Source organism: Oncorhynchus tshawytscha, linkage group LG05, assembly GCF_018296145.1.
Source record: "Oncorhynchus tshawytscha isolate Ot180627B linkage group LG05, Otsh_v2.0, whole genome shotgun sequence".
Lineage (NCBI taxonomy): Eukaryota > Metazoa > Chordata > Actinopteri > Salmoniformes > Salmonidae > Oncorhynchus > Oncorhynchus tshawytscha.
In genome coordinates, this window is record NC_056433.1 from 46,890,114 (window position 1) to 47,018,277 (window position 128,164).

Genomic DNA, 128,164 nt, shown 5'->3' on the forward strand with positions numbered 1-128,164 from the left:
TTCATGAGCTCTATAGCCAGGACCCCCTCTCTCATCTCCCTATCACCTCCCACAGCAAAGTGAGAATAGCTCAGGATATGATGGGTGGATATGAGGGGTTTACTATAAGGAGAATGGGGAGAAGGAGTGGTCATGCGAGAGGGGAGTTAGGGGTCATCGTGGAGAAGGAGATGGGATAGGCCAGCCCCCCCCGCGGCACTGAATGCACCGCCAACCCGCTCACTCATTTCAAGTGGAAAAACAAACTAATTACGTGGAAATATGATAATGTATTGTGCTGGAGGAGTCGCCAGTCTAGCTCATTAGGACCTCAGGAGCTTATACCCCTCTCTCCTCCCTCCTCGCTCTCTTCTTCCTCTGCTCTCACTCATCTCCCTCTCCCCGGCACCCATGTTCATCTTTCTATTCAGCTAATGTGCCTTATTTCTCCCAGGGAGCCTTGCCCTTTCACGACTCGTGAAACATTGGTGACCAGTCTGGGGCGCTTTGCGTCAAAGCCCGCCTCATTTACATAATCGGAGGAGCAACTCCTCCTTCCTCCTCCCTCCATCCTGCCACCACTGCCGCTAGTGAAGGTCAACCATTATGTCCCTTGATTCCCTGGGAGAATATGATCACCCCTCCTTTAATCCTCCTTTATCCCTACATATACCCCTACCTGATGCCTGGGGCCATGGGTTGCCATGGGGTGGGTGCCAGACAGGGCGACTTGTCCCTCACATCCATTTCTCTACTCGTCTCACGATCCCTCCTTCATCCATCTATCTACTCCTGACCAGAGAGAAGGGATGGAGGGATGGCGCGTCAGTGACGGTCGTTTAGTTGCAGGGGCAGGTTGTAACTGTGTGATGATGCCGATTTAACCTCCACAGGTGACCAACAGAGTGATTACTGATATAGAAACGACCATTGGCCGCCATGGCCTTTGTCACTTGACAAATGTTCTCAGGGCTCTAAGCAAACGAAGGCCATCCGATACGTGGAGTTTACGGTCCGTTCATTCTATTCCAATTCATTTTAGTGTCTACAACTCATTCACTGAATATCCTGGACTTGACAAGAACTTCAGTTCATGTCAGGTCTGTGTGTTTGTCGTATGCAAAGTTTTCAAACTATCTGAACAACTTTGATGATGAATGCACGTACGAACCAGTGTATCCAGGAATACTCGCCCATGTCACAACAAGCGAACGCTATCCCGGATCTCCCAATAAAGGCACTTTGAATTCACCGTGCTACAGTGGAGGGAGATTGGGAAGGAAGAAAGACGGCACCCATGGTCCTGTGCCATGCATCTCAATCTCTGCCATCAGCCTCCCAGGCTTCATCAGCTGCCAACCTCACCCACCGGTAGCAGGATTCTCTGAAGACTTGAGCCGTATTTTGCTTAAATTTAGGGACTTGATTCACGGCCGTGGAGCAGAACCACATTGCAAAACGGATCTTTCTCATTGGAGGGTGTCAGTTTTGCACCTGATAATTACAGGACTCGGGTGTCTTTTTTTAGTGGTGCTGATAGATATGCAGCTTCCCAGCCAATGCAACTGTTAGAATGGATCTCTCGTCAAGAGCGAGAGCCTCAAGTCTCTTTTTCTCAGTGCAGCTGCTCAGTCGATTTCCACACCCAGGCAAACATACGATTCTGTGAACATTTGTTTATAGTTTAGAGTGTTTAAAATATAAATAATTAAAATGTTTTTCAACTTCGTGCCCTGATAACTAGCAGCTAACTCAATCGAAAATAATATTATTTCAGTCTGAGGAGAGCGTTCCAGAATTTAATCATGGGTCAATAGTGGAGAGAAATTAACTTCAAGTGGAGAAGTGGTGGCCGAGCTATGACAGGCCCCTGCAGGGTCAGGTGGGCATAGGGCCAGTGTTGTGCCATCACACTCCTAAAGTCACAACGCAAAGGGTACGAGTCAGAATTCATCAACAGTCACTGGACACTTGATTCAAATGCAATCAAAACTAGCTACAGCATCGTTTCTGGCCGTGCCTCTACTCTGCACAATGTCAAATGTAGATATTAAATATAACAATGTCAAATGTAGATATTAAATATAACAATGTCAAATGTAGACATAACAACAAACTAGATTACAAACTTTCACCTTCTCCCATTGACTTTCTCCCATTGATCTAAAAGGGGCTTTTACTGAGGAAAATGATCGTCAATAATTAGATTCACTTCACGCTGTCCCAGAGTTGAGCTATCCTCAAGCAAACGCTTCCAAATAAGTTGATAATAAACACTACAAAACAGAACATTATTTGTAAAAAAAAAATAAAAATAAAAAAATTCAATAGAATATTATTTCACATAATCGTCCTCTCATGTTATTTCATCATTTTTCTTACGAGTGCAGTGGAGCTCAATCGCCAACTATGTGAAACTGCAAAACACTATAGGGAGAGGTTCTCATCTGAATCTGAGAGGCTTTTATCTGCGGGGACCAGATCGAGAGGCTTATTTGAGCCAGCGGCTCGATGAAGGCAGAGAACAAGTGGCCGTGTTTTGTGTCAGCCCCTCATTAAACACGCCTGAACACACCCCTGATTGGACGCAGTGGCGACTTAACGACGACTGACAGGTCTGTGCCTTCAGCTCAGCCTGCGTGCAGCCTCCGAATCTGCTCGAGTAAATCACTGAGCACTTAAACTGCTCATCCAGTGTGTGTATGTTTGTGTGTGGGTGTGTGTGTGTGTGTGTGTGTGTGTGTGTGTGTGTGTGTGTGTGTGTGTGTGTGTGTGTGTGTGTGTGTGTGTGTGTGTGTGTGTGTGTGTGTGCGTTTGAAGTCCTCACAAGGATAGTAAAACAAAGAGAAAATCCGGACAAGTGGACATTTCACCGGTCCCCACAAGGAAAAAGGCTTTTTATTTTTTAGGCTTGAGGGTTAGGGTTGTGTGTTGGTTCATGTGTACATGCGCACATGCATTTGCATCTAAACAGGTTAGGACAAAACAGTGCGTATGCAGTTCGTGGTATTCAGTCAATGGGCCTACACCAGTTATCAAGTTGAATTATCCACAGCCTACTCCATAGCTTTGTACGGTTACAGCTTTAAGGACTTCTGGAAGTTGACGTTTCCAGAGCGATCCGCAAATGGAGTTGTCGTCAGTGAACCTACGGTTGAAGTAGCCCAGGTCAGGAAGCCTCTGTTTCTTTCTTCACAACATGTGTTTTATCACTCAGGGAAACCCATGGAGTCTTCTGGGATATGACGGGATGGATGCAGCTCTAACAAATTGGCGTTTCCTTTAGCTGCTGGTGTCCCATACAGAGCCCATCAAAGACCACAGGAATGACTGTACCTATAGGTTCGTCAGGGACTGGTTTGAGACCTGGGAACATCAGCCGGGTGTAATTTAATGATCAGGTAGAAGAGAAAACCAGCAGGCTCCGGACCCCGTTAGGGCAAGAGTTGAACACCCCATGCTGTAGACCATTCTTTTTGCTGCCCCACTGATAACCTGTCTAGATAGTCTCTCCTCATCTGGACTATCTATGTCAATCTAAATGGTACTTTCTAGAGGTTTTTTTTGTCTGAAGACATATATCCCTTACTTACAGCCCTATCCTGACGAGAACGTTTCCCTGAGGAAAAAATCACATAATTTCCCCTCTGGCTGTAAGCTATGGACGAATGGGAATGCCTATGTCAACAATGGCCGGTTGGATGTCTGCACACCCTGTCAACCTTCAGCCATCGGAGGAAGTATGCATCACTGTCATAACAGGGCTAAACCTTTAGCCGACGAGTGAAGTAACGGTTTCTGCCGTCACAGAGGAGAAATGGCGATTGCCATAAGCTGTCATATTTGTTCATTAAATATTGTATGTTATGACAGTGCTACGTAGTGTTATGAAGTGATTTGTTTATGTACTCAGCCGTATGTAAAGTGCTCGCTAGTTACGCTCCCTAAGTGTTAGCAACTTGTTTGTCCTCAATGCAATGCACGCCTTCAGAAGCCATCTATAGGATAATGACCTGTTGAGTTGTGGGGTGAGTGGACTGCTGGTGCTGTTGATCTCCGGGCTCGGTCTGAGGGGTGTGGGGGGGTGTGCTTGCGTGTGCGTGTGTGAACGAGAGAGAGCGGGAGAGAGTGCGGGGGAGAGAGAGAGAGAGAGAGAGAGAGAGAGAGAGAGAGAGAGGAGAGAGAGAGAGAGAGAGGGAGAGAGAGAGAGAGAGGGAGAGAGAGAGAGAGAGGGAGAGAGAGAGAGAGAGAGAGAGAGAGAGAGAGAGAGAGAGAGAGAGAGAGGAGAGAGAGAGAGAGAGAGAGAGAGAGGGAGAGAGAGAGAGCGGGGGGAGAGAGCGGGGAGAGAGCGGGGGAGAGAGCGGGGGAGAGAGAGAGAGAGAGAGAGAGAGAGAGAGAGAGAGAGAGAGAGAGAGAGAGATTGGGAGGGAGGGTGCAGACTTGGGTGAAGAGGGCAACTCTTCTCCCCTCATTCAACTAAGAAAGGCAGCCCAGCGGGGAGAGGTATGTCTTTGTCCCACAGGTCAGCCTGGGGCGTGTGTGTGTGTGTGTGTGTGTGTGTGTGTGTGTGTGTGTGTGTGTGTGTGTGTGTGTGTGTGTGTGTGTGTGTGTGTGTGTGTGTGTGTGTGTGTGTGTGTGTGCGTGTGTGTGCGTGTGTGTGAACAAGAACGAGGAAAAGAGTTTTGGTGTGAGTGTAAACTGGAGAGGGAGAGAAAGTGTGTGTGGTTCCTGAAAACCCTTTGTGTTTCTGTTCCTTTCTTCTCCTTTTCTGTGCAGCACCAGTCTCCTTCCAGGATGCCTGTGATGCCATAAAACATCAAAGCTACTGCTTCACAGCAAACAGGTTGGCTCAACAAAAACCTTTTCACTTCTAAGCTATTGGCTCTTCCCTCTTTCAGAAGAACTACAGTTTCTTCTAACAAAATCAAGGCCTCTCTTTCTCCTTTCTCTCCGTCTCTCGCTCTCCCTCTTTCTCTCGCTCTCTTTCTCCTCCGCTCACTCCCCCTCTCTCTTTCACCTTCTCCCCCACTCTCCCCTCTCTCTCTCTCTCTCTCCCTGCACTCTCTGACTGCAGTGGGGTCTGAGGTTTGTCTTCTTTGGGGAATAAGAACATCTGGGATTGTGAGTGCAGGAGAGAGCGATAGAGAAGTAAAACTCTTGGAACTGCTCCGCACATTTCCTGTGTTTTTGAGGTTAAGCAGTTTTTCCCTCTCCCCCTTCCCTTTCCCCTTCTCCCTCTCTCCCTCTTTCTTTCCCTCTCTCTCACTCTCTCTGTGTGCTTCCCAACAGTCTGGCAGGAAGACGACCTCTAAGAGACGTGGAGAACCCTGCGTTTGCGTGCTCTTGTTCTCACTATCTCACAGGTCTTTGCCCTGTGTTTTGTCTCGGCTGTGGTCCTTTTTTTGTGTTGGGATGCCAGAGTTTTCCCAGTAACGGCGTGGTTTCAGGAGGGTTGTGAGTGTGTGTGTGTGTGTGTGTGTGTGTGATGTGACAGGATCCCTCCTCTCTGAGCGTGTGCAGATGGTGCCGGAGAAGGGACCTTTAGGACAGCTCCAACTGCAGGTATGTGCCAACGGCTGCATGCATCACACACACACACACACACACACACACACACACACACACACACACTTCCAGCACTTTGTCGCACTACGATAAGAGCCTTACCTCCTGGCCAGTTTCGGTAAAAGTAGGGATTGCTCTCTTTTATTCTCTCTCTTTTTTCTGCTTCTTTAACACTTACGACCAACAATTAGAGCAGTGACGGTTTACGGGAAACGTTCTCTGGAGAGTTTTGCCGTCTCTTGAGCACGGAAAAGTCGCTGCACAATGCCACGCCACTCTTCATTAATGACTCTGCACTAAGGATGTATGGTTTAGACATTAACTGCTGCAGTAACACAGACATCCACACAGGAACACAAACCTTTCCGTTTCCGCTGTGCTTACATTAATACGTTGTAAAACACTGGACTTCCCCCTTCAAGTTAACCCGTTGTTATTCATGTCATGTTAATGTTAAGTGCATGTAGATAGGCAGGGAAAATGAGAAGTGTTGATCTATCACACACCCGATAAATTAGCCTAGGTGTCTTCTTAGAAATATCCAGATACATTTCAGTTTTTTTTCCTATTGGGCTATTAGGAGGTATGCTACATTGTTAGCTTGCCTAACAATTGCCCTACTAAACAAATATGTTTTCAATTTAGCTACAGTGACTAATTACATACAATAGAAACATCTGGCGAAATGTTAACAGACCTTTTCTAGCCTACCAGCAATCTTTCTACTCTTTCTCTTTACTATGCTGGTTGTCTCTGCTCAAAGTCTAGAAAATGAGTAGAAATAGACTCTCTAGTCATTCTATTTCTATGGTCCTAGCCTACCTTTGTCTGGCTAATAGATGAAAGGCAGCTAGCCTTCACTACGCTAACGATGTAACGTACGCCTGGCAGAATGGGTAGTGACACACGCGGGCTCCAGTCCTCGCCCCCCCCCTTTGATCCTCCCGCCCCCCCAATGCCATTTCCAGCACCTCGCTGGGGTCACACAGATTAACCCCTTGTTTCCTGCAATGGGGGCTTGTTTTGAAGTGAAATGGAGGATGAAGGCGTTTCCGGAGCGAGTCGCCTGTAGAGTAGACTACTGGCTGCATTTGACTGCTGGCTGATTATAGACAGACTTTGTGTTGGAGAGTTTTTTTTTCATCTTTCCCTTCAGGTTTTGCTGACTATTAGATGGAGATGGAACAAGAAAGTCGGCCATTGCTGAGGCAATCGTCTTAAAGATATCTGAGAGATATTGAAAGACTAAAGAAACTGCCTGATTGTGTAGAGTCCATTTTATGCCTCCTATACATCATTGTGTAGAGTCCATTTTGTGCCTCCTATACATCATTGTGTAGAGTCCATTTTGTGCCTCCTATACATCATTGTGTAGAGTCCATTTTGTGCCTCCTATACATCATTGTGTAGAGTCCATTTTGTGCCTCCTATACATCATTGTGTAAAGTCCATTTTGTGCCTCCTATACATCATTGTGTAGAGTCCATTTTGTGCCTCCTATACATCATTGTGTAGAGTCCATTTTGTGCCTCCTATACATCAAGCCCCACCGTAAAACCAAAGATTTGTATGACTAACCCAAGATAGACTAGAGCCTGTCATTTCCAATGGGAGCAAATTAATCATAGTGGGCAGAACAAGCAAGGAGGTGGGTAGAGCCAAGCACTTGCTAGTTAGATCCTATTGGTTCGTTCTAGCATTTATTTGCATATTTCTGTTTAGGAACGCCTACTCTGTGAAGTGCGTGTGTGCCATAACTCAATTCGGCCCTTGCACTCTTTCTAAACAATGCCATTTTTGGGAACTTTGACAAAGGATAAAGTCTTAAAAACGCAGTCCACCCTGTTTGTTACAAATTTTCGTTTTGGAAACAGAAAACTGTACAGAGATCAAATGTTTCATCGATGAGAAAATTTGCAGAATATCGGCCAAAGTCCATCTCGCTCCATCTTCTCCCACTGCCGGCCACTGGGCTTCCTCTCATTACCATATTTTTATACCGGATGTATAAATGTGAACCGGATGCTTCACATTTATACATCCGGTGAAATATCTGACTCATTGTTTTGTGATAAAAACCCTTTCTCAGGCCTCCATCAAAACACCTGATACAGCTCTGAGCGCCTGCCACAGAAAACAAACCAACAGACATTGAGCCAAAATGGCAGTGGCCAGGGTCCATTCCTGGATGTTGTTGACCCTGATGGCTGTCCTACCACATGCCTGCGCCCAGCAGAGTCTGGTGCAGGTGAACTCAGGGGTCCAGGTTGGCCGGGGGAGGTCTGTGTTTGTGACAGACAAGGAGCTGCAGTTCAACGTGGACCAGACATCAGACTGTAAGGTCGAGGTGGTGCTCAATGAGCCGGTGACTCAGAGAGTAGGGAAACTCACTCCTCAGGTGAGAGGATCTAGTCCGTGTTACTTTTCAATGATGACAAATGTAAGCAAATCTAAAGCAAAGCGGCCATTTTGTTTCTGCTTCTTTACTAGCTACCCGTTGCAGGCTTCAGAATATATCCACAAAGTCTATGACATGCTATAACAGTGCATGTGACCTACAACACATTATTAGAATGTGTAGCTATTGTAACAGTGTATTCCACCGTGTGGCTGTGCGTGCTCTACATCAGTGTGTTGCTGCGTAGTTATGTGAAGTGTAACAGTGGCCTATTTTTGTTGCAGGTGTTTGACTGCCATTTCCTGCCCGATGAAGTGAAGTACATCCATAATGGTAGTCCCCTGCTGGAGGAAGACACAGTCATGTTGAGAGTGTACAGGTAGGATCAGACACATTCAAATCACAGTCACATCACAAATCAAATCCCAAATCACAACACGTCACACTTCGTTAACCGAGATGAACGAAAACCAGGCTGGAAAATAGATGTCGTTTGTGTTCAATTAGGCGTGGCAGCGCTGGGCTTAGACAAAAAAGTTGGGTCCCACCAGGAATGCATTGAGACACGGTGCTGTTTCAGGTTTATTCGTTGCACTCCAAATTCAAAGTTTTGTCATGATACGTTTTCAGATCTCAAAAGGGGTCGAGATGAGTGTGCTCCAACTCATTTCAGGTTCACAGACTCCGACACCGTGGTGGAGACGGTGGTGTTGAGGATGATTGTGGTGGAACCTGAGAACAGCCTGGTAGAGCTGGGCAGCACTCCCCTGGTGGTCCCCCGGTTCTACGGCCTGTCCAACGCCATCGACGGCGGCATCCTTAGCATCCGCAGTCCGCCCGACGTGGCCTGCACCGTGCGGCTGCTCACCCCAGAGACCAGTGTACCCTCCCTGGGGCAGCTGGTGACCGAGGATGACCCTGGGCTGAGGAAAGGTAAAGTATGGCATCATCCATATCCCGCTACTGGTCAACACGTTGGAAATGCAATGGTATTGAAGGTGCTTTGTGAGTATGTTGTGTTGTTGTGAACATGAGTTCGAATCCCAGTTCCCTCGAGGAAGGCATGGACGATCCGATGCAGAATTTGGGTCAGTGGGCTTATTATCGATGCAGTCTTATAGGCGCAGTGATTTAGTTATTGTATAATTATTTGGCCTCGATCCAGACTGTCATTACAGATGTAGGATCGTAATTTGATCAACGTGTTGCAGGAGAACTTTCCTGCAGCGCAGGACCTTTAAAACTTGTAGTGTGTGTCTGAGGTTGAAAAAGGCATCTGAAGGTTGTATTTTCCTAAAATGTATTAACAAAATGGCAGATTTGATTTTCCCTCAAGAAAAATGCATCAACCCCTACATAAATATCCATGAATTATAATCCACATAATAACTCACATTTCCTGTTGCTGCAGGATTATTTTCCTGCTGTAGCAAACTGGCTCAAATTAAGATCCTACATTCGTATGGCATCACATCTGGGAGCTTTTGTCCTGTCAGATAATTGATACTACTGAACACGTACAGCAAAGGAATCAAACACTGTCACTCACTTTTTTTGTCCCTTGTGTTGAATGTAGTTTTGCAAAGCCACTCTCTTTGATTCTTCTCCGTAGTGGCTCTGTATATTTAACAAGCCTCGGGTAAACTTCCATTGATTGACATACGTCTCCTAACGATCATTCACCCAAGGCAGACAAACCGGAGACCCCTGTCCAGGAAACAAGCCCTGCCTCCATGGCACCAAGGAGGTGCGTTTCCTCAAAGCCACCTGCCACGAGTTCCTCAGCTTGGCTCTGAAGTACCAGCACCTGAGTCCCCCCTCTCCGGAGATTGACTACATCCCTATCAGAGTGGAGCTACGGGACCAGGCCTCCAGAGCACTGCTGGAGGTAAGAGACTACTGTAACTGTAACATACTGTATGGCAGGGTTCCCCAATAGTCGGCCCGCGAGCCAAATTCATCCCGCGGCTGATTTTATTTGCACATTTTTGCTGTTAAACATAAAACATTGTATAAATCACCAGGAAATCAGCTCAAAGCTATTTTAATTTAGGAAATCTTTCCCAAGTATTTCCCAGTCTTTCCCAGTTTTTGTCAAATACTATATCTGTTTTGGGCTTCTTGCAGACAATTTGCAGTGTACAAATTATTTATAATTATGTTCTGTCCCCACAACCATCCGCTCAAGAAAAAAGATTGGCCCGCAGAAACAGGCCCTGGGTCTGTTCTAACGGGACCTACAAGTTCAAGCTGCGCCTGTGACAGTGCTATCGAGTGCCATCGAGTGCTACCATCTGTTCGCTAACAGATCTCATGGTTTATTTTAGGGATATAATACAATTTCTTGTGGCAATTCTCTGTGTAGTCATGGTAGAATCCATGGTTTTGGCTCATGCTTGAGTAAGCTAGCAACAGTCACTAAGGGGGGTGGGACATACAGATATTTAGCGAATGAGTCCAGTGTTCACGTGACTTGTATCTGCTCTGTGATTGGATGATACAGTCCGCAATGCTGAATGGGCTCAGTTGTTTCACATCTAACAACAAACGTTCCCACAACTTTAGAGAACGTTCTCTTAAGAATCTCATTAGGTCAGTAACGTGTAAGGACCGTTTCCAAGAGACCCATTCACTCAATGTCAAACAGAAATGACCCAGAACGTAGTTACCATGTTCTCAAAATATTCCGTATTAATGTTCTAGACATGTTTCATGGGAAGGTTGCAACAACATTCCTGCGTCCAGTTTTCTAAGGGTTAGGAGAATATTCCATCAACGTCCTACCAAACGTACACAGAACATGGCTGCCGTGTTCTCAGAATACAAGATATTAATGTCGCTGCTCATCTCTGTTTTGTCAACAAAACAAAAACAATAACAAATGTGCCTGTGGCACTATTTCCCCCTTCAATCCCAGCTTTAAGTAGTTTCGCGTTAGAAAAGAAAGGTGTATTTAACCTATTCAATGCCACTAACCCTTTTCTGTCCCCCAGACGGAGGCTGTGTGGCTGCCCGTGCTGATCCATGGGGCCATGCAGAACCAGCCTCCGCAGGCCGCCTTCATGGCCTCCTTCATCCTGGAGGCGGACCAGTTCATCCTCACCCCCCTGACCACGGCCGCGCTGGACGCCAAGGACGGAGAGACCCCCCAGGAGCGCCTGGTGTTCAACGTGACAAAGCCCCCCGCCCAGGGCTACATCGCCCACCTGGACGACCACACCAAAACCTGCCACTCCTTCATCTGGCAGGACCTACACGAGATGAAGATAGCCTACCAGCCGCCCAATAGTAGTCACACAGGGAGGAGGAACTATGAGGTACTGTGGTGGAGCAATAGAGCTCTTGGGCCCTTTTCACACCACTGAGCCGAGCTGAGGCATGTCGAGCCGAGCCAAGCTTCTACTGAGCTGGCCTGCTGGTTAATGAGACCTGCTTTCCAGTGCCTTTTTCATCTCCAAAGTCACATTTAGAGAGAGATTGTAGCTGTAGAACGAGTGGAAACGTCATGTTAAACTAATGCTATATCTATTCCATTTCCTGCAGGTTGAGTTCCAGGCTATTGACGGTTCCTATGTAGCCAGCCCACCCATTATGGTCCACTTCTCCATCAGAGCAGCTGAGACAAACGCACCCAGAGTCTCGTGGAACATGGGTATCTTCACATCGAAACATCACATTGAATTGCAAAGAAGTTGCCATCATAAGAGATTGAATGATGCAAACCCATTGAGGAGCTTGTATTTATGTCTGTATTGTAGGCTACTGTACGAGGTATATAGTGGAATGTACGACATATCACTACATTGAGTCCACAATGGAAATAAGGTGTTAATTCAGTTTATCCACTTGTGTGGCTGAATTATGTTTTTAAATGGCCAAATAAATCAAATCAATCAAATAAAAATACTCTGATAAAGACAGGATGTTGATACCAACCTATCCTGGCAGGGTTGGATCTGTTGGAGGGTCAGTCTCGGCCAATCACCTGGGAGGATCTCCAGATCGTGGACAGTGACAACATTGATGCTGTCTACCTGGTGGCCGTGGACGGACCTCTGCATGGACGACTCAGTGTCAGAGGTGAGAGGTCAGATGGGGTGGGTTCAGTTAGGTGAAACTTTCAGAACATTGCCGATAGAACTGTGACATAGAACTGTCTTGATATGACACATATGGAAAATGAGACAAGAAAACTAGACATTGTCACTATTCAAAGTAAATGACAAAATGTCACAATACAAAGTCAAAGAATGCACAACCAAAACATTTGTTGAATCGTTGATGCGCTTCCTTATCACAGAACATTCAGGAAAATAATTACACATTTTTTTAACCCTTCCTTGGAATTCTGTGCTGGTATCTGGAGTGCCACCCTGAAGATTCCCAGGAACGCCTGCCCTTTTCCGCCCTTTTGCTTCCATGTGTTTCCCATCCGTTGGGGACGGCGGCGCGGCTCCCGAAGCATATGTGAGGTGGCCTGCATGTGTTTCCTAATCAGGTGTAAAATGGGCCGTCGCCACTTTCGCCAGGGGCCCTCGCACACAAAGCTGTCTTCAGCGTGCCGGCGTCTGTCCTTCCACTCCAGCGCACGGGGAGACAGGCCTTTGTTTGCACAGGCCCTGAGTGAAGCAGATTGGGGAGACTTATGTCATTTCATGCCACTGTGCACAAAGAGCAGATGCGCTGTCCCAAGAGCAGACCTGTTTTTTTTTGGTTAAGAGAGAGAGAAGACGACAGACAAGGCTAGGGACGTAAACCTTTCATGGCTACTTTGGACAGTGAGAGAGAAGCGCAAATGCTTGTGTGGTTTTATTGAGGTTACAGTGGCGACGTGTACGACTGAGTGGCTTTGGTTATTGTCTTGAACCCCTCATAACGGACCATTTTACTCTGTCAATCTGGGCTGTGTAGAAGGCTAGTCCCTTACAGGGAGGCTGAGCTGGTGGTTTCTTTCAGTTTCGGTAGTTTCCAGTTTGGACTAACTTCAGTTCCCATCGGCCACCGACTCCATCCCATTCCCTCCTGTAGGGCCATCCAATGAACAGCAGCACCTGCTCAAACAACCGTCCCACCCACACCCATCCCGCTATCACTTTAATTGCTGTTTACGTTGTTGTTATTTGGATGGGGGAGGGTCGCTTTCATACTGATTGACGACCCCCCCCCGTGATATATAGAGAGCGAGGGAAAAAAATGGAACCAAATGTTTTGGCTCCCGTTCTCCCTTATCAGAACCTGTTTGCTAATTTTCTTCATGGCTCCACTCAGTTCAGTGAGAGTTCTGGCCCACCAATACATAGTGTCTCTGGAGGACTTGGCGGGCAGAGGGAATTGCTCACCCTTGACCTCCGACTCGGGACGTCGACGCTGGGGAGTGTCAGAGCACGTTTGGTCCAACGCCTTCAGCCAAATGGAAAGCTGCCTGACTGTTCCTTCATACTCCACACTGTCCTCCGACTTGGGAACCTGTGTTTTTTGTTTTGTTTTTGGGCCTGCTGCCCACTGCCACCTTTGGGCCCAATTACCAAGTTGTTTCTCCGTTGGACTTGTAGCCATTTCCCCCATTTCCCCCATTTCCCCCGCAGTAAAGTTGCTGCTAATGAGGTTTCATGCGCGACCATTCATCACTCAATCTGTCTTGTGACCTTGCCCTTCTGTCTCCCTGGCAAGCAGGAGTGGGCCATCGTCACGTTGGGCAGCCGCCACAGCACGCTAGCCTGGGAAGGACGCCATCTTTCCCTCTCTGTTTTTCAGCGGCAGGGAAAAGCCTGAGCCAGCGCGTAGTGCCTTTAGGCAAAAGCGAAACTTGTTATTTCCAAATGACAATATGCATCCAACATTAAAAAACCCCCAGCTTATTTGTGAGAAATCATTAATAAATGAAAACATGAAGTGGCTTTGGCAAGAGTGGGAGATGTCCACCTTAGGGTGCTTCTCATAACACCATGTCAAATATCCAAGTACCCAATTTCCTGATGTACTGTATGCTTAGCCTTAATATGCTGTAGTGGGGTTAACTTACAGTACATGGCACCGGTAACACTTTACTTGACACCCAGTCATAACATGTTATGATACCGTCATAACCATGTCATAACAGCTGACATATCTTGTCATAACCTGTCATAGCACTGTCATGACCATTATATTTAGACCTTTGTGACATATATTGCATTATTCTATGGCTGGTTATGACACCTACAAAAGAGTGTCAAAACCACACAAAACCTACCACACAAAGCAAAACATTCCATTACACCGTAGCCTACTTGTCAACAGTGTGTTTGTTAAAAGATTGTACTTTTTGGAGAAATGTCCTCTGGTCTGATGAAACAAAAATACAACTGTTTGACCATAATGACCATCGTTATGTTTGGAGGAAAAAGGGGGAGGCTTGCAAGCCAAGAACACCATCCCAACCGTGAAGCATGGGGGTGGCAGCATCATGTTGTGGGGTGCTTTGCTGCAAGAGGGACTGGTGCACTTCACAAAATAGATGGCATCATGAGGCAGGAAAATTATGTGGATATATTGAAGCAACATCTCAAGACATCAGTCAGGAAGTTAAAGGGTGGTCGCAAATGGGTCTTCCAAATGGACATTGACCCCAGCATACTTCCGAAGTTGTGGCAAAATGGCTAAAGGACAACAAAGTCAAGGTATTGGAGTGGCCATCACACAGCCCTGACCTCAATCCTATAGAAAATGTGTGGGCAGAACTGAAAAATAGTGTGCGAGCAAGGAGGCCTGACTCAGTTACACCAGCTCTGTCAGGAGGAATGGGCCAACATTTACTCAACTTATTGGGGGAGCTTGCGGAATGCTACCCGAAACGTTTGACCTCAGTTAAACAGTTTAAAGGCAATGCTTCCAAATACTAATTAAGTGTATGTAAACTTCAGACCCACTGGGAATGTGACGAAAGAAACAAAAGCTGAAATAAATGATTCTCTCTACTATTATTCTGACATTTCACATTCTTAAAATAAAATGGTGATCCTAACTGACCTAAGACAGGATTTTTTACTAAGATTAAATGTCAGGAATTGTGAATGACTTAGTTTACATGTATTTGGTTAAGGTGTAAATAAACTTCTAACTTCAACTGGAGGTGTCATAACCAGCCATAAAATAACACTTTTCACGTGTCACCACGTTTAAATATGTGGGTCATGAGTGTTATGGCCATGTTATGACAAGTGTTGTTAGCTGTCAGGAAATATTATGATATGATTATGACCATGTCATAATGTGTTATGACACTGGGCGTCAAAGAAAGTGTTACCATGAGGACACACTACACGCTATAGTGACCCAAATTTGTAACGAAAAAAAAAAATATCATCAAAAAACAACAACATTTTAACAAGGGATAAATACATTCCAGAATCTGATGTTTGAATCTCACTAACCTACATAAATGGAAAACAACTCATCTTTCCAATTCATTCATTCATTCAAACTCGCATCTCCTCCCAGGTGGTAAAGGCTTTATGTTCCGGGTACGGGACCTACAAGAGGGCGTGGTTGTCTACCATCACTCGGACAGCGACACCACCCGCGACCACATTGTCTTCCGCATCACAGACGGGCGCCACAGCATCCGCCACAAGTTCCCCATCAACATCCTGCCCAAGGATGACACGGCGCCGTTCCTTATCAACAACGTGGCATTGGAAGTGCAGGAGGGCGGTGAGGTGCTGGTGGAAGAGTACATGCTGCTGGCCTCCGACCTGGACTCGAGTGATGACTACATCCTGTACCAGCTCCTCACCTTCCCCCGTGCTGGAGAGGTGGTCAAGAAGGCCCACCCACAACAGCCAGGTAATAGGATATCATCACAAATTGTATAGAAACGCTTCATTGCTATAATTGCCTGATAACTGATAGTCCAAACCCCGTATAATTGGCATTTAAGCAAGTTAGGTTCAACCTGTGTGTGAGCGACATTGATTGTTTTGTTGAGGTCTGATGAGGCTAACCTTCAACATGAGACGGGTAGTTAGCTCTCCTTCTGTCTCTACCATCTTGCATTGAGAAAATGTCCCATTCTATGCATTCGATGTCTATGTTGATGACTGGGTTGTGATTTCCTGTAGGTGTGCCAGTGAAGAGTTTCCTGCAGAGGGATCTGTTCATGGGGATGATCTATTATAGGCACTCTGGAGAGGAGTGTTTTGAGGACACCTTCGACTTCACCCTCTCAGACAGCCATCAACCCCCAAACCTATCCCACAGACACGTAAGTGTGCAAAGATCTAAACCCGATACTCCATATGGCACATTACTGTTACGTTGCAACACTTGAAATTGGGGATATTTTAACCAGAAGTCGATGGCAAGGCTGTGAATACAGTGAAAGCCCTAAATATCATCTGGAAAAAAATATATTTATTGGATCATATGTCTATATTACAACCCCTTTAAATATCTATTCGTCTGAAACGTTCCGTTTTCCATTAATGATCCATATTTCATTGTGCTGTCATCTGTGCCCTCCAACCACAACACAGACTGTGGTGATCCACGTTTTCCCAGTCAAAGACCAGCTTCCGGTGGAGGTGTCTGGCAGCGTTCGCTCGGTTACGGTGAGGGAGACTGACGTGGTCTACCTGACCCAGAGTCACATCCACTTCAGGGACACAGAGCACCCAGACACGGACCTCTCCTTCTTCATCACCACACCCTGCTTCAGCCCCACACGGCCAGGGTACAGTACAACTTCCCTCTCTCTCTCTCTCTGTCTCTCTCTCCAGAGTGCCTATACTAGATCATCCCCATGAACAGATCCCTCTGTGTGTCCTGCACTTCCAATGCTCTCTCTCTCTCTCTCTCTCTCTCTCTCTCTCTCTCTCTCTCTCTCTCTCTCTCTCTCTCTCTCTCTGTCTCTCTCTCTCTCTCTCTCTCTCTCTCTCTCTCTCTGTGTCTCTCTGCTCTCTCTCTCTCTCTCTCTCTCTCTCTCTCTCTCTCTCTCTCTCTCTCTCTCTCTCTCTCTCTCTCTCTCTCTCTCTCTCTCTCGCTCTCTCTCTCTCTCTCTCTCACTCTCACTCTCTCTCTCACTCTCTCTCTCTCTCGTAGTCACAACATGGCTGTTCATTTCATGGACTCTACTGTGGCTGTGTCACCAGTTTAGCTGAGGCCAATGCGTGGTTAATAAATATGGTTCCAGATGTATTGTTTAATGCATGAGGTTTATGACGTTTAAAGGGAAAACGCTCTTCAAAATGAAAATCATACAACTGTATCATACAACTAACTAACTAATCATACAACTAACAGAGTATGTTTGTGGCCCTGATTGCAGGCTACCTGATGCAGGGCGACTATTCTACACAGACAGCACCCACTCCATGAAGAAAGACCCAATGGTCCCTGTGCTAAAGTCATTCACCCAGGTGCGCTCACCAATATACTGCGCCAATACACTGTCATGCATGTAGTGTGCAGGTATATTCATTTTGGATTACAAACGCCTGTTCTTACTAAACCTCAAAGCAGCAACATGTGTTGTGTCCGTCAGCATGCAGTCAACCACATGAAGGTGGGGTACATGCCCCCCATCGAGGACATCGGCCCAGAGCCGCTGTTTGTCCAGTTTTTGTTCTCCGTGAGCGACCACCACGGTGGAACCACCACTGACCTGCTCTTCAACGTCACCGTCTTACCTGTGGACAACCAGGCTCCTGAGGTGGGTGCGGGGGGGTTCTCTGGTCAAGTAAAATATTTATCAACAACACCATGTTACATGAGGAAGATAAAGAAAAGATAAATGCTCGTCATGAAGGTGAACAGTGTCTTTTATGAACTGTTTCGGTATCGACGGTCTTAGAACCACGACGTAGACATTGAAACATTTCAAATGTGAGAATCCACTCCACTCTTCACCAAACGAATCCGTTTACCATTATCTTTCTCTGTCAACTCTTGTTTCTATCTCCACCTCCATCGATTTCTATCTCGTTATCCTGGACCTCGTCAGGTGTTCACCAACCTACTGAGAGTGGAGGAAGGAGGAGGGGCCTTCTTCACGGAGGAGCACCTGTTGGTGCGGGACGGGGACAGCTTGGAGGACAAGCTCAGAGTAGGGGTGCAGACTACGCCCATCCACGGGAAGCTGGAGCTGCAGGGACGTGAGCTCCACCAGGGTGACACCTTCATCCTCCAAGACCTGAGAGGTCTCCGAGTCAGGTGGGACATATAGTGGCATGATAAGGGGGGCTAGACGATAGAGGGAGGCAGCCCGTGTAAGGATTTGGTTTCGTTTGAGGTTAATCACGGCAACCCAATCTATGTGGGTACATTTAAAAAAAAAAAAAAATCATAAATGTCTAATTGCAGGTACATCCATGATGACTCTGAGACTGTGGAGGACACTGTTGGTCTAACAGTAACTGATGGTGTCAACTCTGCTCATGTGTTTTTACCAGTCCAGGTGAGTAGGCTATATATACTACCATTGAAACGTTTGGGGTCACATAGAAATGTCCTTGTTTTTGAATGAAAAGGGATTTTTTTTTGTCCATTAAAAAAGCATCACATTGATTGGAAATGCAGTGTCGACATTGTTAATGTTGTAAATGACTATTGTAGCTGGAAACGGCAGATTTTTAATGGAATATCTACATAGCCGTATTGAGGCCCATTATCAGCAACCATCACTCCTGTGTTCCAATGGCACGTTGTGTTAGCTAATCCAAGTTTATCATTTTAAAAAGCTAATTGATCATTAGAAAACCCTTTTGCAATTACGTTAGCACAGCTGAAAACTGTTGCCCTGATTAAAGAAGCAATAAAACTGTCTTTTAGACTAGCTGAGTATCTGGAGCGTCAGCATTTGTGGGTTTGATTACAGGCTCAAAATGGCCAGAAACAAAGAACTTTCTTCTGAAACTCGTCAGTCTATTCTTGTTCTGAGAAATGAAGGCTATTCCCTTCACAGAACAGAGCAAACTGACTCTAACGGCACTTAATTGGAGCCAATTTCAGGACAATGACCCAGGACAATGACCCAAAGCACAGCTCCAATGGCCCAAAGCAATGACCCAAAGCACAGCTCCAAACTATGCAATAACTATTTAGAGAAGAAGCAGTCAGCTTCTGAAGCATTCTGTCTATAATGGAGCATCCAGCACAGTCACCGGATCTCAATCCTTTTGAGCTGTTGTGAGAGCAGCTTGACCGTATGGTATGTAAGAAGTGCCCATCAAACCATTCCAACTTGTGGGAGGTGCTTCAGGAAACATGGGGTGAAATCTATTCAGATTACTTCAACAAATTGACAACTAGAATGCCAAAGGTCTGCAAGGCTGTAATTGCTGCAAATGGAGGATTCTTTGACGAAAGCAAATTTTGAAGGACACAATTATTATTTCAATTAAACATCATTATTTATAACCTTGTTAACGTTTTGACTATATTTATTATTCATTTTGCAACTCATTTCATGTATGTTATCATGGATAACAAGGACATTTCTAAGTGACCCCAAACTTTTGAACGAAAGGAAAATGGGAAAATGTAAGGGAAATGTAGAAAGTGCGAATGCCATCTTTCTCTTGCTCCATTGTGGCCTTCTCCCCACCCTCCCCCTACACAGATCCTACCAGTGAATGACGAGCCCCCCCAACTAGGACCAGGGCTGCTTGGGGGGCTGACCTGTGAGGAAGGGGGCCTGGTTCAGGTCACTGCTGAGTACCTGTTTGCCACGGACGCAGACAGTGATGATGCCAGGCTAATCTACATGCTGGCCCGGACCCCTGCCAGGGGGGAGTTGCAGAGAGGGGGGGTTACTGTGGACAAGTTCTCCCAACAGGACGTCCTGCAGGGACTCATCTACTACATACACACAGGTCAGGATTAGCTTGATCCCAGATCTGTTTTTGCTGTTTCGCCATTGACCTACGGACAATGACCATAGGAGTCGACAAGACAGCACAAACAGATATGGGGCCAGGCTAGGTGTGGATCATTGGGGAAAGGAATTGTTAAAAATGCAGATGTTTTTATCCATGAGCGCAATCCATAAGTAGCCTGATTTGATCGTAGCATTTAGTCTGGTTTAACCAGAAGGCATATGTAATTGCCATGGACTCTGCTCAATTAACCTAGTGCCTTCCAACAGAAGAGAAAGAGTTGGAGAGTCAACTCAACTTTTGACTCCTAGAGGTTAGAGAGGCGAGCCAGCAACCAGAGGGTTGCCAGTTCGAATCCCGGGTCTGACAGGACAAATCTTGTGGGAAGTGAGCAAGCAGTTGGAGGGTTGCTGGTATCAAATCTTAGCACTTAATCCCCCACAACAACTGCTCCACGGGCGCCCAGTGGCCCCCGGCTCCAACCTGCACATGTACAGTTGAAGTCGGAAGTTTACATACACCTTAGCCAAATACATTTAAACTCAGTTTTTCACAATTCCTGACATTTAATCCTAGAAAAAATTCCCTGTCTTAGGTCAGTTAGGATCACCACTTTATTTTAAGAATGTGAAATGTCAGAATAATAGTAGACAGAATTATTTATTTCAGCTTTTATTTCTTTCATCACATTCCCAGTGGGTCAGAAGTTTACATACACTCAATTAGTATTTGGTAGCATCGCCATTTAAATTGTTTAACTTGGGTCAAATGTTTCGGGTAGCCTTCCACAAGCTTCCCACAATAAGTTGGGTGAATTTTGGCCCATTCAAATCAAATCAAATCAAATCAAATTTTATTTGTCACATACACATGGTTAGCAGATGTTAATGCGAGTGTAGCGAAATGCTTGTGCTTCTAGTTCCGACAATGCAGTAATAACGAGCAAGTAATCTAACTAACAACTCCAAAAAAAAACTACTGTCTTATACACAGTGTAAGGGGATAAAGAATATGTACATAAGGATATATGAATGAGTGATGGTACAGAGCAGCATAGGCAAGATACAGTAGATGATATCGAGTACAGTATATACATATGAGATAAGTATGTAAACCAAGTGGCATAGTTAAAGTGGCTAGTGATACATGTATTACATAAGGATGCAGTCGATGATATAGAGTACAGTATCAACGTATGCATATGAGATGAACAATGTAGGGTAAGTAACATTATATAAGGTAGCATTGTTTAAAGTGGCTAGTGATATATTTACATAATTTCCCATCAATTCCCATGATTAAAGTGGCTGGAGTAGAGTCAGTGTCATTGACAGTGTGTTGGCAGTAGCCACTCAATGTTAGTGGTGGCTGTTTAACAGTCTGATGGCCTTGAGATAGAAGCTGTTTTTCAGTCTCTCGGTCCCAGCTTTGATGCACCTGTACTGACCTCGCCTTCTTGATGACAGCGGGGTGAACAGGCAGTGGCTCGGGTGGTTGATGTCCTTGATGATCTTTATGGCCTTCCTGTAGCATCGGGTGGTGTAGGTGTCCTGGAGGGCAGGTAGTTTGCCCCGGTGATGCGTTTGCAGACCTCACTACCCTCTGGAGAGCCTTACGGTTGAGGGCGGTGCAGTTGCCATACCAGGCGGTGATACAGCCCGCCAGGATGCTCTCGATTGTGCATCTGTAGAAGTTTGTGAGTGCTTTTGGTGACAAGCCGAATTTCTTCAGCCTCCTGAGGTTGAAGAGGCGCTGCTGCGCCTTCCTCACGATGCTGTCTGTGTGAGTGGACCAATTCAGTTTGTCTGTGATGTGTATGCCGAGGAACTTAAAACTTGCTACCCTCTCCACTACTGTTCCATCGATGTGGATGGGGGTGTTCCCTCTGCTGTTTCCTGAAGTCCACAATCATCTCCTTAGTTTTGTTGACGTTGAGTGTGAGGTTATTTTCCTGACACCACACTCCGAGGGCCCTCACCTCCTCCCTGTAGGCCGTCTCGTCGTTGTTGGTAATCAAGCCTACCACTGTTGTGTCGTCCGCAAACTTGATGATTGAGTTGGAGGCGTGCATGGCCACGCAGTCGTGGGTGAACAGGGAGTACAGGAGGGGGCTCAGAACGCACCCTTGTGGGGCCCCAGTGTTGAGGATCAGCGGGGAGGAGATGTTGTTGCCTACCCTCACCACCTGGGGGCGGCCCGTCAGGAAGTCCAGTACCCAGTTGCACAGGGCGGGGTCGAGACCCAGGGTCTCGAGCTTGATGACGAGCTTGGAGGGCACTATGGTGTTGAATGCCGAGCTGTAGTCGATGAACAGCATTCTCACATAGGTATTCCTCTTGTCCAGATGGGTTAGGGCAGTGTGCAGTGTGGTTGAGATTGCATCGTCTGTGGACCTATTTGGGCGGTAAGCAAATTGGAGTGGGTCAAGGGTGTCAGGTAGGGTGGAGGTGATATGGTCCTTGACTAGTCTCTCAAAGCACTTCATGATGACGGATGTGAGTGCTACGGGCGGTAGTCGTTTAGCTCAGTTACCTTAGCTTTCTTGGGAACAGGAACAATGGTGGCCCTCTTGAAGCATGTGGGAACAGCAGACTGGTATAGGGATTGGTTGAATATGTCCGTAAACACACCGGCCAGCTGGTCTGCGCATTCCTCCTGACAGAGCTGGTCAGAGTCAGGTTTCTAGGCCTCCGTGCTCGCACACGCTTTTTTAGTTCTGCCCACACATTTTCTATAGGATTGACCTTGACTTTGTTGTCCTTAAGCCATTTTGCCACAACTTTGGAAGTATGCTTGGGGTCATTGTCCATTTGGAAGACCCATTTGCGACCAAGCTTTAACTTCCTGACTGATGTATTGAGATGTTGCTTCAATATATCCACATAATTTTCCTGCCTCATGATAACATCTATTTTGTGATGTGCACAAGTCCCTCCTGCAGCAAAGCACCCCCACAACATGATGCTGCCACCCCCGTGCTTCACGTTGGGATGGTGTTCTTTGTTTGCAAGCCTCCCCTTTTTCCTCCAAACATAACGATGGTCATTATGGTCAAACAGTTGTATTTTTGTTTCATCAGACCAGAGGACATTTCTCCAGAAACTACGATCTTTGTGCAGTTGCAAACCGTAGTCTGGCTTTTTTGTGAAGGGTTTGGAGCAGTGGCTTCTTTCTTGCTGAGCGGCCTTTCAGGTTATGTCGATATAGGACTCGTTTTACTGTGGATATAGATTATTTTGTACCTGTTTCCTCCAGCATCTTCACAAGGGCCTTTGCTGTTGTTCTGGGATTGATTTGCACTTTTCGCGCCAAAGTATGTTCATCTCTAGGAGACAGAACACGTCTCCTGCCTCAGAGATATGACGGCTGCATGGTCCCATGGTGTTTATACTTATGTACTATTGTTTGTACAGATGAACGTGGTACCTTCAGGTGTTAGGGAATTGCTCCCAAGGATGAACCAGACTTGTGGAGGTCTACAATTGTTTCCTGAGGTCTTGGCTGATTTCTTTTGATTTTCCCATGATATCAAGCAAAGTGGCACTGAGTTTGAAGGTAGGCCTTGAAATCCATCCACAGGTACATCTCCAATTGACTCAAATGATGTCAATTAGCCTATCAGAAGCTTCTAAAGCCATGTCATCATTTTCTGGAATTTTCCAAGCTGCTTAAAGGCACAGTCAACTTAGTGTCTGTAAACTTCTGACCCACTGGAATTATGATACAGTTAATTATAAGTGAATTTATCTGTCTGTAAACAATTGTTGAAAAATGACTTGTGTCATGCACAAAGTAGATGTCCTAACCAACTTGCCAAAACTATAGTTTGTTAACAAGAAATTTGTGGAGTGGTTGAAAAACAAGTTTTAATGACTCCGACCTAAGTGTATGTAAACTTCCGACTTCAACTGGATGTGTGTCTTTGGGAGGGGTTAAAATAAAGCGGAAGTAACATTTTGGTTGGACCTTGTCTACAATTGACTTGACTTCACTACAACTAAAGTGATCTTAATCATCCCCTTCATGGGTATATCAACCAGTAACCAGTGAACACACTGTTACATACTTTAACTTCCTGTTTTCCTCTGACTAATAGGGGGTGAGATTGGAGCCAGTCCCGTGTCTGACTCGGTCACTCTCATCGTGTCGGACGGAGAAGCAGGGGGCATGGACAGCTGTTGCCATGGAGATGCCCTGCCACCACCCGTACCTCTCCACGGGACACTTCCTGTTTACGACCTCAATGTGACGGTGCTTCCTGTCAACAACAAGGCCCCAGTCATCACCATGGGTAACCCACTTTCACTTCAATGTCAGAAAGGGACAATAATGGGGTATGGCTTCAAATGGAAACATATATAGAGACATACAGTGCATTCGGAAAGTATTCAGACCCCTTCCCTTTTTCCAGATTTTGTTACGTTACAGCCTTATTCTAAAATGGATTGAATTAAAAATGTTACTCATCAATCTATACACATTACCCCATAATGACAAAGCAAAATAGGTTAATAGAAAAAAGGAAATACCTTTTTTATTTAAGTATTCAGACCCTTTCCTATGAGTCTCGAAATTGAGCTCAGGTGCATCCTGTTTCCATTGATCACCCATTAGATGTTTCTACAACTTGATTGGAGTACACTTGTGGTGAATTCAATTGTTTGGGCATGATTTGGAAAGGCACACACCTGTTTGTATAAGGTCCTACAGTTGACAGTGCATGTCAAAAACCAAGCCATGAGGTCAAATTAATTGTCCATAGTGCTCCAAGACAGGATAGTGTCGAGGCACAGATCTGGAAAAGGGAACCAAAAAATGTCTGCAGCATTGAAGGTCCCCAAGAACACAGTGGCCTCCATCATTCTTAAATTAAAGAAGTTTGGAACCACCAAGACTCTTCCTAGAGCTGCCCGCCCGGCCAAACTGAGCAATCAGGGGAGAAGGACCTTGGTCAGGGAGGTGACCAAGAACCCGATGGTCACTCTGACAAAGCTCCAGAGTTCCTCTGTGGAGTTGGGAGAGCCTTCTAGAAGGACAACCATCTCTGCAGCACTCCACTAATCATTGCTTTATGGTAGAGTGGCCAGACAGATGCCTCTCCTCAGTAAAAGGCACATGACAGCCCACTTGGAGTTTGCCAAAAGGCACGTAAAGGACTCTCAGACCATGAGAAACAAGATTCTCTGGTCTGATGAAACCAAGATTGAACACTTTGGCCTTAAAGCCAAGCGTCAAGTCTGGAGGAAACCTGTCACCATCCCTACGGTGAAGCATGGTGGTGGCAGCATCATGCTGTGGGGATGTTTTTCAGCGGCAGGGACTGGGAGACAAGTCAGGATCGAGGGAAAGATGAACAGAGCAAAGTACAGAGAGATCCTTGATGAAAACCTGCTCCAAAGCACTCAAGACCTCAGACTGGGGCGAAGGTTCACCTTCTAACAGAGCAAAGTTACAATGAGACTAAGCACACAGCTAAGACAATGCAGCAGTGGCTTCAAGACTAGTCTCTGAATGTCTTGAGCGTCCCAGCCAGAGCCCAGACTTGAACCCGATCGAACGTCTCTGGAGGGACCTGAAAATAGCTGTGCAGCGATGCTCCCCATCCAATCTGACAGAGTTTGAGAGGATCTGTAGAGAAGAATGGGAGAAACTCCCCAAATACAGGTGTGCCAAGCTTATAGCGTCATACCCAAGAAGACTTGAGGATGAAATCGCTGCCAAAAGTGCTTCAACAAATTACTGAGAAAAGGGTCTGAATACTTATGTAAATTATATATTTCAGTTTTTTTTATGCGTTTGCTACAATTTCTAAAAATCTGTTTTTGCTTTGTCCGTATGGGGTATCGTCTGTAGATTGAGGGGAATTTAATCAATTTTAGAACAAGGCTGCAACGTAACAAGATGTGGAAAAAGTCAAGGTCCTGAATACTTTCCGCATGCACAAGATGTGTGTGTTTCTTTAAAAAAAAGAAACGTCCTCTCAATGTCAACTGCGTTTATTTTCAGCAAACTTAACATGTGTAAATATTTGTATGAACATAACAAGATTCAACAACTGAGACATATACTGAACAAGTTCCACAGACATGTGACTAACAGAAATGGAATAATGTGTCCCTGAACAAAGGAGGGGTCAAAATCAACAGTAACAATCAGTATTTGGTGTGGCCACCAGCTGCATTAAGTACTGCAGTGCATCTCCTCCTCGTGGACTGCATCAGATCTGCCAGTTCTTGCTGTGAGATGTTACCCCACTCTTCCACCAAGGCACCTGCAAGTTCCCAGACATTGAGATTGCCTGCAATGACAACAAGCTCAGTCCGATGATGCTGTGACACACCGCCCCAGACCATGATGGACCCTCCACCTCCAAATCGATCCCGCTCCAGAGTACAGGCCTCAGTGTAACGCTCATTCCTTCAACGATAAACGTGAATCCGACCATCACCCTGGTGAGACAAAACCGTGACTCTTCAGTGAAGAGCACTTTTTGCCAGTCCTGTCATAGGTGATATTGTTGCCGGTGATGTCTGGTGAGGACCTGCCTTCCAACAGGCCAACAAGTCCTTAGTCCAGCCTCTCTCAGCCTATTGCGGACAGTCTGATCACTGATGGAGGGATTGTGCGTTCCTGGTGTAACTTGGGCAGTTGTTGTTGCCATCCTATACCTGCCCCGCATTTGCGATGTTCGGATGTACCGATCCTGTGCAGGTGTTGTTACACGTGGTCTGCCACTGCGAGGACGATCAGCTGTCCATCCTGTCTCCCTGTAGGCATCTCACAGTACAGACATTGCAGTTTATTGCCCTGGCCACATCTGCAGTCCTCATGCCTCCTTGCAGCATGCTAAGGCACGTTCACGCAGATGAGCAGGGACCCTGGGCATCTTTCTTTTGGTGTTTTTCAGGGTCAGTAGAAAGACCTCTTTAGTGACCTACGTTTTCATAACTGTGACCTTAATTGCCTACCGTCTGTAAGCTGTTAGTGTCTTAACGACCGTTCCACAGGTGCATGTTCATTAATTGTTTATGGTTCATTGAACAAGCATGGGAAACAGTGTTAAAACCCTTTTCAATGAAGATCTGTGAAGTTATTTCAATTTTTACGAATTATCTTTGAAAGACAGGGTCCTGAAAAAGGGCCATTTCTTTTTTTGCTGAGTTTATAAAGATACACACTCTATATCGAGAGAAACATATGAGCCATGTATACTTGTATAGAGAGAGACATATAAAGCTGTATATAAAGACATTTTAAACAGAGCCATTTATAGGAACATAGAGGGAGACATATTTAGACACACACATATATGGCTCTCGATCCGGGTTGTCAAACAAACTTTGCCCTACGGGCCACATTGGGTCTTCAACGAGGTCCGGAAGTCGGCTATATTTCCTCGCCATCAAAATATACAAAAAGATAGTCTATCCATCGTTTTCTGAATTTTCGATTCTCCCTGACTGCTGGCTTTAATTTTGGTGGTTATTAGCGAGCTAGAGGCCACAAGAAACTGCATAAATATAGGTTCATTATTGTTCTCCACAGTTTTCATTTGTTTTCAGTAATTTTTAAGTATATGAAGTCCCCTCCCCCCCAAAAAAGAAAAAAATCAACATCTTGTATTTAAAAATATATATATTATTAGTATTTTTACTCCAACCACCCACAGGCCACGTTGGAGCCTGGACACCACTGCTCTAGGTGCAAACAAGGGAATACCAGAGACACCTCATCTTTCTTTGTCTTGTCCGCTCTATGGGGAGCTGGGTGCATCGAACAAGACAAGATTCCCCATCACCTCAGTTCCATTGTTGTGTAAAGGTTTAACTACTTTGTGATAATCACAATCCCCTTAATGCCGGTAAACACACGCTCAGTCATTTCCCAGCCTGCCCTCTGCTTTGAAGCGGGGAGCTCGGTGGCAGGTGGTAGAACGCATTGCGCTAGCGAGAATCTCTTAATCAGGCGAGCACACACTGTACAGGGAGAGGCAGCAGGGCGAGCATTGTGTCCCCACACACACACACACACACACACACACACACACACACACACACACACATGGATTCCTGGGGACGGCGAGGGAACGTCTCTCGCTAGAGCCCGAGCCAAGAAGAGGGATTGGACCGTAAAGCCCCCTGTGTGTGACCGGCAACTTTGTGGTTATCAATAGGGAACAGTGACCACTGGGAGAGAATGAGAGGACTAAGAAGGGTGTTAGGAGATGGGGAGAAGAGACTGAGGGTGGCTGTTGTGATCATGGGTTGTGTGTGTGTGTGTGTGTGTGTGTGTGTGTGTGTGTGTGTGTGTGTGTGTGTGTGTGTGTGTGTGTGTGTGTGTGTGTGTGTGTGTGTGTGTGTGTGTGTGTGTGTGCTGCTTGGTGGTGTGTTTCTTTGTGTGTGTGTGTGCACGCGTTCATGCATTTGTAGGTAAAAAGGGGTTTGTTAGGGCATTTAATGGAAATCCCTTGCTGGGTGTTGTTATGAATTACTGCATGGTGTTGTGGTGAGTTATTGCGTGCAGAGGGCACACACACAGCTGGTCGGGATTATTCCTCTGCTGTGTTGGGAAGGGAAGCTAACGTTAGCGAACTGGTGGGCGCCGAGCAGACACCAATTCCCCACGAGGGCCACCGGACAATGAAGGCCTCAGCAAACAAAAGACAGAAAGGAGCATCCCTTGCTCACAAAAGAAAACACGTTAGGCCTCCCTTCTTGCTGCCAAGAGTATCTATCCCGGCCCACTATACCCCATCTCCACCATCATCAGCTAATTTGCTAATCCCAGCCAAGAAAAAAATGAATATTTATTCTCAATCTTCACCGCTGCATAGCAGGCCCACAAAATCCGGAGTAGTTTGCAGGGGAAATGTAGTGGTCTAATTAATTTGCATTGAATAAAGAGACCGCATCAGAGAATTAGCAGAGAGAAACAAAGAGGAATCCGGCTTTGCCTCTTTCCTTGTTTGGTGGACAATGTTTTTTTTATTTTTATCACCTGTTTCCCAGACATTTGGTCATTAACTACACACACACACACACCTCATCCCCCCCTTGGATCAGGGTGGATCCTGATTCAAGCCTCCATCCCACCAGTGCCCATTCTCCATTCATTATTTATCAGTGCTGTAAATGGGTGCAGACTCCAGCGAGCAGGGGCATGATGGCTTTATCAGCAACCAGGTGGCAGCGTGCTGGCCGAGTGCCGAGAGAGAGAGGGAGAGAGAGAAAGAGAGAGAGAGAACGAGAGAGAGAGAGAGTGAGAGAGGAGAGGGAGGGAAGATTGGCATATGTTTAGGGATGGATGGATACATTTACATTTACTGTTTTTCTCTGTCATGTCTCTTAAGCTTCTGAAACCATTACTAAAAATGTGAGAGAATTGCGAGAGAGAATTCCATGGCAATTATTTCATGTGCAATTATTTCATGTTATCATTTCATGTGTCTTTCACTGTCATTTCGCTCTGTATGTCCCTGTCAGGTGAAATGTTTGTGGTGGACGAGGGCTCCTCAGCCTGTCTATGTGGGGGAGTGCTGGGGGCCGAGGACCCCGATACGTACCCTGAAGAGCTACTCTTCCTCCTGGAAAACCCACCCCTACAGGGCTTCCTGGAGAACACCCTGCCCTCACCAGGCTTCGAGAAGAGCAACGCAGGCCTCCGAGTGGGTCAGTGGCACACAGATCCTTAAGAGTGATAGCCAAATGTATATTTGGGTGGAAGTCCCCAGACCTGTGTCTGAAGGCCCATAGTGACAGACTCAACAATAATCTGTTGTTCTCTTCTACCACCTCTAGCAGTAATTAATAGCATAATTATCATCGTCCAAATTCATGAATGTTAACAGCGGTACTGATGTTATTAGCAGAGCTGCATTGCAAGCAGAAAATTCCTCAAAAACACTTCAAACGAAGTTCCTTAGTTGGTGCAGGGATTATTTAAGGATGAACTATTTCCACATGTGCAGTAGTCTCAAAGCCGCAACTGTTTCTGTTTGCTGTAACATGGACAATAAATGTATATTGTTTTGCATTGTATTCCATTGGGCATTCGGCTAGATTACCAGCGGTAAACATACTCACCAGAGGCTTGATGGAACTACCAGAGCATTGGAATATTACTGCAAAAAGAATTACATTCTCGCGGGCAAGAAAACATGGATGGGGACTTTGCGAGCATAGACGCTAGCAAACAGTTTGAAGTGTTTTTGAGGAAGTTTTGGCTTGCAATATAGCTTTGCTAACGTTGGTACCGCTAATACATGAATGAATTTGGAAAATGCTATTTTTATTCTAACTCATGGCAGAAGTAAACAATGGATTATTGTGGTTTCTGTCAATATAGGCCTTCAGACACAACTCGAGGTAAGGGGGATTCCTCCCAAAGATAGATTTAGCATAAACTATCCCTTTAAGCTCTTTAGTCAAAAGATTAGCCATGGTTAGTTCAAAGTTATCCATGGTTAGTTCAAAGTTAGCCATGGTTAGTTCAAAGTTATCCATGGTTAGTTCCAAGTTGGCCATTAGTTATCTTGCTGATATCTACCGACACAAACTATTATGACTGTTTTTAAAAAAAAGGTGTTTTAATTAATCCGGCTCGAAGGACAAGTAATTCAATATAAGGCTCGAAAGACCAATAAGCCTTTTTAACACGTTATATCATGCTTATCTGGCAGTAAAGCATTGTGTTGCGTTGTTACCACATTTGAATGACGTGAATAAGGTACCGCCTAGGCCCACTCTTCTCCCGTACGCTGCTGTTGTGTTCCGTGCCCTCAGTCTCAGACGGTATGGACCATTCACACAGTGAACTCTAAGTCGACAAGAGTACAATGAGAAAATATTCCTTTCTACTCATACCCTGCTGTGTTGTCGTGGTTGTGGTGGTGTGTTCAGTGTCATTCAGCCTGCTCCACCTCAGAGCGGGTTACATCAACTACGTCCAGGCAGAGCACCAGGGGACTGAGCCCACTGTGGACCAGCTGGTGATCAGTGTGAGCGACGGGAGGCACAAGTCTCCCCCCATCCCCTTCTACATCGTCATTCACCCCACCAACGACGAGACTCCCTCTCTGGCGCTTAGCAACTTCACTGTAAGTTGCCTCACGTCCACCCATCTAATGCTTTTAAGTCTTTGGCCGTGTTTAAGTACTTTGGAGAAATGCACCCTGCTGTCATCCCCCACTGCTCTGACATGACTTGACGGGTCTAAAGCTATGGAGTGGAATCTTTGCTTTTGCATATCCAACCGTGTCAGACCAGGGGTTACCTCAAGGGAGGGAGAGGAAGGAGGCATTTCACAGTGTTCACGCATGTCCCATGGTCTGCGACGCCGCCTTCCCTCTTTTCCTACGATGCCTCCTCCATCTCCTCATGCCATACCTGCTTCATTTCCTTTCTTTCTTTCCCTTCGGACTCATCCTCCTCTTCCTCATCCCTCTTTTTCCCCACCAGGTGATGGAGGGAGGGATAAAGGAGCTGAGTCCGGCCATTTTGAACGCGTTGGACTTGGACGCCCCGGTAGACATTTTGACCTTCACAGTATTGGTTCCCCCAGCCCACGGGACCCTGCTGAACGGGATCTATGGAACGGAGTTGAGCCGCTATAAGAACATGGGTCCCAAGCTACTTCTGCAGAGCCTGATGGTACACACCTTCACCATGGAGGAGCTCAAACAAGGTGAGACACTTGATTTTGATGTACAGTGGGGCAAAAAAGTATTTAGTCAGCCACCAATTGTGCAAGTTCTTCCATTAAAAAGATGAGAGAGGCTTGTAATTTTCATCATAGATGCACTTCAACTATGACAGACAAAATGAGGGAAAAAATCCAGAAAATCACATTGTAGGAATTTTATTGAATTTATTTGCAAATTATGGTGGAAAATAAGTATTTGGTCACCTACAAACAAGCAAGATTTATGGCTCTCACAGACCTGTATCTTCTTCTTTAAGAGGCTCCTCTGTCCTCCACTCGTTACCTGTATTAATGGCACCTGTTTGAACTTGTTATCAGTATAAAAGACACCTGTCCACAACCTCAAACAGTCACACTCCAAACTCCACTATGGCCAAGACCAAAGAGCTGTCAAAGGACACCAGAAACAAAATTGTAGACCTGCACCAGGCTGAGAAGACTGAATCTGCAATAGGTAAGCAGCTTGGTTTGAAGAAATCAACTGTGGGAGCAATTATTAGGAAATGGAAGACATACAAGACCACTGATAATCTCCCTCGATCTGGGGCTCCACGCAAGATCTCACCCCGTGGGGTCAAAATGATCACAAGAACGGTGAGCAAAAATCCCAGAACCACACGGGGGGACCTAGTGAATGACCTGCAGAGAGCAGGGACCAAAGTAACAAAGCCTACCATCAGTAACACACTACGCCGCCAGGGACTCAAATCCTGCAGTGCCAGACGTGTCCCCCTGCTTAAGCCAGTACATGTCCAGGCCCGTCTGAAGTTTGCTAGAGAGCATTTGGATGATCCAGAAGAAGATTGGGAGAATGTCTTATGGTTAGATGAAACCAAAATATAACTTTTTTGTAAAAACTCAACTCGTCGTGTTTGGAGGACAAAGAATGTTGAGTTGCATCGAAAGAACACCATACCTACTGTGAAGCATGGGGGTGGAAGCATCATGCTTTGGGGTTGTTTTTCTGCAAAGGGACCAGGACGACTGATCCGTGTATAGGAAAGAATGAATGGGGCCATGTATCATGAGATTTTGAGTGAAAACCTCCTTCCATCAGCAAGGGCATTGAAGATGAAACGTGGCTGGGTCTTTCAGCATGACAATGATCCCAAACACACCGCCAGGGCAACGAAGGAGTGGCTTCGTAAGAAGCATTTCAAGGTCCTGGAGTGGCCTAGCCAGTCTCCAGATCTCAACCCCATAGAAAATCTTTGGAGGGAGTTGAAAGTCTGTGTTGCTCAGCAACAGCCCCAAAACATCACTGCTCTAGAGGAGATCTGCATGGAGGAATGGGCCAAAATACCAGCAACAGTGTGTGAAAAGCTTGTGAAGACTTACAGAAAACGTTTGACCTCTGTCATTGCCAACAAAGGGTATATAACAAAGTATTGAGATGAACTTTTGTTATTGACCAAATACTTATTTTCCACCATAATTTGCAAATAAATTCATTAAAAATCCTACAATGTGATTTTCTGGATTTTTTTTCTCATTTTGTCTGTCATAGTTGACGTGTACCTATGATGAAAATTACAGGCCACTCTCATCTTTTTAAGTGGGAGAACTTGCACAATTGGTGGCTGACTAAATACTTTTTTGCCCCACTGTATATGTCTGAAGCACCACTATAGTCCAAAAAGTATTTGCCTTTAGGGGACCAACAATGATTTAAACAGAATTTATTTGAATAATCGTGTACAGTTTATGGTCGAAATATTTCAATAAACTATACAGGAGCGTATGGCTTACGGTAGGCCTGTCTTTTGTTTCATGCACCTGGAAGAATTGTTGTGCACTTTGTTAAGTCCATGTTATTGAACTATAGTAGGGCAGCAGTTGCCTTCATGTATCACTGTATCTTCGTTTGGTTTAGTGCCATATGTTTACTAGTGTCGTTTGTTAGTCTATGCCTTTTTGAGTTTGAGGTTGTTGGGTTGTTATTCGGGGGGAGGGGGTACAGGCATTACATCCAACTACAAGGCCAGCCTGCCCCTTCCTCCCCCTCCGCTCCCCCAGCCTGGGCTGTGCCTTCCTTCCAGAGGGCTGCGCGTTGTGTTGTCGTCGTTGTCGGGGGTCAGGCCCCTGCTGAACAGATGCTCGAGACAGAGGTCGCAGAGCGCCCGTGGTGCTGCTGCTGCCTCCGCTGCACACTGTCCTTCCAACTGCTCTCTCTCTCTCTCTCTCTCTGCTGCTGCTGCCTGCACAATTACCTCACAGCCACTGTGCACTCTGTTCAGTCACTGAGCACACACACATACATGCACACAAGCATGCACGTGCACATACACACACGCACATTCCTTGTAAGCAGCAGACCCATGGAAACATACAGGACCAGTCAAAATTTTGGACACCTATTCATTCAAAGATTTTTATTTTTTTAAACCATTTTCTACATTGTAGAATAATAGCAAAGACATCAAAACTCTGAAATAACACATGTTTAACACCAAAAAAGTGTTGAGTAAATCAAAATATACGTTATATTTTAGATTCTTCAAAGTAGCCACCCTTTACCTTGATAACAGCTTTGCACACTCTTGGCATTCTCTCAACCAGCTTCACCTGGAATGCTTTTCCAACAGTCTTGAAGGAGTTCCCACGTATGCTGGGCACTTGTTGGCTGCTTTTCCTTCACTCTGCGGTCCAACTCATCCCAAACTATCTCAATTGGGTTGAGGTCGAGTGATTGTGGAGGCCAGGTAATCTGATGCATCACTCCCATCACTCTCTTTCTTGGGAAAATAGGCCTTACACAGCCCGGAGGTATGTTTTGGATCATTGTCTTGTAGAAAAAAAAAAAGATAGTCCCACTAAGCGCAACCAGATGGGATGGCGTATTGCTGCAGAATGCTGTGGTAGCCATGCAGGTTAAGTGTACCTTGAATTCTAAATAAATCACAGACAGTGTCACCAGCAAAGCACCCCCACACCTCCTCCTCCATGCTTCACGGTGGGAGCCACACATGTGGAGATCATCCGTTCACCTACTCTGTGTCTAACAAAGACACACCACTGTTGAAACCAAAAATCTAAAATTTGGACTAATCAGACCAAAGGACAGATTTCCACCGGTCTAATGTCTATTGCTTGTGTTTCTTGGCCCAAGCAATTCTCTTCTTCTTCTTTTTGGTGTCTTTTAGTATTGGTTTCTTTGCAGCAATTCAACCATGAAGGCCTGATTCACGGTCTCCTCTGGACAGTCACTGTTGAGATCTGTCTGTTACTTGAACTCTGAAGCATTTATTTGGGCTGCTATCTGAGGCTGGTAACTCTAATGAACTTATCCTCTGCAACAGAGGTAACTCTGCATCTTTCTTTCCTGTGGCAGTCCACATGAGAGCCAGTTTCATCGTCCTTAAGATGTTCCGTACTGACTGACATTCATGTCTTAAAGTAATGATGGATTGTCATTTCTCTTTGCTTATTTAAGCTGTTCTTGACATAATATGGACTTGGTCTTTCACCGAAAAGAGCTATCTTCTGTAAACCACCCCTAACGAGTCACAACACAACTAATTGGCTCAAACTCATTAAGAAGGGAAGAAATTCCACAAATGTACTTTCAACAAGGCACGCATGTTAACCTGTTAATTGAAATGCATTTCAGTTGACTAACTCATGCTGGTTGAGAAAATACCAAGAGTGTGCAAAGCTGTCATCAAGGCAAAGGGTGGCTACTTTGAAGAATCTCAAATATAATATACACTTTGATTTAACACTCTTTTGGTTACTACGTGATTCCATGTGTGTTATTTCATAGTGTTGATGTCTTCACTATTATTCTGCAATAGTGCAAATAAAGAAGAACCCTTGAATGAGTAGGTGTGTCCAACCTTTTGACGTGTACTGTACATATAAGCAAAGTACCAGTTCCAACTCATATACAGCTCCCTACAAGCAGTACCGACAAGCACCAGTCAACTGAGGAGCCCCAGCCCAGAGAGAGAAGGACAAACACTGTGGGCCACAGAGACAGACACATGCAGCTAGGGCCACAGAGCCCTTAACACCCTAGCCTCCCTAAACCTAGCACGCTCAGATGAGTCCTCATCCTGAACACACGTCAACAACACCAGATCCCCTCCCTCCCCCTGCAGCCTGGCATGGAACAATGGGCCAGACGAGCAGGAGAGACCTGTCAGAGCCATCCACCAGGGCACCGCAAACAAGGAAGTGGGCGTCTGCCAAAAAGCCACATTACTTCTGCCTATGCCTTTATGGACTGCGACCTGTGCCAACGCACTGATTCAAAAAAAGTCCTGATCTAAGGAGAAATAGAGGAAAAACAGGAGGAGGAGGACAGAGGAGGACAGAGGAGGACCTATTCAAGGATGTAACCTGATTCCCAGTCACTCATTCGACTGGAGGACACAGGGAGATTAAACATACTCCCGCACCCGCCACATGTGCTGTACAGGTTGTGTGTGTTGACCTCTGAGTCCATACCCCCCCCCCCACCCTCACCACCCCCTTCTGTCCCAATCCTCCACCTCCCCCATCCCCAACTTCCCTTCTCTCCCTCCCACCATTCCTCTGCAGCAGAGGTAACACTGGGTCTTCCTTTCATGTGGCGGTCCACATGAGAGCCTGTTTCATCATAGCACTTGGTGGTTTTTGTGACTGCACTTGAAGAAACTTTCAAAGTTCTTAAGATGTTCCGTATTGACTGACATTCATGTCTTAAAGTAATGATGGACTGTCATTTCTCTTTGCTTATTTAAGCTGTTCTTGCCTTAATATGGTCTTGGTCTTTCACCCCTAACTTGTCACAACAGAACTGATTGGCTCAAACACATTAAGAATGAAAGAAATTCCACAAATGAACTTTTATCAAGGCACACCTGTTTATTGAAATGCATTCCAGGTGACTACCTCATGAAGCTGGTTGAGAGAATGCCAAGAGTGTGTAAAGCTGTCAAAGGCAAAGGGTGGCTACTTGAAGAATCTCAAATATAAAATATATTTTAATTTTTTGAACACTTTTTTGGTTACTACATGATTCCATGTGTTATTTTATAGTTTTGATGTCTTCATTACTATTCTACAATGTAGAAAATAATAAAGATAAAGATGAACTCTTGAATGAGTAGGTGTGTCCAAACTTTTGATTGGTTCTGTAGGTGAGCAAGGCTTTAGCTCAATCTGTTTGGTTTGGCTTCTTCAAAGACCGCAGCAATAGTGAAAATTGCCCGTGTGTTTGTGCGATGAGCCCAATTTGATACTGTTGAAAAAACTAGTGGAATATGTGATGCGCTGAGAGCACTCCTTTTTCGCAACAACATATTACAGTTCTTGGAAAAGCCAGTGTCTCATTTCGACCACATTTAAGTTTTTAGTAGAAATGCTTCAATGTCTCTACCCTAAAAACACACATTTACACACGTTGCTACTCTATTTACACCGTGACCGAACACCCCAGCCCAAAACCCAACCAAACTGTCCTCCCGTTCACCCTCTCCCACCGTTCTCCCATCCTCTCCCTGACTCTTCCCCTCTTGGCCCCTATCTGCAGGAATGAGGATCATGTACATGCACGATGACACGGAAACCCTGAAGGACTCGTTCACTGTGCAACTGACAGATGGCCGCCACACAATCCAGGGGACCGCTCACCTCCGTGTCCTACCAGTCAACGATGAAAAGCCCCGGCTGCTAAAGTAAGGATAAGAAGAACGCCCTGGGAGGAACACTCGGAGCCAAGAAGGGGATCAGGGAGGGTTGGGTGAGAAAGGGAAGGGAGGTGGAGGAAGGGGTGGAACGTAATGGTGGGAGAGAGAGAAGGGAAGTTGTGGATGGTGGAGGATTGGGACAGAAGGGGGTGGTGAGGGGGGGGGGTATGGACTCAGGGGTCAACACACACAACCTGTACAGCACATGTGGCGGGTGCGGGAGTATGTTTAATCTCCCTGTGTCCTCCAGTCGAATGAGTGACTGGGAATCAGGTTACATCCTTGAATAGGTCCTCCTCTGTCCTCCTCCTCCTGTTTTTCCTCTATTTCTCCTTAGATCAGGACTTTTTTTGAATCAGTGCGTTGGCACAGGTCGCAGTCCATAAAGGCCGCATAGGCAGAAGTAATGTGGCTTTTTGGCAGACGCCCACTTCCTTGTTTGCGGTGCCCTGGTGGATGGCTCTGACAGGTCTCTCCTGCTCGCCTGGCCCATTGTTCCATGCCAGGCAGCAGGGGGAGGGAGGGGATCTGGTGTTGTTGACGTGTGTTCAGGATGAGGACTCATCTGAGCGTGCTAGGTTAAGGGAGGCTAGGGTGTTAAGGGCTCTGTGGCCCTAGCTGCATGTTGTCTGTCTCTGTGGTCCACAGTGTTTGTCCTTCTCTCTCTGGGCTGGGGCTCCTCAGTTGACTGGTGCTTGTCGGTACTGCTTGTAGGGAGCTGTATATGAGTTGGAACTGGTACTTTACTTACATGTACAGTACACGTCAAAAGGTTGGACACACCTACTCATTCAAGGGTTCTTCTTTATTTGTACTATTGCAGAATAATAGTGAAGACATCAACACTATGAAATAACACACATGGAATCATGTAGTAACCAAAAGAGTGTTAAATCAAAATGTATCTTATTGTTGAGATTCTTCAAAGTAGCCACCCTTTGCCTTGATGACAGCTTTGCACACTCTTGGTATTCTCTCAACCAGCTTCATGAGTTAGTCAACTGGAATGCATTTCAATTAACAGGTGCGCCTTGTTAAAAGTTAATTTGTGGAATTTATTTTCTTCTTAATGCGTTTGAGCCAATCAGTTGTGTTGTGACAAGTTAGGGGTGGTATACAGAAGATAGCCCTATTTGGTAAAAGACCAAGTCGATGTTATGGCAAGAACAGCTTAAATACGCAAAGAGAAATGACAATCCATCATTACTTTACGACATGAAGGTCAGTCAATGCGGAACATTTCAAGAACTTTGAAAGATTCTTCTATTGCAGTCCCAAAAACCATCAAGTGCTATGATGAAACTATCTCTCATGATGACCGCCACATGAAAAGAAGACCCTGAGTTACCTCTGCTGCAGAGGAAAAGTTCATTAGAGTTACCAACCTCAGAAATTGCAGCCCAATTAAATGCTTCACAGAGTTCAAGTAACAGACACATTTCAACATCACTAAAGGACACCAATAATAAGAAGAGACCTGATTGGGCCAAGAAACACAAGCAATGGACATTAGACCGTTGGAAATCTGTCCTTTGGTCTGATTTGAGATTTGGGGTTCCAACCGCTGTGTCTTTGTGAGACGCAGAGTAGGTGAACGGATTATCTCCGCATGTGTCTACTGTAGATGTCTTCACTATTATTCTACAGTGTAAAAGAATGAAGAAAAACCAGTGAATGAGTAGGTGTACCCAAACCTTTGATTGGTGCTGTATACCTTCCCCTCCTTTGGTCCCCAATGTCTCTGTGGCCCTCAGTGTCTTTGCTGGGGATTGAAATCTCTAATAATGTCTCTCTCTCGCTTTTCTCCTCTCTTTCTCTGTCTCTGTCTCTGAATGGCCCCTAGTATGTTTCTTTGTGTCTCTGTGGTCCTGACCATATGGTGCATCTTCTCTGTCAGAAATGCAGGAGTGGAGGTGGACTGGATGGACAGGAGGGTGATCTCCAGTGTGGTGTTGGAGGCAGAAGACCTGGACACTCCCACCAGTAAGCTCTACTACATCCTCACTGCTGGGCCCAGGTTTGGCAAGCTGCAGGTCAAGGTTAGTGCAAAGCAAAGCCCCTCTTCAAATGATACGCAGAAGGGATTTATATCAAAATACGTATAACGCTATATATACTGTACATTGGTTCTTCCACTAAAAGTTTTGAGCTTAATTAAGCCGCGACCGTTTGTGGTAGATGGTGGCATTCTGTCATTGCACCACACTGCCACAAGGGGGAGTTAGAACGCTGATCTATCGGTAGTCTAAACTGTGGCAAGAAATGTTCTTTCTGTTCGTAAAATTGACAGCTGTGCCATATAGATTGCAAAATAGCTGGGAAGAGATTTTCGATGTACCGATTCCATGGCACATGGTTTATGAATTGACACGCAATTTTCCGTTCCTCTGGAAAGCCCTAATATTAAAAACAGTCAAATGCATTCTCTCCGTCGCTCACACACACTTCAAACATTTGGATAACAAAGCATTTAAAGGCTGACATTGGTTGATTTTAATACTTCTAAAAGCCAAAATTCTAACTCCACCCATAACGTTTGGACTTTTAAACATTCCCAGAAGGCATGGATTATTATAACCCACTGCAGGCCTAAAACCTATGGGGGCAAACAATGTTTCCATGATGGGCTATTAGCAGGACAATAGACTCTTCAACCTTTACAAGAGGATAGCTAGGCAGGGTGTGAAATAAATCCCCCCCAATTTACAATGTATTAAGTACTCTAAAGTTTACATTTCTAGTTACAAACATCATGCATCTGCAAAATGTTATGTAAAGCATTTACTGTACAGTATTTCTTCATCAACATCTTTATGCTTCTGTTAATAAAATAATGACAAAAATACTCCAAAAAAATACTTTCAAAATGCAGATGTTTATTTCAACGATCAGCAGGACAATAGACTCTAGCTGAGTTTAGGGACTTTAAATATATTAATGGATCCATAACGAATTACCAAGGGAATAAATATCACTGAAGCATGGGACTGGTCTTGATAAATCATTCCGATTTTTATTTGGAAATGTTAGGATTATTTTGCTCTTCACTATAACAATATTAAAAACGTTCAAATGCATTCATGAATTAAATCGATTTAGCCGACATGTTGTGGTTCATCTGATGTAATGAATATGAATTCGGAGGGCAGAAATGATTACATATTAAAGCATTAGACCTCTCACTAAAGGCGTCAGTCATACAAAATGTATACTTATTAAATTCAAACTCGTTCTCGAGCAAAGTAGTAAGAATGTCCCACCCCATGTTCAATAATGGCCTTTTTTCCCTTTAATCAGATTACAACCGCTCACTTTCGGTTATTTGAAAACAAAATCATCTTCAAAATATAATTATTTTTAAACAAGCCATAGAAAGTTGGTTGGAATTTCATTTTAATTCACCAGAAAAGACAGAACAAATAATACAACAAATATTGTGGTTAAACTCAAATATATACTAATTGATAAAAAGCCTTTACCCCCAAAAAAAAGATGGAAATGGAATACAATGTAAAAATGTGCAGCATACAGTATAGACCAGCAATTAATTTATTTAAGCATTATCTTTAGCATTATTAGGCCTACTTTACAGTATTGTAGTCTACTATACCTATTCATTTTCCTGGGTTTTCGCATTCGGCGTAACACAGATCAAATAGCACTGTCCGTGAACATAATCCCCAAGTCTAACAGTATTTTACCGACATTTTGAATTATTCAAGGCTCCTTTCTCTTCTCTGTGCTAGAGGTTTTTTTTAAGAATACAAAAGAAGCCATGCACCCCTGATGGGCTATCAGCAGGACAACAGATTCTTACAAAGTCCACCAAATGCATTGTTTTCTAACCACATCTGGATGGATCCATAACAAATTACTATGGGAATAAATATCACTGAATGACAGAAATATTGAAATAAAGTAGGCCAATGAATGCAACAAATTGATGCTTAATGGATCACCCAAAGTCATCCAAAGTTATAATAGGATTTGAAGCAATATACTTTTTTTACCTTTATTTAACTAGGCAAGTCAGTTAAAGAACAAATTCTTATTTTCAATGACGGCCTAGGAACAGTGGGTTAACTGCCTGTTCAGGGGCAGAACGACAGATTTGTACCTTGTCAGCTCGGGGATTTGACCTTGCAACCTTCCGGCTACTAGTCCAAAGCTCTAACCACTAGGCTACCCTGCCGCCGCTTCCTGCGTGTGGTCAACTATTTCAGCACCTTTTCGCGCTGCTCTGTGACAAGCATGGGGACTGGTCAATGAGATTTTTATTTTCTCTGAATCTCCGTTTGGGTATTGGTTAGCCTACAATTAGGGTGTGGAAAGGATAGGATTATTTTGCTTTTCACTCGCAGTCACTTAGTAGCCTACTCCCGGCCGGTCACGTTGTACAGCGCCATATTTTCCTAATGGAAACCTTGACTGTTTTGTTTTTGTTTTTCTTGGAATAGAAACACCATAATATTAATCAAATGAATTAAGAAAAATTCTTAAAATCAATCCCATATACTATGTTCTTAAAAATATATATTTTAAATTCTCTAGTACAGCCAATATTAAAAACAGTCAAATGCTTCTCAAAGATGCTCTCTGGGGGTCAAACTAGCACAAACTAGCATTATTGGCCACAATGGCTGACACTTAAATAATGTGCCATAGAATTCTGCGGAAGCCCGTAAGCTGTGCTGCAGTATGACGTGACTTGTACGATGTAACTTTTAAAGGAAGAACCACTATAGCATCCGCAGATACATCTGATGTTACCCTCCTGACCTACATCTGACCAAGTGTAAAATAAAAATTTGAGTGTGTTTGTGTATCCTCTTCCCTTTGTGCAGACAGAAGCTGGCTGGACAGACATTGGAGCGAGTCAGAACTTCACCCAGGAGGATGTGGAGTTTAACCGCTTGTGGTATGCCCACACTACTGGCACTGGGTTCAAAGGTCATGACAGCATCCGTTTCACCCTCAGTGACCTAGACAACGAGTCCCCTCCTCAGAGCTTCTTCATCTCAGTACGCACCATCCAGAAGGGTGAGGACAGGACAGCCAAATGGGCACAGTTTCATTGTTATGATGAGTTCTTGCTTAAATACTTTAAGACAAACAAGCACACACGTTTTTTTTCAGGAAATGTGTCTTTAACATTTTGAGGTGGACCATCTCTTCCTCTCTGGAGGAGCCTCATCTTATCAGCAATAATGTAACTACTTTATTAATCACATAACACATAGTCGCGTATTGTCTACAGATCTAGCATTACGTAGCACTTGGCTGGCAAAGAAAAAGGTAAATAAATAGGTAAATTCAGTCACTGAACTTTTCCTAGACAGGTTACAGCACTCAGCTACAGCACTACCCAACAGTATACCACAACAGTACACCTTGTTAACCCACCAAGACACAACAACCTGGGTGGAGCAAGGCACGGCAGCCATTTTGTGCCTCAACGCACCACACATGCATCAGCAACGTCCCAAAACAAACTTTCTCCAGCCGCTGCATCTTGGCCATGTATAATTGAATAGGTGGCTTTCCCTATAGCCAGGCCATCTTTTCCAGTTGGGTGAGCATGACATGCGAGGCGGAGAGAAGCGAAGAGAGTTGAGGAGAGGGAGTGCAATCAGGGGTGCGCTTGGCCCTCTTGGCTCGGTGCCCTCTGATCCTGGAGGAGCGAAGGTGAGAAAAGCCCACACACTCGGCACCGCAGGAAGAGCCACCTCGGAATGTGAATAATTGAAGGATGTAGGGAGTGAACAGACGTAGAGTTTTGGTTGCCTCTGCGGTTCTCTTGTTGTTGTGTCGTCGTCATCATTGCTTGTTCAAGTCACTGCCAGGCTATTATTGAAAACATACCATTCGTACAGGTTTTTGGTGCAGTTCATATTGTGCTGGCCTATCGAAGCAAGTGCAACTAAGATAAGCTGACAGTCCCTGATATCAGGCACTAACATGCTTTATTTGATGTTTATAATACACTTTTTTATCGATTTTTAAACTCAAAGTCAAAAATGAAGCCTTGATACATTTAACAGTATAATAGATGCAAAAAACTGCTATTGCTTGACCTAAATGATGATTCTCCTGTGTCCAGGTGACATAGTGCTGGTCACCAGGCCGGTCACCCTGATGGAGGGAGAGCGGCTCATCCTGACCACAGACATCCTACTGGCTACGGACGGGGCTGCCAGACCGGGGGAGATGCTCTACACCGTGTCCGTCCCGCCCAAACACGGACACGTCCACGCCGTCCAGCGTCCTGGAATGCCGTTCCTCAGCTTCTCCCAGCTGGACGTGGCGGCCCAGCGTGTGTGTTACACCCATGACAACAGTCACACGGCTGAGCAGGACTCCTTCAGGTCAGACTAACACATTGTGGTATTTTATTTCATTTTGTAATTTTTTTTGTTGGACATGCAAGACTTAGGGGCAGATACAAACATTTCTTGAAATGTATTGTCCATTTTCTTCAGACTGACACGTTAGTGGAATATTGGATGATTGAATTTAAACCTTTCCTGTTCATTCAGATTTAATTGGATGTGTGTCTGGCTCAAATTTCAGGCACAATTATGTTTGATAACAATAAAATAATAATATCTCCTTTTGACTAAAAAAAATATGGCATAAAATGTCTGTTGATTTTAACTGAATAAGAAAGATTTTTAGTGCCTGCCCAAAATGTATCACACAAATTCGGACGGAGTATTTGAGCATCAAAAGAAGTTCAGCAAAAAAAATGAAAAGTGTGAAGAGATGAGAGCTCTGCTACAGTATGTTATGTGCCTCTTCCAGCCAATTTGGCAGGAGGCTTGGGTGGAGAGAGAGATGGGGGGCGTATGGCTGACCTGTCCTCTCCTCTGTCTGCTCTCCTCTCCGTCCCTGGTGTGTCTGAGGACGCTGGTTTGTCACCCAGAAGCCTGGCACACACAAACACACACTCATAGAGAGAGAGAGAGCCTGGCTGTGTTTCACCTCAGGGTCAGCTTGGAGCCAGGAGCCTTTCTGCAGCCAAGCCAGCCGAGGTTGAGAGGAGATGAGAGGGGGGAGCGCTTTAGTGGGGGCACACACTCTGCCAATGCTCTCTGCCAAAGAGGGAGGTGATAGCCGTCCAGCATGGGGCAGCAGTACTGGTATTTCTTAACTGACACATTGAACCCAATAGAGCAATCAGGCATGTTATCTACCCGCTTCTCAGCACTCAAATACAAACTAACCACATCTTTATATCCAAAGCATCCATCTATTTAACTGTGACTATTTCTACTGGGTTCTACTTGGTTCTGGTCAAACCTATGCGTATGAGCGCACGCTGTATTGGTGTGTGATACAGAATGTTCCATTTGGAGGGGGACTGGTGGCAGTGTGTGATGGCAGCGGTTGGCGCCTCAGATGGGGCCACACCTGAGCACACACCTGTGCGTCAGAGCAGGGGCCTGGCCCAGGCCCCAGGCAGAAGGTGTTTTCTATGCCCCCCTCTTCTGGTCACCGTGACAGCGGATGATGAATGGGCATTATTAGGAGAATGATAATGCCGGCTGGCATCGGTTGCCATGGCGGCCAGAAAAAGAGTGTACAGAGTACAGACAGGCATCTCTGGGAACAATTACCTAGCAAATATGGGATGGTGGAGATGGCAGATGTTGCACCGGTTTGGCTTAGAGAGGGGGACCTGGGTGTGTGTGTGTGTGTGTGTGTGGTGGCCAGTGTGTTGTTCGTGGTGGCTGCTGGAGCCTAGGGCAGTTCTCAGCTGCAGGGCTGTGTGTGTGAGAGGCAGATTGACTTGGCAGAGGGTTGAACGAGGGCTAAAATCTGTCCACACACACACACAAACCACTGTCCCCATTTCAGCTCCAGTACATTGTCACTGTAGCATGTGGTGAGCCATGGACCAGTCTGTGAGCACACAACAAGACTCAACCAGCTTGAAAATGGGAAAGGGGCCCTTATGATTGACTTATTGCCTTTTTAAATTGGATCTGTAATAAAGCTAGCCTCATCGGCGAATAATGTGATGAATTTTATGTTTTTAGATCACTGAGATTATTTTTCAATTCTATAGCTAATTACTTTCTATCATACAGATCGTGTTTGCCAGTGGCATCATGCAAAAAATGGCCCGATTACTTATTAAATTTGCACACTTTCCCCATCCATCTTTTGCTGTTATACAAGCTGTCCACGAGTTGGCATCTGCCCTTTGAACTGTACCTCTGTCTCCTGTGTTTTAATGGACAAGTCACCGCAGCAGCCCACAGCAAAACCACAAAACCCAACTACGTGCCTATATACATTTATACGCCTAACTACATGCCAATAACCAAACTTCATCCATCCACTTTTCCATTTCCTCCCCACAGCTTCGTCGTCACCAACGGCATCAGCTCCCGCAGCGGCTCCCTGCACTTCACCATAGAACACAGTGACCGGATCCCGCCGTCCCTCAACCGCAATACCGGCCTCCAACTGACAGAGGGAGCGATGAAGTCCATCACACCAGACCACCTGGAGCTCACCGACCCAGATACTGCTGTGGGGAACCTGACCTATGCCCTCACCCAGCCCCCACAGTACGGCAAGCTGCTCCTCAAGGGGTACCCACTGACATTACCCCGTTTTACCCAGACTGATATCAACAACATGGACCTGGCTTACCAGCACTACCAGGGCAGCCTGGCCCAGATTGACAGGTTTAGTCTGATGCCGTCTGATGGTACTAACAGAGGATACCTGGAGTATGGACAGCTGAAGGAGAAGCCGCTGGTCTTCACAATACAGGTGGGCTTTACTGGTTTTTATACTTCGGCAAATCTTGTATGACAGGGACGTAATTCTGATCTTTTTTTTCACTTATTGGTCTTTTGACAAATCAGATCAGCTCTGAAGAAAGATCTGATTTGACTGGTAAAAAGACCAATTAGTAAAATAAATCTAAAATCTAAAAAGTTGAAAGTGTCTCCGAATATAAGCGCTGATCTAGGACCAGTTACACCTTTTAGATCCTTATTATACAATGCTTCCTCCCTCACTCCAGTCCCGAACGGCTTTAATCAACTCTTAATTTTCCCCTAAGATCTTTTCATTTTGATTTCCTTTTTGTCTGTGTACTGTAACTCAGCTTTCAGCTGTGAATGTGTACAAGCAGAAATTAACCTTGCTATAATATACACTGAGTGTACAAAACATCAGGAACACTTTCCATGACAGACTGACCAGGGGAATCCAGGTGAAAGCTACTTATTGGTGTCACTTGTTAAATCCACTTCAATCAGTGTAGATGAAGGGGAGGAGACTTGTTAAAGAAGGCTCTTCAAGCCTTGAGACATTTGAGACATGGATTGTGTATGTGTACCATTCAGAGGGTGAATGGGCAACACAAAACATCTAAGTGCCTTTTGAATGGGGTATGGTAGTAGGTGACAGGCGCACTGGTTTGAGTGTGTCAAGAACTGCAACGCTGCTGGGTTTTACACGCTCAACAGTTTCCCTTGTGTATCAAGAATGGTCCACCACGCAAAGGACATCCAGAAAACTTGACACATCTGTGGGAGGCATTGGAGTCAACATGGCTTCCTGTGGAACGCTTTCGACGCCTTGTAGAGTCCATGCCCCGATGAATTGAGGCTGTTCTGAGGGCGAAAGGGGGGTGCAAATCAATATTAGGAAAGTGTTCTTGCACAGTGTTTCTGTACACTCAGTGTATATGGACATGAAGGACCTGATCCTAGATCAGCATTCCTACTCTCAGACGCGTTGTGAATATGAACCCCAGCTTCTAAGCATACAGTGTCACCAGACATACAGTACGCAGATGTACTAAACGTTTGCGTCTTTCATTTGCAACGGAAATAAAGTTTAAAAGGGAGAATAAAATGTTAGGGAAATAAAGGGATGGAAAGATGAATAATATCCAAATTACCAATCATGTATTTTCTTCTTCCCAGAAGCAATGATTTCACCATGAGCTATCTTTGTGGTGGTATTCACGCAGACAGGGAGAGAGGAGAGAGTTAACCCAGGCCTCCCTACAGTATTGCATACTAAACTGTCAGCCTGCTGGGCTGTTGTGGCCAGGTGGATGAGGCTGCTGCTGTGACACTGTGTTCCTCGTGCCTCCCCTCTCCTGTGGCCCGCCACGCACTCACATATTCTAGAGCTGAACCCGGTCAACCAGGCGGATAACCTGCTGGCCAGCCCACCCTGCCCTGGGCCTCAGTGTGTGTGGGTGTGGGTGGGGGTCGTAGGCAGGCACAGGTGAGGCAGCCTGGCCAGCAAATGTCCCCTTCGGTCTAGCGAAACTCTCTGTCTGTCACTTGGCTAGACCTGCGCTAAGCCACCGTGAGCTAAACAACGCAGGTCCGCTCCTCTAACTGCTCAACCTCTGGCCCCGTTAAGACTGTACTCTGCGTTCAGTACAGTGGCACTAGCATCATGAATAATATCTACAACAGACCTCACAAGTGGAGGACCTCCGAGGCTATAGTACAGATAGTTATTTACACAAGTTGTTATCATGCACTATCACTTATACCCTTAAATATTTTAGCCCTTATTTCTCTACAATTCTTCTCTGTATGCAATCAGAGAGGACTTTATTTGGGCCAAGCAATGTCATAATTTTTTCCGTCTGATGTTTTACAAAAAATAATGTACCAGAACACAATACGCTTATTTTAAGTAATTGCATCTATGAAGACTTGCTGTCTCCTACAGTGGAATTAAGATACTCAATTACCAAACGGTCAATTTGTCATGAGACGTAATCAGAGCACCCTCTTCTGGCCTATTGATAGAAGTGCGGGTGACAGTAGATTTACTGTGGTCACTATCACTGGACATGGAGACCCACACGGTGTGCAGGTTTTTGTTCCAGCCCACCTCTAACACACTTGATTCAACTAACCAGCTGATCACCAAGACCTTGATCAGTTTAATCAGTTGTGTTTGTTAGTGCTGGGCAGGAACAAAAGCCTGCGCAACATGTGGGTCTCCAGGACCAGTATTGGCTGAAAAAAAGATTTGGTATGGGCCCTCAGATCCTCAAAAGGTTCTTACAGCTGCACCATTTAGAGCACCTTGACTGGCTGTATCACTGCTTGGTATGGCATCTGCTCGGCATCTGACCGCAAGGAGCTACAGAAGGTAGTTCGTACGGCCCAGTACATCACCCAGTACATCCTGCCATCCAGGACTATACCAGGCCTGTCAGAGGAAGGCCCTAGAAATTGTCAAAGACTCCAGCCACCCAAGTCATAGACTGTTCTCTCTGCTAATGAGCACGACCTTGTCCACCTCTAGGTGGAGCATGTGGACAGGAATCCCCCCAGCCTGGTGAGCAAGAGGATCCCCAGTACAGTGGAGAACCTCTCAGGGGGACCAGGGGACAAGCAAGGCATCTACATCACGTCACGTGACCTCCAGGCCTCTGACCCCGACAGTCCCGCCCAGGAACTGGAGTTCACCATCACACGGCCGCCTCACTTTGGCTACCTAGAGAACTCCCTCACCGGTAGCTCCTTTTCTTCGAATTGTATCAACTTTATAGATAAACAGAGGGGAAATTAGATTAATTACTTCAATTTTTGGTGATTACATTTAAAAAAAAAAAAAATCACTTGAAATGAACTTAATATACTTACCTGGGTATGTTGAGTGAGAGGTGGTAGGTTTTGAGGATACTGTATGTTCAGTCAAATATCTAGATTGTACCTTCAAGAAAGGGGTATAGTACATGTTACAGTCTTGTGGATACAAAGCACGTCTTGGTGCCATTTGAAAGTACAGTACCTCACAGGAAATGAGCTCGAGTAGTAGTGAATACATCAGGGTTATAGTAGTGTGGTGACAGCTTTTCCCCCGTTCTTTGTGTTTGCCTAGGGGCGTACATCAAAGGACGCTTCACCCAGAGGGATTTGGAGCAGCGCGCCGTGCTCTATGTCATCCCCACCGACATGGAGGTGACAGGGGACAGCTTTGAGTTCCGTGTCACTGACCCCGCGGGAAACACCATGCTGCCTGAAATGTAGGCTTTATTCCATTGGTACATACAGTATTACCTCAACTACAACGTATCCCTGCACATAGACTCGGTACAGGTACTTCGTGTATATAGCCTCGTTATTGTTATTTTATTGCGATATAATTTGTAAAAAAAAATATATATAATCAAATATTTTCATACTTTTTAATTCTGCATTGTTGGGAAAGGGCTGGTAAGTAAGCAGTTCACGATACAAAAGAGGTTGAGAGACACTGCTTTATACTACATAGATACATTTGAAGGTGGGCACTTTCTGTGCACAGTTATAGTGGGTACAATAGACCGATTCACACACAGCTTAGAATCTCCCCAAATGTCATGACTGATGCCATGTAAAAAAAGAAACTGTTCCCAGGTCTGTACGTACTGTATTGTCAATGGTATGACAATGATACTCAGAGTTGGCTGAAGCACATACAGATGGAACGAGGATAAAAATAAAGAGGAGTCTAGCCACGCTTGACCTCTCCTGTTCACTATTGACCGCACCTGTGGCCTGTCTTGCAGACTGCAGCTGACGTGGTCTCGGGTGGAGCTGTCGGCTATGTGTTACCGGGTGTGTGAGAACGCAGGCATGCTGCAGGTGCAGCTGACGCGCAGTGGGAAAAGCATGGACCCGGCCTACATTGCTATTCAGGTGCAGTAGAGTGGTATCCTGAACACAACTCACACCAGTCAACTGAACAGCCAAGCTGTGGACTAGAGCAGCTAGGGTCAAGGGTTACCAGTCCTACTCACTCATATTGAATTGACCTTGAAAAACAATGTCTGGTGGCACAGTTGTATACGTTGAATTGAATGGGACTTGAATCTAAGTCGAAGAATGTCAACCCCTCTTTCTCTGTTTTCAGGTGGAAGATGGTACTGCCAAGGTGGGGAAAGATTTCACCCACAGCACGGCCAGTCTGATCCAGTTTGATCCAGGTCTGTGATGATCCACATCAAAGAGTGGCCAACCCTGCTCCTGTGTGTGTGTGTGTGTGTGTGTGTGTGGGGGGGCGGGGGTTAGTTGATATACCTATAATAATGTTATTAGTTGATATGGCTACCTCCTCTTCTCTCTCCCTGTATGACTGATTAGGAGTCAGCGTGAAGACCTGGAACATTTACCTGAAAGACGACGGCCTGGAAGAAAACCATGAGACGTTCACTGTGATTCTGAATGGCCCCAAGAACACTGTTCTGGGTCAGAGGAACTCAGCCAGTGTGGAGATAGTGGATCCTAGAGGAGGCGAGTTAAGAATGATTCAGTGATTGGTTATATAATACAATTGAGGGCTGCGTTCTGATGCTCTGTACTCAGACTTGCTGTAAGCCTTCCTAGGCAGCAGAGGGTGCATGTTGCCTATGGTTAATTGGGACATTTGATATACTGATGCAGAGTGGTGTTTAAATGTCATGCAAGTGTGATGTCTGGGATTCGAGCGTGGGGCGTCAGCGTGCCACAAGACTTTATGACAAGGAGGCCCGACCTGAATGTGCCCAATAAGTTCACAAATGTGTAATTTTCTGTTCCAAACTGCTTCCTCTCTCGTTGTACTTTACTGGACATAACCCAGGGTCATGTTCATTAAGCACCGAACGGAAGAAAGCAGACTGAAACAGGAAGGAACTACGTGGAATTGTCCAAGAAGAAACGCTCATTTTTATTTTCCACTGCAAAACAGTTTGAAATGTTTTCCGTTGTGTGCCCTAATGAACATGACCCTGGTTTCGCTATCGCTCTGTCTCGCATTCTCTTTCTACAGGAATGTGCGACCCAGAGGACCTGAGGGCTGAGGCAGATGAAAAAGGAGTACCTTCAACCGCTCACGTCCCCCAGTCCCCACAGCTAGAGGAGCACGTCACTGACATTGAAACAGACCTGCTGTGGGAGGGCCGCCCCCATCCACCAAGGGGGGACGTGCCCAACCGGAGGCCCTTCCTTGACTATGGGGATGGAGAGGGGGAGCCCCAGGATCAGGCTACTCCGTTTCACAGCCAGGCCACCAGACAACTCAGACTGCAGGGCAACAGCAACAGTAATAGCAACAGTCGCACGGTGAGCCTCCGAGTTTCACCAAGTACTTGATTGGAGCCCAGCACAACGATTACAATCAACAACACAATGTTGACTTTAAGCATTTATTTTTTGAGAAACTGATGTGAAGCTTTTTGGCAGTTTATTGATATTCAAATGATGTCTGCGGAAGAGAGTTTTCGAAGCCAGGCGTAAACTTGCCATTTACTATTGATTGGTTGTGGAATTTCTCCTGGAGGGAATATGTCAAATTCAACCTAGTGGTTTTATGAATAGTGCCAGCATCTATACTGCATGTCAGCTATGTTTCTCCTCTGTGATTCTAGGTCCTTCATTCAGGTGTCAGGAGAAAGAGTGAAGAGAAAGTCTGGACGGTAAGACTTTTCCATATACTGTAAACCTCACAACTTTGGAAGGAGAGCGGTCAGTCGACTCCTGATAAGCGCAATATACCTTTCCAGTCCAAATGTCTGAACATTGTTTTGAATTTCTCATGATAACGGCGTGCTCTGGTTTAGTTCTCATTGCCACAAACAGGGTCAAGCTGTTGCATTTATCAGGGAGTTGACTGTATATATGTGTCACATTTTATTGTGTCCCCACTCTCCACTAGTTCCATGCACTCACCCCACTGAGACTAGAGGAAAGGAGGCTGCCGATTCCAGAGCCCATCCCCCAGGTGCACCCGGACCTCCAGGTGATCCCCATCTGGAGCTGGTCTGGCCACAGGGAGTTCCTCCATGAGGTGAGGGTGGGGGATGCCCCCCAGGATGATGCCCCTGTACCCTCGCCCAAACAACACAGGGCTGGTCGCCAGCGCAAGGTGAGGGCATTGTTTTAACTAAATGGGAGCTAGTGGGGTACTAGTCCTGCCATGCAGCTCCCCAGGACTTCTGGGCAGAAATATTAGCCCACAGAGAGAAGCACAAGATTGAACTTCACTCAACTTTCTAGAGCAGTGGTCACCCAACCTGGTCGATCGTATTTCAAGGCATTCCTAGTCGATCGCCAAACATTTCAGTTAAAAAACAACGATAAAGCATTGTGTTCCTATTTTTTGAACAATTTTTCTCAGGCTGCTGACGGTAGGTGCACCCAAGTCAGCTGCCCTGGCCCTGGCCCTGACCCTGGCCCTGGCCCTGGCCCTGGCCCTGACCCTGGCCCTGACCCTGACCCTGACCCTGGCCCTGACCCTGGCCCTGACCCTGGCCCTGGCCCTGACCCTGGCCCTGACCCTGGCCCTGGCCCTGGCCCTGACCCTGGCCCTGGCCCTGGCCCTGACCCTGGCCCTGACCCTGGCCCTGACCCTGGCCCTGGCCCTGGCCCTGGCCCTGACCCTGGCCCTGACCCTGACCCTGGCCCTGACCCTGGCCCTGGCCCTGGCCCTGACCCCCTGACCCTGGCCTGGCCCTGACCCTGGCCCTGGACCCTGACCCTGGCCCCCTGGCCCTGGCCCTGACCCTGGCCCTGACCCTGGCCCTGACCCTGGCCCTGACCCTGGCCCTGACCCTGGCCCTGGCCCTGGCCCTGCGAACCGGATATGTGAACGGTTGCCATTTTGAACAATTTCATGTGTCTGAAGGTTCAAACTCTTCCTTCGCGCAGCACCCAGAGAGCAAATCAGGTGCACTTTAGGTTTACCGCTGGCCAATCGGATGGCTCAGATTACCGTGTCTGCAATAAAGTAGCAGGCATAAAAGAAAGCTACAGCGAAGTTGATACTGTGAGATTTTGAAACGTTTAAAACCATGACTAGAGAGAGACTGTCAAAGAATACAGCAAAGAGCTGCTGTTTTTATGAGTGAGTTCATGTTTAAGTTCTTACTCAGCACTGTCAACACTTTGTATTTCAACACTTTCATAAGCCATAAAACGCACACTCTTCCTATTTCCACTCAGCGCTACAACAAGCAGTGCAGCAGTAAAGAATGAGTAGGAAAGTGTATCTATAGGCTTACGTTGTTGTTATTAGCAGCTTGGGTCATTTTTAATATCGAGGAATATTTCACTTTCTCTGTTCATGTGAGTAACGACGTGAATTTGTGCATGAGGCAAAAGTAATGCGGTGTGACTCGACTTTTGCCATCAGCTGGAAGACTGTGCCCCTTTTTGGTCAGTGTCAGTGGAGGAAAGGGAGAGCGGAAGGACTTTGAGAGACGGACCCTCAGTCTGCTGCTCTGAGACTGACCATCTGATGCAGGCACCATCAGCCCAATAAAACAAAAAGCAAATGATTTAAATGTATTCTCACTCAGCTGTGTACAATAACGGATATATTACTAGTGTAATCATATAGCCTACCTCAAATTGGAAATATTTATGTTTTAAAATGGCCTGAACAACAATGCATTGGCAGGGCAATTCATGTAAAGCCAATATGCGGTAATCATGTATTGGCAGTGGTGTGTATTCATGAATGCCAAGGGAAGCCAGGCTTCCCAAAATTTTTTGACCAATAATTACTTTTTTTAAACATTAAATCATTTCTTTCATCTCTCTGTTTCATCATTTTCCTTCAATTCGCAAGAGATCTCACAGGAGAAAGCATCCGAGCGAGCAAAACAGCGCCCCCCTCTGTCTCTCTACGTGTAGGCCATCTATCTGATGTTGTCTGGTCCAAATGAGTATGACATTGTTGCCGCCCCTAGCATTGAACGCAAGGGAAGCCAGCAAGCATCTGGCCTCCCTTGACCAAAAAAAGTAGGCAAAATGAGCCAATCAACATTGAACTAAACTAAGCGAGCGCAACTGTGAATGGTCCTGGAGCACCTAAAAAAAGTGTCAAGGGAAGCCAGCTTGGATTTGGCATCACTCCTATCAAATCCTATTGAGAGCATACGTCATTGACAGAAAAACTTGAATTGTTGCATCTTGTTGTAGCTATTGTCTCTTTCCTAAATTAGCCATGGATGGAGATAGGGATTTGGACTCACGGTTTTACTTAATTCTCCGTACTGGACAATGATGATAACATCAATTCTGATCCAACCATTAATTCATGCACTCATACACTGGGAGGATGGAAGTTTAATATGTAGCTAGATGTAGAAGGCTAATGTTAACTAGCTAAGGTTGCCTATGAATGGAATTTATGCTAGAGAGCAAACATTTTAACCAGGTAGCCAAGGACAACAAAAAATAAAAGTGTGTAGTGTTTGACAGAGTGATAGACCATTTCATCAACATGAAAGAGAGGAGGATGGCATTGGCTTTTCTCTACAGGTAGGGTGAGTCAACATGTTTTTCTACTTGCACGAATGCACACACACACACACACACACACACACACACACACACACACACACACACACACACACACACACACACACACACACACACACACACACACACACACACACACACACACACACAGAGAAATCAGAACCTGGACAGCCACATAATATTTAGCTTACGTTGATTGGACTAAATAGTTTTTGGTATCTTTTAATTTGTCACTGTGTTGGACTAAGCTGAGGTGATTTGATAATGTTGAAATGGCGCTGGAATAGTGGTGGCGGCTCTTGTTTTCTTTGCGACTTGCGGTTACCCTCTGTGGTTTTAAATCAATAGTTGTTTAGGGGTCCGAAAATGTGGGAAACATTAACTTGCTTGACCCTGCTGTAGGTCATGTAACTGTCTGTTACTGTACATGCAATATGCTTTGTTGACTTCACTGGACAGAGGTCGCTATCCGGGTTTTGTGACAAAACAAAAGGTGTGGTTTAATGTATTCTGCCACTGTGTCTTCTTATTGTCTCGGCCTTTAGGCTTATATATCACGGTCGCAAAGCATATGAATGAACCGTTTTTTAGAGCAAACAACGCAATTATCACAACACAGGTTGTAATATGGCTTTTATTTGGCGGGGTGGAGGGCTTGGCTTCCCCAGTAATTTTACCCACGCACCGCTACTGATAGATGGATAGACGGCGCCGGAGGAGATGGCTGACGTTTTACGGGCTCCTAACCTATTGTGTGTGTTTTTCCACGTCATTTGGAACTTATTTTGTGCATAATGTTTCTGCCACTGTCTCTTATGACTGAAAAGAGCTTCTGGATATCAGGATAGCGATTACTCACCTCGTACTGGACGGAGATTTTTTTTTCTTTAACAAGTCGGAAGCTAAAAATTTACTTCAGACACCCGACAAGACCCAAATCCCGTCATTCGTATGAAGAAGAGATGGAGATATCGGGGACGTAGGTCGGGGTGCCTTGTAAGGATCCGACTGCGAGTGAGTAATCCCCCTCTACCATCAGTCCTATTAGCCAACGTGCAATCATTGGATAATAAAATGGATGAGTTCCGATCAAGCCTATCGTACCAACCGGACATTAAGAACTGTAATGTCTTATGTTTCACAGAGTCGTGGCTGAACGATGACATGTATAGCATACAGCTGGCTGGGTTTTTGGTGAATCAGCAAGATAGAACAGCTGACTCCGGTAAGACATGGGGTGGCGGTCTGTGTCTATTTGTAAATAACAGCTGGTGCACGAAATCGAATATTAAGGAAGTCTCGAGGTAAGCTGTATCTCATGATAAGCTGTAGACCACACTATTTACTAAGAGAGTTTTCATCTATATTTTTCGTAGCTATATATTTACCACCACAAACCGATGCTGGCACTAAAACAGCACTCAACGAGCTGTATAAGGCCATACGCAAACAAGAAAATTATCATCCAGAGGCGGCGCTCCTGGTGGTCGTGCAACCAGAGGGGAAAAAAAAGACCACCTTTAGACCACCTTTACTTCACACTCAGAGATGCGTACAAAGCTCTCCCTCATCCTCCATTTGGCAAATCTGACCATAACTCTATCCTCCTGATTCCTACTTACAAGCAAAAACTAAAGTAGGAAGTACCATTGACTCACTCAATAAGGAAGTGGTCTGATGATGCAGGTGCTAAGCCACAGGACTGTTTTGCTAGCACAGATTGGAATATGTTCTGGGATTCTTCCGATGGCATTGAGGAGTACACCACATCAGTCACTGACTTCATCAGTGACTGCATCAATGACGTCGTCCCCACAGTGACCGTACGTACATACCCCAACCAGAAGCCATGGATTACAGGCAACATCCGCACTGAGCTAAAGGGTAGAGCTTCTGATTTCAAGGAACGAGACTCTAACCCGGACGCTTATAAGAAATCCCCTATGCCCTCCGACGAACCATCAAACAGGCAAAGCGTCAATACAGGACTAAGATTGAATCGTACTACACCAGTTCCAACGCTCGTCGGAGGGAAGCACAGCCGCGAGCTGCCCAGTGACACGAGCCTACCAGACAAGCTAAACTACTTCTATGCTTGCTTCGAGGCAAATAACAGTGAAGCATGCATGAGATCATCAGCTGTTCCAGACGACTGTGTGATCACGCTCTCCGTAGCCAATGTGAGTAAGACCTTTAAACAGGTCAACATTCACAGGAGCCAGATGGATTACCAGGACGTGTACTCTGAGCATGCGCTTACCAACTGGCAAGTGTCTTCACTGATATTTTCAACCTCTCCCTGTCCGAGTCTGTAATACCAACATATTTCAAGCAGACCACCATAGTCCCTGTGCCCAAGATCACTAAGGTAACCTGCCTAAATGACTACCAACCCATAGCACTCACGTCTGCAGCCATGAAGTGCTTTGAAAAGATGGTAATGGCTCACATCAACACCATTATCCCAGAAACCCTAGACCCACTCCAATTTGCATACCGCCCCAACGGATCCACATATGATGCAATCTCTATTGCACTCCACACTGCCCTTTCCCACCTGGAAAAAAGGAACACCTATGTGAGAATGCTATTCATTGACTACAGCTCAGCGTTCAACACCATAGTGCCCTCAAAGCTCAACAATAAACACCTCCCTCTGCAACTGGTTCCTGGACTTCCTGATGGGTCACCCCCAGGTGCTAAGGGTAGGTAACAACACATCTGCCATGCTGATCCTCAACACAGGGGCTCCTCAGGGGTGCATGCTTAGTCCCTTCCTGTACTCCCTGTTCACTTGTGACTGCACGGCCAGGCAACTCCAACACCATCGTTAAGTTTGCTGATGACACAACAGTGGTAGGCCTGATCACTGACAACAATGAGACTGTGTGGTGCAAGGACAACAAACTCTCCCTCAACACGATCAAGACAAAGAAGAGGATTGTGGACTACAGGAAAAGGAGGACCGAGCACGCCCCCATTCTCATCGATGGGCTGTAGTGGAGCAGGTTGAGAGCTTCAAGTTCAATTGGCGTCCACATCACCAACAAACTAACATGGTCCAAGCACACCAAGACAGTTGTGAAGAGGGCATGACAAAACCTATTCCCCTTCAGGAGACTGAAAAGATTTGGCATGGGTCCTCAGATCCTCAAAGGGTTGTACAGCTGCACCATCAAGAGCATCCTGACGGGTTGCATCACTGCCTGGTATGGCAACTGCTCGGCCTCTACCGCAAGGCACCACAGAGGGTAATGCGTACGGCCCAGTACATCACCGGGGCCAAGCTTCCTGCCATCCAGGACCTCTATACCAGGCCGTGTCAGAGGAAGGCCCTAAAAATTGTCAAAGACTCCAGCCACCCAAGTCATAGACTGTTTTCACTGCAAGCGGTACCGGAGCGCCACGTCTAAGTCCAAGAGGCTCCTAAATAGCTTCTACCCCCAAGCCATAAGACACCTGAACAGCTCATCACCTCTCTGGAACGCTGCTGCTACTCTCTGTTATTATGTATACACCGGTGCCCCCGCACATTGACATTGACTCTGTACCGGTACCCCCTGTATATAGCCCCACTATTGTTATTTACTGTTGCTCTTTAATTATCAGTTATTTGTATCTCTTTCTTTTTTGTTGTTGTATTTTCTTAAAACTGCGTTGTTGTTTAAGGGCTTGTAAGTAAGCATCTCACTGTAAGGTCTACTACACCTGTTGTATTCGGCGCATGTGACAAATAAAATTTGATTTGATTTGTTTTGAAATCATAGCAAGAGCTGCATGTAGCCACGTATGCACAAATAAAAATCATATCCTTTGCTAGTTAGTGAGTTATTAGCCCAGTTATAGATCATTTGTAGTCAGCAATAGAGGACTGATTGCTTTCTACAAGAGCACAAAACGTGTACATTTCTAGACACCTTTTATTTTGTAAAGTGGTTTCTTGCATCAAACAACACAACAACATTTTCAGTCACCTTGTCTGAAGGACAAGTTGATAAACAGGTTAATATCAAGCGTACGTTGAACACCACATATTGGCTGCTACTGTAGGCTGAACGATAGAACAGCTATTTCCATGTTAAAATGTTATGGGATGCATTTTCCCCATTGTTTTTGATGGAAGGCCACTCTGGTAGGCCTACATTATGATCAAATAGCTACAGTTGCCTTCATGGCCACTGTTAAAACTGTAACTTAAAGCAGGTACAGACTCAGTGTTCACAGTAAACGTGCGCTGGAACTTGCCCAGAATTTTCACAATTGTCAAGTTTGCACTCAGTAGACCTGAAATTTGCTCAGTGCCCGAAAAAAATTGAGGGAACATTGGTTGGATGTTTTGGATGGACACACACGAACTGATTGGCAATCTCAAAGCCCAGAAGAGTCTTAGGAATAGTTTATTTGATTATAACTACACTATGTAGGTCAGTCTTGAGACCACATATTGAGTGTCTCGGTCTTGTCTCTGTGTCTGATACATTTGTACTTGGTCTCAGACAATGAGGATTCAGAATTTCTTGCCGAGCAGCAGAGTAAAAAAACTATAATTATCAGCTTCCATTCAGTCAGCGCATAAAACCGCTTTACCAGGCCAAATATGTACACTTCTTTCTTGAAACATGAATATTTTAACAGCCTTGATATCTATTATAGACATGTTTGCTCAGTGGTGAACCTATAGGCCTTCAGTGTGTGACAGGTTTGTGTTTCTGGAAGGACAGCAACCGTAATACCAGCGCATTCATGTAGCGGTGAACTTTTTCTAAAACACAAATGGCAATTGTGTAGGCTACTTTGTACATGCTTTCTCTATTGTACAACATAATTGATCAATCGTAATACATCCACTACACTACTTTGATACGCATCAGTATATGCAGTGCCCACTGGAAAAAAAAGTGGGTATACGATTTATACCTGCGTATACCCTCCACTATACAGCTGTAGTGGAGGGTATATGAAGGTATAAATCGTATACACACCTTTTTTTTCAGTGGGCACTGCATACACTGATGCGTATCAAAGTAGTGTAGTGGATGTATTACGATCTATCAATCATGTAGTACAATAGAGAATGTTAACCCTAAACCAACAAAAACCGAAGAGATTAAATCAGAACATCATTGAAAATGACAATATAGTTATCATAATTTGTATATTATTATAAGAATTATTGTATAAATCCTTAGCCCTTCTCTGAAGGTGTAGAAAGCACCTTGTTCACCTCTGTGTTTGGGTTAGTTTGTAGAGTGGCTCTATTTACCCTCCATATGCATTTTTAACTATTCTGAATGTCTAGAGAATCCATATGTTGTTCTGAAATATGAACACAGAAAAACTGGACATTTGAACTCTTATTACGGTGGTGATTTGGCAAAATTGCAATTGTGGTCTTGAATTGGACCCATTTTTCTTGACTCGGTCTCGGACACCTTGTCACCCTCCCTGTCTCTGTCTTGACTCGGTCTCTCCCCCGCCTCCGATCTTGACGCAGACTTGATTTGCTCTGGTCTTGAATCGGTCTCGAACACAACACTGTTTAGAACATCCATCCATTCATTAATTATTTATTTCCTTCCCTGTATGGCCCAGGCTGGGAGGTCAGTGAGCACTTCCTGCCCCACGGGTTGGAGCCACTACAGGAGGCACTGCTACATCCTGAGCCCTGGCGTGGCCAGCTGGAGCAGTGCTCAACGGGCCTGCACCTTACTGTAAGGGGAGCTACATTACATCTACTACTTATAGGCCTAGGTTAAAAGTAGTAAGCTACTGCTATATAAGGAATATCTTTAGTAGACTCTAGCCATTCTGTTGGTTCTGGAGGATAGGTGATCCGCCTATGCATTAACTACTAATGTTCTGTTTTTAATGCTCTTTCTAAGGTTTGACAGCAATCTAACAGGTGTCCAGTCGAAAAAAGACATGGCTTGGTTATGGAAATTTGCTGGGAAACAGGCCTTTTGGATCGGTAAGGGGAACATTGCTACATTCTCTGTTCGCAAATGATCTTACAGCAGAACACAGAGCTGTATTTTTCCTGAATACTTGTTTCATATGTTTACAGGCCTGTCAGGCAGCCCGGGACATTGGACCTGGACGGACGGCAGATCCCTGTCATTCTCCAGACTCAAGAGGGACCGAGCCCAAGAGCAGCAGCCCGAGAGTGCTGCCTCTAGATCCACATGTGTGTTAGCCCAAAGCCAGAAAACATGGATACCCATGACCTGCACCACGGCACCAGAACGCAGATACATTTGCTCATCGCCAGCACAGAATCACTGAAAAGGAATGTGGATTACTACACTTAAAGGGCAATACCAACACAAATATTGGCAATATTTTATTTGGGGTAGTGTGCTATAGATGTTTAACTACAGTAACTAAGCACAAGCTGAATCATTGATAGCGTCAGCTGGTTTTCCAGGGTGGTTGAAGGATACATGGCAAACCTACTAGTTATTGCATGTCGACAGAGAGTTTATTCATCATCTGAGAATCAAAATATCACCTGTAAAGGACTATCCAAATAAAGTGAGACCCAAATATACTATGGAGTTATTTTGTGGAGGAAAATGTCAATGTAACTACATTACCCTTCAGACAAAAGATAAGCCATATACTGTAAGTGGGTGCTATTCTAGGGGTTGGGGAGGTGGGGTTAGGAACTCAATTACTGCAGTACTACATTGTACTACGTTGTACTTCAGTTCAAACACCGAAAGGTTTCAGTTCTAAAAAAAAGATGGGCTCTGACATTATTTACAGTTTACCTTGAAGCTGCTCTGTAAATTTGTTCATAATAAAAACCTTGAATCTTCTAAAATGTGTTTTCACCATTGCTATTTGTGGATTGACATTTGTGGATTGAATTAAAATGCTCAAACCACTTGATTAACAAAAAAATACAAACATTTAGGCATATCCATATAGTTATATGGGCCTTTCTCATTTACTGTTTGACACACACAGAACAGGTCCTCGGAACGATTTGTAAGTTGACAGTGTTTCTTCACGGGCGCTTTATTTATGTGCGACAACGACGAAGGAAATATGGCGGCAGCCATGGTGCAAATGTCTTGTTTGTACCGTGGGATGCTAGCGGTCAGGGCAACTGGAATACGACCGCTCATCCCAGGTCTGGTGCCGTCGCATTTTAGAGCATTTTCTGTGAAGAAAGAGAAAGAGACGGAACTGGAAGACAATCCATATTATAATAAATATCAGGAAAAGATAAAGAAACTACGAAAGTAAGCGCTAAGTCAAACGCTAGCAAATATTAGTTAGCACCAGGCTAATATGCTAACTTATTTGGTGTGCAACTCCCACTGTTTGTCACTGGATAATTAAATACCCAGGTGTAACAACCGTGGGTAAGACCTGGTGACCGCTAAGTATTGCCTATTGTGTGTGTGTGTGTTATGTAACGGAATGTATGTACAGTTGAAGTCAGAAGTTTACATACACCTTAGCCAATACATTTAAACTCAGGTTTTCCACAATTCCTAACATTTAATCCTAGTAAGAATTCCCTGCCTTGGGGCAGTTTGGGTCACCACTTTATTTTAAGAATATGAAATGTCACAATAATAGTAGTGATTTATTTCAGCTTTTATTTATTTCGTCACATTCCCAGTGGGTCAGAAGTTTACATACACTCAATTAGTATTTGGTAGCATTGCCTTTAAAATGGTTTCACTTAGGTCAAACGTTTCAGGTAGTCTTCCACAAGCTTCCCACAATAAGTTGGGTGAATTTTGACCCATCCCTCCTGACAGAGCTGGTGTAACTGAGTCAGGTTTGTAGGCCTCCTTGCTCGCACACGCTTTTTCAGTTCTGCCCACAAATGTTCTATGGGATTGAGGTCAGAGCTTCGTGATGGCCACTCCAATACCTTTACTTTGTTGTCCTTAAGCCATAACTTTGGAAGTATGCTTGGGGTCCTTGTCTATTTGGAAGACCCATTTGCAACCAAACTTTAGCTTTCTGCCTGATGTCTTGAGATGTTGCTTCAATATCTCCACATAATTTTCCTACCTCATGATGCCATCTATTTTGTGAAATGCACCAGTCCCTCCTGCATTAAAGCACCCCCACAACATGATGCTGCCACCCCCGTGCTTCACGGTTGGGATGATGTTCTTCGGCTTGCAAGCCTCCCCCTTTTTCCTACAATCATAACAATGGTCATTATGGCCAAACAGTTCTGCTTTTGTTTCATCAGACCAGAAGACATTTCTCCAAAAAGTACCATCTTTGTCCCCATGTGTAGTTGCAAACCGTAGTCTGGCTTTTTTTATGATGGTTTTGGAGCAGTGGCTTCTTCATTGCTGAGTGGGCTTTCAGGTTATGTCGATATAGGACTCATTTTTTACTGTGGATATAGATACTTTTGTACATGTTTCCTCCAGCATCTTCACATAGTCTTTTGCTGTTGTTCTGGGATTGATTTGCACTTTTCGCACCAAAGTACGTTCATCTCTAGGAGACAGAACATGTCTCCTTCCTGAGCAGTATGACGGCTGCGTGGTCCCATGGTGTTTATAGTTGCATACTATTGTTTGTACAGATAAATGTGGTACCTTCGGCATTTGGAAGTTGCTCCCAAGGATGAAGCAGACTTGTGGAGGTCTACAATCTTTTTTCTGAGGTCTTGGCTGATTTCTTTTGATTTTCCCACGATGTCAAGCAAAGAGGCACTGAGTTTGAAGATAGGCCTTGAAATACATCCACAGGTACACCCCCCAATTGACTCAAATGATGTCAATTAGCCTATCAGAAGCTTCTAAAGCCATGACATAATGTTCTGGAATTTTCCAAGCTGTTTAAAGGCACAGCTAACTTAATGTCTGTAAACTTCTGACCCACTGGAATTGTGATACAGTGAGTTATTAAGTGAAATAATTGCTGGCCAATCAGATTGCTCAGATGACCGAGTCTGCAGTAACGTAGCAGGCAAAAAAGAAAGCTACGGCAAAATGTATACTGTGAGATGTTAAATCAATGACTAGAGAGACTGTCAAAGAATACAGCAAAGAGCTGCTGTTTTTATGAGTGAGTTCATGTTTAAGTTCTTACTCAGCACTGTCAACACTTTGTATGAAATGTGCTTTCTTCCTATTTCCACTCAGTGCTGCAGCAAGCGGTGCAGCAATAGTGAATGAGTAGGAAATGGTATCTATAGGCTTGTGTTGTTGTTATTAGTTTCTTGGGTCTTTTTTAATATCAAGGAATATTTCACTTTCTCTGTTCATGTGAGTAGCGACATGAATTTGTGCATGAGGCAAAAATAATGCGGTGTGACTCGAGTTTTGCCATCAGCTGAAAGACTGCCCCTTTTTGGTCAGTGTCAGTGGAGGAAAGGGAGAGCGGAGGGACGTTGAGAGACGGACCCTCAGTCTGCTGCTCTGAGACTGACCATCTGATGCAGGCACCATCAGCCCAGTAAAATAAAAAGCAAATGATTTAAATGTATTCTCACTCAGCTGGATCTATTATCGGTGTGATCATGGAGCCTGCCTCATATTTTGAAATATATATTTTTTAAATGTCCCGAACAACAATGCATTGGCAGGTAAATTCAAGCAAAGCCAGTATGCGGTGATAATGTGTTGGGTCTACAGGTTACTGCACAAACCTCATTGCTACAGTGCTGTTTTTAATTGGCTATTGTTGCATAGGCTTATATTTTTTAAGTCACGTTAATAAAAAAATCACAGCGGTAGATCTCGGCATGCATTTTGACACCGAAAGTGATCTTGACTTGAAAGGTTGGTGACCACTGCTCTAGGCTGGCCTTTAGTCCTCAAACTCTAGGTGGCATTTTGCCGCCCTACAGTTTTCAACCATTATCTTCACCCATGACTACCTCGTGAACTATAATCCCGACGCTGTATTTTTAAATAATCATAGCTCGCAAACATGTGGCCCTTATCTTTGGTTAGCCTGAAATAATCCTTCAAAGAAAGAAGTATACACTTGATGTAGCAGTTTTCCACAGATCCATCCAGCTACGGCCTTCACCGTCTAAACCCGGACGACACCGGGCCAATTGTGCGCCGCCCTATGGGACTCACAATCACGCGCGGTTGTGATACAGCCTGGAATCGAACCAATGTGTCTGTAGTAACGCCTAAAGCACCGAGATGCAGTTCCTTAGACCGCTGCACCACTCGGGAGCCCTTGCCTTCAAATTACACTTCCGCTACACTTTCTGAGTTACACTTTCTGATAGTGACTGAGCACAGGTGGTCGCATCTTGTCTTATGTAATCAAGCTCTGTTACATGAAGATAGATATACGCGTGTGGGAACTCTAACCCTTACCCTATCAACGCGTGTATCAATGGAACCTTTTTGTTTTTTGAAAATGTATTTCCAACAAACATGAAAGATTAGGTCCTTTTGCTTCCAAAACCGTACCGCAACCATGCGTGTCAATGTTCATATTAAGTGTCTGGGCTCTGAACAAAACACCCCCGTACAGAAAACCCCTTCGTCCAATGACTCTTATGTGTAATGGATCTGCGTCATGATCACGGGCTAGGCTGACCTGTACCTTAGTTTTGAATTTACACATTTCCTAACCAGAAGTTCTTTCATTTTTTTTTTTTTTAGTGCCAACCCTCAGGAGTTCAATGCTCGGCTCGAGAAGCGAATTGAAGTCAAGAGGGAGCCTCTTGGACACTCTAAACAAGCAGAGTTTGTCAAAGTCATGGAGCAGGAGGTAAGTTAATGCATAACATATTTTGTTGGGTGTAATCATAATGCTTAAACATGGTCTGTTAGGCTACCCACCGTTGCTTGGGGTGCGTGCATCCTCTCCCCTGTTGTGGATGTCTTTACACTGAAAGACTGCGAGCCCATAGATGTAGCTTTGACAGTCTTCGTGCCAATATGCTCTACACCAATGTAGGGAAACACTGTTTAATTGTCTCCAATTTGATATGCATCAAATCTTACCTTATTTGCAGTTGGAGAAGCGTGACAAGCAGGCTGATGGTTCAGGCAGATTCACTAAAGACAAGGTGAAAATGAACAAATGCTGTCCTGGATAGCATTGTAAATAGCTGAAGAGAATGTGGAACGGCATTGATTGATACTATTGACATTATTGGATTGCATTTGTATACAGCTTTTCACAAGGTTTAAGAGCCCATTACTTGTTACCCCTGTATGAGGGTAACTCACACCGTACACCTGGGTGATCCCATTAATGTATTTTTTTGTTTTTGCACAGACCCTAGGATCTATCCTGAACTTGGACTTGATCCAGGATAATTCAGGAGAAGAAATTGCGGAGGTATGGGTATTTACATATTTAGAGATGAAATGTCATATCTAGGTAAAGAACCATGGTATGTTTCATGTTCTCATAAGAGGAATGAAACATATATGTTTAACTATCATTCTCTGTTTTCAGCTGTGGAGGCAGTATTATGCCACAAAAGACACCATCAGTGCTGTCATACCAGTAAGTTTGCTATACCACTTTTGCCAGTAATTTGACTTACTTTGCTTAACTATTTATTGACCTTAACATTTGTTTTCTTGTAATTGCATAATTATTCCTCCATTTCAGGCTCACACTTTTGAAGTAATTTTCAACCGAGCTAAGTCGAACCCCGCGGTAAGAATCTCACTGCTCAGTGTCTATTAGGACTGTGCTGTAATATGTCAAAATATTTGATGATAATAAAGTGTGTTTGCAATGACATTGCATAAAAATTGTCAAACAAATGATTTGCCAATTTGTCTGGCATAATGACAGAAGTCAGAGCAGATGTGATTGTAAAATGCAATAAAGACCACTTGGTGGCAGTATTGCTCCAATAAAGAATGCATTTTATTATTTTGAGATGTCATACTCTCGAGTTCACAATCAGAACTCTTGTTGGTTGATGGTCGCAAAGCAGAATGATGGTAATTTAATGTCAGATAGTTTAGTAAAGAAACAGTTGAAAATAGACAGCGTTGATGATGATTACAATCTGTGACTCCCCTATCTCCAGTTCCTGTATGCGTTACCCCAGAAGGAGGGCTATGAGTTCTTCCTGGGCCAGTGGTCGGACCACGAGCTCCATTTCACCTCCCTCATCAATGTCCAGGTATTATTCAAATATCCGAATGGATGTTAATATTCAATTACTTTCTGAGAAATAAATGTGCGTATTTTTTGTAGGGGTGAAATGTTTTGTCTAAAACGGAAAAAAAAACAGTTATTTGGCTGACTTTGCTACATAGCCTACGAGGATAAACCATTACATTAATATGTTTATAAAACAGTTTTATGACCGTTTTTATGAGCGCCTCATACAAAAGACACACTGGTATCCTACAACCGAGGTAAAGTTGGTTTTACATTCAAGCCATTTACAAATGTCAAATTCAATAACTAATTCACTGTCACAGAATCATCAAACTAGATATGATTTATTCTATAAATGTCTAGCATACTTTTAGAACATTTGTTTTGAATACAAATTCCAGTTTTGATTTTATAGAAATACATAGTCTATAAAATACCATTTTTTTTTAAGCTGTATAAATCAATAAATAATTCTTAATTTGTCACAAACCTCAAACTAGGTATGATTGATTATGTAAATGTCTAGCATACTTTTACATTTGTTTTGATTACAAATTACGGTTCGGATTTTATAGAAATAAGTCAAATCTATAAGATGCCTATTAAAGCAATATAAATCAATAACTAATTCACCGTTTGTCACAGAATCATCAAACTACAGTTGAAGTTGGAAGTTTACATACACTTAGGTTGGAGTCATTAAAACTCGTTTTTCAACCACACATTTCTTGTTAACAAACTAGTTTTGGCAAGTCGGTTAGGACATCTACTTTGTGCATGACACAAGTAATTTTTCCAACAATTGTTTACAGACAGGTCATTTCACTTATAATTCACTTTTATCACAATTCCAGTGGGTCAGAAGTTTACATACACTAAGTTGACTGTGCCTTTAAACAGCTTGGAAAATTCCAGAGAATGATGTCATGGCTGTAGAAGCTTCTGATAGGCTAATTGACACAATTTGAGTCAATTGGGGGTGTATTTCAAGGCCTACCTTCAAACTCAGTGCCTCTTTGCTTGACATCATGGGAAAATCAAAATAAATCAGCCAAGACCTCAGAAGAAAATTGTAGACCTCCACAAGTCTGGTTCATCCTTGGGAGCAATTTTGCTAACACCTGAAGGTACCACAAACAATAGTACGCAAGTATAAACACCATGGGACCACGCAGCCGTCATACCGCTCAGGAAGGAGACGCATTCTGTCTCCTAGAGATGAACGTACTTTGGTCCAAAAATTGCAAATCAACCTTGTGAAGATACTGGAGGAAAAGGGTACAAAAGTATCTATATTCACAGTAAAAATGAGTCCTATATCGACATAACCTGAAAGGCCGCTCAGCAAGGAAGAAAAGCACTGCTCCAAGCACTGCTCCAAAACCGCCATTAAAAAAAGCCAGACTACGGTTTGCAACTGCACATGGGGACAAAGATCTTACTTTTTGGAGAAATGTCCTCTGGTCTGATGAAACAAAGCTTGGTCGCAAATTGGTCTTCCAAATGGACAATGACCAAGCGTACTTCCAAAGTTGTGGCAAAATGGCTTAAGGACAACAAAGTCAAGGAATTGGAGGGCCATCACAAGGCCCTGACCTCAATCCCATAGAAAATTTGTTGGCAGAACTGAAAAAGCGTGTGCGAGCAAGGAGGCCTACATACCTGACTCAGTTCCGCCAGCTCTGTCAGGAGGAAAAGGCAAGAATTCACCCAACTTATTGTGGGAAGCTTGTGGAAGGCTACCCAAAACGTTTGACCCAAGTTAAACAATTTAAATGCAATGCTACCAAATACTAATTGAGTGTATGTAAACTTCTGACCCACTGGGAATGTGATGAAAGAAGTCAAATCTGAAATAAATCATTCTCTCCTATTATTCTGACAAAAAAAACAAGAAACTAGGACATTAAAACACTGGCAGAATTTTCATCCACATCCATTCACTTAAAATATGTATTTAAAAGTATAAATACCCTTCTAAGACCACTGTCTTTCTGGACATTTTAAAAGGTTTGCAAATAGTTCTTTCTGCAAGGAATGTGAATAATATAATATACTGTGTGGTAGTTGCACACCTCCCTGCTGAATTATGTAGAGCTGATTTGAGCCAGTTGATTTTTTTTTTTTTTTTTCAAGATCTTTTGTGAAAAACCACATTTTTTACATAGGCTTTCTGCTAGCAGTTTAAGAGAGAAAGAGAGCAAATAGCATAGCGACAGCCTAGTTGAAGTCCTGGTTTTTAATGGTTAGTGCCAGTAGATTGCAGAGGGGTTCACATACAGTTCAGAGGCAAATCATAATGTATACATTTAGCCCAGATACAAAACATGTACCGTCCACTTCTCGTGTTATTGTTATCCACCCTCTGGTATCTTTCAATACCCATGCTAATATACACTGCTCAAAAAAATAAAGGGAACACTTAAACAACACAATGTAACTCCAAGTCAATCACACTTCTGTGAAATCAAACTGTCCACTTAGGAAGCAACACTGATTGACAATACATTTCACATGCTGTTGTGCAAATGGAATAGACAACAGGTGGAAATTATAGGCATTTAGCAAGACACCCCCAATAAAGGAGTGGTTCTGCAGGTGTGGACCACAGACCACTTCTCAGTTCCTATGCTTCCTGGCTGATGTTTTGGTCACTTTTGAATGCTGGCGGTGCTTTCACTCTAGTGGTAGCATGAGACGGAGTCTACAACCCACACAAGTGGCTCAGGTAGTGCAGCTCATCCAGGATGGCACATCAATGCGAGATGTGGCAAGAAGGTTTGCTGTGTCTGTCAGCGTCGTGTCCAGAGCATGGAGGCGCTACCAGGAGACAGGCCAGTACATCAGGAGATGTGGAGGAGGCCGTAGGAGGGCAACAACCCAGCAGCAGGACCGCTACCTCTGCTTTTGTGCAAGGAGGAGCACTACCAGAGCCCTGCAAAATGACCTCCAGCAGGCCACAAATGTGCAGGTGTCTGCTCAAACGGTCAGAAACAGACTCCATGAGGGTGGTATGAGGGCCCGACGTCCACAGGTGGGGGTTGTGCTTACAGCCCAACACCGTGCAGGACGTTTGGCATTTGCCAGAGAACACCAAGATTGGCAAATTCGCCACTGGCGCCCTGTGCTCTTCACAGATGAAAGCAGGTTCACACTGAGCACATGTGACAGACGTGACAGTCTGGAGACGCCGTGGAGAACATTCTGCTGCCTGCAACATCCTCCAGCATGACCGGTTTGGCGGTGGGTCAGTCATGGTGTGGGGTGGCATTTCTTTGGGAGGCCGCACAGCCCTCCATGTCCTCGCCAGAGGTAGCCTGACTGCCACTAAGTACCGAGATGAGATCCTCAGACCCCTTGTGAGACCATATGCTGGTGTGGTTGGCCCTGGGTTCCTCCTAATGCAAGACAATGCTAGACCTCATGTTGCTGGAGTGTGTCAGCAGTTCCTGCAAGAGGAAGGCATTGATGCTATGGACTGGCCCGCCCGTTCCCCAGACCTGAATCCAATTGAGCACATCTGGGACATCATGTCTCGCTCCATCCACCAACGCCACGTTGCACCACAGACTGTCCAGGAGTTGGCGGATGCTTTAGTCCAGGTCTGGGAGGAGATCCCTCAGGAGACCATCCGCCACCTCATCAGGAGCATGCCCAGGCGTTGTAGGGAGGTCATACAGGCACGTGGAGGCCACACACACTACTGAGCCTCATTTTGACTTGTTTTAAGGACATTACATCAAAGTTGGATCAGCCTGTAGTGTGGTTTTCCACTTTACTTTTGAGTGACTCCAAATCCAGACATCCATGGGTTGATAAATTTGATTTCCATTGATAATTTTTGTGTGATTTTGTTGTCAGCACATTCAACTATGTAAAGAAAAAAGTATTTAATAAGAATATTTCATTCATTCAGATCTAGGATGTGTTATTTTAGTGTTCCCTTTATTTTTTTGAGCAGTGTATGTATGTGTGTGTATATATATATATATATATATATATAAATATCACTTGGAAATGTCCTTTTTTTTGAAAGAGAAGCTTAATTTTTTTGTCCATCAAAATAACATCGAATTGATCCGAAATACAGTGTAGAAATTAATGTTGTAAATGACTATTGTAGCTGGAAACGGCTGATTTTGAATGGGATATCTACATAGGCGTACAGAGGCCCATTATCAGCAACCATCACTCCTTTGTTCCAATGGCATGTTGTGTTAGCTAATCCAAGTTTATCATTTTAAAAGGCTAATTGATCATTAGAAACCCCCCTGGAATTTTCACTCAAAAGTATGCTAGACTTTTATAGAATAAATCATATGAAGTTTGGTGTTTCTGTGACTGAATTAGTTATTGATTTATACCGCTTTAAATGGCATCTTTTATAGATTTTCTGTATTTATATCAAATCTAAACTGGAATTTTTATTCAAAACAAAGGTTGAAAAAGTATGCTAGACATTTCTAGAAAAAAAACATATATTTTTATGTTTCTGTGACAATCGATGAATTAGTTCTGGCGAATGTCTGAATGTCCAAGTGTGTGAATATAAAACCAACTTTACCTCGGGTTGTCCTACACACGTTTCACACTTGTTGTTATTGTCAGTCAATCAAAGCAGTGTTTCCTCAAACACATTTCTTCTTTTAAACCCCATTTCTTCTTTTAAAACACATGTATTTCAACTATCCGTATATCCGAAAGTTTAAAAAAAATAATGATATTCAAATAGATAGTATAGATCAGGACTCTCAACCCTGTTCCTGGAGAGCTACTGTCCTGTAGGTTTTCACTCCAACCCTAATCTACCACACCTGATTCTAATAATTAGCTGGTTGATAAGCTGAACCGGGTTAGTTACGACTGGGGTTGGAGTGTGAACCTTACAGGAGGGTATCTCTCCAGGAACAGGGTTGGAGACCCCTGGTATAGATGATGTACTACTATATTGTATAACACATGATGTTTTTCTGACCCTCTCCACAGACCATGGGAGAGCATGCCCCCAGTCAGTTGATCCTCTACCACTACTCAGACTTGCAGAAGGATAAGGGTGTGGTGCTCATGACTGCTGAGATGGATCCTAAGTTTATGGTAAGTTGTTTCTAACAAGCCATCGTACATGGTGCAATACAGTTCCGCTTGATCATAAAGATGTTGGAGTCAGTGTTTGAAATCAGCAGCAGAAGAATCCAATTATGCATATGCTCCACATGCAACTTAACCGTTACCCATAGTCTAATCAGACATGTATACAAACAGCACATTAATGAATTATACCAACAACTGTGCTGTGTGAGATGGTAATTGGTCAAGTATTTGGACTGTAGATTCAATGTAATTTTACCTATGGTATTTTGTTTGCTTATTACACAGCAGTCATCATATATAGCTTAGCTATTTATTGTGGTCCAAGCAGAGGAAAGCTTTTAACGAAACACTCTTTTGCAGACTGTACATCTGGCTCAGTGCTTGGCCAATCAGGTGCAGCTGTTCTACGGAACCCAGCGGCAGGAGACCTTCCGATTGGTGGAGACCTTTAACCACAAACCAGCCGACTTCAAACACACGGCAGTGATCGCTGAGTTGGAACAGAGTGGCATCAATCCTGCACTCACCTCTGGAAACTAGATCTAAGAGTTGTCGGACTGTAAAATTATGCTCCAATTCACCACAGGATTGGAATTGCCAGGGGACATGGTCATTCATTTGGAGCCTCTTGCGTTTGCGGGGGATAATGGATGAAGTCTGTTGCTTGGGACTTATGACCCGGTTGAGCAGATTCATCAATTAAAATGTATGCTAAATTCCTGGGCATAGATGATGTAATGAGTCAATGTTATTTAATCTTATCAAAGCCTTAAATGTTCTTCCTCACCTCGCCCCTGTCAATCTTACAGTTGCACTTGACCGTAGTCTCATCTTCCATTTTTACGTCCCAAAAGCCACCCTATTCCCTAAAGATTGCATTTGACCAGAGCCCTATGAGCCCAGGTCAAGGGCAGTGCACTAGAAAAAGCAGATTAGGATGCCATTTGGGACGCTATCCCAGTTTTTTGTGTTTTCCAGTCGAAATATGCTTTTTATTTTTGTGTAAAATAACTGCAGGAATTTTGCTTTCAAAACATAAGGGAGTGTACAATGAGATTGTGTACATACCTATCTAGCTTTGTGGTTGACACGTGGATGAACTGTGTGTGATCCAGGGAAAAAGAAAATGGTTAGAGAATTTGCCTCCTTTTATTATACTGGTACTACATGGTTACATAGTTGTTAATAGAGCGATCACTAGTGGTCACATGTTATTCACCTGTTGCGCCCTTTATACCTTGTAATAAATTAGAGGTATTGACAATGCCATACTGTTCAAGCGGGGTCTTCATAACATGCAACTGTTGTATGGTTATGCCAATGCAGAGATGGTTTTCTGGTTGTGTGTACTTTGCACAATCAACGTGAACAACATTGTGAAGTGATTTATTGCAACTCAGACCAGTATAAATGTATAGCTATATTTTTACTGGTAGCCTGCCTATTTCATGGATGAGTCATGTTGGCTAATATAATCAAAACCGTGCTATTTCCTGTAATTCCGTTCTGTGGTCTGACAGGCGTCTGTTCCTACAGAGAAGTGCCGGTCTTCACATTTGCTCCGTTCCATTCACAGGAGTTTATATTTACGACGACTTTTGACTTTTTCTTTACATAAGGAGGTACCGACACTAATGCTAATTGTCCTCCCGCTGCAGAATGACTACCGAAGATGGTTATGGCTGTGTAGTGTAGTGCAGGGTTCTCCACTGGCGGTGGATTTATTTGCCCCCACCCTCCAAGTTTGAGGGAAAATGTAAAAAAATATGTTGAATTTTCATTGTTGGACATAAAATGATGTAAAAACACCAGGAATAAGCTCCAAATGATTCGACCCCCCACCACATGATTGGATAAACTTACAGATCAGGACAGAAGCTGATTCATATAGATAATCAAGAAGTGTTTTGCCAACGAGTTGGCTTGTCAGGTGCATTCAGCGCAGTTCAGTCGCCGAGCCAACGAAAGGAGAACGGAGAGAAAACAACCACCCAGAGAAGATTTAGAGGTAAGACACATTTAATGTCTTGGTATTTTACCGGTTATCCTTATACTTTTAGAATTACAGCAATAACTATGGATCGTAGTCTGACAGCAGTACCATATGACCAAAGACAAATGTCGAATTAGACTATGTATTTGCACCTGTGCCTTAATCGTAACGATGGCAGCAGTTCGATGATGGTTTCACAATCCTACTGTATACACACATGGATGTCTATGGGTTCTCTGAATGAAGATGTCCTCTCATAAATGTTGCACTTAGTTATAGCTTTAGTCGTACGTTTTGAATAGCCTGTGTGTGTTTTGAATAACGGGCCACACCTGCGGTTTAAACCATTGCCTACATGCATAGTTGACTAACACATGAAAAATGCACTAGCACATGTCTAGACATCACTGTCTGATAAATTAAACAAATATATCCAGTTAACAGTATTGCATATTAAAACCCCTTTTTATTCATTATATAATATATAGGCTATCATAATAAAAAGGTACAATGCACCATTCATTTTCCCCCATGTCATGACATTTCTGAGAAATCTGTTCGAGAAGATGCCCCAACAGATAATCAAGATGGTAGAAATGTGGAGATTATAGCCCGACCTTAATAGTCCTGAAACCATGGTTTCCTCACCATGGTTTCCTCTGCAAAGGCATTCATTCTTGAGTGAACACTTCTCTCCAACCCCTTTTGACTCATCCACCCATCTGTCTGCACACATGATCAATGCTCCACAGATGGCGAAGGCAGACCAGCGCTTTGGGCAGAGAGATGGCTCCGACCAGAACTTTGACTACATGTTCAAGCTCCTCATCATTGGCAACAGCAGCGTGGGCAAGACCAGCTTTCTGTTCCGCTACGCCGACGACTCGTTCAGCAACTCTTTCGTCAGCACGGTGGGCATCGACTTCAAGGTCAAGACCGTCTACAGGAACGAAAAGAGGGTCAAGCTCCAGATATGGGTGAGTTGTTGCAGTTGCTTCTGTGCCATTCGACCCAATCTATTCTCTAGCCTGGGTGCCATGCTGTTTGTGCCATCACGCCTCTCCTTGTCATGCCAAACATAACAATGAGTGACAAGGAGTTGACGTTACAGCACAAACAGATCACGCTCTACATTCTCACCGTATGGAATTTGAAGATATTCTATTGCTATTCCGTTCTATATCTACGCCACTATGAATGTGCCATGTGGTGACACAGGTGTCGTTCAAGCTGTCGTTTGTTTGTCACCTGTTTGTAGACAGTCAGTGGGCTTGATAAGACCGCACAGGAGATAATGATCCCATTCAACCCAGGTCTACTGTATACTGTCAGTCTACATAAACTGTAGTTACATGCTGAAAGCCCACTGCTCAAGATCCAGTGCTTGAGTGTACTGTGCATAAGGACTATATTCATTATGCGCCAATACATACAGGATGCGTAAACATGTTATTATGTGCATAATGATTACATTTTGTCCTTTTCCAGGGTACGCTTTGTTGATCCACTTAGTGTGTTTCTTTGGCCCGAGCGCCACGTTCACAGTCGAAACCCAGTCCGTGTGACTGTCTACAGCCATGACGATGTCACTACTGTACTATAGATAAATGAAATAAGCCGACAGTCATCCGCAACGCACACGTACCCACTCGCACACAGACACACAGAGGAATCAATCGAACACACATCCTTCCTGTCTGTCGGATGTCTCAATAGTAATGCTTCAGACTCGAACAATCTTTCTCCTGCAGGCCCAGGGAGAAAAAAAAAGAGGCAACAGAAGCTTCTGGTGAGCTTGCATCATCAGGCAATGATGGTTGTCATGGCAGCAGCTCTTCACACTGCTCCCCAACAACGAGATCCTGCAGGCAATTATAGTGGCCCCTTCGGGTGAGCGGGTAGAACCCACGGAGGGTACACAGGGACTGATATGGGGGGGGGGGCAACACTGCCAGGGTAAATTGCAATTTGTGATAAGCAGAGAGTGGTAATCAGCGCAGATTGATCCCGTCTTTAAATGCCTGGCTTGAGGTGTAAAAGTAGAAGGCGGTGCACTCACACTGTGCACTCAAAACAGCTGCTGCGCTATTGATGTTTGCAGCAGCAGCAACAATCTAGCAAAAAGCTACAGTAATAGCACTTGCTTTGTGATGGCAGATAGCGAGCTCCAGTAAAGATGGTTTAATGAACCAATAGAATTGTCCAAAACTGCAAGCCCCACCCATCTGGCACTCCAGGCAGGCTAGAGCAAACGGTCAAAGTATTTGAAAGATTTCAAATAGTATTTTGAACCCAGGTCTGGTGGAAGGTGGCCACACATCCAGACAAATGTGTGACTGCGAAGTGGGATGCGGCCTGCTGCAAGTTGTTTTACTTTCTCAGGGGTAAATGTGTTGTTGTTAAGCTTACCGTATGCTTGCTTCCCAGTCAGTTCGCTCATATGTTGTGACGTTTTGGTTTTCGGCAGCGTTCTGCAGGGTTTTTTTTCAGCTGTTCGAACGCACTCGTTTTTTTTCTTGAGGCTAATCGAAGTTCGGTAGCCCTTCGTCGGTGATTGGTCAACAGTAGGGATTCTTCAATTAAGAGTTAGTTGTCATTCAATGTTTTTCCACTTGAGAAATATTACACCAAATATATTAGTTCAATGAAAATTTTTACGACTAAGACCTGCTCTGCAAAAAAAAAATCACATTTTATTACAGATTTCTTTATTTATCTTAGATTAATTCAGAATATTTTGAGGAAGTGTATATTGAACATTTGTTGCTATGGCATCTCAAGAGGGACAAACTGTAATATTGCTGTTTTTTTCTCAGACATTCGCTTCGCCTCGCCGAGTTCTGCTAGGAGTAAACCAAATCTAGTATGCGGACACCTTTTAGTGTGCAACCATTGTGATTGGTCACAGGCGGAAGCGGAGCATGTGTTTATGTTCAGTGCCTTCGGAAAGTTGACTTTACTTTCTTCTTTTTTTACACACACAATACCCCATAATGACAAAGCAAAAACAGGTTTTTAGAAATGTTTGAAAATGTATGAAAAAACAACAATCGAAATATCACATTTACATAAGTATTTAGACTCTTTACTCAGTACTTTGTTGAAGCACCTTTGGCAGCAATTACAGTCTTCTTGGGTATGACGCTACAAGCTTGGCACACCATTATTTGGGGAGTTTCTCTCATTCTTCTCTGCAGATTCTCTCAAGCTTTGTCAGGTTGAATGGGGAGCGTTGCTGCACAGCTATTTTCAGGTCTCTCCAGAGATGTTCGATCAGATACAAGTCCGGGCTCTGGCTGGGCCACTCAAGGACATTCAGAGACGTGTCCCGAAGCTACTTCTGCATTGTCTTGGCTGTGTGCTTAGGGTCGTTGTCCTGTTGGAAGGTAAACGTTCGCCCCAGTCTGTGATCCTGAGGATCTCTCTGTACTTTCCTCCATTCATCTTTGCCTTGACCCTGAATAATCTCCCAGTCCCTGCAGCTGAAAAACACCCCCACAGCATGATGCTGCCACCACCATGCTTCACCGTAGGGATGGTGCCAGGTTTCCTCCAGATGTGACGCTTGGCATTCAGGCCAAAGAGTTCAATCTTGGTTTCATCAGACCAGAGAATCTTGTTTCTCATGGTTGGAGAGTCTTTAGATACCTTTTGGCAAACTCCAAGTTGGCTGTCATGTGCCTTTTACTGAGCAGTGGCATACGTCTGGCCACTCTACCATAAAGGCCTGATTGGTGGAGTGCTGCAGAGATGGTTGTCCTTCTGGAAGTTTCTCCCATCTCCACAGAGGAACTAGAGCTTTTTCAGAGTCACCTCCCTGACTAAGGCCGTCCTCACCCGATTGCTCAGTTTGGCCATGTAGTCAGCTCTTGGAAGAGTCTTGGTGGTTCCAAACTTCTTCCATTTAAGAATGATGTAAGCCACTGTGTTCTTGGGGACCTTCAATGCTGCATAAATGTTTTGGTACCCTTCCCCAGAAGCCTCTGAACTCTATGGGCAATTCCTTCGACCTCATGGCTTGGTTTTTGAGCTGACATGCACCGTCAACTGGGACCTTATATAGACAGGTGACTGCTTTTCCAAATCATGTCCAATCAATTGAATTTACTACAGGTGGACTCCAATCAAGTTGTAGAAACAATGGAAACTGGGTGCACCTAAGCTCAATTTAGTCTCATAGCAAAGGGTCTGAATACTCATGTCAATAAGATTTTTATATATATATATATTTTTTTGAAAATACATTTGTAAAGATTTCTCAACCTGTTTTCGCTTTGTCATTATGGGGTAATTGTGTGTAGATTGCTAAGGATTTTCTATTTATTTCATACATTTCAGAAGGCCGCAACGTAGCAAAATGTGGAAAAAGTCAAGGGATCTGAATCCTTTCCGAAGGAACTGTATGTGAAATCCCCATTAATTACATGAGGACAAAGTGCTGGGCTGTTTCCTACATGTTTCTGCTTATGTGCATTTGCCACACGAATGAACAGAGAGGCAGTGAAATGGCAACAAATCAGCATCCGTGCAAAACAAGCTTTCCATATTTAGATGGGAAGAAACCCCACAGCCAATTCCATTCTGAAATAGTTACATTTGGAAAAATGGAAGCTCCTGTTGGGACTATAAGAAATTGACTCCTCTGAAAGTCACTTTAGATGAGGGGAGATTAGTGGACATGTCTTTGGGTATGGGTTAGATTGAGTCTTTGAGTGGCTTTATTATGATTAGGGAGATGTTTGTGTGGTAACCTGGTCCCAGGTCTGTATTTTGTTGTGTTGGTTGTATGACCATAGGAGTTGGCTATATATCACAAACAGATCTGGAACCAGCCTATTGGCTAAATATCACCCACTTACACATTCAAACCTCTCCTTCCCTTACAGTTAAATAGCCAGGACACAAATTATGTCAATTGATCAGAAGCATCAGAGGCCGTATGTGGGTCTTTCTATAACTAGTGAGCATTTCCTAATCAGGACAGCTTGCTACAGATTTTGTTACAGAGTTCTCTCATCATGCCTATATACAAACTTGCACTGTAGGTCCTACGATAAGCTGAAAACACACTCACACCAAAGATAGAGAGACACGACCCTCCAACACCATTCTGTTTCACAAGTCAACCAAAAAGAAGGAGCTGGCTGTCGTTGGCTACCCCTCCAACCCTCTACGCCCTCAGTTTGAGAGGCTTCCCTCTGGCCGGCACTTCAGAATGCCCATGGCCAAGAAGAACGTGTTCAAACATGAATTCGTTCCTTGTGCTGTTGGACTACTAAATGCAAAGTAAATTCTATCGGTATATGTACTTATCGATCTAGTGCAGTTGGAACAGTGGTCGTTTGTGAGTGAATGTATTAATGTCCTCTATGTTGTTAGTGGACGCAACATGACGGACTGACTGGTTTAAATGTGTACGATGTGAGAATGTATGTGTGTGTGATTCTTTTAACGGAAGTTGATGCCAAAGACAAATGTCCATCCTGGATGGACAATAAAGTTTTATTCAATTATAAGTCTCTTTTTATTTTTTTAAACCTATGTTTAACCCTTTGTAATGGTTGGTGTATCGACAGAGCTGTCCAAAATCGTGTGGCATAATACATTACTTTTCTGTCCTTGCATTTATGGCAGTGTAAATTGTAACTCTGTTACAGTGTAACTCTGTTGCAGTAAAACCATGCGCGGTAATTATGAGGACGACAACATCTGATGTTGGCTTCAATTTGGCTTTCCATGCACATTTTTCCATTAAATAAAGAACCTGTTTTCTGGTTACTTTGTCATCATGAAAACAGCAATGGTGAGATTAATGGTGAGATTAATGGTGAGATTAATGCTACCGCTATACATGGGATTTATTATGTGTGCGTGCATCGGCCACGTAGGCTGCAGAAAAATCGGCACGCATCCAATCTATTTAGTCAGGCAATGTCCACATTATTCTCACATATTTTAGAATGTAATAATAATTTGAAATATCAATGCATTGGCAAGGCCAATTTTTTTTATTATTCATAAAGTGGCCTACTTGACTTATTTATTTATTTTACACTTTTTCCATGCTTTTTGGGGGAAGGTGGGGTTCTATATTAGGCCCTATAGGTACAATTATATAAATTATACAATTGTATAACACTGAGGTTCTTGAAAATGACATTTACATGCTTGAAAAAGTCCCTTAAAGTCCTTGAATTTGACTTGCCAATGCCTGTATGAACCCTGCTTAAAGGATCCCGGGCTATAAGTGGAGTTATGGGTGAATTTGCATATATTTACTTTTATTCCTCTACGTACACTTGTGGAGCATCATGGGAATTATTTTTATTTTTGTTTCAAACCATTTTGAAATGTTCATCCCAATGTCACACATTGGCCCCATTATTTATAGATTACATGGACAAGAGGGCGGATGATCCAAGAACAGCACTCCTACTCTGAGATGCTTGATACTTCCCCCTCCTCCCAAAACGATGTAAACCATACGCCACGGCCGTTTTAGTCACCAGTTCTCAACCCAATTAAACACTTATGGTAGATTCTGGAGCGGCGCCTGAGACAGCGTTTTCCATCACCACCAACAAAACACCAAATGATGGAATTTCTTGTGGAAGAATGGTGTAGCCTTACTCCAGTAGAGTTCTTGACACTTGTAGATTGTATGCCAAGGTGTATTGAAGCCGCTCTGGCGCATGGTGGCCCAACACCCTATTAAGACACTTTACGTCTGTTTGTTTATTTTGGCAGTTACCTGTATAACATAATATGCTATGGAACCGGGCATTTGGGTTAGCAGCTGGCTTATTTCTAACATGCAATTTTCTCTGAAAGACAGTGGTTCTTTAACATAGCACAGGGTCCTATTCATTAGTGCACACCCTGTTTCAGCCTGTTTGCTTCTGTTTGGTTCCTAGTGAACACGACTCAGGGAAAACGTTCTTCTATCATATGATGATATATGAACTGTAGTAATAATGCATACATATGCCTGTCCCCTAGGATACAGCAGGGCAGGAGAGGTACAGGACTATCACCACCGCCTACTACCGTGGAGCCATGGGCTTCATCCTCATGTACGACATCTGCAACGAAGAGTCCTTCAACGCTGTACAGGACTGGTGAGTGGTCTGAGACACCAGGGCTGCATCTCAATAGTTGAAAATGGCTTCCTTTGCTGATCGCCTACTTTCATTACTCACCACTAGTGAAAAGACCCTGATTGGAGAAACCGTGTGTGTGTGAGCCTGTGTGTGTGAGCCTGTGTGTGTGAGCCTGTGTGTGTGAGCCTGTGTGTGTGTGTGAGCCTGTGTGTGTGTGTGAGCCTGTGTGTGTGAGCCTGTGTGTGTGTGTGAGCCTGTGTGTGTGTGTGAGCCTGTGTGTGTGTGTGTGTGTGTGTGTGTGTGTGTGTGTGTGTGTGTGTGTGTGTGTGTGTGTGTGTGTGTGTGTGTGTGTGTGTGTGTGTGTGTGTGTGTGTGTGTGTGTGTGTGTGTGTGTGTGAGAGAGAGCCTGTGTGTGTGTGTGTGTGTGTGTGTGTGTGTGTGAGCCTGTGTGTGTGTTTCAGGGCTACCCAGATAAAAACCTACTCGTGGGATAACGCTCAGGTCATCATGGTGGGTAACAAGTGTGACATGGACGAGGAGAGGGTAGTGCCCGCAGAGAAGGGCAAGCACTTGGCTGACCAATTAGGTGAGTTAATTGGTGGTGTTAATTGCCTTAAATTGCACTCTGAACTACCATACTGTCATCCAGCTTCTGTAATTTCTGGCATGCCTGTGGGTGCGTTAGCCACGTTTTCCTGTTTCGCATGAGATTTGAATTAAAACCACACTGACGCATTGAGGTGGTGAACAAATGGTGTCTACTCTAGTCAAGTTGGTAAAACTCTGTAAAGTCTTATCCCCAGGGGCTGTATAAGCAAATCCGCATAAGTTCTTCCTATAGATGTTATTAGCAGTGCTCTAGTCTTGTCAAGAGTTGGTTTGCAAACCAGTCTACACATTTAATGTCTATAATGTGTCATGTATGTGCTTTGCACCCCATATTGTGAAGGCAAGCTATTCCCCACTAGGTGTTTCATTCAGTCATCTTCTACTAACTTGGTAGAAGAACACGCACTATAACGCCCTGGACCAGAGCTATGTACTCACCATGCCGTATGTACTCATCCTGTCTGTCTGCAGGGTTCGAGTACTACGAGGCCAGCGCCAAGGAGAACATTAATGTCCGCCAGGTGTTTGAGCGGCTGGTCGACATCATCTGCGTCAAGATGTCCGAACGAGTGGACGTGGAGCCGCCTATGGCCCCCAGCATCAAGACCACAAGGCTCACCGACAAGCCCCCCCAGCTACCTCAGAAGTGCACCTGTGCCTGACTCACACTTATAGGGCCGAGCCGAGCCGTGCCGAGCCGTGCTGGGCTGGCCTGGATACCCATCCACCGTAGTTGCTGGAACCGTGCTGCAAAGGACAATGTGAAAAGAAAATGTTCAGAACAGTCCGGTTCGAGACGGCCCTATAGTGTGAAATAGGTAATACTGATTTGGTCACCCAGTTCTCCCCTAATACACTTGCCATTCCACTACTGTTTTTTTCCTATTCTCTGTCATTAATCTATTACAAGTTCCACCAACCTCTTTCCAAAGGTAGCTCTCCATACAATATATTTCATGACTGCAAGCTCCCAATAACTACTACTACTACTACTACTACTACTACTATTACTTTAACATTACATATCTGTTTCACCCCAATAGCTTTGACCTCCAGCTGGTTCAGAGGTCAGAGAACCTTAAGCAGGGTTATACAGGTAAGCACAGCACTGCCTCTCTCCTCCTCCAAACAAAAGTGGCTTCACCACCGCACAAAGAAACACACACAGCCGTTCACGTTACGAGTTTACACGGGTGAGGAGATAAGCCTTGATAGCTGCAGAAGTTCCGAGTCATTTTGTCTCGTGCTCTTGACCGTCCTACTAACGTTTCACAAGCACTAAAGCTAAGACAAGCGAACGTAATCTGCCCCATTGATTTTTCATTCTCAACCATATGAAGGGAGTAATAACACTGATAAAACGACAAGATGGCCAATACGTCTTGCACCACCAACACTAAGCCAATGCCAAGTTCAGGGTGTTCTGACATTCTGAGGGACTATAATGTTCTAGAATATAGATGTTAATTGAAGAGCACAACCTTTTCCCTCCTTCCCCTTCAGCTAATATAATCTTGTAGCCGTCATGTCAGCCATGTTTACAATGTTTATTTCATGAACGTGTGCGTTTTAGAAAGCAAAGCATATACTGTATAATTGAGTGTTCAGTTGTAATGGTTTTCTTCGTGTTTGATGTATCTTGGGCAGATGTGAAATATTTAAATCATGTAATGTCAACTGAGACACATCGAAATACTTTGTGAAATGGGATAAAAACAGAAAATATTGAATAAATGTGTTAAAAGAATTATGGATTATAACCTAATGATGACAATGTGAAACATACTTTGCCAAATCGTTATGTATCGCATAGTAGCACGTTTTTATGTGTAACTTCCCACCATGTGTATTTTCGTTTTTTTATTGAATTGCTAGATTTGCAATAACGCTGACAATGTCTTAATATAATTATTTTCTAAGTAAATTAGTCAATTATAGAGTTAGAATCTATAATGGTGTTGCTGAATTTATTTTTATGCTGTATCATGGGAAGAAATATAGACCATCTATGTAAACGTGTTACAGTAAACTCCCTGAACAAATGGGAGAAAAGCACAAAGTGATTGTACAAAATATTGTGAATGTTTGTATATTATAGGTAGATGCAATTTAGTATATTAAAGCACAAATCTTTACTTGAATTCCTTCATTTTATTTATGGGCTATTGAAGTCTGTAATATTGGTTATTTGGCTGACATTGGCTGACAGCCATGGTATATTTAAGAAATAACGCACGAGGAGGTGTGGTATATGGCCAATATACCACAGCTAAGGGCTGTTCTTAGGCAAGACGCATTGCTGAGTGCTTGGACACAGCCCTTAGCTGTGGTATATTGGCCATATACCAAAAAACACAGAGGAGCCTTATTGCTTTTATAAACTGGTTACCAACATAATTAGAGCAGTAGAAATACCCGTGGTATACGGTCTGATATACCACGGCTGTCAGCCAATCAGCATTCAGGGCTCGAACCACCCAGTTTATATTAGACCGTATACCACAGGTATGACAACTCTTATTTTTACTGCTCTAATTCAAATAAAATTGTACTGGTCACATACACATGGTTAGCAGATGTTATTGCAAGTGTAGCGAAATGCTTGTGCTTCTAGTTCTGACAGTGCAACAATATCTAACAAGTAATCTAACAATTCCACAAAAACTACGTAATACACACAAATCTAAGTAAAGGAATGGAATAAGAATATTTACATATCAATATATGGATGAGAAAAAAAATGTTTTTGGCTGTATGTAATAACACTTAAGATTTTCTGGGCTAACAATGTAAGAAATAATACATAGAAAACATTTCAGCATTTTGTTTTTTTAAGGGCTAGAAGCGAGGTGGCCCTCTTGTCTGCGCCACGTTGGTAACCAGTTTATAATAGCAATAAGGCACCTTGGGGGTTTGTGGTACATGGCCAATATACCACGGCTAAGGTCTGTATCCAGGCACTCCGCGTTGCCTCCTGCATAAGAACAGCCCTTAGTCGTGGTATATTGGCAATATACCACACATCCTTGGGTCTTAAATATGCCACGGCTGTTAGCCAATTAGAATTCAGGGCTCGAACCACCCAGTTTATACATGGGATTTATTCAATGACAGAATCATAGAATTAGAATGAATCATTGTAATTATATGGACAGAATCATCACAATAGAATTCTTATTCTTAGGACCGAATCATCACTGCTATTTCAGATTTTTTTTCTGATTGTCAGACAGACAAAGATCAATGTCAAGCGGGTGAAGTGACATTTTTCTTGTCTATTTTAATTTTCCCCGTCATATCACACCTGAAAAATAATCATGAATTGGTGGTGTTGTGGAAAATTGTGGTGAGTATTATTCATGGGCATATCGCGGATCAATCATGCATGTGGATGAAATCCGTTCATGCAATGGCTGAGATAATCCCATCCAGAGTATATGAAGATATGTGAAAACGCGCACGCACACACTTCACCGGTGTATAATCCTGCTCAACCGGGTGTGTGTGTTTTTTCTTCGTTGAAATGTTTTGCACCAGACTAACAAACAAGCATTAATGTATGTCGTAAAATATATTTTCTGTTTGAAGCAATCAGATGTTCCGTTGTTGCTCTGTGCGTTGTTCCCAGCGAATCATATCGCGGCGTGCACACGATTGGGTAGTGTGTTAGGTTGTCGAGACTAGTGCTAGATAACTTTCATTATTTAGAAAAAAAAGGTAAGTACATTTACAAACGCGGTGCATAATAGCCAATATTTGTTGTTTTTATTAGTTAGTGGTATTGTGTTATACACGTTGATACAGAGCAGTTTTTGTATTCAAAATCCGACATTTCAATGGCGGTTTGGCTGCTATCGAAAGCCGGATGGGATTACTGAAAGTCGTCATGCTAGCTAACTCTTAGCTAGCTAGCGCCCGCTGTCTGCAATTTTGTATTTTTTTTTTCTTATTTTGCAATTTTGTGTTTTGACTGATGACCTGAATTGACAGTGACGTAGCTAGCTAGAAAGTAACAGACCCTGGCTGTTGATACCCCTTTTTTGTGCATACGTGACACTGAAGTAATGTGTCTTATCCGTTTCATCATGCCAGCGTATGGTACTAACGTTTTACGTTAGCTAGCTATCTTCCGAATCGTCCACTGCTCTTTGACGTTGCAAATAGTTAGCCAAGATAGCTAGCTAGTCAGCCAGTGCATGATGTATCCACAAACACTAGCCAGCGTAACAACATAATTGCTGATCTTGTTTAGCTACAATGCGATTAGTCTGGCCACCACATTTCAGCATCAGACCTGCTAGCTAACTACTGCCACAGTTCTCTCCTGATTCCCACCTGTCCCTATCTATTAGATCTGAAGGGGTTGGAAAGGTGTAGGCAGTGTGGCGACCTCCCCCCCTCCCCCTTAAAGTCCCTTAAACCGGTCTCACACCCTCAGATCTATAGGAATAAGTGGGTGGGGGGATACGGGTTGATTCCAGATGCTTGCTCAATTTCACACATTCTTGGCTCTTTATGCTCAAGGGTTTCATGTTGTGCAATTGCAGTGAGAAACCTGCAGCTCCTGAGAGAATGCCTCAGACGAGTAAAGTGAATAGTTCTGCAGCAGGCGGCCCTGGGCAGGTGTCTGCACCAGACCATGGTGAGCCGCCACCACCCCAAGCCGAGCCCAGGGACCTGGCAGCGGGGGATGGAGGGGTAGGAGGTGACGAAGACCAGGGAGACCTCCAGATCAACAAGTCACCCAGCGATCCTAAGAAGTACAGGTAAGATCAACTTGAAATAAAGAACATTTCTAAATTCAGATATAGACGCGTAATCTCCCTCTGAAAAATCTACGGAAACATACTAGTATGGACCCAGAACTTAATTGAGCAGCTGACCAATTCTGCAATACTAATTCTGGGTTAACCGAGATTAATAGCTGCATCATCAGAGTGCGTGCGAATTTCTCTACCCGTCCCAGGTTGTGATGTTTTCAGTTTCACTGAAGTAGAACTGGCTTATCATGTTCATTTATTTTACTCGCTCTGAAGGTATATCGAGCTGACCAATGGCCTGAGAGTTCTCCTCATCTCAGACTTTAGCGGGGCAGACGGCAAGGACGCCTGCGGAGAGGAGGAGGAGGAGGAAGAGGACGGAGCATCAGGAGGTGGAGAGGAAGCGGAAGAAGAGGGGGATTCAGGGGAGGGCACAGAAGAGGAGGACGAGGATGCGGAAGAAGAGCACGACAGTGACTTTGAGGAGCTAGATGAGGAGCAAGAAGGGAAACAGAAGAAGGGGAGTTCAGAGAAACAGGTTGGTTTCCCTATAGCACAATACTAGGCTAATGCTTTCAGATGAGTGATCCAACAGCTCACAGAGGGAGCATAGCCACAAGGGTGCTATGCAACCAGCTAGTTCACTCTAGGGATAGTGTGATAAAGTGTGGGGACTGATGGAATTTATCAAATGAAAAAGTGTGTGCTTGCATGCTCGTGCATGTTGTGTGTGTGTTTTTTTTAATGTGTGTACTCATCCCTCCCGTGTCTCCCAGTCTGCAGCTGCTCTCTGTATCAGTGTGGGGAGCTTCAGTGACCCAGAGGACCTTCCAGGCCTGGCCCATTTCCTTGAGCACAGTGAGTGCTTTTAACAGGGGACCTTGTGTACTGTAACGCTACAGAAAATGATGCACATTCTCAATCTAACACTACATTGGAACACTACCTCTAAACAACACGTCTATCTGTTTCTCTCTATTTCTTTACCTGGTCTTCCCTCTAATCTTTTGACTCTCTCTTTGCACACTCTCTCTCGCTCCCTCACTCTTTTCCGCTCTTCCTCTCTTTTCTCTCAGTGGTGTTCATGGGCAGTGAGAAGTACCCCGCTGAGAACGGTTTCGATGCCTTCCTGAAGAAGCACGGCGGAAGCGACAATGCCTCCACCGACTGTGAGCGGACCATCTTCCAGTTTGACGTCCAGAGGAAGTACTTCCGCGAGGCTCTCGACAGGTGAGCCAAGCAGCCTCAAAGGAACAGTTCAGCCCCAAACCAACTTTTGTTAGCTGTTTTCATGCCTCAAAAGTGGCCCTAAATCTAACTTGTCCAGGGTCGTTTACAATAGTGCACACTGTTCGAAAACTTTTGCAATGGAAAATTAAAATAAGTATTTATTATTGGACAAGTTTACTCTCCGTTTCAAAACGTGTCCTTCCGTTTCGTGCCTAATGAATACGAGGTGAGCAGTTTGTCATTGGATGATCTCTCCCATTCCCCAGATGGGCCCAGTTCTTCATCTGCCCGCTGATGATCGAGGACGCCATCGACAGAGAGGTGGAAGCAGTGGACAGTGGTGAGTCGGGGAATAGTAAGAGGAAACCACGGCCGCGTCTAAAGAAGCCTCCCCTTTCTCCTTCATCTGCTCAGATTGGTTTCACAGAGCTGGTCTGCATGAATGAAGGACTCAAGATGAAGAGAGACCAGTGTAGACAACTGAGACCCTTCCAATGTTGAATACCACAGCCTTTTTCCATGCCCCAGCCTCAGTCACAGTTCCCACTCTCACTCCTCTAATGGATTGTCCATGCCTCTCTCTTTGATGTGCAGAGTACCAACTGGCTCGTCCATCAGACTCCCACCGCAAGGAGATGCTGTTCGGAAGCCTGGCCAGGCCCAAGCACCCCATGGGCAAGTTCTGCTGGGGTAAGGATACACACATTGGCTGTCATTTCCCAATTATCTCTCCTCCATCGCAAATGCTACCCAGGTACCAAAGGCTTCTGTTGTTCGACAAACATTCTAATTCTACTTTGTCCTGCTTGTAAAACAAATAGTTGGATGCATTTTCATTTGCACTTTCCTGCTTGTAAATGTCTCTGTGATCGTCAAGTGATGTCTGCCTTTTAAATATGTACACAGTGAGCTTTTATTACATGCTTACGGATGGTAAAGTCTATCTGCACGGTTAATAATGCGGAATAACATTTATTTCAGTCATTCAAGTTATTACACTATGTTAAAACGTTAATTAAAGGTGTAATAACATATGTCCTCGTCCTGTCCTCGGTCTCCCCCAGGAAATGCTCAGACCCTGAAGCACGAGCCCAGAGAGAAGCAGATCAACACCTACCAGCGTCTCCGAGACTTCTGGAAGAGATACTACTCTGCTCACTACATGACCCTCACAGTACAGTCCAAAGGTAGCTAGCCAAACGGCCAGACGCAAAGGATCCCTACTCTACTGAAGTGAATAGGGATTGTAGTCAGTCTACTGAAATTAATGAGGTTTGCGGTCTGTCTACTGAAATTAATGGCGATTGTAGTCGATCTGTTGAAATCAACTTGACTCAACTGTCCTTGTCTGTCCATCAGAGACATTGAACACACTGGAGGAATGGGTTAGAGAGGTCTTCAGCAAGGTGCCCAACAAGTAAGTGCACACAGCCACATGCATGCTGTCAAACATACTCGCGCTCGCTCACTCTGTCACTTTTTTGCAGCGCCCAACCGAGGCCTGACTTCTCTGACCTCCAGGACCCGTTCGACACACCAACCTTCAACAAGCTCTACAGAAGTACACAGGCTTTAAACTAGCATTCATACATGTCATTTTATCAACCTGTGCTTACTTACTGACTGTACCAATTCCTCAATTTCAATCGTGTGTGTGTGGCAGTTGTTCCTGTGAGGAAGGTGCATGCTCTCACAGTCACCTGGGCGTTACCTCCTCAGGGCAAGCAGTACAGGTAAGCCTCCCCTCAACAATGGCACCCTCACCTGTTGAACCGTTCAAAGACCAATTTAGCAAATATTTACACCTCACAATTATCCTGCGCTCCACACAAACTGCTTGGTTTGTCTTGGTGTCTCCGTGTAGGGTGAAGCCCCTGCACTACATCTCCTGGTTGATTGGGCACGAAGGCGCCGGCAGCATCCTATCCTTGCTCCGGAAGAAGTGCTGGGCCCTGGCTCTGTTTGGAGGGAACAGTGAGACAGGCTTTGACCAGAACACCACCTACTCCATCTTTTCCATATCCATCACGCTCACTGACGAAGGATTCCAGAACTTTCATCAGGTCAACTGGCGCGCGCACACACACACACACACACATGCAAAAACACAAACACACACACGCCCATGTGTGATGACACACACAGTCTGAATGTAAAGTGCAGCCGTTTTCCCTGTACAGGTGGTTCATCTAGTGTTCCAGTATATGAAGATGCTGCAGACTCTGGGTCCACAGCAGAGGATCTATGAAGAAATCCAGAAGATCGAAGCCAATGAGTTCCACTACCAGGAGCAGGTACAGTCACACTTCCCGGTCTAACCCCCTGTCGCGAAGCTGACTTTAAGCTGTCATTGCCATGACATAACGCGTCATAAGCATGTCATAAGTGACTGAGGGCTCTGTACGAACTTCTGTCCCACACAGACCGACCCCATAGAGTACGTGGAGAACATCTGTGAGAACATGCAGCTCTTCCCCAAAGAGGACTTCCTGACTGGAGACCAGCTCATGTTTGAGTATAACCCAGAGGTACTGCCTGTCTGTCTCACCAAGTAGTCATTGGATCATTCCTAGTTAATCTGTAATGGCTCATTTCTGGACACTCTTTGTACTGTTGCAGGCCCTAAAAAGTTAGGTCACCCCACAGTATTGTCAGAACAATTGCCCATACCAAAGTCTGTACTGCAACTGTAATGCACACAACTGTATACTTCATTGAAGTGTGTGTGTGTGTGTCTGTCCTCTACAGGTGATCTCCTTGGCCCTGGCCCTGCTTACCCCAGAGAGGGCCAACCTGCTACTGCTGTCCCCGGAGCACGAGGGCTACTGCTCCCACAAGGAGAAGTGGTTCGGCACCAACTACAGCATGGAGGGTAAGAGCAAGTGTCTCTGATTAGGAGTGCTGATCTAGGATCAGGTGCTGCTTTTCCATTCATTTTGATCTAAAATGCTAAGCTGATTTTAGATCTGCACTACTCTGAGACACTGAATACTGGCCCAGGATTTGCTTAAAGTGAGATTGGCTGAATTGGACCTACAATAGCTGTTATTGTCATCATAACAAGATATTACCTTTATATGATTCTTCTTACAGTGCTGTAGGGACGTGCCGAGTACTCTGACAAAACGAGTATCGTAACGGATTTGGAGATTTTTCTAAATACGATTTAAGTATTTTTTAAATTTTCCGTGATCAGAATAAAGTCATTTTCAGCTGCCAGCACGCATCTCTCTCTCACTCAAACTATGTGTGCTCAAAATAACTTCCCCAGACAGACACTCGCACCGCCACTCGTCTCAGGGCACAAGTCTGCCCTTCTCCGAACACGTATGAGTCAGAATCCGTAGTTAGTCATTGTAGTTCAGTCAAGGTATTTTCTGTAGACTTTTGTTAGTGTAATTTAATTATGCCAATGTGCTTTCATCAATTGAAAACCCGTAATCTATTTTATGAGAATTTCTAAGATTCTTGTTTGCATAAAATAGACGCAGACCAGTCTTTCAATAATAGGTAACAGAATTTATTCTCGGAGCGCGCTCCCACTTAACCACGAACAACAGTTTATATACAGATCATCGCGTCATTTCATTGCTTTAACAGAATCCCCTCCTCTTGACCGGGACAAAGTGAGGGGAAAAGTTCATTCTAACTTACTAACACACTCCCAGGTAACTTTTGACCCTTCAACATCATTGATCACCACTGAGCTGACAGTTCTAATTAACAGAAAACCTAGGAATGCACTCACTGCCTTATGTAAAAACCCCAGAGCTAAGTTTCTGTAGGTTCAACGCTGGGTTAACGACCTTATGTGTTTACACAGTCCCCAACCCATTCGTTTTTTCCTAGTTGGAATGGTGTTCATTAACTTTAATTACTCCTTGTCCGTGTCACACAATCTCTTCTTATGAACTCATATTGTTAATCAGATATAATAAAACGGAGTATAAGTTTTACTTAGTTACAGTTCCATTTAAAATGATTTGTTCAGTCATTTAATCATAATTTTCCCAACAACTTTGCTGAGGCCAATGCGGTCGTTTTTATCTGTCTACTTGGTGTTGTTTAGTCGGCCTACTTTGTCTGTATAATTATTCCATTGCTGATGACGTCTGCCGTTATGTTGTGATTCATGCTTGCTGTTATTATTTCTGCTCACCCAGGCATGTTTACCTCCAGGGGTCCTATCAAATGGCTAAATGCTCCATTGTATGAATATCTTTAAACAATTTATATGTTAGCTTGGTACATAACACCATCCTAGAGCAGGGGGTTGTGCAACAGGTCAATCGCGAGCTCCAGTACCACCTATGAGTAGCTCGCCAAACAATTCTGAAAGTGCGTGTGTTTTTTTCCCCCACGTGTTCCACCACAAACTACCGTAAACAAATCTCACACTTCACAGACACTTCAAGATCCAATTAAATTCACATTGACGTTATCCCACACCTGGTTAGCCACAATTAGTGTGACATTTGGCTTTTTATGCCATCTGCCAATTCATTTCCAGCAATATTTCCCCTGTCTGTCTGTGTGGCACATACGTTGCCAGTTAGCGTTAAAGATAACCGTCTTCTGGGTAGACAGACAGACAAAGGCTTTCCCCTCAACCTTCTAAATTAAATGTTAACTGCAAAGTAGGCTTACAGTGCATTTGGAAAGTCATCAGACACATTTGACTTTTTCCACATTTTGTTACGTTACAGCCTTATTTTAAAATTGATTAAATTGTTTCCCCCCTGAAATCTGCACACAATACCCCCATAATGACGAAGCAAAAACACATTCTCAGTGGCCGTATATTCAGCGGCTCATTTCGTGACATGATTCAGATAGTGTGTGTTGTTAATGTGGTGTGTTGGTCTGTGACTGACTGGGTGTCCTGTTCTGTACTGGTAGACCTCCCTGAGGAGTGGGCACGGCGCTGGGCCGGAGACTTTGACCTCAACCCCGACCTCCACCTGCCTGCTGAGAACAAGTTCATTGGTCAGTACAGATGATGGAAATTGTTGTGCGCCAATCACATTTACTCATCAATATTCACTTTTCGGTCTATTAATGTGTACAATTTTTTGGGGCCATATTCCTATCATTTTTAAAAAATTTATTTTTTATCAAACATAAATAAATCCTGGGAGTGACACAGACAATAGGCTATATCCTGTTCCTTTGTTTCCATAGCAACGGATTTCACCCTGAAACCATCGGACTGTCCAGACACAGAAGTCCCGGTGCGGATATTGAACAATGAGAGGGGCTGTCTCTGGTTCAAAAAGGACAATAAGTTCAAGATACCTAAAGGTGTGTCTGTGTTTATTGGAGTGTGTTCTTTTGTTGGCTTACTTTGGTAATATATATAACCCAGGGGAATTGTAGTGACATGTGATCTGTTCTTTTTCAATATGTGTAAGACAGAAATGTTAGTAGCTACAAGGCTATTTAACACATTTCAAATGACATAATGTTCTCGTGATTTAATACATTCCCTCTTTTATTTTCTTCTGTTAGCTTATGTCCGTTTCAACCTCCTCTCCCCAATGATTCAGAAATCTCCAGAGAAGTTAGTATTTTATATGAATCAATGTCTTACAAAATCTTTGCTTTTGATTGCTATTCACAATCGCTCCTAGCTGCAAAAGTTCTAGAGGTCCTTTCTAAATGTCTATGTATTGTGCCCTTGTAGCCTGGTGCTGTTTGACATCTTTGTGAACATCTTGGCTCATAACCTGGCAGAGCCGGCCTACGAGGCTGATGTGGCCCAACTGGAGTACAAACTGATTGCTGGGGAGCACGGACTCGTCATCAGGGTCAAGGGCTTCAACCACAAGCTGCCTGTGAGTGTTGCATACATACATACATACATGCATACATACATACTGTACATGCATATCAAATTTTATTGGTCGCATACACATGGTTAGCAGATGTTAATGCGAGTTTAGCAAAATGCTTGTGCTTCTAGTTCCGACAGTGCAGTAATATCTAACAATTCCCCAATAACTACCTAATACACACAAATCTAAAGGGATGGAATACGAATATGTACATATAAAAATATGGATGAGAGGTGATGGTATAAGAGAGTATATACAAATGAGATGAGTAATGTAAGATATGTAAACATTATTAAAGTGGAATTTTTTTAAATGACAAGTGAGTCTATGTAGGCAGCAGCTTCTCTGAGTTAGTGATGGCTGTTTAACAGTTTGATGACCTTGAGATAGAAGCTGTTTTTCAGTCCGTGTAGATGAAGGGGAGGAGACGGGTGGAAGAAGGATTTTTAAGTCTTGAGACATGTATTGTGTACCATTCAACAGGTGAGTGGGCAAGACAAAATATTTTAGTGCCTTGGAACGGGGTATGGTAACATGTGCCAGGCGCACCGGTTTGAGTGTGTCAAGAACTGCAACGCTGCTGGGTTTTTCACACTCAACAGTTCCCATGTGTGTCAAGAAGGTCCACCACCAAAAGGACAGCCAGCCAACTTGACACAACTGTGGGAAGCATTGGAGTCAACATGGGCCAGCATCCCTGTGGAACGCTTTCGACACCTTGTCGAGTCCATGTCCCAACGAATTGAGGCTGTTCTGAGGGCAAAAGTGAAGGGGTGCAACTCCATATTAGGAAGGTTTTCCTAATGTATTGTACACTCTGTCTATAAACCATTCTGCACTTCAACAAATGTGCCCTAGCTTCAGACAACCCTAAAGCTGACCTCCTGCCAACTCAACCTCCCTGCCTCTGTCCCTGTGTTAGTTGCTGTTGAACTTGATAGTGGACCACCTGGCAGACTTCACGGCTGAGCCCGGTGTGTTTAACATGTTCGCAGAGCAGCTGAAGAAGACCTACTTCAACATCCTCATCAAGCCAGAGAGGCTGGGGAAGTGAGTTGGGTTTCAAGCACTGTGACTGCTCCACCCTGTGTAGCATACAGTATCTGGCTGCTCGTTCTTTGGAAATCCACCCACTCATTTTCTTATGTGTCTCTCTCTAGCTGTCTTTATCCCTCTCTCTCTTTCGGAACACGAGTCAGAGTTGTAAAAGTGATAAAACTACCTTCAAAACGGTAACACTGATAAATTGGTGGGATGAATTATTTGAACACATCCATTTTTTTCTCTTCCTCCCCCTCTTTCCTACATCTCTCTCTCCTTCCTTTCCCCTCCCTCTCTCAGGGACGTGCGTCTGTTGATCCTGGAACACTGTCGCTGGTCGGTCATCCAGAAGTACCAGGCCATCATGAAGGGCCTCACCGTGGATGACCTCATGACCTTTGTCAGCGGCCTCAAAGCCCAGCTCTACACCGAGGGGCTGGTGCAGGGCAACTTCACGAGCACTGTGAGCACAAACTGACACATTCAGAAACGCACACACTTCACCAGTACTGTAAGCATCTTTATAAACACACCCAAACACTGTCTGATGCACACAAACACTAAAACATACACACACTAGGTGATGTGAAGTAATACATTTGAATTATTCTGCTGCTATCCCTATGCTATAATAATCATGCTAATAGGCATTATGCAACTGTTCTTTGCCCACAGGAGTCAATGAAGTTTCTGCAGTATTTTATTGAGTAAGTATCCTCCGCATTCTCTTTCTTAACTCTGAAAAGCAGGTCTGTAGCCTTCAGGTTAGCGCGTTGGACCAGTAACCGAAAGGTTGCTGGTTCAAATTCCGGAGCCGACCAAAGTGAAGAAAACAAATCTGTCGCGGTGCCCTTGAGCTTAGCAGGGGCCCTGTACAATGGCGACCCTGGCCGTGACCCCACTCCCTGCGGGTGTCTCGGGGGGAGTTGGCAAATGCAAAGAAATAAATTCAATAAAGCATTTGCATCACACACCTGTGTGTAACAGGACAAATATAAGCCCCCTCCTTTTATTATTATTGTCAACCAACGCAGCACTTCCTTACTATTGCTATTACTTGCAATGATTGAGATTTGTGGTTGGTATGACCTACTTTAGTTGAATGAACTGATTGTAAGTCACTCTGTACAAGACTGTCAGCTAAATGAATAACATGTAAATGCAATAATCTTCTGCGCTCTACAGCAAACTGCAGTTCAAGCGTCTGTCCGTGGAGGTCCCTGTGCTCTTCAGAGTGGTGGAGCTTCCTCAGAAGCCACACCTGTGCAAAGTCAAGTCCCTCAACAAAGGAGATGCCAACTCTGAAGTTACTGTCTACTACCAGGTACCTAACGTTCAGCCAACGGTCGGCCAACCTTCGCCCAACATTTCCCCCGACCTTCAACCAACATTCGCTCAACATTACAGTTTGGTCTGTGTCTGTGGTCTTTTGAGGTCGATAAATAACCTGTATTTTTCTGTCCTTGTCCAGTCAGGCCTGAAGAACCTGAGAGAACACACGCTGATGGAGTTACTGGTGGTAAGTGTCGTAGCTAACAAGGCTTGACTGGAATACTAAGGGCTCTATTTAAGTCCGGCGCCAAGGAGGCGCAAGTGTCAAACGCATGTTAGTTTGTTATTTCGCTTGCACCGAGGTGGGAGGGGTGGCAATATTTGAGATGTGTGCTTAAATACAAGAGCAAAAGTGACAATGTCCTGCAGCCCATCCTATTTGGAAATATTGTTGTTTTAAGAAAACAGATGCTTGTTTTCTGTTTCATTTCAAGCCCTCAGTTGTTTTCCCTTATCCTAGGCCTAGACTCATAAGGCTGCTTCAACAGCAATGTGTCTTGTCTTTTTTTATCCTGGCCTTGCAAAGTATCCTATCCCTAAAAGGTGTTTAAATGGTCTATTCGTCAGAGTGCCTTGAATTGAAAAGACGCTGCACATCCTACCTGCGTACTTCATTTCATTTGTTCAAGTATCTATCCCAGAGATCCCCTCTGGTTACCAAAGATGCACTCCTCCTGACTTACTTAATAATTTAAGTATCAACGACAGGCCTAGGCTATATTTTGCTTATTGAGAACATGTTTCACACATACAATACAATTTACGAGAGCCTAGTATTGGATTTATTTTGGGAGATGTGCAATGCATAAAGACGTGTAGGCTTGGCTATACTTACAGCCAATTTCAACAATGTTGACCTGACTGCCGACAATCCAAACATAGGCGTTGAGCAAGTACTGTTTTATATTTTTTATATATTTTTTCTGTTGCTATTAGGCTATTCGTTACTGTAGCCTATGCAGTTTAATAAACTGTCGTATCAATCCACAATGGACCAGGATGAGAATAGTCCATGCCCCCAGCCAAATTGGAGTTGATGACAATGCAAAGACCGTCAATAACATACAGAACTTGAGGCAAATGCATGCAGTGCAGTATTAATCCATGGAACGCTTTGATTGGCCAGTGTGTGGCCAAGTTTTCGTCATACCTACAGTTTGTTTATTCATCAAAACCTAGCCCTTTCACACCACTGCCAACTATTGAGCTCATAATTCGAGCTGTGAAAATAAATACTAATATTTCGGACGCACCTCCAGACCTATAGTGCTACCGCCGGCGATTCGATTTACCATTGCGTTAGGTTTTTGAAAATAGAGCCCTGAGTCAGTGAGTGGTGTTATGGGTTAAAGGGATACTTCAGGATTTTTCTACGCCCTTTATCTACTTCCTCAGTCAGATGAACTCATCGATACCATTTTTATGTCTGCATCCTGTATGAACGAAGTAAGAGGTAGTTTCGAGAGCCAATGCTAACTAGCGTTCACGCAATGACTGGAAGTCTATGGTATGCTATCTGTTACGCTAGTTAACAACTTCTTTCAAACCGCATGCGGAGACATCAACATGTTATCCACGAGTTCAACTGATTTGCCAAAATCCAAAATTGTCCCTTTAATGAAGTGCTATCTTTGCTGCTCTGTTCCCAGATGCACATGGAGGAGCCTTGCTTTGATTTCCTCAGGACAAAGGAGACTCTTGGGTTAGTCCTGTCCCCCCCTGATAACTAAAAGAATAAAGAACTAATGTGTAATAATATCTAATAAGTAACTACTACTTAATAACCACTACTTAACAGAGCAGTGTTGACTGATTTGAACTCTGACCTTGTATCCATCAGCTATCAGGTGTACCCCACATGCAGAAACACTTCGGGAGTCCTAGGCTTCTCCATCACCGTGGAAACGCAGGCCACCAAGTTCAAGTGAGTCACCAGCACTGTATATCTCTTACGCTACACTTGATCAAAATGTTGTTGCGATACGATTATTTAATTTTGTGTGTGACGTATTGGAATATTCGACATGCATAAGGAAACCCAACTTGTAGTTGTGCGTCAGGGTCAGTGACCGCTGCTGATGTTTTGTCAGGGGCAGTTCAGAGGAGAAGGATGGTAGCGTCATGTTCAGGTCAGATGGTTAGCATTGTTGAATATAGAAGTGTATTACACAGTAGGAGTACAATATGCTTCACATAAGCCTGAGAAGGTTATCGAAAGATTACAAGGGCAAGATTTGTATTTTTTTTAAAAAAGAGCACAGATGCATTGAAAATAATGCTCTTTTTGAGAGATACCATCCCCTTTCGTTTTTTTTAATACAAATAAGAGGCAGTCTGACGCACCCGGTGTCCGTTTCTCTCCCTCCCAGCACGGACTACGTGGAGACCAAGATCGAGGAGTTCCTGGTGAGCTTCGGGGAGAAGATGACCAACCTCACGGACGAGGCCTTCAAGACCCAGGTGACCGCTCTCATCAAGCTCAAAGAGTGTGAGGACACGCACCTGGGGGAGGAGGTGGACCGCAACTGGTTCGAGGTGGTCACCCAGCAGTACGTCTTCGACCGACTCAACAGAGAGGTAAGACTGTACACGGTCACAGCCGTATGGTTTACTCCAACTCTGTCATAATGTCGACATCAGGTGTGGCTCTCCTCTGGTGGCACTACCCCTCCATCATATACAATACATGACCAAAAGTATGTGGACACCTGCTCGTCGAACGTCTCGTTCCAAAATCATGGGCATTAATATGGAGTTGGTCCCCCATTTTCTGCAATAGCAGCCTCCACTATTCTGGGAAAGCTTTCCATTCAATGTTGGAACATTGCTGCGGGGACTTGCTTCCATTCAGCCACGAGCATTAGTGAGGTCGGGCACTGATGTGGGGCGATTAGGCCTGGCTCGCAATTCGGTGTTCCAATTAATCCCAAAGGTGTTTGATGGGGTTGAGGTAAGGGCTCTGTGCAGGCCAGTCAAGTTCTTCCACACTGATCTCGACAAACCATTTCTGTATGGACCATCGCTTTGTGCATGGGGGCATTGCCATGCTGAAACGAGAAAGGGCCTTCGCCAAACTGTTGCCACAAAGTTGGAATCACAGAATTGTCTATAATGTCATTGTAGGCTGTAACATTAAGATTTCCCTTCACTGGAACTAAATGGCCTAGCCCGAACCATGAAAAACAGCCCGAGACCATTATTCCTCCTCCACCAAACTTTACCGTTGGCACTGTACACTCGGGCAGGTTGCGTTCTCCTGGCATCCACCAAACCCAGATTTGTCTGTTGGATTGCCAGATGGTGAAGCGTGATTCATCACTCCAGAGAACGCGTTTCCACTGCTCCAGAGTCCAATGGCGGCGAGCTTTACACCACTCCAGCCGACGCTTGGCATTGCGCATGGTGATCTTAGGCTTGTTTGCGGCTGCTCAGCCATGGAAACCCATTTCATCAAGCTTCTGACAGTTATTGTGCTGACGTTGCTTACAGAGGCAGTGAGTGCTGAAGCACGGTTGCAACACTCACTATGACTATTGGAACCGAGGACAGTTGATTTTTACGTGCTACGTGCTTCAGCACTCGGTGGTCCCAACCTGTGAGCTTGTGTGGCCTACCACTTTGCGGCTGAGCCGTTGTTGCTCCTAGACGTTTCCACTTCACCATGACCGCACTTACAGTTGACCAGGGCAGCTCTAGCAGGGCTCACTTGTTGGAAAGGTGGAATCCTATGACGGCGGCACGTTGAAAGTCACTGAGCTGTTCAGTAAGGCCGTTCTACTGCCAATGTTTATCAGTGGAGTTTGCATGGCTGTGCGCTCGATTTAAAAAATGGTTTTATTTTATTTATACACCTGTCAGCAACAAGGGTGGCTGAAATAGCCAAATCCACTAATTTGAAGGGGTGTCCACATACTTTTTGTATATTTAGTGTACATGCCAGGCTTGCTTCACTATGGCCCGCACTAGGTGGAAGAGGGGGCGGCTCAAACGTCTGGGGGAGAGAAAGGGTAGGAATGTTTATTCATGCATTAAACTCATCCTGTCCCGCTGTGCTGCAGATTGAGGCTCTGAAGCTCATCACCAAAGCAGAGTTGGTGTCCTGGTTCATGGAGCACAGGGACACCACCAGCAAGAAACTCAGCGTACACGTAAGTCTGCCAGCTTTGACTGTGTGTGTGTGCAAGGGAGAGGGAGTGTGTTGAGCATTCCCCATGGAATGAATGGAGAGGGATCTCATTCGCTTTGTCCATTTAATATATACAGTCATTGGCACTATCCTACTCTCTGCTATTCCAGAGCGTACTGTAATCTCGCTCTCTCTCCCTGTCTCTGTGTGTCAGGTGGTAGGCTTCGGAGAAGAGGAGAACGACCAGGTAGGCCAGAGCAGCTGCGGCCCGAACCCCGCAGGGGGCGAAGTGGACCAAGACCAGGCCCTTAAAACCTCCTCCTACGGAGAAGTGTCCAAGCTGACCTTCCTGCCCGCCTCGCCCATGCTGGCCGACGCCACGCTCATCAACGACATCCGCACGTTCACCTCCTCCCTCACCCTCTACCCCTACCACAAAATCCTCAAGTAAATCGGTTCCGCAAAGCGGGAGGCGAATGAAGGAGCAGGGGGAGCCATATTAGCTCAGGACAACGATCCAGGCCAGGCCACAACGCAGTGCAGTGGCGTCTTCAGAAGGGAAACCCTCCTTTCTCCCTCTTCGTTCCCCACCGTTTCACTTTCTCTTTTCATCCAAGATAATAAAATAACAGCAGCAGCAGGCACTAGTATTAATAATTGCAATCACCACTAGTTCGCTAGGCACGAAAGCAGCCGGTGTTAAACGAAATTGGTCGAGAGCTTGTCCTTTTTATTCTCACCGGTCCCTGATGGATTGAATCGGAGGAATCACCTTTGCTGTGAATGTTAGCAGTAGGGACTCTGGGTCTGGCTGGCAGGGAGGGCAGACAGAGAGGGTGGAAAAGAGGAGCGGGTTCTATCATGTATCTGTCATTATCTTCATTTTGTTGTTATTTGAACTTACTATCACATATCGTATGAAACATCACCTCTAACATTGATGAAGGATTGTGTGTAATTTGAACAATGGACATCAGGGTTAACATCTGTTCACGCTGTAAGATTCTGACCGTAGAAAAGTCAAGTATGTTTGTCATGACAGTGAGCCTGATTCCATGTTCGGTGTGTGACATAGTTTGATTTGTTTTCCAGGTATGATTTTAACTGTAATTGTGTTTTGTAAAGAAGGCTAACTGTTACTGTATACTGTAGGTTTAACATTTCAGCCCTACCTCTTGCCTTTTAAAACCACTGGAAGACTGGCATGTTTTAATCTGTAGCCTGTTGTTATCATCATCTTTACATGTAAATATTTATTAAACGTGAAATGTCGGATGTTTCAGGTGTTTTTTGGTCTTCTCTTTCATTTGAGATCATGCGGCGTTGATGACCAGTTCTGTTAAATGCCCATTTACAGTTGGTGCTGAAACATTGTTGATGGATGAGGTAAATGGTCATACCGTACCTTGTACTGTCTTGTTGATGGATGAGGTAAATGGTCATACCGTACCTTGTACTGTCCCTGAAATACATTTAAAGCACTGGGATTAATGCCAACTCTCAAAGCTGGATCCTTCGATCCCCAGTTGATCAGGTGGATATGGAACGATGCACAACCTATTGTTACCCGAGACCCTCTAGACCCATTGTGGATTGTCATCTCGTGGATAGGACCTTCAAGTTTGGTGGGGGTGTTAAGTGTAAAGCAATCTATATCTACCCTGCAAATGAAAATGGGTTCCTTTGAAAGTTCCCAGAATTGGCTGGGATGTTGCAAGAATGTTCTTGTGATAATTCCCGAAGGTTGCACCAAACATTACAATGTTCCGCAATATCCAAACGTGTTAGTTTTTATAAAGTTCATAGCATATTTCTTTTAGGCTTAACATAATATTCCATTGAAGTTCACGAAATACTATTTTTTACCTTGTCTTGGAGTTCCTTAAATGTTATACTTTAGCAATAAGTCCTGAGGAGATGTGTTATATGGCCAATATACCACGGCTAAGGGCTGTTCCTAGGCACGACGCAACGCCTGGACAACCCTTAGCAGTGGTATATTGGCCATGTACCACAACCCCCTGAGGTGCCTTATTGCTATTATAAACTGGTTACCAATGTAGTTGCAGCACAAAAAAATACATGTTTTGTCATACCTGTGGAATACGGTCTGATATACCACAGCTGTCAGCCAATCAGCATTCAGGGCTCGAACCACCCAGTTTATACCTAATTCAACATGCTCAGCATGCACATTTATAGCTCGATGCATAACAAAGCAGAGTAGTTTACATCTCCATTGTTTCTAGATTTAATGGCAATTCACATTTGAGGACTGTATTGTAGGCCCACTACACGGTGATATAGACATAACCAGTCAAACATTTGGACACCTACTCATTCAAGGGTTTTTCTTTATTGTTGATACAGCAGTCAGAATGAGTCATCTAATGCTCCATTGTGTTGACTCTCGCCATTCACTCATTCTGGTGCAGCGTGTCAACGTATCTCTCTTATCAGCTGTTGTCAAACACCTGAGTTGAAGAGGAGAGTGAGGAAGGAACTGTTTTGTCAGTGGGCCTCTAAAGTACTCCCAGCAGTTCTAATATCAATAGATGGCTTGGCTGTATTCCAGGCCTCTTCCCAGCCTGACTTTAGATCAGTGCTTAGGGACTTAACTTTTACACGCAACCATTCACACACTAGACACACACTATATTCACACACTACTGTTCCAGACCTACCTGAAACCAACCATGTTGTTCCAGACCTACCTGAACTCAACCATATTGTTCCTGACCTACCTGAACTCAACCATGTTGTTCCAGACCTACCTGAACTCAACCATGTTGTTCCAGACCTACCTGAACTCAACCATATTGTTCCTGACCTACCTGAACTCAACCATGTTGTTCCAGACCTACCTGAACTCAACCATGTTGTTCCAGACCTACCTGAATTCAACCCCATATTGTTCCAGACCTACCTGAATTCAACCCCATATTGTTCCAGACCTACCTGAACTCAACCATGTTGTTCCTGACCTACCTGAACCCAACCATGTTGTTCCAGACCTACCTGAACTCAACCATATTGTTCCTGACTTACCTGAACTCAACCATATTGTTCCAGACCTACCTGAACTCAACCCCATATTGTTCCAGACCTACCTGAACTCAACCATATTGTTCCTGACCTACCTGAACTCAACCATATTGTTCCAGACCTACCTGAACTCAACACCATATTGTTCCAGACCTACCTGAACTCAACCATATTGTTCCAGACCTACCTGAACTCAACCCCATATTGTTCCAGACCTACCTGAACTCAACCATATTGTTCCAGACCTACCTGAACTCAACCCCATATTGTTCCAGACCTACCTGAACCCAACCATATTGTTCCAGACCTACCTGAACTCAACCATATTGTTCCAGACCTACCTGAACCCAACCATATTGTTCCTGACCTACCTGGATGGTTCCTAGCCTATTCTTTGGCATATGACACAGAGTAGAAGCAGTGGAATGATGGCTGACTGCCTGACTCCACCATATCTTGGTTGAAGGACATAAAAGCTATAACACTGATCAAAAGCTATTCCTCTGAGTGTAGACAGGATTACAAATGTGTGCACATCCTTGTCATTTAAGTGAGAGGGAGAGAGAGAGAGAGAGAGAGAGAGAGACATCAGATGGTGTCACGCTTCCATTCACAGTCAACCTAAATATGCAGGGAGAGCTCTGCAGATGTTGTTGTGAGGATACAGAATCAATAGACCATTTATTTTGGTATTGTCCTCAGGTAGCCTGTTTCTGGTCTCAGGTTCAGAAATGGCTGAAAATGCATAGCACTGATCTAAAATTGACCCTAGAAAAAGCACTGTTGGGAGATCTGGAGAGACTGGGTCAGTCAATTTCTAATATACTAATACTCTTAGTAAAAGTATTTATCTTCAACACGCAATCTGTAGATTCTATTCGATTAGATAGATTGAAATTGTACGTTAAACATAACATAGTTGAAAGATATGTGTTGCGTAGAAACACGAAGTGGGTGGCCAGCAGAGATAGATGGGATGGGCTGAGGGAAGCTGAGGGTTGGGATGGGGAATTGGAGACAAGTGGGAGTGGAGTTGCTGTGTGAGAAAAATAACGATGGTCAAAAGATAAAGGGGGGAAAAATTTACAAATAAAACATAATAAAAGTACATTTGAATGACACTAAGTGACAGTGTTTTTACAACTAATGCCGGATTGCCTGAGGCTGATGCCGTGCAGGTGTTTGTACACATGCATATACACACACTCTCATTCAAATAAAAACATACAAATACACACACATGTAATAGTGCCAGACATGCACACAAACATATACAGTTGGCATTGCTGTTATGATTTCAGTTGTTTTCATTTTTTTGCCTTGTTTTTTGCTGCTTTCTTCTGTCTTTTCCTTTTTTCTCTTTTAGTTCTCTTGTTTGTTGGTGCATTGGGGGGTTCTTGGGGATGGGGAATGGAATTCATTGTATTTTTATTTATTTTTTTTCGGGTGGGGGACTGTGGGAGGGGTCTCGAATGGTTGAGGGACAGCTATTGGGAAACTGGGGGGGGGATCTTGGAGGGTTCGGATTTCACAAGATTGTGATCATGAAAAAGGAAACTATGACATATATTGTATATCACTATCATGCACATTGTCTTGTTTGTCCATGTTCTAATACTTTAATGTTACCCCTTTCTTGTGTTCTTTGTAATAAATAATAAAAAAATACAAAAAATATGCAGGGAGACTTTGGGTATTGGGTGAAACAAACACTGTGTACTACACACTGGCAGACACAGGCATGCATTCACAATACATTTGATCATTTTAGTCATTCAGCAGACGCTCTTATCCAGACTGACTTACAGGAGCAATTTGGGTTCAGTGCCTTGCTCAAGGGATAGGAAGTAATCAGGTAGGCCTTTTTAATGACATTTCCACCAGATCAGAGAATTACATTTTTTCCCCTTTCATGCTGAGTGGTTCATGAGGGTGTGGCTGGGGGGGCTTTACTTGGCTCATCGTGCTCTAGCAACTCCTTGTGGCAGGCCGGGCGCCTGCAAGCTGACTTTGGTTTTCAGTTGAACAGTGTTTTTTCTGACACATTGGTGCAGCTGGCTTCCGGGTTAAGCGAGCGGGTGTTGAGAAGCGTGGCTTGTCGGGTCATGTTTCAGAGGATGCATAACTCGACCTTAGCCTCTCCCGAGCACGTTGGGGAGTTGTAGCGATGAGACAAGATCATAATTGAATCGCAATTGGACATCACGAAATTGGGGAGGCAAAGGGGGTAAAATTACACAAAAAAAAAAATGCTATGATGACGTCATGTTAAATTAAAAGGGGCACCACTTGTTTATTTTGAATCAACAAGGAACTATAATTTAGCGACAAGGGAGAAATGTAATTTACCATATCATTCTGTCTGAAGGCAATTAAGTTATTTTCTATCGCCGAGGCAACTCATACTTTATAAACAGGACATCAAGGTAAAGCAATGAATTCTACAGGAGGGATGAATCAACGAAAGATTGGGCCCCTGGTCAAAGGTAGTACAAAGGGGAATAGGGCGCCATTTGGGACACAATCATCACACTAATCATCTCCCTTACATAATGTCCACGCCCCTGGGTTTCCAGGTGAACTCCATCCACGCGGCTCTGACTCGCTGGATGGTGAACCTGCTCTCCCAGATAGTGCCGGACCACTGTGACGACCGGGAGCGAGCCCTCCTGCCGGCGGGACCCCACACCACCGTCATCATGGAGGTTTTCTCTGGTGCCAAGAACCTCTCCCAGAAACTGAACAATTTCTCCAAATATGCCGCCGTGTAAAGCTACTGAACCAGTTCCTGGAGTTGGTCGATAAGGCCTCCGCCTCCGGCACATACGCCCCGCACCCAGACTTTCTATGTACAGCATGCTAACAGGGGTCCTACCATTATCAGTGTTTTGCACTCAAGGATGTGAATGCTAAGCTCTGTGTGTGTGTGTGTGTGTGTGTGTGTGTGTGTGTGTGTGTGTGTGTGTGTGTGTGTGTGTGTGTGTGTGTGTGTGTGTGTGTGTGTGTGTGTGTGTGTGTGTGTGTGTGTGTGTGTGTTTGCGTGCTGACCTTGGGAGATATGTGGGCCAGAACATGGCAAATGAACTGAATTCTTTCTTCTCAAGATTTGAATCAGACAACTTTGTGTCAGAGGTTAAACAAATGGAAGCATCAATGCAAATGTTTGAGAGAGTTGTTGTTCAACAGTCTGATGTTCTAAATTTGTTCAGGGGATGTAACACATACAAAAGCCCAGGCCCAGACAAAATGAGTGGACATGTGTTAAAGCACTGTGCTGAACAACTGGCTGGTGTTTTTACAGACATTTTCCAATCCTCACTCGACCAGCAACACGTGCCAGTATTGTGGAAAAACTCAATAATGATACCAATTCCTAAAGCATCTAATCCCTCTGTGCTGAATGACTACCACCCTGTCGCCTTGACATCCTCAGTAATGAAATGCCTTGAGAAACTTGTGAAAAGTCATATTCTCAGCTTCACCCAAAAGCTTCTCGACCCATTTCAGTTTGCCTATCAGCCAAGCAGAGGAGTTGATGATGCCATTCTTACCCTCCTTAACATGGTCTATAGACATCTAGAGGGGGTATTAACATGGTCTATAGACATCTAGAGGGGGTATTAACATGGTCTATAGACATCTAGAGGGGGTATTAACATGGTCTATAGACATCTAGAGGGGGTATTAACATGGTCTATAGACATCTAGAGGGGGTATTAACATGGTCTATAGACATCTAGAGGGGGTATTAACATGGTCTATAGACATCTAGAGGGGGTATTAACATGGTCTATAGACATCTAGAGGGGGTATTAACATGGTCTATAGACATCTAGAGGGGGTATTAACATGGTCTATAGACATCTAGAGGGGGTATTAACATGGTCTATAGACATCTAGAGGGGGTATTAACATGGTCTATAGACATCTAGATGGGGTATTAACATGGTCTATAGACATCTAGAGCCAATTCCCATGTCAGGGTTCTGTTTGTTGACTTTTCTTCTGCCTTCAACACAATCCAGCCTTACATTCTGGCACAGAGACTCATTCAGGACTTCTCCTTAGATGGGGGCTGGTTTTGTGGCTGTTGGACTTCCTGAGCCAACGCTCACAGCGAGTCAAAATAGGTCCCCACGTGTCGGACACGCAATACCAACACAGGCGCTCCTCAGGGATGTGTTTTGTCCCCACTCCTGTACATCTTGTACACTAATAGTTGTACTAGTTCCCATCCTGACAGACACCTAGTTAAGTTCGCTGATGACAGTGCCTTGATCAGCTGATGATACTGCCTTGATTAGCCTGTTGCACGATGACGAGGAACATCATGGCCCCGGTCCTAGATGACTTTGTAGAGTGGTGTGAGGAATCACAGTTGGTCCTCAATACCAACAAGACCAAAGAGATGTGCATAGACTTCAGGAAGCGTACAACACCTACCTCTGTAACATCTATCAGAGGTCAGAATATAGAGATTGTAAAGGAATACAAATACCTGGGTGTCCTCTTGGACAATAAGCTTCAGTGGAGTAAATGTACAGACCTGATCTACAAAAAGAGTCAACAGAGACTGTACTTTCTCAAAAAGGTTGGATCTTTTAATGTAGACTGTACTATACTGACTCTGTTTTACAAATCTTTCATTGAGAGTTTAACTTTTTGTATTGTTTGTTGGTTTGGCAATGCCACTGTCAGCCAGAGAAATATGCTGAGAAGGATTATCAACACAGCAAGCAAGGTACTTGGAGTCAAACAGACAGGCCTGGATGAGATTTTTAAAGACCCAAGTCCGGACTTTGAACTGCCCTCTCAAGGGCGCAGAGTCAAACAGTCAGGCCTGGATGAGATCTTTAAGGTCAGGGCCCTCCGCAAGGTACTTGGAGTCAAACAGACAGGCCTGGATGAGATCTTTAAGGTCAGGGCCCTCCGCAAGGCTCACAAAATAATTTTAGACCCAAGCCACCCCCTGTACCCGGACTTTGAACTGCTCCCCTCTGGGCGCAGGTATAGGACAGGCCTGGATGAGATCTTTAAGGTCAGGGCCCTCCGCAAGGTACTTGGAGTCAAACAGACAGGCCTGGATGAGATCTTTAATTTTAGACCCAAGTTAGGGCCCTCAGGTATAGGACAAGGCTCACAAAATAGGCCTGGATGAGATTTTAGACCCAAAATAAAGCCAGCCACCCCCTGTACCCGGACTTTGAACTGCTCCCCTCTGGGCGCAGGTATAGGGCACCCCTCAGCAGGAAAAACAGCACTAGACAACAATTTGTGCCAGGTGTGATATTCCTCCTAAATAGCTCAGGCTAATGATCCTATCGACTCAGTAAGGCCAGCAGGCTAGTCTTTAAATAAAATGCATTGGTATGTAACTGTTATGACAGTTGTATTGTCAAATTTGTTCTGTATTTAAACGCCACGTTAAACGTGTACATGACACTGCAACAATAAAGTCAGTGTGTGTGTGTGTGTGTGTGTGTGTGTGTGTGTGTGTGTGTGTGTGTGTGTGTGTGTGTGTGTGTGTGTGTGTGTGTGCGTGTGTGTGTGTGTGTGTGCGTGCGTGCGTGTTTATGCTGCTCAGAGGGAGTGTGGCGATTGGACGGAGTCCTGTCAGATCCTGTTGTCTGACGTGAAGGGCAGTTTCGTGGAGCTGTGCGTCACACTGAACTGCATCCCCCATTGCCCAGCATATGATCTCTAGTAAGCCTGTGATAATCCTTTTACTGTGGTCCCTCTCTACCTTGCAGTAAGCCACCCAAAATGAAAATACCATCCCACTAGGCACTGACGCAAATTCAGTGATTTTTTTGACATTGTATTTAGGTTAAACATTTTCCTTTCACATTGATGAGTTCTTTCAAATCATCAGTAAATAATATATACAATAATTATTTTGTTGAAATGACATGGATTCAACCAGCTTGCAACCAGTGGGGGTGTCATTTGAACATTTGAAGCATCACAGGTTTTTGGTTGATGTGATATACAGAATAATGATATCAGTAGATGAACCTAGCTGCAGTGTAGCAGTGTATCCACTAGAGGCTTTTGATGAAGATGAGGTGCAAAATGACAGGCAGATCCAATTAACTGAGGTCACATGGTGACCAATTAACTGAGGGCAGTCACATGGTGACCAATTAACTGAGGTCAGTCACATGGTGACCAATTAACTGAGGTCACGTGGTGACCAATTAACTGAGGTCACATGGTGACCAATTAACTGAGGTCACATGGTGACCAATTAACTGAGGTCAGTCACACGGTGACCAATTAACCGAGGTCAGTCACATGAGGACCAAATAACTGAGGGCAGTCACATGGTGACCAAATAACTGAGGGCAGTCACATGGTGACCAATTCACTGAGGGCAGTCACATGGTGACCAATTAACTGAAGGCAGTCACATGGTGACCAATTAACTGAGGGCAGTCACATGGTGACCAATTAACTGAGGGCAGTCACATGGTGACCAATTAACTGAGGGCAGTCACATGCTGACCAATTAACTGAGGGTCAGTCACATGGTGACCAATTAACTGAGGGCAGTCACATGGTGACCAATTAACTGAGGGCAGTCACATGGTGACCAATTAACTGAGGGCAGTCACATGGTGACCAATTAACTGAGGTCAGTCACATGGTGACCAATTAACTGAGGGCAGTCACATGGTGACCAATTAACTGAGGGCAGTCACATGGTGACCAATTAACTGAGGGCAGTCACATGGTGACCAATTAACTGAGGGCAGTCACATGGTGACCAATTAACTGAGGGCAGTCACATGGTGACCAATTAACTGAGGGCAGTCACATGGTGACCAATTAACTGAGGGCAGTCACATGGTGACCAATTAACTTATTATTTATTTTATTATTATTCATGCTAGTCATTTGCATCTTCCAGCTCTGCGGTGAGATTTCCCCTAGGTGCAGATCTAGGATCAGCTTCTCCTAACCGTAATCATTAATTGGGAAATGCTAAACTGACCCAAGGTCTAGGCCTAGGGGCAACTTCACCCTTCACTTATTTTCATTCAAAATGAATGAAGTCCAGAGCCAGAAGTACACTATACATACAAAAGTATGTGGACATCCCTTCAAATTAGTGGATTCGGCTATTTCAGTCACGCCCGTTGCTGTCAGGTGTATAAAATCGAGCACACAGCTATGCAATCTCCACAGACAAACGTTGGCAGTAGAATGGCCTTACTGAAGAGCTCAGTGACTTTCAACGTGGCACCGTCATAGGATGCCACCTATTCAACAAGTCAGTTTGTCCAATTTCTGCCCTGCTAGAGCTGCTCCAGTCAACTGTAAGTGCTGTTATTGTGTAGTGGAAATGTCAAGGAGCAACAACGGCTCAGCTGCAAAGTGGTAGGCCAACACAAGCTCACAGAACGGGGACCGCCGAGTGCTGAAACGTGTAGCGTGTAAAAATCATATGTCCTCGGTTGCAACACTCACTACTGAGTTCCAAACATCCTCCGGAAGTAATGTCAGCACAATAACTGTTTGTCGGGAGGATGATGAAATGTGTTTCCATGGCCGAGCAGCCGCAAACAAGCCTAAGATCACCATGCGCAATGCCAAGCACCGGCTGTAGTGGTGTAAAGCTTGCCACCGTTGGACTCTGGAGCAGTGGAAATGCGTTCTCTGAAGTGATGAATCACGCTTCACCATCTGGCAATCCAATGGACAAATCTGGGTTTGGCGGATGCCAGGAGAACGCTACCTGCCCCAATGCATAGTGCCAATGGTAAAGTTCCAGTGAAGGGAAATCTTAACGTTACAGCCTACAATGACATTCTAGACAATTCTGTACAGGTTGGGGAAGGCCCTTTCCTGTTTCAGCATGACAGTACCCCCATACACAAAGAGAGGTTCATACAGAAATAGTTTGGCGAGATCGGTGTGGAAGAACTTGACTGGCCTGCACAGAGTCCTTCCATGATTTGGAATGCCGTCTGCAAGCCAGGCCTAATCGCCCAACATCTAGCGGAAAGCCTCCCCCGAAGAGTTGAGGCTGTTGTAGCAGCAAAGGGGGGACCAACTCAGCATTAATACCCATAATTTTGGAATGAGATGTTCAATGAGCAGGTGTCCACATACTTTTGGTCATGTAGTGTCTTGTTAAATAAAGGTTAAATAAAATGTAAAAAAATATAAAAGTGTAGGTTGTGGATCATCGACTGCAGTTTTGGAATTTGTCTGCAATACTTATTGTTGACCAGCAGGTGGAGGCGGAGGACCCATGGAGTGCTCACTAGCCAGCTCTATTATCAAGCTGATAGGCCATGATGGTAACATCATTGAGCAAACCCTCGGGGGAGGATACTATTCAGCTGGATGGGGTCCTGTGTGCCTTGTTTCATTGTGAAAACATTGATGTAGCAAGACATGCATTCCGTCCAAATCTTCTTTGTTTGGCCTCTGGCAGACTGGAGTCATGGTGGCTCATCCACACACTGCAGAGCCTTTGATGCCCTGGCTACAGTGGGGATTCTGCAGCACAAGTTACTGTAAGTTATTGGTCTTTATTGAGGGTTCACACTCCCTCAGCACTCTGTATCTCCCATCGAAGGATTATTACTGGAGTATTACATTGAAAACACACACACACACATTTGGTTGTCTCTTGTAAAGTGCTTCACTTGCACTCGTAATAGTTTGTCACAAAAGCCCTTTTCGCAACTATAATGTACACAACTGTATACTTAATTGTGTGTGTCAGTTGTGTGTGTGTGTGTCAGTGGGGTCGAGGCCCAGGCCCAGAGTGCAGAGGAGCGGGCCCTAAAGCCAGAGGAGGCCCTCCAGGCAGCGCTGGAGAAGATCCAGGATCTGTGGAGACTGCTACAGGGCAGGCCCTGCCTGGAGGCCAAAGGTAGGTCAACACCGAGACACACCTCAGTGCTAGGTCAATACCATAGGATTGTAGGATCTTAATTTGAGCCAGTTCGTTAATAGGGGGCAAATAATTACTGGACATTTTTGTAGGGGTTGATACATTTGGGGAAATGATGTCATGAATTTCAATGTAGAAATGACAAACTTCAGCCTTTTTAACCTCAAATACACTACACGTTTTAAATCTCCTGCTTTGCAGGAAGGTTCTCCTGCAGCAGGCTGATCAAATTAAGATCCTACATTTGTAGGTCAACACTGTTGGATTTGGGATTTGGACACTCATCTATACAATTTGCATTGCAGTGAGCAAGAAGTCTGTGGCAGTGTTTTTTTAAAGTCAAATGTGTCCACCCCTGAACCCAAAACAGTGAGTCAGAGGCCTGAGACTAGCCCCAAACACACCAAGCCCAAGAAACGCTGAACCTTGAAAACAGTACAGTAGTTTTAGAGGTAATGGGAACTCGGCTCCCCTGTATTTGACAAATGAATGCACAGTGAAGTCTGAGGAGCACATGTCTGGGCATTCAACAGTATTTAATCATTTGTATTTTTTGTTGTTGTTCTGTCATTTGCATGCTATTTGTTAAGCAATCATGTCCTACAGGCTTACTGTTAAGAATTTGTCAGAATTAGTTCTTAACTGACTTGCCAAGTTAAAGGTTGAAATAAAAATACAAAAATGTAAATGGTGTGAAACATGTTGTATGGTTCCTATTTTTAAATTATATTATTATCATTATTATTGATTTATTATGGACCCTATTTACCTTCACACTGTCTAAATTTAGGTGGAGTGTGTCATCAGTTTATTGTATAAATGATACAATAAAAACACTCATCTCTATACTGACTAACATTACTTTACTGAGGAAAAAACTAAACAATCACCGAATAAGATTTTCACACTTCTTCAATCTGATATGAGGGGTGCATATCAATAATCTCAAGTGGCCTCCTCTGTTTCCTTCACTTCATCAGCACTGATAGGAAAGAACTGGAGTGGCAGAATCAGGTTCCCTGGTACCCACCACACAGCTCTTTAAACCAGTGCAGCCACTTCAGACAATTGAGAGGCACCCGAATTAAGATGCTTCCCTTTCTCTCTGTCTACTACATCATCGGCGAGTCAGTCTTCCGCTCCTCTTTGGTTTCTCCTCCTTTTGGGATGGGACTGGCTGGAGCCAGGTTTGGAGCTGGGGTGGGTAAGGGTGAGGGGTCACGGGGCAGGGTGAGGAGGTCCGAGGGGAGGGTGAGGACCAGTGCTGGGCGTTCGGTGCGGAGGGTGTGTAGCAGCTGGAGGAGACGGAGATGGATGGCGGCCGGGGAACCAGAGAGGGAGTCCAGAGATGCCTTCAGAGCCTCGCAGGCTGCCCTCTCTCCCTCTGCTGCAATCACCTACAGAACAGGGAGGAGGGGAGCCTAGGGTTAGAGGTCAAGGGTCCCAAGTTGGCAACGCTTGTTGTTTCGCTTTTGCTGTTTATCTTACCTCCCTTCTGACATGCGTTCCTGCCAACGCACGCGCACACACATATACGTGTGTGTGTGTGTAGGCTTGAATGGCTTAAATACAGAAGACACATTTCAGTTGAATGCATTCTCTTTCCCATTGTACACATACACACCAAAGAAACTGATGACATACCTTGATTTGGGCTTGTCTCTTAGCCTCAGCCTCTGCCGCTAGGCTTTGCTGCAGCTCAATGGGGAGAGAAAGATCCTCTCTGAAATGAACACGGTGAAGAGCGCACACACACGTCAGCAAGGTGAAGACACAAGTTGACCATTCCAACATGTACCGTGTTCTTTAAACATTCGCTTAAGACACCACCAGCCAACGTGGCAACTCGTTGCCTCGTCTAGTTTCGGAAATGTTACAAATGCCTGTATGTAAATGAGCCACCGATGAAAGTCTTACATTTCTGCTCTCTCCACCTTGATCCCCCACTGACAAGCTACAGAATCGATAGCCACCTGTAGATTGAGATGTAAAGAGCAGAATGATTCATACTCCACCATCCATTCACTCACAAACATTCCTGGACAATCCATGTGATTTTACACCGCTCAATACCAAATTCCACAAATAACCTGTCAATATCAAACATCAATATCCCACCTGGGTTCAACTAATATTGGAAATCATTTCAAATACTTTGTCTGTGCTTGATTGAGCTTGCCTGACTTAATGGAACAATTAGATTAGTCCAAACCCTACCAATTAGTCCAAACCCTACCCATTTGGCATTCTAGGTTAGAGCAAAGACAAATTCAAATAGCATTTGAACCCAGGTCTGGTCAATATACAGACCCATACAAAGACTGTACAACAGGTTAGGTACCTGGATCTCCTGGGCGATCCTCTTCCTGTCCAGCAGGATGTGGGTGAAGTCGTGGTGGGCAAGAACGTCTCTGTCTGCCACCTGTACCAGGGCCTGCAGCACGGTACTCACACCCGACAGGGCCGTGCTGCACAGAGCCACATTCTCTATACGGTAGTAACACACCGCGCTCAGCTCCGTGCTCACCAGATCCTTGGTCACCACCTGGACACACGCACGCACGCGCGCGCACACACACACACACACACACACACACACACACACACACACACACACACACACACACACACACACACACACACAGGAAGAAACACACACATTGCAGCAGTAAAAGATTCATGCTCAGAGGAATTTGGGGGGGAATATTTGATGTAGATTGTAGTTTTTTCTGTAGGCTGTCAGAGGAGTTACCGTACCGTGTGAGCTGGGACCTTGAGCATTTTTAGACGGATGTCCACTTTCTGGAAAACATCCAGTAGTGGGAGGTAGAAAAGTAGACCTTGGTCCCGAATGGACATACAGTAGAGAGAGATTGGAGGATATTTTTTTACACACGGTGTCATGGACACGCACAGTTTGATAAGCATGTGGGCTACAGGGCTCGTTCACAGGAGTTGTGCTGTGTAAAGTGTTACCAATTGCCTTTTCAAATCCATTTCAGAAATTCAGAGATTGTTTGATGCATGCCTCGTACCTAGCCCAAGACAATTCTTTCATGTTTGAAAAAACGTGCCAGACGTGACATTTTCCTGTCATACCATTTTACGAGTAACCCCCTATGTGTGTCCCTAAGACAATCCCATTACGCTTAAAACACTATGAATGACTCAACGAGTCCTCAAGTAATATAATAACAAGCACAAACCTGGTCCCCTGGGTCTCCCTCGCAGTAGGTGACCCAGTCTGAAGATCACAGCTCTTTCATGCTCCCTCACAACCTGTCAGTCAACATAGTGACGAGCTGTCAATCAAGACTTTGCCTTAACGGAATAACACACAGAAAGACAGCCCACTGTGTCGTTCAATGAAACATAACAGATCACACATTTTCACTCCAAAGTTGATACTATTCTTACCAAAAAAAATGGGGGTGCTGAATCCTTGTAAATGTCGTCATTCACCAGATACTGTGCCTTCATTCTACACTATAGAAATCTACCATTTGGTGAGTGATGTCCAACTCTGAAATATTGCTTGAACATTTTTTACACAGTCATCATCAAGTTGTTATACTGTGTCATGTGGGCGGCAGGTAGCCTAGCAATTAAGAGAGTTGGGCCAGTAACCAAAAGGTCACTGGTTCGAATCCCCGAACCATTCTGCCCTTGATTAAGGCAGTTAACCCCCAACAACAACTGCTCCCCGGGCACCGATGACATGGATGTCAATTAAGGCAGCCCCCCGCACCTCTCTGATTCAGAGGGGTTGGGTTAAATGCTGAAAACAAATTCAGTTGTGCAACTGACTAGGCATCCCCTTTCATTCTGTGTTGTCTATGTAATGGAGGTAGAACATCCTTACCTTCACACAGAACCAGATGGAGATGGGAAAGAACAGAATGACCAGGGTTAGAGCCAACACCATGAGTAGCCACTCACACACTCCAAGACTCCTCGGCTTCACGCCTGGTGAGGACAAATACCACGATTCACACTCACAGTAAGCTAATGTCCTTATCAAAGATATCATCATTTAAAATCAAAGACCAGGTCCCATATTCAAAAGAGTCTCAGAGTAGGAGAGACCCCCCCCTCTCTCTTATTCATTATGACTGCAAAGGTAAAACTGTTCCTAGACCTGTATTCCTACCCTACGATGCTTTGCGAATAGGGGTCCAAATATTGATGTTTAGAAACATGTCTTACCTTCCTCCTGCCATTCACTCTCTAGTAGCACCATGAACTCCTCGTTCTCCTCTCCCCTCTCTTTCTCTCTCACATTATCCACATCCACAACAGTAGACGTGGACTTGACTGGCCTGTCTATCTCTTTATCCGCCTCTCCGTTGGTCTCTGCCTCCCGGGTATCCCTTTTTGGCCCCTCTCTCTTCTCATGTTCCTCAGGGAGCCTCACTGTCTTGGTGCCCTTGTGATGGCGGCCCCTGGAAGTCGGAGACCTAGAATGTTCTCTCTTAGCCACCCTCCCTGCTCGCGGAGTGCGGCGAGGGGAAGCTGACTCCGGACGTTTCTCCATCCCTCTTGGAATCTCTGTGATGAGAAGAAGCATCCAACCCAAAGCTAGTGGTGGTTTCAACTGCCCTTCTCTTCCTCTGCCGCAATCACCTACGACAAGCCTATGACAAGGGCTGATAGTTGGCAATACTTGTTGTCTTTTGCTGTTTATCCTTCCTCCCTACCTACTGGCGTCTGCACACACACACACACACACACACACACACACACACACACACACACACAGTGTAGGCCTATAACTTGAAACCCTATTAACATGACATATATTGAAAAACTGTAATATTTTGGAAAGGCATTTGAAATATAAGTTGTCGTTTTTGTCCTGTTGACATCATAGCCAGTAATGTGAGATGAATATGTGAGGATTGTCATTGGAAATAAGACAACCTTGTAGATCTGTGTGCTTGGGGAGTCACTGTTGGGAATGTGCAGACTCAGATGTTTGTCTCTTTTCCAAAAAGCTGATCAGTCAGTTTCCCCATATTTTTCTGTACAGGAAAGACACACATCCTCCCAGACACAATTTAATTAGACTGTAAATGAACCATTTGACCTACATTTTCCTTGCTGCAGTTATTCTCATAAGGCCTGGCTAGGCCTGCAAGAAACAAAGTATTTCAGTTGATTAGACATTATTAGATATAATTAGAAGATGACTGAATAGTCTGCATTTCAGATGTTTTATTATTAAATACTATTTATTATTATTGCTAAAGCTTTTAAGGAATCTCACACCATTTTATGGGTTTGTATTAATTGTTGTATTGTAATAATGTTATACATTTTCGTATCAATTGTTGTAATTGTGTGTAATCACTTTTGATCACTTCCAGTAACTTCCCTGGATCACTGCCCTGGCCAGAAGAGGGTCCATTAAGCAATAAGGCACGAGGGGTTGTGGTATAATTAGAACAGTAAATATAAATGTCTTGTCATATCCGTGGTATATGGTCTGATATACCACGGCTTTCAGCCAGTCGGCATTCAGGACTCGAACCACCCAGTTTATAATCAATTCACCGACAAAGATGCGTATTCTGTCGCCATGCTTGCGCGTGCAGTGGCTGTCTTTTACGAGAAAATGGGTCTGACTGAAGTGTGTAAAAGCCATTCTCTTTTTCTTTCTGTTGCATAGTTTTTGAACGAAACATGTTTTGAGACTAGTAATTGGATGTGAACAAGCCAAATGGGTTTTGAAGACGAAATAAATAGGTACCTAAGCAGCTAGCTATCTTAACAACTGTATGGCTTGTGCAACGATTAGCTTCGCCTCAGACGAATGTAGCTAGCTCCTGTCAGAGATTTTGGATATAATGGTGAGAGACTTATGTCTCCACCCTAACACTGGGATTTGTTGTCCACAGAGCGGGAACGGCGGGCTATTAAGCTCTCGCCTATTCCTCTCTCTGGATTGGTGGATACATCTCGTTATTTTAATACTTTTTTGGAATATTTGATTAGGGTTGTTGACGTCAACCGCCTATATTTAATGGAGAGAGGTGCTATGCTGCTGCTATAGTTCATTTCTTTGAAATGACCTGGAAACAACGTTGATTCAACCAGTGTGTGCCCAGTGGGTAATGTTGTTCAGATGCATTGTTTTTTTCTCTAAGTCAAATTGCACCTGCTGTAGGCCTAATTAGGTACAGTTCGAGCCATATATTTAGATGGCTCTGGGTCCAATGGTGTACAGTGGGGGTGGATTCTTTGCACATTTCAAAGTGTCATTGTTGAGAAAATGCATTGGTTACTTTTAAATGGGATAGACATTCACTTAAATATTCAAACATTCAAGAAACATTCAGAATATTGCATTCCAACACCCCACTCCCCACTTATTTACTCTCATACCCTCCCCTCTCTCTCTCTCTCCCCCGCTCTCTGTCCAACAGTTGACAGAATGACCCAGGAGCAGCTGCTCTCGTGCCTAAAGAATGATGTGCGCTCCCTGCTCATCTCAGCCAAGCAGGGCCTGACCCCAGATCAGCTGAGTCGGGACTACGTCAACATTCTGGGCCACCCCGTGCCCCTGAGGACCCTTGGCTTCCGCAAAGTGCTGGACCTGATCCGGGAGATGCCTGATGTGGTGTACATTGACTGTCTGGGAGATTGCAACTTGGTGTTGAAGGATGAGTAATACTGAGCAGGAGTCCCATCTTTGGCTTATGAAGTTATAATGTTTTGGGATTGTTATCATGCGATTGTTTTCATGTTTATGGAGTTAACATTTTTGGTTCTTCCTTGAGTGTAGTATGCAGTATGAGGAGTCTGAGAAGCTGAGCACAGAGATCGTTGTACAACACAGATGTCAATTCCGTTCCGTTCCGTTCTAAACTCAGCAGACCAACCTATCTCTCTCTCCCCATTCTGCAGTGGTGGCGGACGACACCACCAGAGGCATCGTGGAGTTGGTGGCCAGGCAGCACAACGCCAACAAGGCCCTGGCGTGTTGGTGTGGGCTTCTTCTCCCCATGCTACCAGCAGCACAGCCCCATGGTCCTGCCCTGGCTCGGCCTCACTCCCCCGGCCCTGCCTGCCCAACTCCGCCAGCTGCTCTACCAAGGGGCCGTGGGCCTGTCGGAGCTGGAGACCGCCTTTGCCCTCCGCTATGACTTCCCTTTACGTGTTACCAACTACAGCTTCTACTCCACCGCCGAGATGCTGGCAGCGGCTAACGGCCTGGTGGCGGTCACACAGAGCCAGATGGGCTCCCTGCTGTCCCTCAGGGGGGTGGAGGTGGCGCCACTGATGAGGACCGGACCAAAAAAAACAACCCTTCTCACCGAAGCAGACATTCCCAACGGTTCCAGTAGTAAGGCCGATGACAGACAAACAGACAAACTCAGGTTGGTTGGCAGATTGTAGAATTGAATTGATTGAATTTCTACTCAAGTACACTGCGCATTGCATGTATCCATTCAAAGCGTCCTGCAAAGCACATGCCCGTCAAACGCACCTTTGCCACTACTTCTGAAGTGTTTCGGTTCACAATTTCATCATGCTGTTTTCAGTAAAATGTCGAGTGTAGTATTGAATGGTAGAGTCGGAGTAGTCTCTTCATCATAGGTGCATTATATTCAAACTAGTCATCTCTCCCTTGTCATGACGGAAATGTTTTTCTGTATTGACCTGTCCGTGTATGAAATCCAGTCCTGGTAGAAAACCCCACCATAGTGTCCAGTACTCAGAATCATGTGGCACCACTCCCCGAGGCTGCAGTCCCTGACGGCCCAGAGAGGCACCAGGGCTCACAGCCAATGGAGCCAATCTGAGCCCGAGCCCAGCCAGAACAGACAACCGTTTCAGAAGCGTGTCATCAGGATGTGTGTGCTGCTGCCTTTACCTCTGTGATGTGTTTTCAACTACGTATAAATAGTTTCCCCCCTTGAGCTTGTTTTTTGATTGGGTGCAAAGCACTCCAATGTAACATTCAGGTCTATAACATCGACAAAACAAACAAATGCTGTAATTTGCGTCTGTGTTTGCAAAGCTTTGGAGAGCAAAATTATGTCATGATTTTTAGAGACGCGAATCGAAAGAACTTCTGAATAGCTGTAGGGAAGAGTGGTAACAAATGTAATGTAGCCCCTTTTGTCATGTATTGCCTGCTTTGATTGGCCTGTGCAGCTGGAGGAGGAGCTTAGGCAGCGTATTCTGGAGAATGGGCTTGCGGGCACGGTCAGTCCACAACTGAAACCCGAGCTACACCAGGTCAGTCCACTCAGTCTCCAACCTCACCCAAGAGCCAAGTCTATCATTCAGAAAGACTAAGACTTTCTAACACATGGAGATCCCCCTATAGTTTGTAGCTCAAAACAGCGAGCGAATATCCACCCATGATCTCCCTGCAGAATACAAGGTCATGAAGGATTTACGTTCCGTGTCCCCTGTTTCCTTTTACACAGACAAATAATCACTTTCCCGTGCGAATGCCTGCATCCTAACGAATGGCTAATAAATAATCCTAATCATTGAGCGTCTTTCAAATTGCGAAGTAGCTCTTCTTTCCGATGTGCCGCAACCGCTGTCCATTTCCCTGTTGCTCTGACCTTTCGACCCTCGGTTGACCCTCAGGAAGGAGCTGCCAGTGGTCCAGAGCGGCTTCCTGAGCTTCCGTGGGCGCCCTAAGCGACACACTCTACCCGCGGACATAGGCGGGCGACGAGGGCAACCACTGGATGATGGTCATGAACATCCATTATGCCCCTGGGCACCACGTGCCACAACAACCAGGTCTGCTTCACACCTCAGGCTCTAAACACAGATCTAGGATCAGATTACACCACTACCAGCACTTTTGTCCTAACCACAGCCATAGATGTTTAGAGTTCAGGACAATCAAATTCTAATGGATTATTAAACAATTGTTATTACTAGAAAGCGGAGATTTTGGTGCCCATTAAGATTCAAGAAAACAGGTATTTTGGGTCTTAGTATGTCATGAGCTAGCTGGACCAAATGGGTAAAAAACGGACTGAAACAAGGAAGGGACAACCTGGTCCAACTGGTGTGTTGAGGCAAAGGGCAGCTAAGTGTGTCCAACCTAGTTCTAAAACTTCCAATAAAGTAGTGCTGGGAAAGAATGAAAGATGAAAGCCTACGCAATTGCTGCAGTTTTGTGGACAGAAAATGTCGCCCCGTTTACATATCCCAGCATCTCACAACGGTCCATATGTGTTAGTGTATGCGTCATACGTCATATTACATACGTAATGTCATGTGTGGACACACATATTATGTGTGTGGCTGCTCCGTTCACTCAGATGGTGGACATTTACGGCTCGGTGCGGTGTCAGCACTGGGCGGTGGTGTTATTGCGAGCCCAGAGCCTGAGCACCCTCACGTCCAGGGGCCCCCGGGAGCTGGTGTCTGTGCTTGTGGAGCACAGACACAAGCACAAGCACAAGTGTGGAGCACGCTCTCACACTTCTACATCCGCTTTGACGAGAACCAGGAGCCCTGCGCCCTAGAGAACAGGAGGATCAAGATGAGGTGAACAACAACCACGACCGCAACAGCCCTCTGCTAGACTGGAGGATTAGGGAGTTGTGGGTGGGAGTTGTAGTCATAGACATGTAGTCCAATTGCATTATTCTGTATGAATTTGCCATAACTGCTCATATGTAGTAGGAGTCCACCATATTGTGCTCAACTATTTCAACTTTTTTCAGACCAGTGCAGATGAAGGACAGGAGAAAAGGGAAGGAAGCTATTGAGATGCTGCGGTTTTGGTGATGCCCTCTCATTTTCTCCCTTCCTCTTTCCCTCCTTCTCTTCATCTTTCCTCTCCCTTCCTCCCTCTCTATCCATCCTTCCTTCCCTCCTTCCAGGAGCTACTACACCTGTCTGAGCGCTACGTGCGACCCTGTGCCAGGTGTGCTGCGTGGTGCCCCCAGGGCATCTGGTTCTACCACGCTTGTTGTCCACTGTTTGTTATCCACCTCAACCAGGGCCTCAACCTGACTGGCACCTCAACCTGACTGGGACCAAATGGCACCCTATTGCTCTGCTCAAGAGAAGTGCACTACATAGGGAATAGGGTGCCGTTTGGGACGGAGCCAATCTATTCTTTACTCTTGCCCAGACTAATCAACAGCCTTAAAATGTAGTCCTTTTATTTGAAGTGAATGTTTGCATCTCTGGTCTCACCATGTGTTGATGTGTTGCTCGGTGCAAGGTGGTAACAGAAGGATTCTCTCCCTATCAGGTTGTGTTACTCAGAGCTCCCGGCACAAGAAGTCCCCTCATCGCTGGCTGGAATCAAGCCTTTCAGTGTAAGACCTAATATGCTACCATTTACACAATCTACCATGACTGACATTCCCATCCCTGGGCCCGTGTTCATTAATTCATTCATATAGTGTCTCAGAGTATTAGTACTGATCTAGGATCAGACCTCCCCCCTTTCCATATAATCGAAAACAAATCCTATTCCAGCACTCCTCCTCTGACTTTGATACATACAGACTGGTCTAAGAACAGCTTTAACCCACGCCCTTTGTGTTCTCTCTCTCCTCCCAGGGCAGCCGGAGCGCACCCTGGTGGTGAACCTGCACAGCTACCACGCCGGCTTCCTGCAGCTCTTCCTGTGTGACAGACACAGCCAGGAGGACGTGTACATCCACAGCGCCCTGCAGGGCCACGGGGCCACGGGGCCACGGGCTCAGCTGCGTCCCCGCCATCAGCGCAGCAGTCGGTCACACACGCTACAAACTACATTCACAGATTACACATGTTAGCGCACACATGCTAGCACACACACACACACACACACACACACACACACACACACACTGTAGTTGTACAGACACACAGGTGTAGTCATACACAGACACAAACGTTTCCCATTCAATGATCCAATGCAATCTCTCATAACCTCTTCATCCGATCCCTCCTCTCAGCTGTGTGGCCAGTTCAACCCCGTGAGCTTCTATCTGGGCGAAGGCGTGTTCGACGAGGGGATGGAAATAGAGGACAAAGATCTCACCCCGGAGCCTTGCCCCGACGCCACCACCAGCACCACTCCCCAGCACGCCATCATCCAACCCCAGCCTAAGAGCTCCCCTTCCCACGCACACGTGGTACAGAACAACTCGTCTCTCTCTCAAGCACACGCACACACACACACACACACACACACACACACACACAAACGCACACACACACACACACACACAGACTGACACACACACAAACACACAGACAACTCTCCATCTATCCCCCTCTCTCTCACTAACTATAGCATTCTCTCCTCCTCTTCCTCCAACACTGTCCACATAACAGCCCTTATCAGAGTAGAGGAGGCTCAGGCAGAGCAGCCCCAGAGATGGTAGCAGCGGCCCCGCTCCAGCTTTAGCTCTCCAGCTCCTCCCTAAGTGAATTACTGCCACACTCCCTCCCCACCCACAGAGAGAGGGGGGGGGGGGCATCATCATCATCCCCTTATGGACACTGTACTGTGTGGAGGTCTGGGGCTTGGCTGGAGGCTGGTTATTAACAGACATGGGTTTTGTTGTCGTGCATATAAGTTTGCAGTGTTTCAAGTGCATGTCAACCGTGAAGTATTTTGTCTGTAATTACTTTTTTGTTTTGTGTCGGACCCCAGTAAGACTAGCGGTTTGCCATGGGAATCAGCCAATGGGAATCCTTATCAATTAAAATATTTGGAGGCGTTTTCTGCTTTAGATCTGTTTTGATTTTCGCAATTGTTCGGAAAAAAAAATTGCCCTCTAGTGGCCTCATTGATGGAATATTATTAATATCTTTCCTAATTGATACACGTTTTATTTTATTTTTTTAAGCCAAAAAATCTGGCGTTTCTATGTCAAACGGTTTTGCTATATTTCAGTCTTCTGGGATGTATATAAAGTGTAATGCTGGGAGGTAAACTGAGTATTTAATAGGTTTCAACTACTATCTGACATGGTACAGGTGTCTTTTTTCTTTTAAGTGCATGAACAAGTGTGTGAGGTGTATACTTTTGTTGAAGACTACCAAGAATTTGGTTAAGACTACCATGAAATACTCCGTGTGACCCTGATTTAGCCCACTGCAGTAAAAATGTATTAAAAGTCCACAGTCTCATGATGTGCAGGGAGAGAATGATTGTATTTGTCAAAAATGATGTGACATAAATTAGCGGCCCTGTTGGAATTTGTCCTTCCTTCCTCCTTTCCAAAAAGTGATCACCTTCTTACACAGCGGGATTTCTGGAAAGCCTGATAATGGTATCCTTGCCTATACCTATCCCAATGGGTTATATCAGTCACTTTGTCAAAGAAAGGAGGGAACAAGAATTTGCATATAAAGTCCAGTAGTTGAGTAATCCATATTTTTAGACCTCTAACCTTGTGGGCGGGAAAAAAGCCAAACAATTGGAGGAGCTGCCTGACCTCCCGGCAGGTATGACCTTTGACCTTTAAAAAAGGAATTGTCGAATGTTTTGTGGTTGTGTTTCTCCAGGGGGGCCAGAAGGCAATCCCGTTTGCGGCTCTGCAGAGTAAGAACCCATTGCTGTGCTGTAGTGACTGGGACCAGGGCTGGACATCCAACCCCACCACCACCCACACCCCAGAGGTGGTACATCCCAAATCAAACCTGGGTAACCATGGAGACACCGCTAAGGTAAGGACAGAGGCCAGACGTTTTGGTTGCCAGAATGTACAATTTAAAAAAATTGTTGCCAGATTGAAAAGTGACATTTTTTATATATTTTTGTTTACATGGGAATAAAACCTGACCTAAAACATAACTAAATGACCAAAGTCCCTACTAGAATTCACTATATTCTACCTGAGGTCCAGTTGTTTGAGTCGTTATCTGGCAACTTGCCTTTTGCTCACATGACTAAGCAGCTGGTTAGAACTAATTTCATTGGAAAGCAATTGCAGAATGCAGTCTCACCTCCTGTTGTCGTGTTGTTTGTCACGCATTAGACCTCTGCCCCTGCACATCCTCCCAGGAATCCCCGAGGCATCACACACTTAATTGTTTGTTAATTGGAAGAACAATTCCTCTCCCACCGATGTTCTCATTTTGTGAACTCATTAACCAAAAGACTGGAATGAAATAAGCTTGTTTGTGCCAAATCCCTGTGAGAGGAACAAAACAAAACATAAATAGGCATTGAGATTAGCTTTTTATTTCCATTCATTGGCTTTTGTTTTGTTTTCACATTCTTCTAAAGGTACTCTCATTACAGTATGTTGTGTAATTACATTGTTAGTGCCTGAGATATGGATTCGCGTTAGCCAGTTCCGTTCCGATGATTGGGCGCTTTTCAAAGTCCCAGTTAATGCATGAATAAACATTCCTACCCTTTCTCTCCCTCAGACATTTCATCTGCCCCCTCCTCCACCTGGTGCGGGTCCTAGTGAGTTGAAGCAGCCTGGCATGTATATGGTGGAAGTAAAGTGACCCCTGTGTCCCTCATGCCCCCCAAATTGAAAATCCTGAGCCTCCAAAACCCTGGACTGATGCAGACCCAGAGTGCTCCATACGGTACACTTAACATATCACACACACACACGCAGTAAACTAACCATTATACACACACACACACACAGTGAACTAACCATTGCATACACACACACACGATGCAGTAACCATTTAACATGCTCCCACCCCCGCACACACACACGCAACACACAGGGGTTAGCCTGAGCGCTAATGATGCTAGAAAAATGCAATGAAATTAGCCTGTGCCATCGACGCAAGCAGAGCATATTGATTTCGATCCTGCATCCCCACTAGCGGATGGCCCTGCACTGAGAAACTGACACCGATTCAATTAGACCTGTTACCATAGCTATTTGACCCAATTGTGTTTCCTAATTGCATTAGGCTTGATATTGATACAGTGTTACAGTGCAGTGCTTTCGATTGAGCTGTGAACAAAAGACCCGAACAGGCCATGAAGGACAACGAGCACGCTGAGCTTCACACAGAACGTGCCATCGTTCAGCAGCAGTGTTACGTCTATGTCTAGCTGTTATATGAATTTTGGGACAGATCTTAACTTGAGATGCTTAAGCAAAGCATGCATACCTCTGACTTTCACGGGAAATCGTGCATTGAAATATAATTAGCATAATGAAAACATACCCATCAAAATGTTTACGATTAGAGATATGATTTTTTTACATGTTTTATCAGACCATGAGACATCCCAAAAAACATCTGTAGCGTCCGAACAGTTTTTGACTGTTTTTCCATGTATTAAACTGTTATTCAATGTGTTTCTATGGGGTAATAGCAGTAAAGCCAAATTCATCAAATAATTGTTTATATATATATATATATATTATATTGCTAAATGATATATAGCTAAATTATATATACTGTAGCTAAATGATCCTTGGTATAACCATCTTAAAACAATTGCATATGTTTTCGCTAACACTATGAGGAATGTGTGCACAGTCGATCGCTCCTTCCTCGATATCTAAAATAATCAGAAAGCTTGTTTTGTGGAATTTTGTTTTGTAGAATCTTTATTTGACCTTTTGGTCTACTGTGTTCCCTCTTTCCATTTTCAGGTTCAAACTGGTTGCAAAATGCTTATTAAATGTGACCCAGGTGCTGGCCAACCAAATATGGCCACACATTGGGGTAAAATGACACACAAATGACAGAAAACCTTTTGAAATAGAGGAAGTACCGTGGACAGCAACCTGTCGCATAGACCATACCTTATTGTTTACAATTTCAAAAACTTTTCTCCTGTTTGTGCCAAATGATGTAGACCCAAAGTACTCATCATAAGCGTGAAGAGGTGGTCAGGATGTAAAAGGAAGAGTGAAGGACCCCCCCCCGACTGTGCTCTCACTGGCTCCCCTGCCCTCAGGCCAAGGCTGCCTTCACCCATCACCTCCCTGAGCGTCCATCACGTCTGACAGAACTACTAACTCCCCAACCATGACCCACTGATTCATCCCTTTACTCACTCGTTCCCCTCTTTTATTTATGCTCTCTCCGGTCTTCCTGCACTCTGAGGCGCATCACTTCCAATAATGCATTACAGCGGGCCTACACCGTGGCGAGGTGTACTCAGCGAGAGGGTGAATCATCCTGGAATAATTACGGGAAAACAATAAATAAAACAATAGGTGGTGGAGCGCCAAAACTCTCGTCCGCATCAAGCCGTGAGTGAGCCAAGTTGACGACTTGTTTCCACTATGACTAAACTACTCTCTGCCTCATCAGGAACCACCACCCGCTCACTCCTCTGCACCGCTGCATCTAAAAATGTTCCCCCTGTCAAAACAATCACTGTCAGAGGACACGGGGGAAATGATCCAAACGGCATGTCTTCTTCTACCGAGGTGCTGCCCCTGCCATGACCTCTTCCGTCCTCCATTTTGGAATCAACGGCGAGGCATTGGAATCCATTAGCCTCTTAAAACGGTTCTTTCATGTACATTTATCCAGAGCGACTTACAGTAGAGAGTGCATATTTTCTTTGACTTTTTCGTACTGGTCCTCTGTGGGAATCGAACCCACAATCCTGGCATGGCAAGCACCATGCTCTACCAACTGAGTGTTAATGAGCCCTGCTCCAGCGGTCCCGGAGGAGGCCTGGTCATTTAGAAGGCCTTAGCAGGTAGAACGTAGGCTGCCTTCAGGATTATGCCTCATTGCAGCTCAAAGGGGGGCGGAATACACAGAAACAAGATTAGCCCTTGAAACGTGCAGAAATATGCTCAGACTAGCATCATGTTATGATGCTGTATAGCCAGTGCTTGACGGTCCATTAAACTAGTTCCCCCGAAATTGACAAATTACATTATTCTATAGAGAACTCCGATTATTCACTGTTAAGGGTTTATTCACATTTCCCATGACTTCTCAACGACTTTTAACTAAATTCTCATGACTCTTATTATAGCCTACATGGAAAAAGTAAGCATTATTGACACTGAAAAGCTGTTGTGTCTGATCCCATGTAGGCCTACAATCTCCTTCTGTTGTGCCCTTGATCAAGGTACTTAACCTCCCACAAAGTAGAACTGCACTGTTGGTCACGTTGTTAACATGTGGTCAACCCTCCACCTGGAGAGATCTTGGGTGTGAAGGCTTGGCTTTTGATCCAACCCTGAAACAGGCAAATCTGCTAATCACGGTCCTGTTGAACAGCTGATGTTTAGCCTACATTGTGGTTAGACCAGGGCTGGAACAAAAGCCTGCACACCCAGTAGCTATCCTGGAGGATGGTTGCCACCCTTGATGTGAAATATTGTAACATTACAACCAACTACTTTTGTCTTTATAAAATGATTTCCTCAATCAATGAATCAAAGATCAAATGGATTAGGTAGGCTACTTCAAAGCAAGGTATCTAACTAGATTTTTTTTTTTTTTTTTTAAATATAAAGGCTCAAATATGAATGTTTCAGGGGAGGTCTATGCACAGCAAGTTATTTGTCAATTAGGCTATCCTTAGAATATTTGTAATTGCGACAACGTTTAACATGGCTACTGTTTAATAGAGGGGAATCCCAGTTTTCCAACGGTGCGGATTTATTT

The 128,164-nt window shown here is 44.6% G+C and overlaps 5 protein-coding genes across 7 annotated transcripts; 4 read left to right on the plus strand and 1 right to left on the minus strand.

Annotated features, from left to right (window-relative positions):
• The first annotated feature begins 5,100 nt into the window (after positions 1 to 5,100).
• On the plus strand, positions 5,101 to 61,277 carry frem1b (Fras1 related extracellular matrix 1b). 2 transcript variants are annotated; one of them, XM_042321998.1, is made up of 36 exons: positions 5,101 to 5,541; positions 7,634 to 7,942; positions 8,227 to 8,321; positions 8,616 to 8,875; positions 9,631 to 9,830; positions 10,936 to 11,259; positions 11,486 to 11,594; positions 11,891 to 12,022; positions 15,422 to 15,766; positions 16,042 to 16,184; positions 16,456 to 16,652; positions 17,247 to 17,337; positions 17,463 to 17,630; positions 17,922 to 18,130; positions 18,281 to 18,374; positions 19,539 to 19,791; positions 23,891 to 24,085; positions 29,277 to 29,462; positions 30,693 to 30,889; positions 31,251 to 31,476; positions 37,010 to 37,154; positions 39,064 to 39,205; positions 42,011 to 42,206; positions 43,267 to 43,531; positions 45,533 to 45,950; positions 48,471 to 48,681; positions 49,050 to 49,194; positions 49,720 to 49,849; positions 50,064 to 50,136; positions 50,294 to 50,443; positions 50,961 to 51,253; positions 51,559 to 51,606; positions 51,846 to 51,977; positions 60,047 to 60,165; positions 60,337 to 60,422; positions 60,519 to 61,277. In XM_042321998.1, exons 2-36 carry the CDS (start codon positions 7,706 to 7,708, stop codon positions 60,734 to 60,736), a joined length of 6,432 nt encoding a protein of 2,143 aa, XP_042177932.1. In that variant the 5' UTR covers positions 5,101 to 5,541; positions 7,634 to 7,705; the 3' UTR covers positions 60,737 to 61,277. The 2 variants fall into 2 exon arrangements, with proteins under 2 accessions (XP_042177932.1, XP_042177930.1); XM_042321996.1 differs by having other exon boundaries at positions 5,102 to 5,541; positions 51,846 to 52,055.
• A 188-nt stretch (positions 61,278 to 61,465) lies between these two features.
• On the plus strand, positions 61,466 to 72,905 carry LOC112250677 (ATP synthase mitochondrial F1 complex assembly factor 1). Its single transcript, XM_024421020.2, has 9 exons — positions 61,466 to 61,701; positions 65,068 to 65,176; positions 65,424 to 65,477; positions 65,690 to 65,752; positions 65,873 to 65,923; positions 66,032 to 66,079; positions 66,462 to 66,557; positions 71,525 to 71,632; positions 71,990 to 72,905. Exons 1-9 carry the CDS (start codon positions 61,481 to 61,483, stop codon positions 72,167 to 72,169), a joined length of 930 nt encoding a protein of 309 aa, XP_024276788.1. The 5' UTR covers positions 61,466 to 61,480; the 3' UTR covers positions 72,170 to 72,905.
• A 281-nt stretch (positions 72,906 to 73,186) lies between these two features.
• On the plus strand, positions 73,187 to 83,472 carry LOC112250678 (ras-related protein Rab-3B). Of its 2 annotated transcripts, XR_006083433.1 has the most exons (6): positions 73,187 to 73,637; positions 74,375 to 74,599; positions 80,622 to 80,740; positions 81,184 to 81,308; positions 81,803 to 82,149; positions 82,375 to 83,472. XR_006083433.1 is itself a non-coding variant. In XM_042321999.1 (5 exons), exons 2-5 carry the CDS (start codon positions 74,375 to 74,377, stop codon positions 81,991 to 81,993), a joined length of 660 nt encoding a protein of 219 aa, XP_042177933.1. In that variant the 5' UTR covers positions 73,187 to 73,637; the 3' UTR covers positions 81,994 to 83,472. The 2 variants fall into 2 exon arrangements, 1 of the variants encoding a protein (XP_042177933.1); XM_042321999.1 differs by having other exon boundaries at positions 81,803 to 83,472.
• A 1,461-nt stretch (positions 83,473 to 84,933) lies between these two features.
• Positions 84,934 to 100,933, plus strand: LOC112250679 (nardilysin). The gene is made up of 29 exons (XM_024421022.2): positions 84,934 to 85,048; positions 85,879 to 86,097; positions 86,368 to 86,629; positions 86,868 to 86,949; positions 87,168 to 87,321; positions 87,588 to 87,661; positions 87,916 to 88,011; positions 88,386 to 88,508; positions 88,681 to 88,738; positions 88,809 to 88,882; positions 88,985 to 89,054; positions 89,186 to 89,384; positions 89,502 to 89,615; positions 89,745 to 89,849; positions 90,070 to 90,193; positions 92,221 to 92,307; positions 92,503 to 92,622; positions 92,830 to 92,881; positions 93,005 to 93,155; positions 94,078 to 94,205; positions 94,497 to 94,659; positions 94,872 to 94,903; positions 95,382 to 95,520; positions 95,668 to 95,715; positions 97,178 to 97,230; positions 97,369 to 97,452; positions 97,898 to 98,105; positions 99,587 to 99,676; positions 99,869 to 100,933. Exons 2-29 carry the CDS (start codon positions 85,904 to 85,906, stop codon positions 100,103 to 100,105), a joined length of 3,321 nt encoding a protein of 1,106 aa, XP_024276790.1. The 5' UTR covers positions 84,934 to 85,048; positions 85,879 to 85,903; the 3' UTR covers positions 100,106 to 100,933.
• Positions 100,934 to 112,124: 11,191 nt separating this feature from the next.
• Positions 112,125 to 116,220, minus strand: nphs2 (NPHS2 stomatin family member, podocin). Its single transcript, XM_024422522.2, has 8 exons — positions 115,814 to 116,220; positions 115,470 to 115,573; positions 114,814 to 114,886; positions 114,365 to 114,447; positions 113,949 to 114,152; positions 113,525 to 113,580; positions 113,252 to 113,330; positions 112,125 to 113,004 (listed from the first exon to the last, which is right to left on the minus strand). Exons 1-8 carry the CDS (start codon positions 116,172 to 116,174, stop codon positions 112,720 to 112,722), a joined length of 1,245 nt encoding a protein of 414 aa, XP_024278290.2. The 5' UTR covers positions 116,175 to 116,220; the 3' UTR covers positions 112,125 to 112,719.
• Between the last annotated feature and the right edge of the window lie 11,944 nt (positions 116,221 to 128,164).

Excerpts from the sequence above, each read along its gene's own strand:
- nphs2 (XM_024422522.2), bottom strand. The coding sequence starts at position 116,174 with ATGCTTCTTCTCATCACAGAGATTCCAAGAGGGATGGAGAAACGTCCG. Across the intron at positions 115,574-115,813 it reads GAGTGAATGGCAGGAGGAAG|GCGTGAAGCCGAGGAGTCTT; the intron begins GTAAGACATGTT and ends TGTCCTCACCAG. Across the intron at positions 114,153-114,364 it reads TCAAGGTCCCAGCTCACACG|GTGGTGACCAAGGATCTGGT; the intron begins GTACGGTAACTC and ends GCGTGTGTCCAG.
- frem1b (XM_042321996.1), top strand. The coding sequence starts at position 7,706 with ATGGCAGTGGCCAGGGTCCATTCCTGGATGTTGTTGACCCTGATGGCT. Across the intron at positions 29,463-30,692 it reads CAACGCAGGCCTCCGAGTGG|TGTCATTCAGCCTGCTCCAC; the intron begins GTCAGTGGCACA and ends TGGTGTGTTCAG. Across the intron at positions 30,890-31,250 it reads TGGCGCTTAGCAACTTCACT|GTGATGGAGGGAGGGATAAA; the intron begins GTAAGTTGCCTC and ends TTTCCCCACCAG.
- LOC112250678 (XM_042321999.1), top strand. The coding sequence starts at position 74,375 with ATGGCGAAGGCAGACCAGCGCTTTGGGCAGAGAGATGGCTCCGACCAG. Across the intron at positions 74,600-80,621 it reads GGGTCAAGCTCCAGATATGG|GATACAGCAGGGCAGGAGAG; the intron begins GTGAGTTGTTGC and ends CCTGTCCCCTAG. Across the intron at positions 81,309-81,802 it reads GCACTTGGCTGACCAATTAG|GGTTCGAGTACTACGAGGCC; the intron begins GTGAGTTAATTG and ends GTCTGTCTGCAG.
- LOC112250677 (XM_024421020.2), top strand. The coding sequence starts at position 61,481 with ATGTGCGACAACGACGAAGGAAATATGGCGGCAGCCATGGTGCAAATG. Across the intron at positions 65,924-66,031 it reads CCATCAGTGCTGTCATACCA|GCTCACACTTTTGAAGTAAT; the intron begins GTAAGTTTGCTA and ends CCTCCATTTCAG. Across the intron at positions 66,558-71,524 it reads CCTCCCTCATCAATGTCCAG|ACCATGGGAGAGCATGCCCC; the intron begins GTATTATTCAAA and ends CCCTCTCCACAG.
- LOC112250679 (XM_024421022.2), top strand. The coding sequence starts at position 85,904 with ATGCCTCAGACGAGTAAAGTGAATAGTTCTGCAGCAGGCGGCCCTGGG. Across the intron at positions 97,231-97,368 it reads AGGACAAAGGAGACTCTTGG|CTATCAGGTGTACCCCACAT; the intron begins GTTAGTCCTGTC and ends TGTATCCATCAG. Across the intron at positions 98,106-99,586 it reads TCGACCGACTCAACAGAGAG|ATTGAGGCTCTGAAGCTCAT; the intron begins GTAAGACTGTAC and ends GCTGTGCTGCAG.